We start from the raw sequence: 143194 nt of genomic DNA on the forward strand, positions 1-143194 counted from the left end.
ACAATCATTACTTCACACTACTATTTGATTAAAATAATACCCACTACAACCTCATACTTCCAATACAATCATTACTTCCCACTATTATATAATTAAAATAATACTCACTACCACCAAAGATTCTCTTTTTCTTAATCTTTGTGAAATACCCAAATAGGAAGAACAAATAGGAACGGAGGGAGTAATATATTAATAATATGAATCTCAATTTTATAGTAATACTTTTACAATTTTTAAAACAAATTAATTTGTAGTTTCAATATACTTAAGAAATTAAGAGTCATATAATAACTTAATTACACATAAAATTAGTAATTTTATATTCAAAAAATTCATTAATCGTGCTTGACACGGGAATCGATCTTGTTTTAACACTAGGTTTACTACTAAATTTACCCCTAATCCCAAATTCTGAAAGGGAAAAACCCAATCACCATCATGAACAAAGGACAGGACGAAGTAATCAGGATTCCTTTAGAGGTCTTGACTCCCTGGAAAAGACAACTTAGCTCCCTGAAGGATTAAACCTGCTCTCCAGCTAAGAGTCAGGACAACAGGATTCACAGAGGCAACATGGGCATATCAAAAGGACCCTGGCAGAGGTAGAAGAATATAAATACCTGCAGGATCGTTAACCCTGCAGCATGAAAACAGCGGAAACGATGACGTGGCATGAGACAACTGCAGTTCTACTCAGAAAAGTTGTCAACACTTGTATAAAGCAAGACACCACACCTACCTCGTACCCTACCTAGGTAAGTGTACTAAAAGACAATGAGTGGAGACTACGGTATAAAGACTAGCAAATCACCGGACGCCACATAGGCTTACAAAATATACTATTTCTCTCTCCACTGATCCCGAAAATGATTTCATTCAAGATAAAAGCCAAAGCTGCCATTAGGATTTTGGGAACCTCTCCTAAAGCCCACCACTATAAATATACGATGTCATGCATCACCAACGGTAACGTAACTTTTACACTGAAATCCAAGCATTATTCTCTCGTATAGAAATAGCTCTAACTCTTTATAAACTTTATCAGCAATCATCTCAAAAACCCTTACTTACTTAATCATCGGAGGAGAACCCCTCTCCGGCCCTCGTTTGCAACCTTGTGCAGAAAAACACTGTCAAATAGTCGGGAAAGCAACTCAGACCTCTCCAGTAGTTCATATACACTGTGAACCTTAAAAGACATTCTCTTCATCTTTGTTGAGAGTGTTGATTATTCTCTCTACAACCACAACAATTATTATTATTATTATTATTATTATTATTATTATATTGTCAAAAAAGTTTGAAGAAGCGATGCCCCCGCCCTATCTAAGTTTTGCCATTAGTTATCACTCACCGCACACAGGTTCATAGATCGGTCTTTTATAAAATTATCAAAAGTAACACAATAAAATATACAAGATCATATATTTTTAAATTATAAATTATTTCTTTTTCTGGTATTATAATAAATTTATATTTCATGGATTTTTAACTTTGCAATTTTCTTTTCCAATTTTTATGCTCTTTCGGTCCGTTTAATATATGGTAATAAACGGTGGTAAAAGGAATGAAAAACTAATGTAATATTGGATGAAAAACATCTTGGCTACTTAATGGTCATATTTGTCCAACTTTAATCATTTTATTTTTTTTTTCATAAATTCATTTCAATGTATTACCATTGAAAGATGTGGTATTAGATGGTAATGGTAATTCGTAAATAAAAAAAACTTTAATTTTGTAATCAAAGTTTCATTACCATGGCCCATGGGAATGATATGAAACTTTTGATGAAATTTTACACTATAAATCATTTCCATTATCACCATTTAATACCACTAACCAAATGGAGCATTTATGTCTAGATTTGGTTACTGATCTGTCATGATTACTAATATTACAAAATGTCTGATTCATATGTTTACAATTTTGATCATAGAATACTTTCATGTTTGTAAGAAGAAGAGCTATTGATTACTTGAATGCTTTATAATGATGTGATTCTGTATGATTAGATTGGGTAAAACATATTTGACTAATTATGGATATAAAAAGTTGTTGATCTTGAGAAGGATATTGTAACAACCCGGTCCAACGGATCACCGGTAACTACTCATGGAGACTGTAGATTGACCCCACAGATCAACATAAGTTTTTTCAGCGCATTTTACCTCACTCGTACGCGTCTGGGAAAACTTTCCAGGAGGTCACCCATCCTAAGATTGCTCCCCACCAAGCACACTTAACTGTGGAGTTCTTTGAGTTCTTAGCAAATGAGCTCCCATGAAAAGAAGATGCACATTATTGATATGAATAGTCTATCAATCCTTTTTAAAGCTTAATTTGGGATATTACAAATATTTTTTGTGGCGTATAGCATAAAAAGGAGTAAATATTTGTTATCCTTTGTTCACGTGATTCATAGCTTTGAAGATGCATTGCTCAATCATATGCTCAAACGAGCAATGCATTCACCACAAGACAATCAGTGTTGCCTTTTACGCTGCTAAATGAGCATTACAAATTGTTCAAACGAGCGGCCCTTGTCCCATGTTGCATTAGTTTTTGTCCCTTCCTTTATTGCTCCTTTTTGCTTATTAATATTGGTATTTGTTGTCGTAAACTTAAATCAAGCTGATGTTTAAGCTGCAGATTCGGTTGTTTCAATGCTATTATGTAATCTCTTTCCATCTAATTTTTTTTATCACTCCAACTAGTATTTCGCCTTCTGTAATACCTTTAATATATTTTTGATTGAGCTAGTCGTCATACCCTTTAAAAACATGCACCTTCAATCCACATAAAAGTGCACCACTTTTAATTTTGGCAGGCGTGGTGCACAAGATGTGCATCCTGTGCTACAACACAGGACCTGACATTAGTGGGGCCTCTAAAATTATTCCAACAGCCCACATACTTTGTAAAAGGAAATACAAAATTAGTCCAACAGCTCAACTAATGCACTGAGAATCAAAGTTAAAGATATCTTCATCAGTCTAAAATTATTCCAACAACCCACAATATGAGTTTTTGATTATAAGGGAGCCTCATTTTGGAATTGGACAGGGCCTCCGAAATGTTTAAGACGGCCCTGAATTTTGGTGTGTCCCATGTAATCTGCACCCCTTTATTCGAACATGTGGTACTTGCTCTCTAGCTAAGATAAAATTCGATTATCTCCTAATTAGTATCCTTGCATAACTTTAATAAATGTTAATATAGAAACCATTGAGGAATCTTAATTTTCAATGTTATCATACATTCAAAGCATATTTGATATTTGTAATGGCATCCAAGAATAGTTTTAGATACAAAATAATACAGATAAATAAATCTCCACAATACAAAGTATGGTATCTTTTTAATAAGAATTCTTGCTTTTATGTTCTTTTATTGTGAATGTGTAAAATGGAATATAGCAGCTTCATTTGACATCAATGGCTGACACTGCACCTAACAGTAACACTACAGAAACTGCTGATGCTTCAGCTTCAGCTTCAGAGTGTTGCTATACATACGACGTCGTAATAGTAGGAGCTGGGATAATAGGATTGAGTATTGCTAGGCATTTTTTACTCCATTCTTACCTCTCAGTTGCCATTGTTGATGCTTCTACTCCTTTATCTTGTGCTGCAACTGGTGCTGGTATGTCATAAACAATGTTACATAATTCACTAATTAGTTCGCCTTTTGAATTCGCAATTCGCTTAAATTGACCCAAAAATGGCTCAAAACTGACCATAATTGGTCATAATACTTCCTCTATTCTAAAGTTTTGATTTTCTGTGACTTATTGTGGGTCTTTAATGAATCATGTTAAGAGTTAGTTGTAGGATGTAGGTTGTTGGTTGTTTGTTTGTTCGACTAATTAAAAGTATTAACTATTTTTGTTGTATTTTAAGCTAGTTGGTTGAGTCGGATATTTACGGGATATTTGATAAAATTAGTTATTGGCTATCACAGCTAGAGAATAAGTTCAACAAGCCAAAAGCCAACCAGCTTAGCCTTTTCATAGTTTTGGCTTCAAAATATTGTTGTTCAAGATATTATATTATATCCGAAATTCATTATCCAAGTGAACACTTTTAGTTTTAACTATCAAATCTTATTCTAGCCCAAATTCGATTTAATCTGATCTGAATCCTAATTAGCTGGAAACATGCCATCTTTGTGATATGGAGTGGTCCATGATAAGGGTAATTAAGTCTCGTATTAGCTAGAGATAGTCCTTGTTACAAACTTTTTATGCATCATTATACCATAACCATTTATTATTCTTGTTGGCAATTGTTTGTCTAATAGGTACTAATTACTGACAATGAATATACATAACCATTTGTAGGGCAAGGCTATTTATGGATGATAAATAAAACTCCAGGAACTGCTCTCTGGGACCTGGCTATGAGAAGCCATCAACTATGGCAGATGTTTGTTGATACTTTACAAGATCAAGGCATTGATCCTCTCCAAACAGTTGGTTGGAAGAAGACAGGTCATTTATCAATAAGCTTTATTTATGATTTCCTGGTCCCTAATGAAATTAACCTGTGTTACATATGAAATGAGTGTCAAGGAACCAACTAAACCAAAAGCTTAAGTTAATGGTTGAGGCCCTAGAATATGTTATATATACTAACACGGTTGCTCACACGAAGCCCGCCCTTTGGACTGGAATTGTGGATGCAGCATAGGCCCTCCTCATACCTGGCGTTAAATATTCCACTTTAAATGAGGAGGTCGTGACCTCTTATATAGTTGGCTCTGATACCATGTCAAAGAATCAACTCAACCAAAAACTTAAACTGACGAGATGTGGATAATTTGGGTATATTTATGTGAATAGAAGTGACTTCGTGATGTCTCAGCAGGGAGTTTATTAATTGGTAGAACCAAGGAAGAATCAGATCACCTGAAAGAAAGGGTGCAGCAACTAGCAGCAGTAGGACTCAAAGCAGAATACTGGCCTAGTAATAAATTACTGCTTGAAGAACCAGAACTTGCTGTCAACACTGAAAGTTGTGCTGCCTTTTTGCCTGAGGATGACCAAATTGATGTGCATGGAGCTGTTAGATCTATTGAAGAGGTTCATTTCTTAGTTTCAATTTACAAGTTATTTAAAGCTATGTTATTTAGACTTGAGAACTCGTATCCGACATGGGTAGGTGTCAAAATAGCTTTTTGAATTTGCAATTCACTCAAAATAGCCCAAAATAGTGCAAACCTGACCATAATTCGCGCGATTTGCGAAGAAGTTATCGAATCATGTGACACCGGTATGTGTCTTAAGTGCCAAAGCTGAGACAGATACTTGAAGTAAAATGGAGAGTCCGAGTAACATAGGTTTAAAGTGAGCTTATAATTTATTTGCCATTAATGATATTGCTTAAATTTGTGTGGTTTTGTTAGGACAATAAGTTCTTCATACCACTTAACAGATATGCAGAGTTTTACGGTGATGCAGCTGTATGTTTATTAAGGTCAGGAAATTTAAACATCAGTTATAATCCAATATTTTTACATGAACTGGAATTAGCTTGATGGTTTTTATGCAGATCAAGCAAGGATGGAAAGATTGATGGGATCAAGACTAATAAAAATAACATTTTGTATGCCAAGAAAGCCATTGTTGTTGCAGCTGGTGCATGGACTAGATCATTGATGAACAAATTAACTAAAGATCTTGATGTCAAGATTAATGTTCCTGTAGAACCCATGAAGGTAAAGAGTTAGACCATGTTTGCTAATCTCCTCCCAAATCGTAGATCGGAAAAGGCGAATTTCAATTGGTTTTCAAAACGAATTAGGTGTGAATTATGTTACATTGAATTTGCAGGTTTATCTACTTGTGTTTGAGAATTTGAAATCCATACTTACACTGAATCATGCAACTATGGAAGCTGGTTATGTAAATTACCAAAGAACATCAAAATCAGCTGATTCTGTTTCAATGACTGCAGCTTTTGATGCAAAGGGAAATCTTCTAGTTGGTATAATTATAAAAATGTTTCTTTTCATGTTTTACGATCATGTTTTGATCAACAACATTTCATCACATCAATGCCAATAAGTGTGTGTATGCATTCTCATTCTCAATCATCATCTATATTTAGATACGAATTCAGAATACTAGTATAGGACTATAGGGTATGTCGAACACTAATCACTATACATGTCTTGAATCAAATCGGCCAATATTCTATTGTTTTAAATGTTACCGTCAATGAACCAACTCAACCAAACGTTTAAGCTAACAATTGAGACCACAGGAAATGTTATATACTATAACACGCCCCCTTACACGAGAACCCATTGGACTAGAAGTGCCGAATATTTGTTTGAATCTGTGACCTCTTATCAGTTGTCACGCTGGCTTCTAATAATATGTCAAGGAACCAACTCAACCAAAAACTTAAATTGATGGTTGAGGTCCAAGGATATGTTATATACTCTAACAGTTACGCAATTTACATTAATAGGGTTTTAATCAAATGATCCGGGCATGCCCTAGGAAGGCTTATACTTAGATTTCTCCCGTCTATATTACTAAAGATCGTATACTCATATCTTACACGATTATTTATATAAGTGTGTGACTTGTCTTAGAGCACCAGAGATGATCATTACCAAGTTCTATGCTGCAAGATGATGAATTGTTTTGTTTTGTGTATGTTTTGCATCAGGGAGTAGCAGACAATTTGTTGGGTTTGATAAAGAGCTAGACATGAATATTGTAGAGCAAATATGGGGTCGTGTTCAGGAGCTTTTCCCTGCTCTGAAAAAAGTCTCCTTGGAAAGTCTAAGCCAAGAAATGAAAATCAGAATTGGATTTTGTCCTTACAGTAAGTTTTTATCAGAAACAGAACATTTACTTAGTTCTTATATACTTTCATTTTCATTACCAATGTCTTTAAGTGGCTCCCACCCGTTAAACATATTTGTTTGCATAGTTATGGCTCCAATTATTGAGGGTCTCTAATTGTTCCTGTCTAAAATCGGGGCCTTCGGGGGTCCCTAATACTAGTCCGAAAACAATAATGAAATAGAGGGATACCTTGGTGGAAGGTGGTTTGAGTGGTGAAATTGTTGGTGAGGCGTGAAACTGCTATCTACTCCATGCCTTCAAGGTCTCCATAAAATGCTCCAAAGTAGGCCTAAGAGGGGTCTCCGGTGGGCTCCTCCGTGGTGTTAGGCTGGTGGTCTCCGAGAACCTACAGGGAACATCATCACCTCGGGTAGTCCCAAGGGGGTGCCTCCCAACGCCCAAGTTAGTACCAAAGTATAAAATAAATGTGTTTAGTTTAGAGAGAGGAGTGTGTTTGATTTTGGCCAATACAGTCAAAAGTCACCTACCTACAAATGACTCCAAGGGAAAGTATATAAAGAGAATATGAGAGAAGCTTCCTCTAACTTCAGTGGGCTATCATATTTGGGTCTGAGTCTTAATAATAAATCATATAAAATAAGAGGCATATTTTTTGTACAAACAAGAATTAAGATTCTTTACATTTTTGTTGTTGTGTGGATTGTGTATTATGAATGAAGCGCCTGATGGAATGCCGATTATTGGATCAGTTCCTTCCATGCCAAATGTGTATCTTGCAACTGGACATAAAGATGTAGGAATTAGCATGGTAAATCCTCTTTTATGTATTGATATTAAGAGATATATCAAAAAAAAAAAAAAAGATATTTAATATTATATTGCATTATGAAATTTTGAAGAAATAATTTACATATTAATATGTATATTTTCAGGCACTAGGTACAGCTGAATTGATTGCTGATATGGTATTGGGAAAGTCCTTGGAAGTTGATCCTGTCCCATTTGCTGTGGAAGATCGATGTTGATGAATATGTGATGGCATTGTTGTGATACTAATTTAAAAATCTCTTATCTTGAATAAATTGAATTGTGATTTAAGTCCATATGATTGATGATCCAACAAAGGTTCATATCATTAATTTTAATGTTTTTTATGTCTTCTTGTTTTAAGTCAAAATAAAAAACTGCTATAAATATCATTTTTATTGTCTTTCGTTTTTTACCTTTTTCTATATTATACAATATTATTGGTAACTTATCGATCTATATTTCTCACTAGTCAAACCAGTCAACTTCTACTACCAACAATTGAAAGTTGTTCAAATGATATCTTTCAAAACATATTATGTCTTAAACTTCTATTTTTCAATTTAACTAAAATCTCATAAAGTATAGTATAGATGATTCCAACTAGACATGTCAAATTAACCTAATTTGACATTGATTTAAAATCTAACCGAAAATTAATGGGTTATGATCTATTTCGTCTCGTAACTGGGTCGAAAAAACCAGAAAAAACTAGGTTAAACTCATTTGAAACTCAAACACACCGTCTTCACACCTTTTGAATTCCACGTCAGCATTCTTAGTTCCACGACATTATTAGTTGAAATTCACCAATTTTCAATCAACTTTTAGTGGTTTAATATTTTTGTTGTAAACCTGTGATATATTATATTTTTATATAAAAATGTCTTTTAAAAATACTCCTATATTTTTATACATAATACAATCATGTATAGAATGATTAGTCTTTTTCCTACAAAGACTGTAATGTACATCTAATCTCTAGAATTTTAAGCCCTTCAACTGCCTTATTGTCTCTTAATATTCTTAATACAACAGTTGATCAATGTATGCAACTGATCTTGTGATTTGTGAGTTCCTATGAGGATTCTAAATGCCCTCTATTTCTCTTGCATAATGATTCATTCATCAGAAATTTCATGGTTGGAACAATTTTAGTTCAAATTGCTCATTACTTATTTACGTGAAATTACATATAACGTTTACCATCAAGCATCAATCAAAAACAATCTATCAAGCATCAATCGAAAACAATCTCTATTATCGTACAGTCCTCCCTCCCAAACCCCACCCTACATGGATTCATGGAAGATCAACAATAATTGTGCATATTAAATGGACTAATCTCAAAATCTCATAAACCCAATAGGAAAGAAGAGGAAACTGTAATACAAAAATATTTGAGGGCAAAAAAGAGAAATTTAATTGATAATCAATATTTCAAATAATATCTACAAATTAGGGGAAAATTGAAAACCCTAAACAAAATTCGTATTCCCCCTAATAATCGAAATCAAACAACTCCTTCAAACTACTATTAAACCTAATGATCTGATGAAAACCCCTTTATTATTTTCTTCAATGTGGGAAGAATTGCATCAGAATTAGAACTAGAGTGATCTGAACTTTCAATCTCCTCAGAATCCTTAAAAACAAATTCATCAATCAAACCTTTAACAGATTTTGGTGATAAAGGATGAAAATTCAAACCCCAATATGAAATAAACTCTTTAACTAAACCCATTTTTTCATCAGTACTAAAATTCTTCCAATTGTTCTTGACATCTTCTGGGTTCATATCAAGGTAATTGCAAAGATCAGAAAAAAGTAGTTGCTTACTCCTTTTCATTGCGTTTTCTCTCTCCTTAGACTGAGTATTTAATCTGTGGACTTCTGCTGCAAAATCTGAAGCTAATTCTGCATCACTGATTATGTTGTTGGGTTTTCTAGGGTTTCTGCCATGGCTGCAACAGAAAAAGGTTGGGGTTTGAGGATGACAGAAGACAGAAACAAGGGTTTTGGGGGATTTTTGGAAGTAGGTTAGATTCGGGAGAGGAAGATATGAAATCGGTGAGAAGGAGAGAGACATCGATTAAACTGGATTTGAATATGTCGTGATTTTTCTGGGTTTGGAATACAACGATGAATGAGTTAAAAAAAAACTTAAAATTGTGGTTATTGGTAAAATGGGGATGAATGATAATGACATCAAAGAGGATGAAAGCCGAAAGGAATATATCCGATAAATTCAAGCCAATTATTGAACGGCTTCAATTAGCCTATGCACAAACACAAAAAATTTTACAAAAGCCGTCTACTAATGAACTAGTCCAAACTTTAAAATAAAAAAATTAATTTTTACTTTAAAGTATCAATTCTGATATCAATGTGATTAATTTTAACTTAAAGTAAATTAATCAATTAAAATAAAAAAATTTAATTTTGACCTTAAAGTAAATATTAAAATGAATGTCGATACTATATCAAATTTTTTTAAAAAATTCAGATTAATAAGATGTGAGACTGTGAGTCGAATGGAGTTCAACTAGATATTTGAGTCAAATCAAAAATTAATATGGCTAATTGAAGTACTTATTAATCTTTATCAAACTAAACTAGATTTTGGAGTAGATCTAAGCTACTATAGATCTGTAGAACAAAATTATTAACAAACTTAACATTTTGTTGTGTCTCTTAAAACACTTCCTCCGTTCTGAAAATACTCGCTAAATAAGGGTATTTTTACAGTATTTATCGTTTAAGCTTATTTTATATATCGCGACTAATGTGTAAGAAAAAATATAGTCAAGTGGGATTTTGTTTGAATCGCCTAATCGCATACTTTCATAATATTAAGTTTTAATAATTTTAAAATGTGTATATTTTAATATATAAATGATCAAAATAACACATTGGATTGCGTAAAAAGTTAAATGTAGCAAGTATAGTGGAACGGATGAAATATTTAGCAATACTCATATGAAAAAATTGTTCAAAATAAACTAACTATAAAAAATGTCACACGGTGAAACCCACTCATACAAGAATTTGTGAATGTTCAAATATCGGATAAGGTTCAACTCATAATAAACTAATGACTCCATTGCAATTATGAATTGACAAAGACATCAACTAAATTCAAATATCAAACAGTAAGAGAACTTGCAAAAAAAAACATTAAGAAGCTCAGATGCGCACACCAGCTTTCTTCTGGTATAAAACATCAGTGAACACATTCAACACAGTGAACACAAATATATTTTGCACCAGCCGGGAATCGAACCCGGGTCTGTACCGTGGCAGGGTACTATTCTACCACTAGACCACTGGTGCTGTTGTGAACCATCGTTTACTTTCATAAATATGGCTATGCTTTTTCTTGCAAGTATTCTTTTGTCATTTTTAGTATGACTAAGGATTATAACCCGGTGAATCTCAATGATAATCTTTATCATTTAATGTTATAGTGGATATATTATTTTATTAAATAATAAATTTAATGAAGAAAAAATAGAAATCATAAACATTTAAAAAATATTAAAAGAAGGTTAGTGGAAAATATGTGGAGATCATAGAGAATATAAAAATGAAGTTAGTAGAAGATATTTGGGGATAATAAATATTATTAAAATATTAAAATGAGAATGAACAAAATTATTTTTGTCCAAAATTTGCGATGTAAATAGAAATAATCTTTAGGAAACAACAAATAAAACATTCTAAAATGACATTGAAAACTTCTTTAAGAAACGGAGGGAACATCATTTATCATTGGTAAAGATTTCACAAAATAACATTCCTATAATTATGATCATACTATTTAATAATTTCATTGTTAAATAACAAATGACAGTCTAACAGCCATTTGTCAAATGCGGTAATTTTATTGGTCAATTGAATTTGACGTGGCAACAATAATTCCATATATAATTTACAAAAAAAAAAATACATATGTAGAAAAATATTAGATTGTATTATTATCAAATAAATTCCTTATATAACAATTTTATCCGAGGCTTTATTTTATCTTAAAAATAAATTTGTTAGAACAATATGACCAATCTTTTATTGCAATCAATTTTATTCTTGTAATAAAATATCAAAATATAATTATAGGCATAATAATTGACATAATCTTTTAAATTAATATGTTTTATTTGACTAATTTCAACATAATCTTCATCTATTATTTGTTCTTATTTTAAATATTTTTGAAACATATGTCTAATTAACTATATTTTTTTGTTGGAAAATATTTCTTAAATTAAATAGACATTATTTTCATCAAACATAAATGTAATTTGAAAATGCTTTTTTAAATCAAAAAAATTGATATTTAATTTGGAAAACTTTTTATCATCTTTTAATTTAGCTATTTAGTAAGTGTTTTTTTAGTTAAGTTTAATTTGTGATTACATTAAATTTTGTTATAGCGATATATTAAATGACATTATTATTTAAGGTTTTTACTACATTTAATAAAATACACATTAATATATATTTAATTAATTAATACCCAAACTATAAGAATATAATAAAAAAAAAGAAAAGAAAATAAGGATAGAAAATATATATACTTGCATCTTTATCTTAATAAATTTACGTTTAAATATAGTTTCATACTAAAAAAATACCGAATTACATTTTTGAAGTCATAACAGAATAACAGTATGCTGTTAGTGTAGCCTACGAAAATGCCCTCTTCAACAACCCTACAAATGAATGTCTTTACATTTTCTGGGTAACATTACAAAAATGTGATTTCAATGAATGAATGTTCTGAAGTCTAAACATATAAACCATTTAAAGACAAGTGTTCTACTGCTAAAAAGAACTCTGCAACACCACAACCCAGATCTCAAATGAGAATTAATTCTTCTGCTCAAACACGCTTCAGTCCATGAAAGTGAAAGCCGTATGCCAAAATGAGGAATATTTCAGATTGCTACATCTTTGGACATCGTTGACATGATTAATACCTGATTGATGAGACTTTGAATCTGCTTGTGAATTGTGATTGCATGCACCTTATGAAAATTGATGCAGTGTCGCGAATGATTGAACTGCTTTTGTCAAAAAAGTTCACAGTTTTCACGTTTATCGCTCAATCCTCAAAATTGTAGCGAATCAATTCCGACAAAATGTCAACCCAAGTGTCGGGAACACCAGGAAGGCACCAATGCATGCAGTCTTGGCCCCATATGGAAACCGCATCCTTCTTTCCTAGCCAAATACCGGGATGAGCATCTGCTCGGTATTCACTTAAATGAGACAACTCGAGGATTTGAATGTCGCTTCCTTGTAATGCCTTTTCAATCTCTTGATTAAGCTCTCTCGCTTCTTTGTTGACTCCATTGTTAACGGGATCAAACCACAAGTCAAGCTATATGGGTATTAGTCCTTCGAAATTCCAGGCAAGGTAAAATGGAACCACAAGAATGAATGAAGACGGTAAACATAAACTCATTTAAACAGCAGCTCAATTGTCATTGTTAATCAAGACCCGTTAGAATTTATACCTGTGTGTCTTGAAGAGGCTCATCAAACAAGCAACTGCCATTCTGATTCCACTCTCCGCCAAAAAAGTGTCTTGGTGACTGCAACCGCCAAAACTTAATGGTCGTACTAGGTACTTCCTTCTCTATGTATGAAATCATATTTTTCAAGACAATTCTAAGCCCGTCAAAAAAATCAAGGGCGGGAAGAATAGGCTTTCCGTTTTGATAGAACACAAGAGGCTTCTCTTTCGGGAATTTATGAGGACCCCACCTAATCAAAACAAAATTTGGTGAAACAAATCACGTTATTAAGAAGAGGCGGAGAAAAATAAAAAAGAAAAAATGAAAAAAAAAAAAAATAAAATGATGTAATCAGCAACACAACAATGTCAGAGCCTTAAATAATATTGTATAAAATCTAAACGGTAGATAGATCAGAAAAAATGGATTTACCAATGGCCAGTATTAAAGACAAGGACGTCATAAAATTTGGTGATCTGGACCCAATCATCAGCAGGAATATCGACATCTACCCTGTAAATGCCTTTTAATCCATCCTGGTCAGACTGTTTTGGCTGCCACCTACATTCCGTAGCAGTCAGTAACACTTTAGGATATAAGATATACTTTTACATCGTATTGTTACTATACAAAAAAAAAATAATGTTTTGATAGTTAAAAAAAAATGACCGCCTATAATCAATCGCCAATCAACCATTAAAAGAAAAAGTGAACCAAGAATTTAGGGTTTCACTGCAATTATTGACCCTAATTGACATTCACATACACAACACATGTCAAGCTAGGGCATATGTTCGAACATTCTCGAGCAAAAATCGCGCATATTTACCAGCATCATTTTAGCACGTGGCCCAGCTCATAGGCAGCAAGAGCAATCAGAGATAATTATACAGAATCAGTGAACAACCAAACAAGTAGTACATGCACAGCTGAAATCCTTTTCGCACTAACATGATGTAAACAGGTCAATTAATCTGCATCATTCTAAAGCAAAATTATGTAATAAGAGCCTAAAAATGGCATGTATTTGAAAGTCAGTTACACTAAAAACTTTTGAGGTAATGTTTAGTTAGAAATTAAGGAAAGGGGGTCAACACTCAATCCCTCCCTCCCCAAACACACACACACACACACACACAAAAAACCATCTTGGACACTAATAGTTCACTATTACTTTTATTTTTCCAAATGCTCCCCTACCCACCCTTGGAAGTTATATCCAGTGTAACATAATTCGCTTTTTTTGATTTGCAATGGGTGAGGAGATTAGCGAATCATGTGACACTAGTTATATCAATGGTTATATTTCCTACCGGAAACTGCGTTATATTTCTACAATCAACAAGGCTAAAAGTTTCATAATTTCTGATAGTAACACAACTGAACAGCAAAGCACCATAACTGTGAGGGCATTTGGTTCAGGAGAATTTAGAGAAGAAAAGGATAGGATGCACTCATTTCCCTAGGCGGATGTTTGGTACTTGGTAGGCTACTTTTCCAATTCTCTATCCCCACTTTCCTTTAAGTAGTTCCCTTATTTCCCTATGTATTAAGTGCCAAGGGAGATCAGAGCCTCAGAATCTTAGAGGGAGAAAGAGAAGAAAACTAAGAAAACACATCATCACTGTTAAGACCTTGAAGAGTTCATAGTTCCCACGGAAGTACTCCTCCGTCCCACTAAAATTGCTACATTTAACCCTAAAACCTCTCACATAAAAGGTCACATGAAGCAATATAAATGCAACAGAGGATCACTTGACTCTAGATCCTAGCAAACACAATTAAGGGCTCCATTTAACCACTGCCCACTAGTTTAGCGTTGAGAGAATCATAAATGATAGTGATAAAATCCAGTAGTCATCACATAATCAAATTTACTTGCCACTTTCTGCCCTTGAAAGTCACACCATTATTTAATTGCATCCAATTCTTCACAGGCATCCTAATTCTTGACAAGACGATATTTCTCAACTATACCCTCCATCCTCTAAAAGACACACATTGTCTCAATTTCATAAATTCCACACAATCTTGAATCTTCACAAACATCCTAGTTCTTAACAAGACAATAAATCAAAAAATGACATCTTTCCTCTACAAGTCACACACACATGCTTCAGTTGCAACTTGCAAGTGCTTCACAACCATCCTAGTCCTTTGCGAAACTAATTTACTTAAATATACCTTAATTCGTACAAAGTCAATCATAAACATCAAATACGTAAGTATAAGAAATATCAACATATAAATTAAACCCTAATGGCATGTCCCACAATTCTTCGTATGTCACCCAACTTAGATTTTTAGCTTCATATCACAATAAAGGTTCATATTGCAGATATTAACTACTTATGCAACGAGAATTCACTCAATTGACTGTAAACCACATCTACATCCAGTGTCCAGTAAAACATCCAACATCAGCAGTGATAACCAAAAGTCGGTCATAGTAAGAGAGGACATGTATCTTGGTAAGGTTAGCTGGCATATAGCTAAATCATAGTGTACATCGGATATACATTCAAGAAGGGACTTAAACAGATAATGGTAAAAAACATCCAACAATAAAAACACACTACCAATTTTAGCCACCAACCAAAATACCATATGGCTAGATCATTATTTTGTATGTCAAATCCAGCATTTGACAAAAAAGAAAGATTTGTAAAATCTCATGAAACTTGCTCTTCATATATTTCAAAATTAGGTCCTTCCTGTGCTTAAATGTTGCAAGAAACAAACTCAATATATATACAAATGAGAAAAAAAGAATCAATCTTGCATCATACAATTGTCATACTACATGCACATGAATCAAGTCACAAACTTTATCTCTTCATGAACCACTTAAGTCAGACATTTTAAACACATTTTACCAAAAAGAAAACAATCAAAGTTTAAGAAGTTTTCCTGGTCATTAGCAACCAAAACATGATAAGCAATAGTGACAAACTAACAAGAAACCAACTAAATGTATACATGAGAGAAAAGCATCAATCTGCATCATACAATTGTCATATACATGCATATAAATCAAATTACAAAGAACATCTCTTGATGATCCACACAAGTCAAAACCAAACAATGAAAATATATAATAGATCAACAAAAAGAATCAATCAATGAGAAGGAAACTCTTACTGGTACTTAACAAGCAAAACAGCTCTATGATAAGCAACAGTGACATTATACTTGGGAAAATAAGCACCTCTCCAAGAACCCTTTTTTTTCCACTTTTTAGCTCCAATATCAGCAACCCTCAATACACAAAGAAATGAAACCAAAAAATTTTCATTCAAAGAGTCCCCAACAAACCCAATATTTTTATTTCTCATAATACCCAGAAACCTAAATGGATCAATTTGGTTCAAACTGCAATTTTCAGGCTCCCATTTCCAAGAATTAATTGTACCCATTTTCTCCCTCTTGTTTTTAAGGCAATTCCAGGCATTTCTATGAAATGGGCAAGATTCATCATACAAGGATTTGTGATTTGGATCAAAAACCCAGTGACCCTTGAAGAGATTACAGTGATTATAAATGGAGGAAAAGCGGGAATTTTTGTGGGGTTTGGATTGAGATGGTGAGAATTGTTCGGAAGGGGAGGGAGAGGGTATGGAAGAGTAGATGTGTAGAAGGATTAGAGATGAGATTAGTAGAAAAGTGCAGAGTTTAATGGAGTTGTTTGAAGGCATTTTCATGGTGATTTTGTTAGCATACGAGAGTGGCGGGATCAGCCATTGATCCAGGGGTCGGACGGGAAGTCGGTGATTAACTGATTATAGAGATGAGAGACCGACCTTTTTTTTAGTTCAGGCGACTTGTTACGCTCAAAACTTGAAACTAGTACCACTAGAATGTAGATCAATTGGCTTTAGATAGTTGATCCTTTGTTTCCTTGACTTATGTGTTTGATTATATGGTAGGTCCAGAAAAAGTAACAATTAGGTGAAAATCAAACTAACAACTTAAATATAAATTATTTGCAACTTAAAAATTTATAAGTCTAGCATCCAAGTCACAACTCACAACTAGTAAATTAAATATAATTTAGTATAATTATAGCAAATTTAATTTGTTCAATTTTGTTTTAACAAATTAGTCCAATTCTTAAGTGTCAAGTTGCCATTTTCAAGGTTTGGACACTAATTGGAACAACTTCATGTACTTTTTATGTATGATCATAAAGGAAATTTTTTATGAGTGTTATGACAATATAGCTTATGTACTTATGTTGGACTTAAGAATTCTAATACTTCTAGTACACACATCTTTGGATGGTGACTTGGTCTTGGTCACTATTTTTCCTTAGTATAGTATGTGATTCTTCTATCTTGATATTTTGATGTTTCAATGCAATTGCATACAAAAGAGCAGATTAAATATAAATTATAGTTAAATTTATTTATTTATTTAGTTTTGGGTGAGTTTTTTCATTGATAGGCCAAATCGTGGAATAAAATAGTTTTAAAAAAACTTTTAAGACATGACACAAGTATATTTAATAAGATTGTAAACATCTTAATAAAAAGCGTATAAATAAAATAAAACAAAATACTTCATCTATTCCTTAATGAAGTTTTCACGAGAAATGTTCACGAGAATTAAAAAATGTTTTAGAGAAATGATATATTAATTTGTTGAATAATAAGTTTGATTATGAAAAATTGGAAACCATACATTAAAAAATATTAAGAAAGTTAGTAGAAAAATATAGGAACCACAAGTAATAAAAAAATATTTTTATAAAGTTAGTGGAAAGTGAAAATTATATGGAACCATAATAAATATAAAAATATTAAAATAAAATTAGTAAAAGTTATATGGAAACAACAAATAAATCACCTCAGATATAAATAAAAACTTCTAACCAAAGGAGGGACCAAGGGAGTATTAAGTATAGAATTTAACATCTTTTCACCAAGCAAGAACAAAAACAAATTATTTGATCCCAATTTAATGGATCACATTACACACACAAGACAAAGAACAAATTCTCTGGCTACCGTCTACCATCCATTAATCCAACCCAAAATTCTGGTGAGAGACCATCTCTAATTGGACCAGTTTATTATATAATTTTAAAATATTATAAGTAGACATTAAAAATAATGTAAGTAAATATTTAACATATTAAAAGTAGGCATTAAAAATAAAATAAATATTTATTAAGAATAATATAAATAGACATTAAAAATACTGTAAGTAGAAATTAATCTCTAATAAACTAGAATTAAAATACGTCTCTTTTCACTTAGTTGTTAATCCAATGCAATTGTAAATTTTACAAAACAAATTCACTTGTTAATTATTTACAAATAGTGAAATGATCAAAGTCTTTTTCAGTCTTCAGCATCCCTCTCCTTCCACTACTCTTCCACCTCTTTTCCTTCTTAAAACAACAAAACCAACATCAATTCCTTTACTTTGGCGGCTGTTCATCTTAGAAGACCACTTTCTCTTCCATCAATTTATTCATCTTTATCTTCTGGTAAGCTTTTATTTTGCCTTATTAGTTCATTTTCTTTCTAAAGATTCAATCTTTTTTTGTTGGGTTCTTCATTCAGATTTGGATATTCAATTTTTTCGTAACTTTTGTAGTTGGGTATTTACCATTGCTGTTGTTTGATTACTGGGAAGTGCTTTTTTATTCAAGATTTTTGTTGGGCTCTTCAGTTAGATTTGGAAAATAAAATTTTCCCATAATTATTGTTGATGGGTTTTTACCATTATTGTTTTTTTGTCAACTAGAAAGTGCTTAATTTTATTCATTGTGTTAAAATGTGTCCTTTGATTGTTTGAAAGATGGGTATGATATAGTATATAGCAAATTTTGATGATTTTATGAATTTGTTTGTGAAAGTGAGGTGCAAAGTTGCAATTACTTGAAATTAATGTGTAGGAAGAGATGGACCATATTAATGATTTGGTGAAGATGTCCTTTTCTCACTATTGGTTTGATGAATGTCAAAGATGTGGATTTTTAAAGAATGGAAATGGGTTTTTTCATGGGACATGCTTTTTTTTTTTTTTTTTTTTTTTGTAACTCTGATTGGATCCAACAACTTATATTTCGACCAAATTGATGGAATGTCGAAGTTCAAAATGAATTTGTGTGCAAAAGTGAGGTGAAAAGGTGTAATTTTTGGTAGAATATGTAGGAGGAGATGGACAATATTAGTGATTGATGAAGATGTCTTTTATTATTGTTTTAATAAATGTCAAAGATTTGGCTTTGAAAATAATAGAAATTAACATTTTAATGGGACATGCTTTCTTAATTTTCCATTGTTAGGATCATCGTCCCCAAAGGAGATATTGGTGTTTAAATACTCAGCTGATTTTTGGAACGGAATATGAAGCTGCAACGATAGACACTTTAGTATGATCATAGTGAGTAGAAGTATAAGCTTAATCAATCTTCCTGTTGGATGTCTCATATTCAGAAATGACCTGTAGGGCAGTTCTTCTGTAGTCTTCTGATGGGAAGGATATGTACTATATACTACATTATCCAAATCACCTAGCTATAAAGGGTAGTTCTTCTATAGTGTAGCAGGCACCTAATTAGCCATCTTTTCATCATAACACATAACCTTCCTAGGCGTTATAAAGGGTAAAAAACTCTTGTTTTGGGCCGTATGCCCATATCAAGAGATATCTTATGTTGTTGACCGATATCTACATGTTACAATTACCGCATCACTCCGTTACTGCAACACTATTTTGTTACTGCGATCGCGAATGTTAGCACATTTTTACACTATGTTCCCTCGGTCATGAAGTTGTAGGATGTTATGGTTTTGAAAGCCTTGTCATTGCTTTGCAAAGAGTTGGTTTTCTTTAATTATTAGAGTCACAAGAAAAATTGACCTTTTGGTTGCCTCAAATTGTTTCTGGAGCTCATTGGGTTTCTTTCTTTATTATTAGAACTTTTATATACAGTATTTCTGAATCTTTTGGTTGCATCATGTGTGCATGTTTGGATATAGTCAATGTCAATGCAAGTTGAAACAGCTTGCTCTTTATAAATTAGCTAAAGTTGCGAATAGCTAAAAAATTGTTCTTTAACTCTTATTCTTTATACCTTTTCTCCAGCGATGGACAACATAAGCAGTCCGAGTATATATCCCATGCAGCACTGCAAAGTTATTCACCTGGTTCGTGTTGTATTGTTATTATACTTGCACATCATACATCATCCCATCATGAGTTTAAGGATGCAATCTTTTTGGCTTTTGGCTTTTTGTGAAGTCAAGAATGTTCTCTTGCTTTTTGTTTGTGGTTTCAAACCATTGATCAGGTAAGGCATGCGCAAGGTGTTCACAATATAGAAGGCGATAAGAATTACAAGGCGTATAAGAAGCTTGAATATTTTGACGCACCCCTGACTCCATTAGGTTGGCAGCAGGTAACCAAAGTATCATGTATGCCATTTATATTAAGATGTATTCTTGTTACTTGCACAGGAAAAATGTTATCTTTGTGAACTCTAAATTGTTCCGTTTTATCTATGTTACTTGGACTCGAGTACTGGTGTTGGATACCGGTACGCGTCCAACTGTCGGATACGTCTAAATATTCAATTCTACGCCTAAATTGAAGTGTCTAAGTACCATACCAATGTCCAAGGATCAAGGATCAGACACGGATACGCGAAGCAAATGAAGAGTCCGAGTAACATAGGTTCTAATAATTTACAAAACATATCTGATGTATCTCTTGCTATTCAATATTTGAGCAGGTTGATAATTTACATAAGCATGTTCATGATTGTGGCTTGATAAAGAGGGTTGAATTAGTTGTAACATCTCCTTTGCTAAGGTACAACCTTTAACTCTTTACTTATTGATGCAGTATGTGTTTTAAGATGATAATTTATATCTTTTTCCTGTCATGTAATACAACAATAATTTATTGTGGCATTCTCTTGCCTTTTTTGCTGCCTGTTTTCTTAAAGTAAATGCTCGTCTGACTTGTATGTTCTCAAGTCTAATTGGCTACCTTTGTTCTATTTTTTCAGTACGATGAAAATACAATGGTTTTAGTCGTGTAGAATAAGATTGAGGTGAATAGTTAGAATTTCCTGTTAATAGTCACGTCTTAATGTTTATTGCCTGTGAATTAGTAACCTTGTCGAGTTCCTTAACGCAAACAACTACGAATAACCATGGCTTAGCGTAAGTTACTTATTTTTCCCCCTCGTGCTTCTGAATTTTCATCAGAAGTTTGTCCGAAAAACAGGGTGAGCAATTTACATATTTATATCATGTATTAGATTTATAAGAGACTCTGAATCATACTCTGTATTTGTATGCAGGACTATGCAGACAGCAGTTGGTGTTTTTGGTGGGGAGGGCTATACAGATCGAATGGACGTGCTGCCTCTGATGGTGGCAAATGCTGGAGATAGTGATCGTTCAGCCATTTCAAGTCTAAACTGCCCACCTATTATGGCTATTGAGCTTTGTCGTGAACATATGGTATGCACTACTTTTTGTTGATGTGTTTTTTGATTATACGTAATCTTTCAGTTTCTTGAGAAATGGGATAGTAGAGTGTAGGAGTTATATCTTTCTAATTCTAATTGCAGGGGGTTAATCCTTGCGACCGGAGGAGAAGTATTAGTGAATATCAATGTCTTTTTCCTGCAATTAATTTTACACAGGTAAGCGCTCTTTAGGATCCAACATATTGAATAGGTGCAGGCTCTGATGGATCTTTGATACTTGTTATGCTTTTAGATAGAAACTGATGAAGACACATTGTGGAAGGCTGATGTCCGAGAAACAAAAGCAGAAGTTGCAGCTAGGGGAGTGAATTTCATGAATTGGTTTGTACATGTACTAGTTTTTTTATGCTTCTATACTAGCTACATAGATCTCGAGTATACGCATTTAGTGCGCCAATAATGGCATTGTGCGTGCAACTTATTTGATTCCAGATTATAATGAACTATCGTAAAATGAACTTCTAAAATCATTTGACTTCTTATTATGTGAAATTGCAAATAATGTTTGCTATCAGGGCTAAATTAAAACAACAACTTTGTTTTTACAAGGGTAAGGTTGCATACACCCATTGAACCGAATCTCCTGCTTAGGTGGGAGCCACTAACGGCATTAGAGTGATGGAATGTTTTTGATGTTTGCAAATTTACCAATCTATACATTGTACTAACCTTGTACTTCCTCGAACAATGTGGTTTTCCCTTCTCTTGGGATTTGCTTTGTTATCGCAGATCAGAAACATTTTTTCTTTATTATGCGTACTACGTGACAAATGCACTCTGCTTCATGGCTTGTTGTTCACAGGTTGATGACTCGGAAAGAAAAGGAAATAGCTGTTGTTACCCATAGCGGTTTTTTGGTTCATACTCTCACTAAATTTGGAAATGATTGTCTCCCTCTAATGAAGGATGATATGAGTACACGGTATGTTTCGTCTAGGCTTTCTATTGCTACATTCGCACAATTTTGGTTCAAATACCACTTATATCAGCTTCATAATGCAAAAATGTGGTTTTCGTAACGACTGCAGTAAGGTCACGATAATAGGGTAATGGAGGTCGTACTGCCAAAATAATGACTGAGACCATGAGATATTCTTAAACCGGACTAAAACCAGACTCTTGGATGATATCAATTTGATAAATACTAATATAGACTCGTCTATTCTCGTAACACTCTCACAGACATTGTTGTTATTCGACCTAATATACGCTGTCTTATGTTGCCCCAGCTTTAAAAATTGTGAGCTCCGTACGATGATCCTCACCAATAGAAAGTAAGTTTTTTTTTCGAGGCGTTACTTTAATCTGACTCTTTGGTAGCTAATTATAGCCTGGTTTTCAGTGTTACAGGGTCTGATCCTCCGGTCACCAATTATCCTGGCAAGATACCAGACGGGCCAGATATTCCTAGTGATGTTAATGACGAAAAGGAAAATAACCATTGTTGAGTATGAACTTATCCTTGATGATCATGGAGTTTATTTATCCAGCATTTCGGGATTGTGATGGCATTTGAGTCGTGAAACTTCTAAGAGCAGTGTGAGATTCAACGTTTGAGATTTGCATGACTGATAACGACGAAATCTTGTTTGAGATCACCATTGTTTTCGCATACTCGTTTCAAATATTCTGCTCTTGTTTTTTGGAATCAATCTCTTGTCATGAAATTTGGTTAGGATTTATGTTTGGCCATGTGATTTTACCAAGTTATATGGAGTACAATTTTCTCATAATGATTTTTATAAAAAATGTTTTCCACTTGCCTTTACCTGGTGGAGCTGATCGGTTTTGGGTTCTATTGTATGTTTTCCTTGTTAATTACTATAAATGAAGGTTGAGTAATGTATTAAGTTAACCAAATCTTACACTTGTAATGATAAAACGGTTGTTTTCGATTAAAACTTGATAGCAGACATCATTTACAACTTCATATGAATATCAAACGCACACATTATAGTAAGGTATGGTCATAATCGGGCCAAATTACTGAAGCTGTGGCGCCCAAAAAGCAAACTAGAATGTGCTAAATCAAAATCAAAATCATTTTGGTAAGATGTGTAAAACAAATGATATTATTTATGATATTACATGATAGTGTGTAGTTTTCTTGTAAATGTAGATGGTAAGAACAATGAAATGCCCTCTTCAAGAGGGGTAAACTAATGATAACCTACACTCTACATCCGAAGACAATAGGGTGTACATGAGATCTTATAGCCTAACCACTTGAGAAGAACAAGATCAATCTGAAGATTAGAACTTGTTTATGTGTAGAAATCAAACAGCATCATTTATGTACCTTTCAAGATATCATAGTACAAAGCTGGTCTTTTCTTGTTTATCCCGTATGATTCCTAACCACGAAGAGACTTATTACAGTCGGTAAAAGCAAGCGATCAAAATGGAGTTTGCATAATTAGATATATACCTCAATGCAAAATGCCAAACGCAAGAGCGTTGCTTCACCCCATGGTCGGCCTATAAGCTGTAAGCCGATGGGAAGTCCCTGCTTATCATAACCAATCTGGAAAAAACAAATGATTATGACTCGAATTTTTGTTTCGAATTTTATGAAAATCACTTTTGATCAATAACGATGAAGCACCTATTTGTTTATCTGAATCCTAATTCCTAACACATAACAAGTAAGAATGAAGCAAGCAAAATCAAATAACCTTGTTCTTAAAGATAAAAACCATTGAGGGACTAATCTGAAACAGCCTTTTTGCCATCACTAACAAGGATAAGGTTTCAAACATTCGACCCTTCCGAACCCCGTCAAGGTGGGAGCCACTTAATGGCAACGGGTAATGAAATGGAAATGATATTTAGACCTTCAATAACTAGAAATTATGACTAAACCAAAAGAGATGATGTACCGGGATGGTAATAGCAGGGAGGCCAAGAAGATTTCCAGCCACAATAAATCGCATCAGATATCCTGTTAGTACAGAAAGATGATGTATTCAACGTACGAGGGAAGAATCTCTTTAAAGAAGATAATGTTGAAATCTTACTGACCTGAAACCTGCAAGTTTGACTCCCCACATTTAAGAGCACTGGAAGATATAGCTGGTGCTGTCATGCTGTTCAATAATAAACAAGGCATCAATGATTCTATACGTAATTGTTTTCTTCGACTATAAAATTATAGCCTGGTATCTGGACAGATGCCCCGCGCCAGAAAGACCAACTGCTAAGAAGACGTTCCAAAACATGGTACAATCGAGAAAACGCAGAAGATGAGACGGGTTAGCATTGGCTTTGCTCATCTCTGCAATTGATACGCAGCAAATAGCGAAAACGCAAACCGCAGTACTAGCAAGTAATAATGACGAAGCGTACCCAGTGGTTGGAGTTACTATGACGTCCACCTTCTTGAAGATCTCCATGTGGTAGTACATCATCCTTCGCCTACATTAAAAGCCAGTAAACAGTCATAAAGGGATCATAAATTTTTGGCACCATCAAGAATGGACAGATTCAATGCAGAAGGAAACAAGAAATTTCCCATCAATCTTTATTCACATTATTTCCTCACCTAATCTTTTGGGCTGCAACATAGTCCGTAGCTGAAAATGAACGAAAAAGTGCCAGATTTGTGCGAGTGTCATATGTCAACTTTGAATTTTTCCTACATAAAAGAACATTGCATTCTTGATATGATCATCGTGTAAAATTATGAACACTATTATCAGTGCTTTTCCATTCAAACCACTAATACCAGCTAGCAATTCTAAGTTCAACTTAGTTTGTAAATACATTCGGAAAAAAACAGAGCATACCCGTCTTCGCAATCTGGATTAAGTGAGCACAAGGCTTCAGATCCAATAGAAACAATATGCGCAGTACGCATCTCACTCAGCTCAGGAATAGCAATTTCCTCGGTCTGGCAGTTGCGCACAAGAAATTTTAGGAAAACCTTGGAAAAACATATTGGGAATATGGGAAACAAATATTCACATAATATGCTTTAAGTGCTTAACAAATAGATCCTTTACTTGACAATTATATTTTTCGCAAAGCCAATTTAGTACATCATCGCACTTCAGGGAGATTTCACTGGAACACACGTCGTTAAACCACTGCAGCAGCACAAAACAATATAATGGTAGACCTCATGATACATCATATCAAATATGAGATTGTATCACTGAAATACCTCGGTATACTTCCCAAGCCGTAATGATCCTACAATCTCGCATCGGACTTCAGATGCCAGATTGGGTAAGCAAGGCGGCGACTGAAAAAAGTCCAGAAGCCTTATCAATAAATCTGTCGCAATAGCATACAGCTCTCAATTTTTTTATGAAACAAGAAAGTGAAGGGGGAGAGAGGTTTCCTAGTAGCTCACAGGTTTCATGCTAATTGTATCAGCAGGAGAGGAACCTAATACCGCTGCATACCTTTAGAAACATTATTGACATTGAGACATTGAGGTCAGTCTTTAAAGAAGTAAACTTATGCGATGATAAAAATTAAAAAATCAACAGTTCTTTCATGAATGGATGTACTAGTATAGCAAAGAGTTCAAAAACCACGGGCTATCAAAGCCCATGAGTGAGTATAACAAAACCAGTTTGGCCTTCTGGCTTGAGTAAGTAAACCAAAAGATGGTCAAACAAACAGTGGCAAAAATTATTCTATAAGATGACAAGCTGTCAAATGAATTTATGAAACTAGAGAGAAATGCAGGCTGATATGGTAGCATCAATTTCTTACACAAGCATCACATCTTCTACTGATGATGCTATTGGACCAACAATTTCCACAGTTCCATCACACAATGCCCTGGCAACACAAAAACTCAGAATATCACTCCATAGAACCCACAGACATAGGTCATTATTAGAATCTCCCATTAGTAAAAAAAAACTACTCCCTCTTAACCTTAGTTGTCGCTAGGGATGTCCGGTGAGTAAAATGATACGGAATTTACACCGCATCCGCTCCAGTTGGGGCAGGTATGGGTATTACTTTGGTGGGTAGTGGGTGGATATGGGTATGAAAAAGTCATACCCTCCATGAGTAGTGAGTATTAAGTGGTGGGTAATGAGGTTTTACCCGCCCCATACCCACCCGCTCAGCCCCATATCCAGCCGCCTGCCCAATACGCACTCGCCTCGCCCCATATCTACAATGTACTACATTATATCAATTTTGAATATGTTTGTTGAAACTAATGACAAAAAATAAAGGATAGAAATTTTATTTTATTTCATTATATGGTTTAAAACAAAATTAGATGCACATTTTCAGATTTGTAAAGAATTATAAAGTATATAATGCGAACATGACGTAAATGTGAGCCGGGTATAGGTGCGTATACCCATGATGGGTGTACCTAGTTGGCCATAGTTGGTGGGGATGAGATTGAATACATACTTAGGTGGGCAGGCGTGGGTATGAAAATTTTACCCACCATGGGTGGTGGATAGGAAATTTTAGGTGTGTATGGATATGGGGGAGGCCGTACCGCATCCACCCGCTCATTTGTCCATCCCTAGATTTGTCGCCTTTGTTTTTTGAGGCCTAAGTTGACTACAAATTATTCCTCCAACCCTCTGAACTTGCTCCACATATTTCCCCATTTGAGAATTTTTCCATCTAGAAGGAAAATACAAAAGGGTGGAGGATTTATATTTAAAAGTACCTCCATAATATAATATTTTATAGTTCTCAAACCTTATATTTTGGAGAAATTATATATGTTATCAACATTTGACATCATAAAGAGAAAACATAGACCAAGAGACACAGTGATTACCGACCCTCTCTTATCAATTCTTCCATAAGTCGTCTTCAGGCCCACCACACCACAAAGTGACGAAGGAATACGAATTGAACCTGAAGTAAAAAAAATCTCTTGTTAATTACCAAGATTAGCATTCCAGCTGTAGATCTATTACGCTATCAGAAGCAAGAAATGTTTATAATAACCTCCACCATCTGTCCCAAGAGCAGCTGAACATAGTCCAGAAGCTACAATTGCTGCTGGACCTGATGAAGATCCACCAGTGTACCGATCATGTGCATGGGGATTTCTCGTCGTTCTGAAAAAATTAACCACGCCATGGTATAAAGGAAGCAGGGAAAAGAGAGATTTCATATTGGCAAATATATACTGCATTAAGGATTGCTATGAAAGTGTTCTATATGATTGAACCTCTAGTAATATGTCTGTTTGTACATAAATTTCCCTGTAACGGAATTCAAAACTTACCCATAATTGGCATTGTTTCCAGTTGTCCCAAGACCTAATTCATGCATGTTTGCCTTCCCAATAAATATTACACCGCAGCTTCGCAATTTAGAAACAGAAACTGCATCTTTCTTCACAGATCGAACATCATGGTACCATGTTGTAGCACCTAAAACATAATCTTGAATGTGAGCATCATGCTTAGAGAAGGATGAGAAATTTTGCTGTCATTTTGACTATACCATTCGAGGGATATGGGTAACAATCTATATCATCCTTAATTGCCATGAAAATTCCATCTAAAACTGATAAAGATTTCCCTGCAAATACACGTCAGTCAGTGATACTTTGACATAAGTGTTTGCGTCTAACTTGGCTAACAAATAACTATGAGAAGACAGACATACAAGAGTGTAAAACAACAACAATCCCGAAGCCTTAACCTCAAGAGTTTGGGTATGCAAATACATGCCAAAACCATCATAATTGAGCATTACCTTCTTCAAATCTTTGAGTTGAAGCAGCTGCCTGCACTCTTACATCCTCGGCATCAAATGCAATAAGTAAGGGGGTGGTGGGATTTGCTTTATTGAACTCCTCCAAGGCTAAAATTATTTTTTCAGCAACCTGCATTAATAAACAGTATCAGATGTCATGTAATTCAATAGTTTTATAGCAGTGGAAGCCTAATATGAAAAATAGAGTTATTATTGAGGTAGAAGACCAAGGATGGGGTAGCAAGCTTGGTGCGATAAGCATATGAAAAATCGCGTATCTTCCAATAACGAAATGATTTTGCCAAATCATCATCACAATAGCCTGAAGGATCATATTCAGAGAGGCACTTCAAAGCTTGTGCAACACGCTCCTCAGAACGGCCAGCATCCTCAACAAAAGCAACATCTTTTTCTGGTTCTAAAGAGAAAAATTCAAACTTACTGTATTAAAGGTGGTTCACATACTCAAATGAACAAAATACATGCACACCCTACTTGAGCAGTGAGCACATAACAAAGAAACAGAAAATAAGTGAACAGCCTTAAAGTACAAGAAATAACCTTGAGGAGGGTACTCAGGCTTAAACATGGGGCTCTCCGGGATGACAGTGTTTTTCAGTAGCTGTCAACAGTAAGAAAAAACAATATTGTGTCACCATACTAACTTCAAAAGTAGTGCAAAAATCGAGATATACAGATTGTCTACAAGTAACAAGGTAACAAACCTCAACCATTTTATTCTTTTTTCTCAGGTAAGAAATAATCATAGAACCTATGACTGGAGCTTCAAGGAGCCAAACAAATAATCTCAAAGTTGATCCTGTGAGATGTGGAGCTGTATGCCAATGAAGTAATAATATGTAAGCATTAAGGTTTCTAAAGGGGCTAGGACTTCATAATAGAACCGAACTGAGACAGCTAATTACAACAATGCTACATCAAGGAGTCAAGAACTATTAAACTCTAGTATGATTGTATCTATTGAATGTTTAAAATGATGAAGTCGATTCCATTTGATCTAAGAAATCCACACGAAACATAATCACACGCAGTACTATAAACTATAAAACAATTTTTCAACTCCCACAATATCAGCATTACTTTAAGCTTAAATCTTCAGACTCTTCCTTGGCTGCTATCATTCAGCCAAGATTTCTTACTTGGTAACCATTCGATCATGCCCGACTAGAGGTCTTTTTTATAATAGAGATCAATTTAAAACTTTAATTACTTCTGTCTAGAATCACAATTTGTAACATGTATTTTATTACCGTGTTATTAGTTGTAAGTTATTCTTGATATTATCCGCACTTTTGCTATTGAAAACCGTATATAAGAAAACCTAGGATCAGAGTTCTAATCACTACAATGATACTCTCATATGATCATATCTCACAAGACAAAACATAGAATCCTAATATTTCTCCATTCAGTAAAACTTGTTGTCCAAAAAAAGTATGATACGAAACGGGGAATGAAACGGCACCATGAAACATTAATCTAGCATTTCAAAAATGAAGTGAACACTAATCTGAAGCTTAATCTAGAATTTCAGGGACAAAGTCTCCAAAACGGATTCAACGGGAAGTTTCAGGCTTTGGTAATAAGGATCAAAACAAAAGACTCATACACAAAAAAGGCTCAATCTACTAATCGATACGACACTCCCCCACAACCACCCCCAACCCAACACACACACACACAAAAACAATAACAAGCACACACAAAGTATAACCAGTAGAAAATTTAGTTAGTGTTCGTGTACGCGTCTCAATGTCCAATAACTTCAAGAATCATCGAAACAGACACTTAAAATACCAGGTTGAACACCAAATATGTGTTTAAGTAATATAGATGTTTAGTGAGTGACTAAAATAGAGAGTTTGCGATCGGAATATATGGCATTGAGGCGTGGATAAGATTTATGTTGGTTTGATCATATGCAACGTATACCAAAAGGTTTGAAGGTTAAAAAACTTGAATGTTTGAACTCGGAGAAGATTAAAGGAAAAGCCAAAGATGATAAGGATAACATGACTGAAGAATGATAAAAAAGTAGGATTTGTATTAAGTGATAGTGAATAGGGATGAATGGAGAGATATATATCTAGATAATCATAGGAAATGATTTTCTAGTTACATGTTAGTTTTCAAAATACGGTCGAACAAATTATGGTCTTTGGCAACAACAATCTCAAAGGTTGAAACTCAAACCTATATTGTTGAGATGAACCGTGGCGTGAACGCTTAGGCATCATCGTTGTTGTATTCAAAGCGAATTATCGGGTGCGTTATGTGAGCTCATAATTAACAAGTCTAACCACAACTATGGACACTGTTTCATCTAGTCGTTGGATAAACAACTCATTACTAAATATATTTTTTTTGTCTATTAGTAGCAGAACGGGTCAACTAAGTTTTTTCCAAAAACTACAACCATGCCAGCCTAAGTTAGTACTCTTGAAAAATCCAGTATAAACTATAACCCGCCACACCCAGATGACCAAATTTCATAAACTCCATCAAAAGCACTAATTGGATCATGATATGGAATAAATTTACTCTCAAAAACAGAAATATAGAGAAAAAATAACAAAATTAAGCAACTAACCATCAATTTGCTCATACTCATACTTGACTGCACTCAAATCGATTTCATCAGCAGGAATCAATACTGTCTTCGTCCCCATCCCTAAAATCAACAACAACAACAACAATAACAACAAAAAACCCATTTCATCGTCAAATTCTACCCAAATATTTTTCAACTTTTTGCCAAATCATAGCCATTTGAACCCAAAAAAACAAGGAGAATGTAGAAAGATTAAAACTTTACCTGAATTATTGCTAAAAGAAATCAAAAGCTAAACCCTTTTGTATTAAAGGAGGGGAATTATTAAGACCCAGTTCAGAATTTCTTACAAGAATAATTTGGTATTTATTTAGAGAATATGAAATTGACGAGATAGGTATTGGGTAATGCGTAGTAAGATGTTTAGCCAACAACCTAGACTGTATGTTTGATTTGTGACGTTAACTAAAGAATTTAATGCATTTTGCGTCAATTTTTTGGTGGGCAGTTCACAGTTGGACAAAGGTCTCATACTCCGGTCTGTCACGGAGAGGACCTTTTTTTTCCTAACTGTTAAGTCTGTAATCTCTACGATCTACATCAGCCTTGGCACAAATCATAATGGCATTGATATTAGCCGACTGCGGACCCCACAGCCCAACTAGTGTCCGTCTAAAATGAAGTTAGTTTGCACTCGGCCCTATTTAGTATGCACCCTTTTTAATATTTTCATTCACAAGTTTACATTTTTAGTCATTATTCACTATTTAGTCATATACTATTATAATTATATTTTAGTGTGTATGGATATAGATTGTCAGTCATCTTTCCTTACTCAGACTCTGCTCTCGTTTGGAATATTGAATATGATGATGATGATATTTTAGTGTGTACTAAGTCCATATAAGATCGACTCTTCCAACTATTGGTTGAAAATTTAAATGTAAAAACCTTCTATTAGTCAGAATGGATCAAATTTTTTAAAATATTATTTATCGCCCCTTTTTTAATTACAAAACCTTTTTATTATATTATTTTTCTCAACTTTACCTCTCCTCTCTATAAATATGCTTTAAATTCAATCAAATTTACCAAATTCCTCTAATTTTTTTCAAAAACCTTCTCAAACTCACTTTTTTTGTAGTTGGAGTGTTGAGATTTGGAAGATTTGAGGACAAGGGTTGTTCCTTATTCCTAAATCTCGTTGAATTTAAAAAAAAATGTTTGATAAGGTCAAATACACGTGTATTATGCACTTTTGATCCAAGCATAGTCACATGAATTTCTAAATAAATTAGATGGGCCAAATTATCAAAGAACTAACAATATCATGTCTAATATTGAAAATCCTAATCATTTCAAAGGCATAATTGGCCACGTATCAACTATCAAGTTGTTATCAACACTCAATATCATATGATGGGGTGAAGATACCACCAATAAGGCTATTTGAAGTTTGACAGTGATCTATGTGTATTAGAATACTCAAATTTACCAAGGATTTTTGATAATAGATATTGGGAAAATGAAGAACATAAGCCATAATTCTTAAATCAATAAATTGTGCAAACTAATAACAATCAAAACCGAGTAATTTGTGAAAAATTACTAATAAAAGAAACTTTTCCTAAAAATCAAACCAAAAGCGAAAACTGTAATAACGAACTCAATTCTTTATCCAGTAACATAAGTCACGTAGTCTTTTCTTAAACTTTTAAAAAAAGCCGACTCGATTTTCATTACTGTCACGAAAGTCAAACCCTTCTAGTACCTTGTATTACTGGAGTGTAGGCCTATAGCCACATCAAGAGTCTTGTGGAACCGAAGCAACCCACAAAACTGTCACACTAATTATACATTCATTAATGTCTTGGACCATACATTCACTTGAACCGTTCAATTATTAAGATAATAGTATTAACGAGTAATCGGATATGGAGCTGAGTCTGTAGACTATAGAGTATACAGCATTGTCAAATACGATGTTGACCCAAGTGGGGCATTTTAAACATGGACTTGGGTCCAACAGTGAAGAGATAAGGGTAGTTGGAGACGCTATATCAGTGTTTTAGACTACTGATGTCCTTTTAGATTACCTTTTGGTGTTCTTGCTCTCTTGCTTCTCTCATTTCTTTTTTATTAGTTTTTTGTTTTCTTTTATTATGTAGTTGGTTCCACTTATTTATTTTATTTATAAGCATTTAATTTATCTTTCCCGTCTAGTTACGTCTCTTTATCTTTCTCGAGCCGGGGGACTCCTTTGGCCGCGCTCTCCTTTATGGGTATGAGTTGCCGCCGTCCTTCCCTCTCTAGACCCTATCCATAGTTTTTCTATGAGTGGGATACACTAGGTATAATGATGATGATGAAAAATTTGTATTTTAGTGGAAGTTATTCTTATGAGAAACCATCTATCAGTGAGATGACCTCAAACAAGAAGCTCATATTTTCATAATATGTATTAGATGAACTATTTAACCTATGTATAATTGCGTCTTTCAATAATTCCCTCTTACATAATAATTTGTGTTTTAGTAGTTAGTTTTTGAAAAAAATGTAGTTTAACTTTTTATAAATTAAGGGAAAAAATAATCAGAAATCATCCCATAATAATTTTGATAATTAAAGTGATTTCCTGATTTGATAATATTTGATTTTATAAATCATACAATTAAATAAGTGGTGTTCACTTATTCCAATTCTACTTCTATTTTGAAAAGGACAAAAATGCAAAAGAAGTTCAAAAATAATAGTTTGGACTTTGTATAAATGACAACATTTGAAAATAATTTGACATAGACCATCAAGTTTAAAATTGACTAATAGCTAAAACAAACAACTTTTAAATTATTTTGGGTGTTTATTTAAATTTGAAAAACCAAAATGGCTAAATAAGTAACATGACATTCAAATTAATACAAATAATTTAATCATTTATATATACTTCCTCTATTCTAAAATACTAGTTACATCTCGATTATGGACACTATTCATCATTTAAGCTTATTTTATATATTACGGCTAATATGTAAGCAAAAATATATTCAAGTGGGATCTTGTTTGAATCGTGTAATTGCATACTTTTATAATATTAACTTTTTATAATTTTTAAATGAGTGTAATTTACTATATAAATGAACAAAATAACACATTAAATTACATAAAAAATTAAATATAACAAGTATAACAAAACGGAGAAAATACGTGATTATGGTATATATCTAAATGAGAATCAGGCCGGATCAACCTAGTGAATGAAGACTTTCTCTTCAAACTTATGAATTGTGATAATTTTTGGGATTCAATTCTCACCATCTTCTTAATTCTCTATCGTACACTAAATAAAAATCAGGCATTTATTTTTTTTTTAAAAAAATACTGGAGAACACTTGCTGACTTGCATGGAATCAGGGAAATGTACAAAGAGAGAATATAGGCGGGAATGGTGTGATTGTAAAGGATGACCCACAACTAATTTAACTGTAGCTGTATTTTAGTTGGCTTCATTTCTTTATTTTTTAAATTTGTTAGCTGGGTCCAGCCTGCATACTTGCTCCACCTAATTCCCATTATCCAATAAATTTAATTTAATAATAATATTATTTTGGAAAAATACACAAAAATAATCCATTTTATTCCATACCTACTCAAATTATCCTGGTATGTTTTGAGAAGACTCATTTCATAAATGAAATTATTTTGAGATTATCAATAATTGGGTTTATTTTGAGCAGGTGGACAATAACATGGATTATTTTTGATGATTATTCCTATTATTTTTTGGAATTATTTTAATGATGTTGGTAATCCACTTGTAAAAGAAAAAAAAATGGAGTACTGGAGTCTTTTACTTTCCCTTTTGATTAATTGTTTTTTACTCAAAGATGCGTGCATCATTAACATGTACTACTGTCTACTATGAATATGATTGTAAATTTTGTCCTTAACAATAATGCTTACAAATGTTTATGGAAAGATCATGCCTTAGGTTAGTTTTAATCTCTTTATTTGTACTATATTGTTTAGGAATCTTCCACTAAAAATACATTTTTAATAGATTTCTTAATTATAGTGTAATAAAGTGTACTCCAATACATCAACATAAATCCAACATACTTTTAAATTAGGTTTAAAAAAATTAAACCAAATTAAAAATCTAAAGAATTGAGTCTTATTTCAATCAGAGTAAATATAATATTTTTCAGATTAAGTTATAAGTTCATTTTCGCATAACTCTTTCCTTCCATCTACCTACCATTTAATCTAAAAAAAGAAATTTATTTAATATCTATATCTAGTGAATTGACGAATCACCTTAAATGTGTGACACATAGTTGACTTGAATTTAATTAGCAAAATTATTTAAGAGTTGTTTGGAGTGTGAATGACCAAAAAAGATGATAATGCATGTTTTTATCCGAATAATTACAATATTTTAAAAGCTATTTCAATGGTGAAAAAATTTTATTTGAATGGAATTTTTTCACTAATGAATATCCAAAAAAAACACTCAAATGTTTCTAAAAAATTACTCAATGAGTGGAAATTTTTGAGATTTCCTCACAGTGGGCCCACCACTAATTAAAAAATATACCCATTTTCTTATTTTTTTGACCCACAATTTCTAAATTTTAAAGACATTAAAAAAAATAATAAAGTATACCAACATTCATAAAAAAAACAATTCTCTATAAATAGACACACATTTATCTATTTTTTGACACACTTTAAAAATTTTCTTTTCTCTCTAATTTCATAAAATTAGTATTCAAGTAGTTTAATTTTTACATTATTAGCTTAATTTTGTTATTTTTAATTTTTTTTGTTGTATTGGTACTTTGTCTTAATAATATTTCATGAATTAGTTTTTTTATCTTAAATAATATTTTTGAACAAAGAGAGAAAATGAGGTGAGATAAAATATGAAGTAAGAAAGAGCGGTGAGGAAAGTTTTTTTTCCACATGAATGGGATAAACTTGAATAGCAAAAGTTTTCGCACAAAAAGATGATGTGGATGAAAGAGAAAGTGTAGAGAGAGATTAATGAATTTTTTTTTTTGTAAACCATTGAGAGTGCTGATAGATACACGCGTGCATATTGATCTCTATGCGTTTTCGTTTCCAAACTCATTGCACGTCGTAAAGGAGGCCATGCCTCCTTGCCCCCTAACTCTGTGACGGAAATAGCTCTAAATCCACAGTTTTCGTCACCTATAACATCAATAATCAAACAGGTACGGCGGAAGAATATATGGAATGTGATTTGGCCACGGAAAAAGTGAAAAATTACGACCTGCTAAACCATCTGAAAAAATAACAGTATATTAATATCATTCAATTGATTTAAAACATATATGATTATAGGAAAGGAAATACGGGAACCAGATAAGTTGAAACTGAAGTTAATTCCAACTGACGATTGATTTGATCGGTTGCTAGATCTACCACTAGATCTCCCGCGTGATGAAGATCTGGATCCGTGACCCCGGGTTCTGCTTGTCGTTGGTCTTCCCTTCCTCGTGGACTTGCTTGTGGCTCAGGTTTGTAGTTCTTGTTCAAGTACCTGAGACATGCGTCGTACAACTGCGGGGTCAGCTTTTAAAACTTCATCCACCAACGATTGAAAGTACTCTTTATCATCGGCGTTTGCGTGCCGTACTTCTTCGTTGGCGTCTTCTTTTGCCTCTAAGTACTTTAACGTTTTCTAAAATGGATGTATGTCGTCCAAGTACAACGAACCATGAGACCTGATTGACAAGTAATTCTTCTTAGAAGACGGTGCATGAGCCTCTTCAATCATAACAAATTAAACTGATATAAACAGTTGCATCAGGTTTATAATTGCAGATTATGATTTCGTGAACTTGTATAGCAATATTCAGTTTCTCATTTCTAGTTTAATGTGTGCAATTTCTCAATCATAAGGTTCATACTTCTTTATGCCAAATGTTGCCTCCTCCTCTTCTTCATTCTTCTTGATTTTTCAGGTTTTGATTTTCAAGTAAAGAAGTTTTTTTTTTTGTTTATTTATTGTAAATTTTATTGCTTTTATGTTAGGGATAATTTGGGAAGTGGGTTGAAGATGGAAGTTAAATCTCATTAATGAAGAAAAACTCTCTTTTACAGGTAAGTATTAATGTTTGCTTGAAGAAGGAAACTGAATTTGGATGAGGAAGATAAAAACAAAGAAGCCATTGATGAGGAAAAAAAAAGTTATTTTGGTGAAAAAAACTTATTCAACCGGTTAAAGGTCATTGGAACCTTTAGAAGCGGATGCACGCTAAAGTTCAGGCCTTTAAAAAATAAATAAAATTTGAACTTTTAAAAGCAAATAAGTTAAAGTTGATACGTTGAAAATCAAAATTTTCTTATAATTACAGTTAAACAATATGAAATAGTAAGAGATCTCAAAAAAAATTATGAAATAATAAGAGTGTTATTCATTTAATCAATAGTTAAAGTTAGAAATAATAAATTAGATTGAATCAGTAAATTCAACTGATACTACATTACTGACGTACTAGGAATCTTATTACTAGCTAGTAGATTAAATTAGTTCGAAAAGTATTTTGTTTGTTTCTTTTTCTTCTGATAATATTTATTTAATGGAGTAGTATTTGTCCTAATTAATCAAATTGCAAATGATGCCAACTGATTTTCTATACATAGTTGTATTTTTAAGTCTCTCTAATTCGTTAATAAAAAAATGATTCTACCAAATTCCAATGAGTATGATTTTGATTTTGTTAAAATCTAATTATCTTTATTAATTAATAGTGAAGATTAGAAAAAAAAATCCACATACATATTTAAAAATATGTAAATAAGTTATCAAAAATTAATAAAAATATAGATGAAATTATGAATAATGTATGTAAGTAACAGTGAAAATTGAACTTTTTTCTAAATTTTTTAAAACGCCATTTAACATAGTACATGTTGAAAAAGAAAATTGTTTAGTCAAACAAATAATTAGCCAATTTATACTTATAAAACTTGTAGCTGAAAAAGCGCTTTATATATTATTATTTCATATTACATAACGATATATTTTTGGTTGTTTTTATAAAAACTTGTTCTATGTTGATGTTATAGGGAGAATTATTTTTCAGCCAGTAAAAAGTCGACAATATTTAGTTTTTATCAATTTAAGGGAAAAGAGTCTTAAAAGATAAAGATGTAAGAACACCCAAAATAATCAAAATAAATACTACTTCCGTTTCGCAATAGTTGCTTTTTCACGTAGTCCTATGCACTAATTTAATATTTAATGTCTATAATTATGTATAATAAAAAGTTATAAAAATTTGATATTAATAATCTTTGCATCAAGACGAATCAAACAAGATCCCACTTGATTATCTTTTTAACTTATAGATAGATTATAAATCAATCACAAATTAAGGAAGATAAATAAATAGTGTAAGTATTTCCAATATTACGATTAAATTGGAACGGAGAAAGTATTTTCTATGTCTTTAAGAGATTATTCGACTTTTCAATGTAATTTGTCTTTTATAACGTGTAATAATTCTATGTAGTATTTTTACTACTTTCTTAATATTTATCAATAAATTTTCTCACACTTTTAATCTATCCCTACAAATCAGTGTTCATACTAATTTTTTATATTTATGGTAATTATTAATGTTGAAATTGTTAGAACTTATATAGGAGGTGGTCAAGCAGTTAAAAGAAGTTACACCAAATAAGTGCGGAATCAAAGGTAGATGAGAAAATTTAGGTGGTTTCGAGTTATGACTGTTTCAGTGGAGTATACTGTGTGCCTTGAAGCCTGTGATCAACAACAAAATCTAATCTAAGGCTGCATCTACTCTGGCTTTGTCTTGATTTTCTCACTTTTTTTAATTATAAATTACACCAACACTAGGTCTTGAACAAGTATTCTATGTTAAGTTTCACAGTTTGTTATTCAAGTTAAATTCTAAATTATCGCTAAAACCAAAAAAATAAAAATCTAAATGTAAATATAGGCTACACAAATTTTTTAGGTCGTCTTTTTAAGAGACGGTTTCTCACAAGAGTAGCTGTATAGGTTTTATATATATTTATGTAGGAGTATGTACCTATGTTTTTTGTAATTAGTGAAAACAAATTGTAGAGGTGGGTGAGGGTAGTGAAAATGTGAGTGAAACTGATGAAAATATTTAAATTTTAATTAAGTGGTTGAAATTCTTGTGATTTTGCCTAAACGCTTTAGATACTGATACTTTGATGAAGACTATAATTTACAAGAATCTAAACAATAAAATTGTAATTTGCGAATATATGATACAAAAAAGAACATCAGATTTCCGATACACAACTATTTGAAAATACCGGATATTCAAATTTAGTAACATGATATCCAAATTACTAATCAAAATCTAAATATTCAAATCAAATCAAGATTTCAAATCTTCATATAGTTTTACTCTAACTGTAATATAAATACACCCTTGAACAAGAAGAAGAAGGCAAAATATTTCTTTTATAGGAAAAAAAAATTCCATCCATAATTTAGAAGAAGTTATATAATGAAGCAATTAAAAAGTGATAATTGCATTAGATTGTATGGTTGGGTAATCTTGGAGAAAATTGACTTAGTTTGTTGCTTAAAAGGTGGAGGACTAGATAGTGATACTCAGATTCCTAGCTACTTTCATACTTCTACAACTATTATTTTGGTCCAACAATATCCAATTCATTCATTATTCTAATTCCTAATTGATGATAAAAGAAGATGCCAGACAGAACCACTTCACGCGTAAACACTACCCTTTGCTTTACACTTCATATAATTCTTTTATATTTCCCTTTTTTGTGTTTTTTAAGATTACCATAACTTATAAGAAACCGGTTCAGATATTTCCATAAAACATATTATAAATAAAGTATAAATCATTAATTTTTAAAAATTGTCACTCAACGGCAGATAGAATAGGATTTGCCAGCTAATTCAAATAAAATTCAGGCTTTTTGACTTTTACCTTCTAAAATATACTTCTTATGTTGTATTTTTCATTACTATTTTATTATTTATATCGCTGTAAATTTTTTCTGATATTGATATATTGTGAAGAAAAATAAAATTTTCGGTCTCAAACTTGTACGAGAAGAGAATATATATATATATATATATATATATATATATATATATATATATATATATATATATGTATTTATATATGTTTGTGAAACCATTATTGTTCTTATGGAGTATAATGAGTTAATTTAGTCAAATATTTTTTTTTTATTCTTACGATAATTATTCAATTCTTATCATGCAGAAAAATATCATATATGTTTGTGATATTTTCCTTTTTGGTGCTTTTATGCGAGATCATTGTTAAGTAGGTTAACCTTTAACACTAGATGTGATAAGAATCTCTTATATTAATTAAAATTCTTATTTTTAATTTTGATATATACAATTTAAATGTCTAACTTATTTTCTTCTTTGATAACCTTTAATTTTTTTCCTTATATGTGAGATTCAACTATATGTACAATTGTCATTAAATTATTACATTTTTCTTACTTTTATTTTTCTCATAAACACAATATGCATGTACAAATTTTATCTGAAAATATGTATTTTGCAACCGCTTTAATGTAGATGGCGTGAAAAATCATTTCTTTATCAGAATATATTTTTGCAAAAGCACAAAAAAAAATTGCAAAATACTTAATTGGTTATGTTTCTCTAATATACTAATGAATACCAATTAACATTATAAGGAACTAATCTTAATAACAGTGTGGGACTCAGGCACACTGCACCCACTAGGCCACTATTTATTGAATCAATAATTTGATACATGCATGCATACTTAGTAATAACTAATAACCAACCACTTTCGGAAATCACGTGACATCTTGTTTCATTCGTCTCAACGCAAGGATTACTCATATCAATTTTTTTAATTTTTAATTATGCACTGTTGTAGATGTTAAGACTTTAATCTACTCTAATAATTAAGATTTTTAAGACATATATAGATCGTCAAGGAACCAAGCTTAAGCTTATGTTTGAAGTCCTAGAATATGTTATATACTCTAATACGCCCCCTGACATGAGAACCATTTGAGCTAGAAGTGTGGATGCGACAGAGACCCTCCTCATACCTGGCGCTGAATATTCCACTTTAATGAGGAATGATTGAGATTCGAACCCGTAAGCTCTTGTTACACTGGCTTCTGATACCATGTCAAGGAACCAATTCAACCAAAAGCTTAAGCTTATGGTTGAAGTCCTAGAATATGTTATATACTCTAATAGGTAATAAAATATATACATGTGAGCTCTCGTTAGATTCGTCTCAATGTATACTTTTTTATTATATGTTTTTTATAATTTTTTGTGATGTGTATTTAGAAATATTAAGATTTAAAATTCACTTTGAAAACTGTACAAAAAATAAACGAGAATAACAAAAAAGAACAAAGGGAGTATGTCTTGACAAAAACGTATTCAAATAAAATGGAATAAAGTCATTGAAATAAATAGAGTTATAATAATATGATATTTTTAGGTACAAATAATATTTTATTTATATAGTATGATAAATGTCCATTTGAAGTGGGCCACATGTAAGATGACAAGTTGAAATTTTTTCTCCTCGAACCTGCGAAAATAACGTGTATTTGGGATTTATTTGCAACTGCCTTTGTCACCTCAAATATTAATAGCGTTCATAGTTACGCTTGTTCAACTTTAATCATCTCATTTTCTTCATAAAATTCATTTCAATGCATTATTATTAGGAGATGGGGTATTAGGTGGTAATGAAAATTTGTAAACAAAAAAAACTTATTTGTAGGAATGATATAGAAATTTTGATGAAATTTTACACTATAAATCATTCTCATTACCACCATTTAGTATCACTAACCAAACGGGCCGTTAGGGATGTTTGGCATGTGGAAATGAAAATTGTGAGACTTGAATTGAAACTTTGAATATAAATGTGTCATGTTCTCATTTAGCAAATGATAAAAATAAATAAAGAATTAGATACAAATTGATTATATTACAATATTGTCCTTATATCTCTTACTTTTCTTTACTTTCATTAAGGCCAAAAATGTCTATTTATATATTTTTCAACTCTCAATCCCAAATACCACCCTTCTCTAACACTTTTTTTGTGAGATTTTTCCTTCCCAAGTCTCAACTAATGTCCTAGTCTCAACTTTTGCCAATTCTATAAACAAGGTACTTTTTATAATTTTATCCCAACATCCCAATTCACAACCTCAATTCCCCTTTGTCAAACAAACTCTTAGGAATGCACGGTTCGATTTGGTTTGTCCGACACTAAAATCGATCAAATAAAAATTTTAGTTTGAAAATTTTTCTGGTCACACCACACTATTTAAAGCTTTAGACCGTTCTACAACAGTCTTCTGTAGTTTTTTTTTATTTTCATTTTTTGAGTTGGGTTTGGTCTAAGTTTTTTTTTAATTTAATATATATATGTTTATGTATATATTTTGCACTTATAATCACCAAATACTTCCTCCGTTCCATAATACCTGCTATATTTTCTATTTTTGGCAATTTCATATTACTTGCTACATTTCCGTTTTTAGTAATAAAACAATCATTTAAAGTTCTACCTACCCCTATTTTTATCCTACTCTATACTTTATACTCTATAATAAAATACTATACTATACTCTATAAAGTAACCTAACAACCTATTTTTCCTTTTTCTTTTTCAATTAACAATAATAAAATACTATACTCTATAAAGTAAACAATCAGCTACAGTGTGTGTAGGTCAATCACTTTCCTCAATTTCCGTGTCCATGCAAATGTAGCAACAATATAAGAACGGAGTAAGTATATTAATTCGTAATTACTTGATTGCACCAACATAATTTAAGTATATATTATTATAAAAAAAACTACATCTCAGATTATCTTAGTGGCAATATTTAAAAAAAATAAAAAAAATTTATCATAGTTTTTCGATCTAGTCTGATTTAAAAATTTTATAACTGAAAAAACCGAAAACCATAACTTTTTAGAAAAATACCGACCTAAACCGTTCAGACCTTATACCAAACTAAATATTAAAACTATGGTTAGATCCAATTTGATTTGTGATTTAAACAAAACTTTAATTTGTTCAACCCTATCCACAATTGCATACTTACTAAAAAAAAATTCATAATAAAAGTTTGTGGATATAATTTCAGAAAGTAGAAATAAGAATATCATTCAAAACTATAATTACAAAGTAAAAAGGACGGGTCAAAATAAAAATATTAAATCTTTGGAACAAGAAGAGTACTTGGCACTTGGTATCTTGCTTGCATCTTGGTGTGGAAGGTTAGTTCACCATGGCCACCACCTCATTAAATTTTATTTAAAATTTTCCAATAACATTTTCTTCTTCCTCTTAAAGTCCAAGTCCAAATTTTCAATTCAAGTCGATACATCACTCTCTTATCCCCATTTCTATCTCAAAAATTTTGTGCCTAATTCTTGACCCCACCTTTTTTAATTGTTTAGCCCTAATTTCCTCCCTTAGGAGGTTAAGGAGTAGATATTTCAACAATGAGGTGTGTTAGTGCGTACGTGTCTATTCAAGTTTTGATAGTATTGATTGTGATGTTAAGTTTAATATTTTTTTTTTAGAATTTTGCCTGCGTTTCATGATTGATTAAATTAGTTGATTTTTTCAAACAACTTAATAATCTGATTTTGAACACATTATTAGCTATGAATAGTTTATTTAGATTTAGTTTATTCGTAATAATAAATTTTCCAACTAACTAGTTTAGTAAATACTAATATTATATGATGATAAGTTAAATTAATTCAATAAGATATTTTACCAAATAACCCAAAGAGTTTTAAAAGCATAAATTATACACTTATTTTATTATGGTTTATTTGAACAAATACATCGATTAAAGTAACTTAAGCTAATTCAAGTGATAAGAGTATCATAAATCACAATTTTTATTTAATGGCAAATTCAGAATTAAAAATGAGAATGACCTAAAAAAACTACACAATAGTTGTTAGAGTGGACAATATTCATAAAAGTTTCTTATACCTATGAAAGAAAAAAAAAAGTTTAAAAAAGTTATAGCGATCCTAATACCTGATCTAGTTACGCCTTTAAATTCTTATCATCATATTATCATACATCATACATATTAATATAAATGTTAGAAATGACAAATGTCATCATTAGGGAGTCTTGACAAATAAAGTTATTTTAGTGAATGATAGTTAATTACATAATAATATTTAGGAAAATTGGCTGAAATTAATCTCAACTATCATCTGTTGGCCAAAATTAATCATCCCAGCTATTCTCCTAATTTGTTTAAAGCATACCCATCCCTTGGTAACCGGCAGCAACACGTAACTACGTATCATTTGTTTTTTCCTTTTTTTTTACTCTAATCTTCAAAAATAACCCATCTCTTTCATCTATTAATCTTCTCCCTCTTCTTCTTCCCCTTTTCAAATATTCAAGTGATTAATTATAGTTTAGAAATGATTAATTATGAAATTTCACAAAGTTCATGAATTCAATCAAATTGGGGAAAAATCTTGAATTTGAAAAATGAAAATAAAATTGCATTTTTGTTTGAATTAGTCAATCAAACAACAATCTAATTATTGGGTAATCCAATTCAAACAATAAAAACAGTTTTTCGAAAAAGAATTATACCAAAATCACTCTTTTAAATCTTGATGTTGAATTTGGTAAAACACCAAATGACGTGAAGAAGAATCATGTTTCAAATTTCCTGTTTTTTCTGTTTTTTATTAATTTTTTTTAATTTTATTTTTTACTTTCTTGAATTATTTTAAGTGTCAAATACATCAAAATAACTCAATTCATTATTTCTATTATCATATAATTTAAAATAATGAGTACTAATAATAATTAAAATCCAATTTTAATTATATATAGTTTCAATCCAAACTAATTAAAACCCAATTTTAATTATGCAATTATAATCCACATTTTAACCTCTCCTAATTGAATCGATATCATATGTTGTAGGATTTTAAAGATTTTGTAGGTTTAGTTTCAATTTGATTTTTTTTAGTAGGGTTCATCAATGGAGGAGTAATGGAAAAGAAGAAGAAGGAGGGGATTAATAGATGAAGGAGATGAGTTATTTTTGAAGATTAGAGTAAAAAAAAATGCTACGGGGTTACCTGTTGCTGCCGGTTACCAGGGGTGGGTATGTCTTGAACAAATTAAGAGAACAGTTGGGATTATTAAAAATAATCGATAATGGGGATTAATTTTGGCCAACGGGTGATAGTTGAGATTAATTTCAGCCAATTTTCCTAATATTTACCTAATTTAGATTTTGATTTTTTATAATTGGAGCTAATCCAGATAAAGTATTTATATAAATAGTATATCAATTCTATATGTCTAACCTATAATTTGATACGTTTAATTGAATGAAAAAGCAATGTCTTTGATAAATAAATTTTGAAAAGTCAATATTTATTATATACTTTAACAATCATATTTTCGATAAATTTAATCACAATAATATATACTTGCATTATTTTTTAGAGTTATATTTTATACATTTCTTATTAATGAATTGATGTATTACACGAATTTTTATACTAATTTTTTCAATACTTTTTCCATTCAAATAAAGGAAGTCTTTCATCGTCTCCCATCTCATCATTATACAAGTAAAATATGTAGTTTTCCCTTCAATTACTATTCACTGCCATTAATCAAACAAACTTTCAAATTAGTGGTGAAACTTCTATAAGGTGGGACAAGATGTCACCTCTTTGAATTTATTTTTTAAGCAAATATTTATGGATGTTTTATTTTTTGATTTTAGGGCTATTTTATTGAAATATTTGATTTTTTATACAGTTTAATATTTTCTCTGGTTTTTATTAGTTGTCATAGATAGTGACATTTTATGAGGAAAAATATCATTATCTGTAGCAACTAATAATAAAACCAGAGGAAGTATACTAATTTAATCTTCAATACTAAAAATTACTCCCTCCATATCAATGACTTTGTCCTATTTTATTTTGGCATATTTGCCAAGACATATATTGAAGTTTTAAAATCTCTAACAACGCAAAACTATAAATTATAAAAAGTTGATATTAATAATCTTTACGTTGAGACGAATCAAATAGAATCTCACTTGATTATGTTTTAACATATAGATTAAGAATGAAATAAAAATTAAAAGTAAATTGTAAATAGTATGAAAAAAATCACAAAAAAATGGAGTTAGTATAAAATAAGAATAGTTTATTTGAGGGAAAAATTAAAAATAATTGATATATAAATGTTGTAAGTAATTATAAAAAGTGATTATGGAGTTATGGAGTATAATTATAACGGAATAAGTACCAAAATTTAGAAAGATTTTTAAGAAAAGTAAAATGAGGTTTATAGAGGAAATGTGTACGAGTAGAATGTTACTTCACTCCAATAATAGCACTAATACACTCCTTCGCCGCAAACAACTTTTTAAATTGAAACTTCCCCTTCTCGTCTTCACTCTTCAATTCCTCCAAAAACAATGCCCCTCTAAATTTACTTTATTTCTCCGTCTCTGTCCTCCTTTCTCTCTCTAGAAAAAATGGAGAATTATCCTTCATATTCGTACCCAGATTCCGGCGACTCCTCTCCTCGTTCTCGCGAAATCGATTTCGAAAATCCACCACCATCATGGGACGAACAATCACAGCAAAATCCACCGCAATTATCAAACCAGAAAGTCAAAGTTATGGTTAGTTATGGCGGCAAAATTCAACCTCGTTCTCATGATAATCTCCTCTCTTACGTCGGTGGTGAGACTAAAATACTCGCCGTTGATCGGAATATCAAATTTTCGAGTTTCTATGCGAAACTTTCTAGTATTTTGTATTCTGATTCGAATGATTCTGTTTCCAGTTTTAGTTTCAAGTATCAACTTCCCGGTGAGGATTTGGATGCTTTGATTTCGGTTACTAATGACGATGATTTGGAGAATATGATGCATGAATATGACCGCCTTTGTCGCGGTTCTTCTAAACCGGCTAGGCTTCGTGTTTTTTTATTTCCGGTTCAGAAATCCAGTTCTTTTGGATCTAGCGCATCGGATAAAATTGAGCGTGAGTCGGACCGGTTTGTTGACGCGCTTAACTCTGCTTCATCACTTCCACCTCCTCAACAGCAGGTCAGTAATAATGTTGACTTTTTATTCGGTTTAGAAAAACCTCCGGTACAAATTCCGATTTCAGTGCCGGTTCAAGTCCAGCATGAACCGGATCCGCAAATTGATGCTCGGATTCAAGAATTAAACCGGATACAGATTCGGCAAAAAGGTGACGAAAATCCAAACATGTTTACCGGACCTCCGGCGAACATGCCGGTGCCCGTACAAGTTCCGCAAGGTTACTGGCAGCCTGCTCCACCGGTGCCGCATCAGCAAGTACAAGTGCATCCTGAACAACAACCACCGCCACCACCGCCGCAAAATATTCCACCTCAACAGAATTATCAGCAATTTAATCAACAAAATCACCAACAGCAACAACAATTACCGCCACCACAGCAACAGCAGGTTTACATGGTACACGCGCCTCCGGTACAAGGTGTATTCCACGCACCTATGATGAGACCAGTTTCTAGCCAACCGGGTCAAGCAGTCGGGGGTGGATACTACCAGATGCAACAACGGGTTGTACCTGATCAGCAAGTTTATCGCGAACACCCGCAGCAACAGCAACAGCAGCAGCCTATGTACGGAGTGGGGCCGGGGAAGATGGGAGGTTATTCAGATGGAATGGGGGTACCAGTTCGGGCAGTCGCAAGTGAGAATGCTGCGTATGCACAAGTGGCGTATGATAGTGGAAATGGGAGACAAGTTTTCTATCCTGCACAGGGTGGAGGAGTTACGGCGCCGTTTCCGGGAGTGACGGTTAGTGGAAGCGGTGAGATGAGAACTGTTGCTGCAGCTGAGAGTAAGATTGTTCAGAAAGTTATTGGGCCTAATTCTAGTGTGTGATTTTAATTTTATTTTTCAAGGAAAAATAAGTTTATTACAATGATTAATATTTTCATAGGTGTATTATTATAATATTATATTTTGAGTTTTTTCCTTAAAAATAATGTCTGGATATTTAATAACAATGGTAAGTAATTATTGTTTGATACATTAATTTATTTAATTGCTTTATTTATGTGCATCTTGTGCAAGCGCAAATCCGCAACATACACGATCTTGATTAAACCAGGCTGTTTAATGGTTGTTTTTCGTAATGAATTTGGATTAGAGAAAATATTTTATCATAAAATCAATTTGATACCAGTTGATATTAAATTCAAAAACGTAATCTTGAGGTTTTAATTGAATAAATTTGGAATTTCAATGTTTACCTTCAATAACAATCACTCTTTGTTGCACAAATTTAATAAAAAAATTCTCACAAAACAAGTAATTTGATTTCGTTTTAAATTAGTAGATGCCTTCACCCTTCGATCACTGCGAAAACGTAAAATATGGTTATAGAATTAGAATTGTTAAAAATGTAGAGTGCTTGCCGTCTAGTATAGTAAATAGTAATTGACTATTTGATGGGAGTTTGACTTTTTATTGGAGTGCCTTAGCTACCCACTACTCCTTGTCAGCAGTTATGGATGGAAACATTGAAAGGATGCTAAAAACTAAATGACATTTTGTGCAACTTGTTGAATGCTTTTGGTTTTAGCTCTAGCTTTAGCTTGATGGTTAATTAAGCCATACAAAAAAAAAGAATTAATTTTTTTAGTCAATTACTTTCACCATCCCACTTATTTAATATTATTTATTATTTTGATTTGTCCAATAGAGACTTATGAAAAGTGTTCAATGATATTATTGTTATTGTACCCATAAAATAAGTGAGTCTTTTTTAAAATTCAAAAATTAATATTGGTAAAAACTTAATTTCCAAAAAAAGATTCTCAAAGTCCTAAGGAATGGTTTGGAATCTTAACACCGACAAAACAAACTTGACCAAAGTTAGTCAAAAATCATCCTCTATTTGTTTGTTTTTACTACCAGCGAACAAATGATAATTGGTCAAATTAAGTCAAGCCTTTGTTCGTTATTAGTAACAGCGAACAAGAGTTTGACTTCGTTTGATCAAGCCTCCTTCTTCGTTGAAACTAAAAACGAACAAAAGTTGGCAGAGTTTTTTTTGACTTTTTCAGTACATTTTTAAAATAGCTATTGTGGTGGTCACCAAACAAATCATTTGTCTGTTCGTTTATAATAACAATAAAATAAGGAGTTGGAGTATTACATTACAAATATGTGACCTTCATTTCAGAGAACATATAAGTTTACATAAAACCCTAAAAAACATATGAGTTGATGATTTTTTACCTTACAACAATTCATCATTATCATCATCCTACCCAGTGTATTCCGCTCATAGAATGAGGACAGAGTCTGGGGTGGAAAAGACGGTGGCAACTCATACCCATAAAAGAGTTGCGCGGCCAAATGAGTCCCCCGGCTCAAGGAAGATAAATAGACGTAATAACCACGGGAAAGATAACTTAAAGGCCTATAAATAAAACAAAAGCAAAATCACTACAAAATGAAAACAAAGAACTAATAGAAAGTAAACGAGAAAAGCAAGAGGTTAAGACATAAGAAATCTAAGACATGGATATGGCGTCTCTAACTACTCCTATCCCTAGTCAGGTCCGCAGAGAGGTTTAACTCGTGCAAGTCAACGCTTATTTGCTCATCCCAAGTTCTCCTCGGTCTTCCTCAACTCCTCTTACCCTCAACGCTTATTTCCTTTTAACTTGCTTGGGAATTTCCTGTCACATAGCAATGTGGTGGCTGCACGCCACTTGAGCCAACCCGCTTGGCTTCTAGGGTGCCTATTTTCCAAGTCCTCACTCTTAGTTCTAGATCCTGCTTTCGTTGCCCCCCCTGACCCCCTCTCCTTGGACCTGACCTCAAGTGACCATACTTGCTTCCTAACTCTATATTCAACTACTACAGACTAAGATAAAATGTTACAAACAGATCACTAGCATGAAACGACACAAAGGACAGATATATAAAATGAAATACGTAAGTAGATAACTAATTCAAATAAAGAAAGCTAGACCACTGGGAAACAAACCTTTCAAAAGGTACGAGGACACTCTAAGCTATGAAAACAACAAGTACATACACAAAACTACCAAAAGACAGATCTCCCAAACCCAACAAACCAAACAAAGATACAAAGAAAGCAGCTAAAAAACACAAAAGCAAGGCAAAACATACAAAAAAAATACTTAGCGATGTAATGTACGGAAAGAAGATGGGGGTTAAGGAGGGGTATCACCTGCACCTCGATTTTAGGGTTGCGATTTAGTGGTCGACCGGCGTTCAGGTGGCGTGCGGTGGTGCGGCAGACAGTCACGGTGGTGAGTTGATTGAATATCTTGGACAAACTTGAACAAAACCAGAATTAAGAGATACAAAAATTACAAAAAAAAAAAATAAAATTCAGTATTTATTTGTTGTATGTGCTAGAACATGATCCTTAGTACCAAGACCCTGAAAGAGGAAAAACCCTAATCACCACCATAAACAAAGGACAGGTTGAAACAGCTAAGACCTCTTCAGAGGTCCTAGCTCCCCGAGAAAGATGACTTAGCCCCTTGGAGGACTAAATTTACTCCTCAGTTGAGATTCAGGACAACAAGACTCACAGAAGCAACAGGGTCATATCAAAAAGACCCAGACAGAGAATGAAGAACATAAATACCTGCAAGATGATTGATCCTACAGAATGATGACAAGGGAAACAATGACGTGGCAGGGAGCAACTGCAGTCATGTGCAGAAAAGCTGTCAACACTCGCATAAGGCAAGGCACCACACCTACCTCGTACCCTACCCATATAAGTGTACTAAAAGACAAAGAGTGGGGACCTTGGCGTAAGGATCAGCAAATCACCAAACGCCACATAGGTTTTCAAAATATTCTATTTCTATCTCCACTGATCTCGAAAAGGATTCCATTCAAGGTAAAAGCCAAAACTGCCATTAGGTTTTTGAGAACCTCTCCTAACGCCCACTACTATAAATATACGACGCCATGCATCACCAAGGGTAAGGTAGCTTTGATACTGAAACCCAAGCGCTATTGTCTCGTACAGAAACATCTCAAAACCCTTACTGACTTAATCATCGGAGGAGGACTCCCGGAGGACCTCTCTCCGGCCCTCGTTTGTTACCTTGTGTAGGAAAACATGGTGAAACGATCGGGAAAGCAACTCAAGCCTCCCCAGTAGTTCATATTCACTGTGAACATTAAAAGACATTTCCTTCATCTTTGTTGAGAGTGTTAATTATTCTCTACACAGCAGCAACATTTGCAATATTAGAAAATACTTCATATTATATTTATACGTAATTTTTAGGAGTGAAATTAATTTAATTTATGGCTTCTTTCCATGAGTTAATCTTCTAATTAGTTCCATTAGTTTTCTTCAATCATGGGTTGAGATGAAGGCTTATCTTATCATATCTTAGTTTACACATGACTAGATCTAAAGTTTTTCTTCTACAATCACATGTATTATCATTGGTTTATTTACAATTAAATCACCATCTCTCTAATACTCTTATGACAATTTTAATAAAGTTACACAACAACAAAATCTACAGAAGCCGAACTAAAAAAATAAACCATAAAAATAGACTGCTAGAATGGGCCGCAAAGATCGAAGCTTTGCCCGCCCCATGTAACTTTGCCACTGCTTATATCATTTTCTCAGTTATTTCTTTTGCAATTACAAATATCAAAAACACTTCATAAGCACCAAGGGTCACTTTATTAGTACCTTAATTTGAAGTTTATTGCTTGGATTGGATTTTTTTTTTCCTCTCATGATCTTTGAAAAGTAGAGTGTAATGATTGAAGGATGTAAAAGACACTTCAAAAACTATTTGTATAAAAAGGAAAATCAATAAAATAAATATGTTTTTTTTAGAAAGTAAAAGAGATGTATACTGGAGATGAAAAATTAAGTTAAAATAAATATGTAGATGTGATAAAATAGTGAATTATAGCCAAAAATAGAAATGAGACAATTTTAGTAGCACAAAAACATAAAAGTCTCCCTCCACTTTAGAGTTAGACTTATTTTTTTTTTGGACTATTCATATTTCACTTTAATTTATATATTAAATTTTAAGCTATAACTTTAAAAATAGTCAAATAAAATCTTATTTGATTCGTCTTAATATAAAAGATTATTAATACCAACTTTTTATAATTTTTAATTAGATTCAATTAAAGATAATATAAATTAAATTAGTATATTAACAAACATAAAAAAATAAATAAGACATTAAGTTAAAATCGGATTGAAGTATGACTATTGTTGGGGAGAGAGGGAGTAAGAATTTGATAAAGATGTTATATATTGTTGTGTTTAACATGATTATTTAACATTATTGATGACAATTGTGAGACAAATAGAGTACTATGATACACAATTAGATCATCTATGTGATAAGAGTCGTGTTTGGAATGGATTGCATACTTGTCACTTTGTACAACCTCTCTATGATGTTTTGATTGTACTTTTGCTTCTTAATTATTATTTTCCCTGTGCAAGTAGTGCTTGTTTTTATTGGCTTCTACCAAGCTATCAAAAATTTTAAAATTGATATTTCGGAGTTTGGGGTTATTATTAATCGTTGTAAATATCTTATTAATAATTTTATATCTTGTTTATTCTTTTTTGTATCTAGAATTTGTAACAAAGCAGCACATATGCTTGCTCGCAGGTTTCTGGAGTGTAGATGTTCTATGATATGGATGATCATCCAATTAATTATTTTGAATGAAATGAAAAAATAGTCTCTATTTATCACAAATATAATTTGATAGAAAATCATAAACAATAATAGTTATTTGCAAATAATTAGAAAAAGACAAAATATATTATATTAAAATAAACAAAATAAGAAAAAGTTGAAATAAAATATCAAAAACTCATTTTATAAAATGAGGACACATAAAGATGGTTTACTACCTTCTTAAATAACCGTTATTTATCTATATATCCTCATAATTTGATGGGAATTATCATTTTTAGAAATATATGAGGGTACTTTTAGATATGTTTGTGACGGAGGTGTATCAATAATTAAGATAGAAAGTATAAACAAAGAGGATTTAAAAAGAGTGAGTAAATCCGAAAATAGCAATTAGAGGACGTTAGTGGAAACTGTTATGAAAAATCTAAATATATAGGTTGAAATGAATGGAGAAAGAAGCCTTTTTATATACTGAAATTGATCTTTTAATTCATGTTACTGATCCAAATTTTTGTTGTTGTTGAGTGGAAAAGGGAACTTGCTTTCATAACTATTTTTTATATTAATGGGACAAACTTCATCGATAAAAAATAAAAAATATATTTTTATATTTGTAATTAGAGTATATATACTTGATCACATAGAACATTTAAGAGTAGCTAAGTGGTGAAAGATATGATCCCAAGTATATATGAGTCTAAGAGGAAGACAACACAAAGAAAGTTGCACAATATTATTAGGCATCGACCATAAAAGGCAATCAAGGGAGAGACAGACATTTTCATACATCATACATGAATGCTTCAACGAGCACATAATTTTATTATGAGAAATTATTTTTTTGTCCACTAACTAAAATAATTTTTCAATTTTAAATTACTTGATTGATATAATTTTTATTTTTATGTTATTCTACGCATTACTTTGATTTTTAATATGATAATATATAATTGTATCTATTTTTTTCTTATACGGAATGAATAATAAGCAAATTAATATTTATTGATGAGTAGTAATTGTTATTTAAGTGAAGCAACTATAATTGGAACTAGAGGTATGAATAGAATGTACGGTCGTTCGGTGTACACAAGTTTAAGATATACCAACTATGTATTTTTATTGTATTTTATGTTAATGTATTTCTATCCATGTTTTAGTTTTAAAAAATAATATATTATTATTAGTCTTTTAAAGAATTATTTATTTTCTGAATCATTTTTATTATAATATAAGATTGTTTTTTAAGTTACCAAATATATCTATCTTAGGTTTTTGCTAGGATACATTTTTTAATATAATTTTTCCTTGCGTCATTTGTATTTTGTTTGATATTTCTTCAATTTTTGTTCATGTGTGTAGGTGAGTGATGTGTTAGCAAGTAATTGATTAAACTTGGGAATAAAAACTTTATTAAATGAGGATTTGATGATGATGGACCAAATTTGGTTTGATTAAAGCTAAATGTTGTTGATTAGAGACCATGGGCCTTCATTCTTCTTTATCTGTTTATCATATTAACTATTCTTTCGTGTCATATGAATTTATCTCATTTTTTATTTTAAGTTTGTTTCATTGAATTTGTTTCTACTCACTACTTTGATCTAGAGTTGTTTATATGGGTCTCCAGTTTGATTTCGAGTCAAATGTTTCATGTCAAATCAAAAATTGAGTATTTTGTCCATATTGGTCATAGTAGAATTCAATTATAAAATCGGATGTATATCGGATCTTCAGGTCTATATTTTGAACATCCCACCATATCGAATTCACAAATTTTTAAATGAAATGGTCTCATGGTGAGCCATCTCTATTGAGTTGACCCTTGTATATACTGGATTGACCCATGTGTATTTAATGTGTTAAAATGATAGCTTACAATTTTAAAATGACTAATATTAAAAATAAACTAATTATATTGACCAACTGAGTTGTATGTAATGTTATAATTTACGTGCCAAAAGAAAGAAAATAGGGTTAATTTATTGGAGGAAGGAGTAATGGATTCCCGTGGGTCGTGATGGTACATTTCCCTCAATCATGGGCGAGAAGGGCTATTGGAACTAAGGATCATTTTGGGCCTCCAAGCCACGAGGCCTAATAATTCGACGTAGCTCTACACCACAATAACAATAGGGACATAATTGTGTATTTTGTTAAAATTTGAAAAATAAACTTTTTTAATAAAAATTTAAAAAATAGAGTTCGGAAATTATTTATTTTTCAAAATAAGCATCCCACGTCTAAACCTATGGCAAGAAATCGATTGCTGATGATAATAGCAGATCATTTAAAATTAACTTAATAATTGTCTTTCATTACCTAACAATAGACAATTTTAAAAATAAAAAAACCAAAAATTGAGAATTATTTGTTGTTATTAGTAGCGGACAATTCATAATTTATTTTTTTCAATCATTCTAACATCCAACATAGCTAAAGCTTATGTTTACTCCCATAACAAATATGCAATAAATGCTGAACTAAAAAATTAATAAAATGTAGACACAAGCTCCTAGAGCTTTCTCTTTGTTCACATCAGTTTTGTGAAGGAAGTAAATTCAACCAAAATACTACAATGATAGTTGAGGCTCTAATGTAGATGCAACATAAGAGAAATTTTCTTTTATTTTTATTTAGTTTTTATATTTTTAAAGTTTAAAAACAAATACCCTTAATTTTGTGTTAGTAGTTTTTAATAAAATTATACAAATTGATTGATATAAAGTAATACCTCATATCCACCATCTATTTAATATCGATGATAGAGAGATATAGGATGAATGCGATTCCAATAATTTTACCGGTCTGGTATCTTTATTGATTATTAAGGAAGTATACAATGAAGTCTAGCCTTAATCAAATAGGTGAAGGTGATTTACACTTGAAAAGAAAAGAATCAAAGCTACTTTGATGAAGGGTTACCACAAGAGAATCGTATTCTTGATTAGTAAAGTATAAATGGAAAACAAATAGTAGCCTTTATTCCCATATATCTTTAAAGGGAACAAGTATGTGAAAAGAATAAGTTCTAGAAGAAGTAACACCTTAATTTGTAATAATTCCATGACTTTCAACAAAGACATACATGAATTGATTATTAACTCATTTATTCATTTTTTATTTTCTTTTTAAAAGCTTCTAGCAACTTCATTTGATTTTCTTTATTCTCTTTAATTTAGGATGTTTTGACTTGAAAAATAATTGTGACATTTCAATTAAAAGCTTAATATTTGATAGACTTGTAAATTATATATTTTATATTTTTTAGAATTTAATAAAACTCTATAGTATTTTATATAGTCTATCATTAATTCATTACATAAAAATTAAATTGAGTAATTTACTGATTGTGCTATATTCATTTATAAAAATATCCCTACTATTTGTTGAAATTTAATTTTTACTTCATAGTTACGATTTAAATATTTTTAAAAATAACTTTTTAATTAAAATTATAATTCATACATATTCGTGGTCTGATCAATTATCTTAACTTTTATTTTCCAACATTGTCTTTACAAATATACATTGTTAAAGACTTAAAGCTGAAGGGAATATTGTTGGACGAAGGTTACCACCATATTCTTGATTGTTGGCATGGTGTATAAAAACTTAAGCCGCCTTCCAAAATTCTTCACCGCGTTATCGCTTATCAGCATCTTATTTATATAAATCGTTCATTCTTCTTTATTTTGAATACTATTACAATAATTTCATAAATATCATATATTAAACTCAACAATTATTAGCATTATTTCGCAGAAATTAATATGAGTGATCCCAAGTATGCATACCCTGCTTATCCAGCCCAAGGTATTCATTTTATTCTTCATCTTTCTTTTCAAATTATTACAACTATTAATTATCGGCTGTTTTGTTTAACAATTCATAACTAATTATATTCACTAGTTGATTTTTTTAACTGGTTTAACAAGTTGATTTTAAACTCGCTGATATTACAAGTTTGTTCAAAAACAGTTTATTCATAACAATAAATTATTTCAATCAGCTAGTTTATCAAATTTTAATATTTGCTGACTCGACAACTTAAACCTCTATTCATATCAAAATAAGCTAAAATTGTCCAATATATGAAACATATTTCACAATCAATTGGTAATTTTTTATATATGTATTTCATTCGTTTAAATTGTAATTTAATTTGTACTTGTCACGTACATCATCATCATCCATCACGTACATGGCTAGATAAAAAATATGTAATTTATGTAATTCAAAATTTTAACAAATTTTAAAAATTACAAAAATAAATTTTCTTTTCTGAAAATTCAACTGATATAGTATATAATACATATATTGATACTTTAATCATTATATTAAATTTATGGTTGAATTGATTCTTTTGTTTTAATGTTGATTTAGTTATTCAAAAATTTGTTTGGAAAAACAGGTTATTATCAAGGTCCTCCGGTAATGGCACCTCCTCAATATCCACAACAATATCAATATGCTCAGCCACCGCCACCGCAACAACCAGTTCAAAAAGAGCGAGGCTTTCTAGAAGGATGGTATGTTTCTTCAATTATGGCCTTTGATTTTTACTTCTTTTCTTCTTATGTATACATTTGGTTTATAAGATATCATGAGACCTTAATCATCAACCTAAGCTTTTGGTTTATTGAGTTTTTTAATATGGTATCAAATGCTAGTGTGACAGGAGTCATAGATACGAATCTCAACCACCTCACTTTTAAAGTGAAATATTTAGTACCATGTATGAGAGGAATCTGTGCTGCATGCCTGCATCCATACTTCTAACCTAGAGGGCTCTTGTGTGAGAGAACGTGTTAAAGTATATAATATTTTTTAAAGTCTCAACCATCAGTTTAAACTTTTAGTTGAGTTGGTTTTTTACACCTAAATACAAGTGAGATTAAATAAAAGAGAAATTGATTTTCCCTTTGTACAAATTAAATTAATATGAAATAAAACAAAGCACAAGTGAGATCGATTAAAGAGAACGAGAGTGATCTTTTTATGTAATTACGAGTGAAAAATTGATTTAACAAAGGGAGAATGAAATGTATGGATGATATTAGAAGAGAGTTTAAGTGTGTTGTTGAGATCAAAAGAAGATGATTGTGTTTATTTTCAAATAAGAAAATGTTATAAAATAAGTGGGACAATTAAAATTAAAATTGATTTGAAATTAAGTGGGATGAAGGGAGTACATATTTGATGATTACTTTCTTTAACCCTTTAATTTTCTTCAATATGACGAATTTACTCTCAAAATTAAGCAAGAATATGAAAATATGACTCATATTGTCGCATAAATAATTGCGGAGAAGCCATAAAGAGAGAATAATTTTGTCAATAGATTAGGTGAGAGGATATGTAATATAATGATGTAGAAATTTATTAAGACAACACAATTAATAAAAGGTATAATAAAAAAAATTTTCGCACCAGCAGAGAGACAAAAATATAAAGTAGATTGGAAACATTTTGCACATGTGTATTAAAGCGACTTATTATTCTTCTTATTTCTTCTTTTTATACACTTTTATTATACATTAATCTAATGACCCGAAATACAATTTAGCTGATCCGGGCTTAAATTCGTCCGCTCGTATATGGACTTGTTCGATACGAGTTTTGAATTAAGATTAATTTTAATCACCTCTAATTAAAACTAACCAATTGAATGGTTTGTTTTGCAGTCTTGCAGCTCTATGTTGTTGTTTTCTTGTAGATGAATGTTGCTGTGACCCAACAATTATTTGCGTTGATTAAGATTGGCCGGGCATGTTAACGAAATGTTGTACTTAGACTCCATTTAATCTACATCTTAGTGCCTCATATAACAATTTGTGAACATTCTCTCATAGAGTAGCGACTCTAAGGTTGATTAAAAAAGCTATTGTATTGTATGATGAACAATTTGAGTTATCTCATCATTGTATTTTTTAATTTATATTATCACTTATTTTTTAATTCCAATGTTCATATTCTTTATCAAATCAGAAATGTATAACCTGTGCACCTTGAAAGATGATCGGACTCTTTTGGCAACTTAAAGCAATGGATGATATTAATTTAAGTGCAAGTTTGAATATTGGTGAAATAGCATTGAGGCTACTGCCCCTTTTCCTTTGCTATCAGTTTTTATATTTGATTAATGGAAAACTACAATTCACTAGAAAATCATAATTAATGTAAATTAGAACTAAAATAAATAATTTCATATATTATATATCAATATTCTTCTTGCGAGTTGTTTTTACCTATATTTGCATCACCTTCTCTTATATGAGACCGTCTCACAGTAAGTAAGACGAGTTCATATAAAAGGTCTATTATGCTAAAAGTTTTAACAATTTGATTCCAAAAATAAGCTTCGTGAAAACTTAATTCCCAAAATAAGCGTCCGTACATTCAAACTTAGTCTTGGAGTAAGTCGCTGTTACTAACAGCGACTTAAAAAAATTAAATAAATAAAAAAATAATTTTTTTTTAAGTCACTGTTAGTAACAGCGACTTAATGCGTTTTAAGTTTTCAGTTCTCAGTTACTTCCTCATTCCGACCTACGAGATTAAGCAGTTGACCGGTTAACCTTAAAGTCGTTGTTACTAATAGCGACTTAAGGAGTTGACTGGTCAACTCCCTACATCGCTGTTAGTAACAGCGACTTATGGCTTTTATTTATTTATTTATTTATTTATTTATTTTGTCTTTTGCTGTTAGTAACAACGATTAACTCCAAGGCTATGTTTGGATGTACGGATGCTTATTTTGGAAATTAAGTTTTCACGAAACTTATTTTTGAAATTAAGTTGTTAAATAATCTTATTTTATTCAAATTTTCAAAAATTTACACTATGATAAAAGACTTTTTTTGTTCCCACGGTTGGCTCATGGCCCATCGTTCATTTAGAGGGCCACACTTTTAGCGGATTGGTTTGGCAGTCATGACAGTGTAGAAAATTTGAAATGTATAAGATAATTTATCAAAAAAATGAACAATATAGTATAAGTTTCAACTTTATTTCAAAACTAAGCGTGAAATTCCTAAACTTGAAGTTTGAAGCTGTTTGCAGTTGATGTTAAAAAAGAAAAAAATAGTTGTTCGCAGTTACTAACTGCGAACAGCTATTTGACCTGTTCGCAGTTAGTAACTGCGAATAGCATGCTCCACAAAAACAAGTTAAATTGTTGTTCGCAGTTAGTAACTGCAAACAGCTATTTTGTCTTTTTTAATCTGTTCGCAGTTACTAACTGCGAACAGCTCCAAATCTTAAGTTTGAAAATTTCACGCTTATTTTTGGAATAAAAGTTAAAATTTATACTATTTTATTTATTTTTTTGATAAATTGTCATATACATTTCAAATTTTCTAACAGTGTAAGTCTTTGCCAAGTAGCCCAAGTCTTTAAATGTTCTTATTAATGCTCAAGAAAAAGGAGGTACTCTCGTAGAGATTGTATTTTCGTAAGATGACTTATTAAAAAATGTCTAATATTTTATTTTTTGTAATTTTAAATTGGATTTTAATTATTTCATGAGTTTCTTAATATTGATTTTTTTTAATTGAATATCTTTAAAATCGGTATAATTCAAGAAGTGAATCAATTTTGATTTAATTTTAAGAAAAATTATCGAAAATAATACAATCTTTTGTTAATTTTTTTTACAATAATACCAACTTTTGATTAACCAAGAAAACACCAACTTGGAGGAATTTTTTCTTAGAATAATACCAACTTTAGTTTATTAACTGTTTTGCTAATATTTTTATCATATAATTTCCTATAGTTTGATTTTTAACATGTTAGGAATATTCTAGGGAAACACCTAAGTTGCTATTATTTATGGTTAATAAAAAATAGGTATTATTGTAGGGAAATAAACAAAAAGTTGTATTATTCTTGATAATTTTTCCCTAATCTTAAATCAATTTTAAGTTGAATTTTATCTCTAAATACTAAATCTAATCAAAACCATTGTCATTATGTAAACATGGATTTAAACTTATTTCAAAACGATTTTATTCTATTTTAAGCAAGACTAATTTTACTTAAAAAAAAAAAAAAAAACAGAAAGACTAATTTTGACCCAAACAAATTGAAGACCTATTCAAAACCAGCCCATATTTTGGCTACCTCAACAACCACCATTACAAAGCATATCCATAATCCATTTGGTGTATTGCAAAACATGAACAATGAAAAGAAAAAGTATTAATAGCGACTAACTTAGCTTGGTCCTTATGATGTTATGTTGGCCATTTCAAGTTTCACATTATTCACTTTTGAAAAAAAATGCCAAGCTTTGGTATCATATGCCAGTATTACTCCTAACTTACTCCCTTTACTACCCATCCTTTGTTTAGTGGAACTAAAGTTTTTTTTTTTTTTTTTTTCAAAAATTCCAGTGGAAGACCATCTTTTTAAAAAACTTTTCCTCATTTGATCAGCCTATGATTATTTTTTAGGTTTATTAAGCTTTAAGGAGCTGCGCTTGAGAGACGTCTCTCAAAGAGACAGTGTCTTTGAAGACCGACTTTTTTCTTTTTTTTAACTCCAAGTTATAATGGAGTATATTTAAATACTTCACTGAATTACATACACTTTAATTTATGTAAAAATGTATATAATATTTGTTATTAAGAGTTGATCGAAAATAATTACATTGTTATTACTAACAATGGAAAAATTGTGCATGCATTTGACACCTTTTCAATCCCACCTAAATACAACTCATAAAATATTTTAGGATGATGAAATGTATTTGTGTATGTATAGTTTTATAAGTTACAATAAATTTTGTATTAGACTGTGTCAACTTGAAATATGTATATATAAACAGCTTATATTTCTAATTTATTAATGGCAACGATAGTTAATATATGAAATAGAAAATTAAAAGAACCAACAATAATTATCAAGGCAAAGAAAAACATTAAATCAAGAGTGGTTTGAATGATAGCATTTTGAAACTTCTTATATCAGGTGGTCTAACTACCGAGCTTCTCACCGATCGCCCGGAATCTCAGTGTCCGAAGTACATTACTAACTATAATTTGGTGGTAGCATTTTGAAAATTCTGGTATATTAATAATAGTTCAAGATGCTTAATTTTATTTTTGTCTCTCAATAATAAATAGAAGTGCGTAAAGTCGGATATTCAATCGAAATATGCGGTCTAATCAAAAAGCCTATATCCGAAAACTAGCATGTTTGCAATTTGATATCCAATTCGACTAGGATATGAAAAATATTTGGATTTTCGACATTTGAATTTAATCTAAATAATTTATTTTAATGTATATAATTTTGATCTTATTAATATTACATATTTGAATTTGCTTATAATTTGTGAATACCTAATACCCGACATAATGTCATAAAATTTTGATTATTCAACGTCGAATGTCCAAATTTGTTTCTGAGTTTTCGAGTCTAATAGTGAATATTCAAAAGTCGAATGTCTGAATTTATATCCGAATTTTCAAGTCATATAATCCAATTCGAGTTGGAATTTCAATCATATATCCTAAGATTCAAATCAAAAAGTATCGAATCATCTGATAGTTTTGTTCCCCTATAATAATAAGAGTTAATTGATGATCAATGATCATTGCAAATATTAAAGCATGTTTCTGAATTTTGTATGTTGGTTTGTTAACTTTTTAGTTTGTTTCACAACTCACAAACTCACCTTGGGTCAGAACTCTAAACTTTGTGACAAAACTATCTTAACTGGAAAAGAACATCTTCTTGCTGGACCAGCAAATCAGCAGCTAAGCACAGATTGTCAAATTCATCATTTGACACAAATGACTATTCTACTCACCTCTCGTGTGAACTTAGTCTCTACTCTCTACATATGAAGAAGTACGACACCCGTCTCGAGTCTCGAGTTGAACGCTTTTTATGCACTCCAACGAACTTGAGAGAACGAAGAGAGTATTATCAAATTCGAGATAAATGTCACTTTCAATTATTTTTCTTCAATGGAATATCCAACTAGAAATAGAGATTTGCTCTTTTTGATTCATAAAATCTTCTCATGTATTTATAAGCAAAAGGTGTTGTCATGTGTACAAAAGTATTCCAACTTTCTCCATTCCTAAAAACCCTCCTCTAAAAATCAAACAAAAAATAAAAGAACATCTCATACCTTCAATTCTAAGGTTCACTTCCTAAGATTTTTTTTGGAGGGCCATCTACCTTCTTTACTAACCTAAATTACTTGCCCTACCTTACAACTCTCTTTTTCGTTCTGTTTGTGACCCGCACAAATCACTACTAGCATCTCTACATTCAGATTGTGAAGCATCCTCTTCTCAATTCTTCCCTTGGGCACAAAGAAAACCCATCATCAATCATCAATCATCAATCATCTGTTGATCTGTTCTGTTTCTTCCATGACAATCATATGATACCCAACAATTAATATTAGAAAACCAAAGCTACTCCTCATAATTCTCTTCCTCTGTACAAATGAGTCTTTAACCCTGAGTCTAGTCAAAGCAAACTTCCACATTACCATATCCATTGGTGGGTTTCTAACAGCAGCAACAAACAACAAAAATATATCATGCTTACTTCACCCAAAAACACAGCAATTGAGGTCATTGAGCAATATCCCCAGCATTACCAACATTCTCAATTCCTTACCCTATCAATGGGGGATATTCTTAGACTCATTGTCGCGAGATTGGGCGTCGTCAACATCCAAATCACTGCCCGATGAACTCCCCGAATCAGAATCTGCAAATTAACATCATACAATAAGAATTTCAACTCAATTCTACCACAATGTAGCCAAAATAACATAACAAAACAAATCCAATTACAAGTGGGTGTTAAATTTGACAATGTATGTTGATATACCACTAGAAGAGGATGAATCACTGCTTGAACTGCCTGAACTACTTGAACTGCTACTTGCACCACCACCACCACCACCACCACCTTGATTTCTGTCATCGTCTTTATCAATCTCCACTGGTGGAAAGTCATGCACTGGCATTTCATCTCCAATGTCTACATCCTCGTCATCTCCAGCACCCCTCTTCACCGCCTTCGTGGTCTCCATCACTCTCTGGCTTCCTTCCACCTGCAACTACAATCACAATCACAATTACAATCAATTATAAAGCCAATTGAACAACAAGGAGAATGATATAAAGGACAAAGAATTTCACCTGATTATGTTCTTTAAGATGACCTACATTGTTGTTCTGCATATCCATTAAAGCTTGTCTCTTTACTTTACTAACCATCTTCTTAAAATTAGTAACAAACCTATCAAGTTCCCAAAGTGTTTCTGTATCAACAGCTTCAATATCCAGCTCAATTTCATCCCCATCTTGTGTCAAATGCCCATTCCTTTTTCTAATAATCTGTATCACTTGACTCATCTTCTCTACAGGCAAACTTTGCAGCCCTTCTCCCAATTTATGCTTCTCTTCCATTGTCATCTCCCTTTTATTTGGCTCCTTCGCTTTCGGCTTTGGCAACTTCACACTCCTCACCCTCTCTCTCACCGCTATCACATCCTGTTCAGCTGGAGGAGGTTTTGCTTGAGCTGGCATTGGTGTTGATGTTGGTGTTGGCGTCGGAACAAGAATAGATTCAACAGCTCGAGGAGGTAGTGGTGCAGGTTCAGATTTCTGCACAGGAGACGGATTTTTACTCCAAGAACTACCCTGAGCTTCATCATCAACAATGACAAATTCTTCATTCCTCGGAAATTCAGCATTTTCATCCCGACTGAAAGATTGGGTCTTTTCCAACTGAAACTTCATCGAAACAGGCTGGAAAAATTCCTCAAATTTCGCAAGAAATTTCTCAGCCAATGAATGAACTTCATGCCCTTTAGGGTTGTACAAAAGAGCATTATTGAAAGTTAATCTAACATCTAAAGCAAATTCATCAGGATTACGATAAACCCTTCCGCTTAATTTCTTCTTAATTGTACCTAAATCCATTGGTTTCTTAACTATCTGATTATAATCATGTAACCCCATTCCAATTACATCAACAGGTTCATTAAATACATACCCTAATTTCTGTTTCATCATCCTCGTTAACACATGCGCGCACATTTTCATCACCTCGGGACTTGCCACTCTCGATAATTCACCAGATTGTTGAACTTTCCCACGTTTCGCCTCCTTCAATTGCGGTTGAAACGGCAACGGACGTTTCTTCACGTGATTGTTTACAGAAACGTTTCGGGGATTCGAATTGATTTGATTTGAAAGCGCCCGAATTCTGTCAAGATCCGATTCCAATCGAGTCTTCAACGACCGGATCTCCGATTTTGATAAACTCGAAAGATCGAAACTGACATAATCACCGAATTTCTCTTGATTCACACGATGATTAAACGACAACGCATCATCTGTAGATGTAGTAGATGGCAAATCTCCATTTTCATGATTTAACTGCTTCCTGGAAAAATGGTGCTGATTAGCTAAATAAGGGTTAGGGTTACGGTTAGGGTTATGAAAAGGGCTTTTACCCATGTAATTGTTTGAAGATTGTTGATGATTGTTATGTGAGAGGAAATTATTCGTCTCATTTCTGCTCATTAAAATCGCCGACGTCATTACCGGCAACTATCCGGGATTCCCGGTCACCTTTGCACCATTAAACCCTTTTCGGATAAGAAATCACCGGAAAAATTTGGGGATTTACTTAATTTGGTTTTTTGTGGAGAGAGAAACAAAAAGGGATGAAATTAGGGTTTCCACTTGATGAGAGCGAGGAATAAGTGAAGGATGGGAAGGGTTAATAAAGGCAATCAAGATCTGCCCGTGGAAACTCCGGGTAAAATACGAGTCGTCGATTTTCTGTAAGTTATGATCGGACGGTGAAGTTGAATTCTCTCACTTGACCTTAATTTTGCCCTTGACAGGTGTCATAAAGGGTTGAGATTGAAGTCGGAGGAAACGTGGTTAGATATTAGGCGTTAGATGATGTGGTTAAAGAAGTTGGGGTATGGGTGAATTTGAATTGAATAGCATTTGCGATTTTTAGGGTTTAGAGAGAGAAAAATAATAAAATAATAATATGAATTTTTTGTGGGACCAGTTTGTAAAGTGGGGTCGGTTGGTGACGTGGGAAAAGTCCAAGTGTTTGTAATTGTAGCAGGTCTTTGATGTTGGCGTACGCGCGTAGCGTACAAGATAAGAACGCGTAAATTATTAAATTTATTTTACTTGCTCTCATTTTTTATTTTCATTTCGAAAATATAAGAAGGAATTAAGGAAAGAACTAATGTAAGATTATAGTATTTATTAAAAATGATTATTTATTGAAATAAATGATTAATATTATTCGAAATAAAAATAAAATATTTAGTAAAACTAAACTAGTTATAAATTTATAATAAGAGATTTAGTATCATTAATATGATAGAATTAAGTAATTTAGGGTTAAATGAAAATATCTAATGGTTTGTTTGTAAAATATATTTAGACATATAAGAATATTTATATTCATAAAATGTCTCAAAATAAAAGAAAATCATAATGAGAATAACTTTGTGAAATTTCTTTTAAAAATAAGTAAAACAAATAAGAACAGGGAGTGAGTATATAGAAACTTTATTTATTGTTAAAAATTGAAATCCCTCATATCCCGTTCAAGTTTCTTATTTTGTTTTGTATATTTATTTATATCTCTAATTATAAAATTATATTTTAAAATTACAAAAAATTACTATTTGTAAAATTTACACTAAAATTAATCAAACAAAATATCAGTTGACTATCGAAAGATATTATTATAGCCATATTGTTAAACATATTTGATTATTAAAAAATGTCATAAAGTGAGAGTTTGAATATGAGAAAATTCAAAAGATATAAATTTTGATTCCCATTTAGAGATGGAGGTGAAAAAATTATTTTTATTTACTAAATAAAATCAGAGTTTACATAATCCAATCTGAATAAAAGATTTAACATTTCTCTTAACTCCATTAAAATACACTTTTTTTTCTTTGGGCTTTTAAAACACAACCATTTGATACTTGTAACACCGAGAAGAAGGGAGCATATATGATATATATATATATATATATAGAGGGAGAGACTAGAGAGAGGTTAGGAGAGCTTGATGTCATCGATCTTCCACTCGTGATTTATTGTAATGCCTTTATAAGTTGTTGACAATGCGGAGAGTGGCAAAACGGAATCATAGTACAATAGTAAAGTAGGAAGTAGGAAACAAGTTAGAATTTCACTACATGTGGACCCATGGTTAATGGTTCTTGCTAATAGTTACTCTTTATTTAAATTTATTTTCTCTTTAATTCAATTTTACAGTGAGAGAAGGGTTTTTAAGTCTAATTAGGATGGACAGGAATCTTCGATTTTAAGGATGTAGATTTGACCGATATAAATTCAGAGGTTTAGATTCATTTATTTTTGAACCCTAAGATCCAGGTCAAATATAAGTCAATGATCTTAGGGTTTAAACAATGGTCTATACTTTTGAAATTCATATCTGATCTAAAGACTCTTTTGCATTTATTTGTTAAAGAAATAAATTTAAAAAATATTGTGTGTAACACTCCTGAATTTTTGACCCTCTATAGGAACTAGAATTGCAAGGGAACGGAGAAAATTCGGGTGTTACATTAAAAATATGAAATATATAATAAATAATCCCTCCAATTCATTTGATTTGTCCCATTTAGTTTTGGCACACTATCCAATGCACCAATTCTACATATTTCTAATTGTACATAATTAAAAATTATAAAAATTTGATATTAATAAAATTTACATTGAGACGAATCAAAAAAGATCCCACATGACTATATTTTGACGTCTAGATTAAAAATAAAATACAAGTTAAGAGTGATCGATGAATAGTGTCAAAAACTAAATGGGACAACTCAAATGAATCGTAGGGGAGTAATAAAAAGGAAAATAAAAGTTAGATGGTTTAATTAAAGGTGTTAGAAAACTCCAAAACATGATCGTGCGAAAATTTCGGCAACATCTACCCCAAAGTTGGACGCACTAAATAAACAACGATCAATAAAACATAATAAAAAAAGAGGCACCATCGACCTTGTAACAAAATATCACGGCGGAATGATCATCGCCTAATCATCGGTCGACATGCTATGTATGGATCATGGTGCCAATGTAAACGCTCGAGTTCGAAAAAAGAATGAGAATGACAAACTAATTAATAATACAAACCACAAAAACAACGCATCGTAAATAACTTATACAAAGAAGGACATGTACCTCAAACTCAAAACATAGACAACTTAATTAAAAAGAAACTACATATAGACAATAAAATATTGTATACTTCTAGATTCTCACTCACTTTCCCCCCGTATGCAATGCAAAGAAGTTTCATCACCTGTAATGTCTATCTATGATAACCCTACTGCTCAACATAAGATCATAGACCAACGTGTCATAGCAGGGCCATCAAAGACAAGCCATCAACAATGAAAACAAATAGTTGAAATAGACTACATTTAACAAAGCTTAATCATAAGTTTATTAAGCTGATTGAGATTATTAAGTAAGTTAATCCGAGTAATAATATTATTATTTTGATAATATTGACTCAAGTATTTCATTTGTTAACATTTTCAAGAAAAAGGTATATTTTATTTAATGTATAAAATTCGTACAAAGAATACTTCGATAAAAGTGTATTTTGATTATATTTTATTAATTGATTACTATCTTATCTTTATAAAAATAAATTTAAATAAAGTATTTGAAAAAAAATTAAATTCGTAAATGCAATCTTTATTCAAACTACCAATTACTTATTTTATAATCGCTTATTGTACCCTTACAACACGTCTTATATAAGTTTGTCTTACGATGAGACGGCTTTAATAGAATTTTATGGGTCAAAGTTAAAAATAAACCCATTCTTTATCTCATTTTAAACCGACATACCCACCCCTTCCCTTCATCCTCTACTCTTTCCTTCTCTCATTTTCCCTCACCCTCCAAAACTCATGTACCTCCATCTCCCTCTTTGTCTGCGGCTCCTTCCTCCATTTCAGAACCAGCTGTGACTCTCTTCCTCCACTTAAGACCCGTCGTGTTTCTCCCCCACAACCAGCAGTAGCAGACTGCGGTTCTCCCCTCCACGAGCAGCAGCAACGGGCTGCGTTTCCTCCCCAACAACCACCTACAATCTTACCTTAAGTTGAAAGGTCCTTCAATGGTGATTGAGGTAATCCACAAACTATTCTATTTAAGTATTAATTGAATGTTTTAAAGTAGTTTGGTATGTGGATTCTATTTGGGTATCAACTTGAATTTAATTAGAGTATATGAGTTTAATTAGTAATTGGGTTCTTTTCTAGTGTTGATTAGTAATGGTTATATGGGTTTAATTTTCTAGTATCAAAGTATGTAATATGGATTCTGAAATTTCAGATCAAAAAGGGATCCTACTGTTTTGCGATTTTCTGTATTGTTATGTTCGTTTTTAGCTTTTGGTGTCTTCATGATATTTGTAGAGCTTTGAGTCGCGATCGTGTGGGCACTTGAATCGCCCTGAGATGAATTCGTATGAGAAAGTTATGTCCAAAATACTAGTAGACTGTCATAAAAATCGACAATGAGGTTCCGTTTTATTCTGTCCGAATTTGTGTTACTGTTTTTGAAGTAGTTAGAGTCATTTTGGGATTTTGGTGTCTTCATGAGATTTGTAGAGCTTCGAGTCGCGATCACGTAGACACTTGAGTCGCCCCCAAGATGAGTTCGTATGAGAGAGTTATGTTCAAAACAATGACATACCAGCAGGCTGTCATGAAATCAATGAGAACCTTCTGTTTTGGTTATTTTAGGATAGTTTTGATTGTTTTTGGGTTCTGGTGTCTTCATGATATTTGTAGAGCTTCGAGTCGCGATCACGTAGGCACTTGAATCGCCCCAAGATGAGTTCGTATGAGAGAGTTATGATCAAATTACTAACAAGTGTCCTGTTATGGTACTAAAATGGAATTTATTATGTGGGATTAGGAAGTATAAAATAAATTGGAGGTTTAAGGTTATTTATTAAGTAATTGAGATTAACTTAGGTTTATTGTTTTCCCTTTATGGATTGGTATTGTTGGGTTACGGATCTTAATTGAATAATATGAGTGTTTGGTTCAAGTATAAATTTGGGAACATATGAATTGATTGGTATTTTAATTAGTGATTGTTATTCATGGTGTAGGAAGGTAATCCACAAGCAAACTACTATCCTATCTTTTAAATTAAATTCAAGTATTTCAAAGTTCAAGTTATGTTTTGAATGTTCAAACGTTTTTATATATGAGCTTTTAAATATTGTATTTATTTAATGAGATTACAAAAGCATGTTTTGTATGTTACTAATTTATAAAATACGAGTCTTGAAATATTATATTATGAAAAGGAGGTATGATTGTTGATTTCAAAGAAAATCAATTGAATTATCGTTTTGTTTTATATTGAAATGTTCGACATTGAAAAATATCTGTTTTTGGGAATTGGCAACGGATATGTATATCCGGATCATTATGAAATCCTATAGCTTGATAATAGGTAATGGTTATTCGGATCGGTCTCGAGCCCCCGATCCCGTTTCGTTCTTGCAAGAACCGTATTTTCGGTGATGACGATCATCCGTGTTCTCAGGATTTAGATCAAGCCTACTTCCTGACGGTCCATATATTCCCACGTTTTAAGTGTTGTTAAATTATTGATTTAATAAGAGTTTTGAATAAATACGTTTGGAAAGTTTTGTTTGTTTTGCAAATGATATCATATTTGTCATTTGCCGTATTGTTTCGCTATTGACTTGTAAAGTAATAGCCGCATTTTGATTTACGCTATTAACTTGTAAAGTTATAGCCGTGTTTTGATTTGTTATGAACTAAAGGTTCGTAGCTGTATTTATGTCGATATCAAACGATATTTTAAAAGAGTTTTGATTTGTTATGAACTAAGGGTTCATAACCGTATTTATGTCGATACCAAACGGTCTTTTAGAAGAGTTTTGATTTGGATAGAATAATGTTTATAAATGACTACCAAGTGAACAAGGAATTTGATTTGGAAATGTTTGTTAATGACTTGTATACAAATGTAGTAGTTTGTTGGATTACTCAACAATGCAATTGTTGACCGTTTTTTTTATAGGGTCTATCTCTTATAGGGGGTAGATCCACTTTCAGGTTGCCATCTTTAGTGCAAATGGATATGCTGCTCATTTATGTGTCATGTGTTGCGATAGCAAGGACATCGTTTTTGGAAGGTTAACTTATAATGACATTTTGACAAATCATGTCTTTTGAAATAAAAAAATAGATATTTTATAATGTATTAATTTAGTTTATAACTGGGTTGTAAGTAATTGTATTACAGTTTTGTAAAGTTTTTAAATACTCTGATATTGGTTGCTGTGGCTATCGAGCCACAGGTCGGATTCAGCCCAGACTTCTATAAGTCTTCCGCTGTGCTTTGTAGACAATATTATTATTATATTTTTTACGCCGGTTTGGGCTGTTTCAATAGTACACGTCAGTAATCAACGAACTTATGGTAGTTAGAACCACATTGAACAACAATAAGAGTTTTACTCCTGTACCTAACACTTCCTATTTACTTCACAATTTGCTATCAGCATGTCTAATCCCTCGAAGAATATTCAAGAGTAGTGGATCTTTTCTCTACTTCATGGCATAGTGAGAACGCCAAGGGTGTTATTGGTCATCCGGCGCCCATGGCAAAGTATGAGCTCATACCCCCTTCAGCTGACCCTCTCGGATCCTACCTTTGGGGAAAGGACACACTGGGGTACCAATACATTGAAGAGGCCATCATATTGGGGTTTGCAAAGCCCGCATGGTAACACCTCAGTCAAGGGGCAGTATCGGCCACCCGGCGCCCAATGACAAAAGTATGCTCATACCTCCCATACGGTGATCCCGTCGGATCTCACCTAGGGGACTACTAAATCAATCGGGTATAATCCAGTTAAGTCACGCCAACTAATTGTAATCTAATGATTAATCAAATGGGAATAACTCCCGCTTTCTACTATTAATGAGTACCCTGGGATAGCATAATGCCAAAACCCACAGAACAACTCAAACACAATGCGAAATCCACCTATAAAAAATTCATTCTAACTCCAAGTAAGACATAATCCAATAATTAAATAGATAAAGGGGTGGTCCCCAGGTTCTACTGACACTCTTATTCTCAAACTATTTTAAGCTCAAGGATTTCATAATCGATAACTCTTCATATAAAGGTTACTCACTAGCACTTCACGGTTTCGAGACAATGCATATTATCACAATAAACAATGATATCTTAAGGGAAAATTACATATAAGGGTTAGTTATTCCGTTTACGTACCTAAAGTTGTCGACACTCTGTAAAAGTCAAAGCAATTATCAATACAGGGTTTTATAACCTCTTATGAAGTGAGCACCTACCAAATTTAAAGTGGGTCATATAAGTCTACTAGTTCCATTAAGAGCTACTTAATACTATGAAAAGTACCGTTTAAATCATCCATAAGTTTTTGCACATTAATACATCCAAGCACTCATAAACGCAAACTTGAGCTTACTTATAAAACGATGTGCTATTCTAGTTCATAACTTGAAAGGCCTATTTAGACCAACAAACTACCCAAAAAAATTTCAATAATAAAATATATTATAATGAGAATTATGTTGTGGATAAATTAAAGATGTGACCATCCAAATTCATATATTGATACGATTCACATTACTTAAGCATTATTATACATATTGCAAGGTTATAAAAAGAACTAAGACTCATTATTCTAAGGATCATGACAATACTCATCATATCAATAACGACAATAAGTCAACTAAATATTGTCCATAACAACTCTAATCAACTTCCACATTCATAAGTTCTTATGCTTTGCTATTTATAATACTTCTAAACCATTATTTGGTCAAATGAAGTGCATTTAGTCTTTACCCATCCAACATCAATTTAACAACTCATTTAACAAAGTAAGTCACATTTCAACATAAAACTATAAGGAAAAATAAAAGGAAGAATAATGGCTATCAAAGCTTTCCTAACCATAAAATACCACCAAGACGCCAGAAGTAGTACTTACTAATATTATTTTCATTCTTAATATAAATTTCAAATCCATCTTCATTTAATTCACCATTACTACTCTTACCCGTAATAAATTTTTAATTAATCCATGTTCAATTTACCATTACTACTCTTACCCATAATAAACTTGATATCAAGAGTGCCCAACAACTACTAAAACTTCATCCAACAATGCTTAAAACAATAAAGACCAAATTTCAACTTCAATAATATCATCAACAAAGTTGTCTATGTATTTTACCACTAATAAAACACATCTTGAATACACTCTTTAATTTTATTCTTACTCTCAATCCAAACCCTAACTTACAATTCACACTTCTAATACTTATTCATACTAATTCTTATCAAGATCCAATAGTTACATAATTTAACATCAATTCATAGATTCAGAGAAAATAAAACCTAAATTGCAAAGGCAGAAAGAAGCTCACAAAAAATGGGGAAGAGAGGCACGCAGCGGCCTGCTGGTGGTCGGCTTTAGAGGTGGCCGGCAAATAGCGGTTGCAGTTGGTGGCTGGCAGTGGTGGTCTTTTTCTTTCTTTTTCTTTTTTTGAGGAAAGGAGGTTAAGAAAGAAAAAGAGAGCAAAAGGGAAATGAATAAAATCGAATTTTTTTTTAGTAAGTGAGTAAATAATGTGAGAGGGTGAAAATATAAAAACATCTAACCATATTTTATTTGGGTATTTTATCTACAAGACTCAATAAATTTAACCCAAAAAGGTTGTAATTATCCCCGTGTTGCTCGCGAGACATGTATTATTGTTATAATAATAATAATAATAATAATAATAATATTATTATTATTATTATTATTATTATTATTATTGTTGTTGTGTTTGTTATTATTATTTATTTATTTATTTTACTTAACTTCGTTTAAAAAAATAAAATAATAAATGACCACTAAATATATACATGATTGTAATTCAAAGTATATTATAATAACGAATTTAAATATTTAATAATAAATATGATAAAAATCATTTTGAAAAATAATTTAAAATATATTACTAACGTCAAATAATTGTGGGGTGTTACATAATTGTGTGTCTTTGTTTGTTTGATTTGGAACTTTGTCAATTTAAGTAATTTAAAATGTGGTTTTTTTATTTGTACTTTAAAATGAAAAGACATGATAATATTTCATTTTAAATTAGTACTAAGCATTAAAAAATCCTTGTCAATTGAAATATGTAATTAATTTTATATGACTTGACGAAAATTTCATAATACAAAAAAGTTTTCGACTTAAATCCAAACCTTAAATATATCTCAGCCTGGGTTAAAAATTTTTAGACCATGTCACAAAAGTAAAAGGAAAACCATTAATTATAGGCTAATCCAGAATTTTCGAAAAATGATCGATTAACTACGATTTTTTTTGGATTTTAGTTTGACACAACATGACCCAAAGGAAAAACCATCTTAGTGGAGTACTCGCTTCGTTCAATAATTGTTTTTCTCGTTTACTTTTTGCGTAGTTTTCAAAATAAATTTTAATGTCAGTATCTCTAAATACAAATAATAAAAAATCATAATAAAAAGGAAAATTGGCTGAAATTAATCCCAACTATTACTCGTTAGCCAAAAATAATCCCCACTATTGATTATTTTTTAATAATCCCAAATATTAACTTAATTTGTTCAAAACATCCCCCCTCCCAGCAAACCGGTTGTAGCAGGTTATACAAGTTCGAATTTTTTTTATTTTCCTTTTTTTTTAACTTCAATAATAACCCATCTCCTTCATCTATTAATCCCCCTCCTTCTTCTTCTTCCCCATTAATCTCCGTTAGTAACCTCCTCCATTGATGAACCCTTACCTTTCAAAAAATTCCCATTAATCTTCAAATTCCTGCAATCTATGGTATTGATACCCCAAAAGTAATGAATTCAGCTTGTTCTTCTATGTTTTCAAACCCTAATCCCAAATATAGGGGTGAACTTTTTGGAGGAAGTTTGACATGCTACCATGGTCTTCCTGCGCAACTGAGGGTTGCCAAAAGAGGTACTAGACCGGGAAACAAATTCTATGGTTGTGCTAATTGGCCTGTAAGTGCTCCAATTTCTTGAAATATTTTCAATTTTATTTTTTCACCCAAAATAAATCAAATCTGATTTAATCTTTGTATGGTTGTGATAGGATACTAATTGTAAGTTTTTTAAGTGGGAAGGTGATGTTGACAAATTCACTAACGAAATCGAGAAGCATGAACAATTAGATGTTGAAATTGGAGCGTTAGTTGAGAAACTTCAAAAATTAAAGAATAAGAAGAGGACTATGGAAGAGGTTGTTACATCACTTAAAGTTGAAAATGCAAGGCTCAATGGCACAGTGAAGGCCAATTATGCTTGTGTTCTCATGGTTCATATGTTTCGTGATTGTATTTCTTCTTACTTAGCAATGTACTAACATTCAATGTAATTGGAGGAAATGTACTAAATTGCAACTAGTATTAAGAACCAATGACTGCTTTGTATTAAGAATCATCACAGCTTTGTTCATGTTCATATCAACAACTAATCTGGTATTCATGTTTACATATCAGTTGATTACAAATCAGTACAGCATAACAACAAATTGCACAGCCCAGCAACTAATCAGCACAGCAACATATAGTACACTCTGGTAGTCATCATGTTCTTGGATTCATACATATCAGTGAACACCAAATCAGTGCAGACCAACTGATATGTTCTTGGATTCATACAGATCAGTGAACACCAAATCAGTGCAGACCAACTGATATGTACTTAGATTTTTAGTGCAGACCAACTGATATCAGCACAACAAATCAGTGCAGATCAACAGATATGTTATTGGATTCATACATATCAGTGAACACCAAATCAATGCAGACCAAATCTGGTAGTCATCATGTTATTGGATTCATACATAGTAGTTCAGTGCTATACAAATCATGGATTCATACAAAATTACAATAATAGTTCATGGACTCATACATACTAGCTACCCTTACAATCATAGTTAACTATAAAATTAAAATCACTATAGTGCTTGGATTTAATCATATTAATTGTCCTTCAACACTAATGAAGTTAATTCTTGAGTACTGCAAATCTTCAACGCTGACCTTGATCTTGTGTTCAGTCCCAAACAAGAAAAGGAAGCAAGTCAAAACAACATAGAAACTGACTATTTAGCATTGCAAATATTCAATATTTACCTGGCCTGTGGTTGCAGATGAACTTGCACTTCTTCCACTCCTTCGAACAGCACCCCTAACTCCCTGACCCGCCCTTATTGTTTTACCACCTCTACAATTGCTGAAGGTTGGGCAGACACCAAGTAATGTCAAGGTTGCAGTGTTGGTGTTTCCAAGGGAGCATTAGCAATTGTTTTAGGTCTTCCTCTTTGTTTTTTGTGCTGTAGAGGGACCTCTTGCACCTTACCCTTCTCAGGGCATTTCCTCTTGTTGTGAGTTGTGCTTTTGCATAAGGTACAAGTCATTTGGACCTCGTGTATGGTCAACCTGCCAGGATGTTTGGGGTCTTCATGGGGTGATTTAAACCTAGATTTTCTAGGTCTAACTGGGCCTATTTTAATTGGTTGGGGGTCCATTGAAAAGTTGAGCTGAGGCTAGTGCCTCTCTCCAGCTAAAGGATTAATGCTACCGTTATACGCAAGTAAATAAGACTCTACAGTGTAAAATTTATCAACGTATAACTCAACTTCCTTATGTAAATAAAACAAAGCAGCCACAATATGACAACAGGGTATACCCTTTAACTTCCATTTTCCACAAGTGCACTCTCTTTTTTCAATATTAACTTCCAAAGTATCAAAATGATTAGATACTTGGAATTTGGTGGTATATGTAGGCATCACTAAACACTTAGATGCTTCCTCTTTCTCTTTATCTAACATCTCTTGCACTTTAGCCATACTGCTAACAATTACATCACAATGTTATCCCTTTTCACATATGCTCTACAAAACACATTTAGATCAGCTTTTTTGAATCCATCTACTGCTTCATGACTTACCTCATCCATGTCCTTGATGGCATCATAGAAGTCAAGCTGATTGTAGGCCTTGGCACATCTCTAAAACAACATCTTCAACTCGACTCCCTTGAATTGCTTGTTCCTATTGGCATATATATGCCTTGCACAGTGCCTAAGCTCAGCTTTTGGAAACTCTAGATTAACTGCCTTGGTATGCAAAATCCCTGCTACACATAATACTGTAATTGCTCTTTACCATGTCAATTATCTCATTGGAAAGGATGTGTGGTCTTTTCTTGAACACTTCAAGCATTTGCTCAGCCACCCATTTAGATTTTAGTCTACTATTTTCCTCCATGTTTCACTGACAAGTATGTTTGTTCTTCACTGACTTTACTGTACACTCAGCTAGTTTTCTGTCCTAAGATGCATAAATCCTAAAAGGACAACCCGAAACACATACAACACCTAGCCTATTTCGCCTTTTCTTATCACTCACAGCTATTTTTAACTTCTACCTTGTGCTAGTACGTACTGTGTATTTGCATTCTTAAAAGCATTTGGGTTTAGGAAGCTAGCACCTACATGCTATATGAATTTTTTTTCAGTCAGTGTGCTCATTGACAACATGTGCCTCTTCTTCATCACTTTCATCATAATCTGAAACATTATCCCCGCTCAATTTAAAGCTATTACAGCATCACCCAATTGTTCAGGCAGTTCATGTTCACCCACCTCTTCACTATCTGTATAACTCACCTGTTCACTTTCTTCTAGCTCAGCACTTACACAGTAGCTCTTATCCTCACTGTCACTATCACCCACCCCATTACTTGACTCACTTACATCTTGCTCATCCAAGCCTTCACTAAGTGCATCCTCAAACTGTTCACTCCCATCACCATCATAAACTTCACTAACCTCGACTTTAGATGCTTGACCCTTAGATGCTTGACTATCCTCAACCGTACACTCTTGATTACCCTATAACAAAAGGTTATCTTGATAGCCTATGGGGTTAAGTGGGGGACTATGAAGTCTAGGATTTGGGATAAAAGTGGATAAAGGTTTGGGGTTCTGTATATATATATATATATATATATATATATATATATATATATATATATATATATATATATATATATATATATATATATATATATATATATATATATATATATATATATATATATATATATATATATATATATATATATATATATATATATATATATATATATATATATATATATATATATATATATATATATATATATATATATATATATATATATATATATATATATATATATATATATATATTTATATATATATATATATATGTATATATATATATATATATATTATATATATATATATATGTATATATATATATATATATTATATATATATATATATATATATATATATATATATATATATATATATATATATATATATATATATATGTATGTATGGGTAGCTGTTTTGGGGACCATATGCCTCAATTTATTTCTTATATGTGACGTTGCTTTTACCTGCGCTTTTGAAACTTAACTTTGGTACCTTTGTAGTTAAGTCACTTTCCAACTCTGCATCATCAACTACCTTAAGTATATACACAGCTACTGCCCTAAATTTAACACCCAGCCTTGCCATTTTCATTATACTTTCATCACTATTTACCCTTTTCAAACCCACCTCAAATTGCATACAAGCTGGGTTAATAAAAAACAAAGAATGTTCATAATCAACCCCAACCTTACTCACCACTAAATCATCTAAATCAAACCAAGAAATTAGGTCTGCATCAATTTCTATGGTACAACCTTCACCACCAACATAATCTAAACCATTGTTTGTCCATTTGAATTTACCCCTAAACCAAAATTTTGTAGTAAATTTGTCAAAAACACCAGCCTAAACGAAATTAAAAGGGAAAAATCAACAACTAATACAATACAAAAGCATCAGATTACAAAAACAATAAGGAAAACGCTACAGAATTAGTAAAAGGAAATCATCATTACCATTAATGAACCGTAATTGAGCAGCGCCTTCCACTTCCACACCTTCAACTGATCTTCTTCAACACCAACAACTTGTTCTTCGCGTTCAACTGATTACTTACGGGTTTGATTTTTGAGTATGGGGAAGGATGTATGGAGGGTCAGTAATGGAGAATGAATAAGGAGATGGGTTATGTTTGAGGATTAAATAAAAAAAAAGGAAAAAAAATTCAAACCTGTTTAACCTGCTACAATCGGTTTGCGGGGGGGGGGGGGGGGTGGGGGGGGGGGGGGGGCGGGGGGGGGATGTTTTGAACAAATTAAGTTAATAGTTGGGATTATTAAAAAATAATCGATAGTGGGGATTAATTTTGGCCAACGGGTGATAATTGGGATCAATTTCAGCCAATTTTTCTAATAAAAAAAGTATACATTAAGACGAGCCCAACGAGATCTCACATGGACATATTTTATCTTCTAAATACGTGTTAAAAATATTAATCAAATTTTTCTTTCCTTAAGGTTGTATAGTATATAAGTTTAACACTAAACAAAAGCAACAACAACAATAACAACAACAACAACAACAACAACAACAATAATAATAATAATAATAATAATAATAATAATAATAATAATAATAATCAAGGTCAAACACATCGGAGACGCTTATATTAGGATAAAATTGAATTAAAAACAATTCATAATCATATAAGCATTAAATTATTAGTTACATAAGTTTAAAAAATATCAAATTAACACAAAAAAAAACAACTCAATCAAAATATCATTAAGCCTTACTTTATAGAAGTATTATTTACTCCTTTCGTTCTCTAATAAAGTTCCCATAAAGAATGTTCACAAAAATTACAAAAAATAAAATATTTTAGGTAGTAGAGATATTATTTTATTATATAATAAATTTGATGAATGAAAAGTGGGGACCATAAATATTAAAAAACTATTATAAGAAAGTTAGTGGAAAAAAAATATGGGGACTATAACTAATAAAAAAAATATTTTTTTAAAATTAGTGGAAAACATGTGAAGACCACAAGGAATACAAAAATATTAAAATGAAGTTAGTGGAAGATATGTGGGGACCATAAGCATTATTAAAATATTAAAATGAGAATGAGTAGGGTTATTTTTGTCCAAAATTTGTGATATAAATGGAAAGATTCTTTATATGAACAACAAATAAAACACCCAAAATGAAAAGTGAAAGCTTTTTTAAGGAACGGAAAGATCATCATCATCATCATCTTACCCAGTGTATCCCGCTCATAGAAAAACGATGGACATGGTCTAGGAAGGGAAAGATGGCGGCAACTCATACCTATAAAGGAGAGCGCGACTAAAGGAGTAACCGGCTTGAGACGATAAAGAGACGTAACTACACGGAAAAGATAACTTAAATGCCTATAAATAAATAAATAAATAAGGAATGGAAAGAGTACCTTTTAATTTTTAAATATAGTATTGCATTTTTTTTTAGCTTTTGCATTAATTTTTTATGAATTCAATTGAAATTGTTGCAATTTATCTCTTAAGATAAAAACTTTATGGGTCAATTGTAGCATCTTGATTGTTGATGGTGGAGAATGGAGATAGTATTATTGACTAATGCATTAGAGTCTCTAAAAAACGATTTCATAGCGAAGGTGATGGCCACGTCCTCAAAAGGCCACGTCGGCAATAAGATGTGCATGGAATCTTCCGTTATCTAAGCTTATACTCCCCCTGTGCAACTGCCTAGAAAACTATTTTTTATATTTGTTATGATTCATATTTTTCACAAATTTTTAGATTATAAATTATAAATACAATTTCATAGTCACTACCATTTTTAGTACTTACTTTCTATTTTATAATGCTCGCTACATTTCAATAGTAATACTATTTATTTTCAATCTTGGTTCAGTAATGTCAAATCATACATAAGACATAATATACTCATATGAGATAATGTTTTAATCTTACAAAATTTAGTTTTTTAATATGTAATTTTTTATAATTTTTGTAACAAAAATTAAGATATTTAATATTAAAATGTGTATTAAATTATTAATTATTTTTAATGAGCGTTGCAACCTGTAAAAACAAAAGGAGTAAAGATTAAAAATAAATAAATAAACTGTTATTATATTATTGTTAATATAGCAGGCGGTAAACATTTAGATTTTTTGGATGAACGTGAACATGAAAGGCAACGTGGACCGCGGGCCGCTCTTCTGTTCTCGTTTTTATGGAAAAAAATCATTTTCACTACTCCCCCATTCCTCTATGATCGTATATTGTTGACTTTTGGGTAAAAATTTGAAGGAAATCTTTGCTTAATACTTCCTCTAATTCATTAGCAATGTCTTATTTAGACATTATTTATCTCTTAATTTTAATTTGTATTTTATTATTAATCTATAAGTTAAATCATAGTCAAGTGGGAGCTTGTTTGATTTGTCTCATTGTAAGAATTATTCATTATCAACTTTTCATAATTTTTAATTATCCACAATTAGAAATATTAAAGACTGAATAAATGTACTAGATAGAGTGCATAAAGCAAATGAGACATTATTAGTGAATTAAAAGGAGTATAAAACATAATCTGAAAGTGAATACTACCATAGATTACGTAAACATAGAGCACAATGAATATAAGGATACTTTAAGAAAAATTTATGTTTAAAAAAAGAAATGATTCTAAAGTGGACAAATTTATGGAAGTACCCGTTTTTAATAACGTGGACAAACAAAAAGAAACGAAGGAATTATTTTTTATTATAAGAAAGTAGTTCATTACTCCAAATATAAATGTTTATTCTTGAGATTTGTTTCTCTTTCTTATTTATTTATTTATAATTGGTTATGTTTTGGTAAAACATACATATTTTCATTTATAAAAAAATTCATTAGTAATATGTGACTTTATTTAATTTTCTAAAAGAAAATAGACTTATGAGTATTAAAGAAAATTTGAATAAAATAAAATGTTTTAGCAACTTAATTTCAAAAATAAGCTTCGTGAAAACTTTATTTCCAAAATAAGCATCTGTACATCTCAACCTAGGCTTGGTGTAATGTCGCTGTTAGTAACAGCGACTTGAAAAAAATATTAATAATTATATTTTTTTTTAAGTCGCTGTTAGTAACACCGACTTAATGCGTTTTAAGTTTCCAGTTCTCAGTTACTTCCTCATTCTAATCTACGAGATTAAAGAGTTGACCAGTTAACCTTAAAGTCGTTCTTAGTAGACTTGGGGCTTTACTATTTTTTTTTTTATTTCGCTATTAGTAATAGTGACATTACACCAAGCCTAGGTTGGGATGTACGAAAGATTATTTTGGAAATAAAGTTTTTACGAAGCTTATTTTTGGAATTAAATTGTTAAAACATCTTATTTTTTTCAAATTTTCAGTATTAAAGAGGTCAAGTTTAAAAGAACAATATTATCGATCCTAGGAGGACCACTATTGCATTGTATCACAAAAACAACTAGAAGCCCATCTAACAAGCCTATGAGCAACCTCATTACTTTCTATAAGACAATCGAAAAATTATTACTTTCAAAGCTTTTAAGAAAACAACTTTCATGAGTTTTTTTGGACAAATTTTATTTTTTTCAAGCTCTCAGCTCAATCAATTTCAATACTTTCTTTTTTCTCAACCGATAGATGTAAAAATCATCATTTATTGGTATCTGATGCTTAACAACAACTTTAACACCTTATTAATGGATATAAATTATAAATGTCTAATTTATGGCTAATGATGTACTTCTATGATCACAAAATACAAGTATTCCCAATAAAATAAAAATAAAGCAATATAAAAGAAAACATAAAACAAAAAACATTAATTTTCCCTCGATAAAAAACACAAAAACTTAAATACAAATTTAAAGACAACATGAAAGCCCTTTTAAGTAATCAACCGAGATTAGTATAAACAACATTTTTCTACGAGAAACGAAACTTGTTTCAGTTAAAAGAAAAGTATTAATCTTCAAAAAACGTATTAAATTCGATTGTCACCTAATTTGATCTTCCCTCAAAAAATTACCATACAAGAACAAAAGAAAGATTATAAAAATAAATATTTCAATTACTGGAAAACATCACCATCTTGCTCAATTTACCTCGTCAATGAGCTGCAACTTAATCATCTCTTTCATTATAAAAATCCAAAATATTTGGGTAGTAATTCAAAGTAAACAACACCATGAAATTTATGTCAAATAATGCCAACATTTATGCATTTTAATTTTCAAACGCTAATCATAATAATAATATTCAAATATTTAGGTCATAACTTACACCCGGCAATATCTTATATCATGAGCTACCAAAAAAAATCTCGAATTTTCGGGAAAAAAAAAAAAAAAAAAAAAAAAAAAAAAAAAAAGAGGAAAATGGGATCTCTAATTTCTTGTATGCTAGAAAGTAATAGAATTTGAAGTACATAGATTAAGTCGACAACTACAAGCATTTAGCACCAAAAATTGGAATGAGACGGCTTCTCATTTTTTCGTTTTCTTCAATGCAAGAAACAATTCACCAAATTGCGACTCACAAGCAGCAAGAGCATCAGGATCTAATTTATTGAGAAATGATTGAGATAATTTGTGTGATGATATAATCTGAAAGAACTTACCACAAAACTTCCTTACATCTGCTCGTCTTGACTGTTTGTCTGGCATGTGGGTAGCCAAATGCTTCATCAATTGACAAATTTTATGAAGGTGAGCCTTCAAGACGGTCTTTGATGCCTCGGGTGTGCTATCAACGAGGAGTGACTTCAAGATTTCTGACACTAGATCGAGTGCTTCAACTCGTCGGTAATCGAATTTCGCATCCACACATTTTTCAATGAGAAAGTCGAAGATATGATGCCCAACCCATGGTCTTCTTTTGAATACTTCTTTCAAAAACTCGGGCTTCAGTTGGGATTTCTTTGTTTCAAAGTATTTTACTAGGGCATCCTTAAAAATTTCATCAACCTTGGTGAGTTCTGACTCGGGGAATTTTCTTCCCTCGGTAATCTTTAAGAGCCAATATGTCGATTGTTGAGCAAGGGAAAGAATCATCTTATAGCGATTCCAGGAGATCGATTGCTTTTTTTGAGGCGGACGACTTGAGCTTCTCTTCTTCCGGAATGGTCGAGAAGCCAGTCGAAGGCTCTTTTCGAGGAGAGATTCCAAGGCACTGAGTTGAAGATCATCCGACTTGGGATAGTCTTTGGCCTTGAATATCTTCTTTTGTAAAATCCCCCATATTCGTTGTGCAAGCTGCTCACTACCTTCAGTTGTACTGGGATTGACCAATGCTTGTACCAAGTTTGAATATACAGTTAAAACCCTTGATGAACCTGTTATGTAAAAGAAAAGCACAAATCTAAATCAAACAGAAGAAAAATTGAAAACTGTTAAAATTAAAAAATTTAATTAAAATTTGATTCAAATCTAGTTCATAAGTTCAGGTTTTTCATTAGATACGGTTCACCAAATACAAGATACCTAAGAATGGCTCGGTTTCTACCGTTGCGGTATTGTAGTCACCTTGCTAAACATTTCTAAATTCATCCTACTATATAGGAACCCACATCAATACAGCAACAGAAAAGATACAAATATTCATGTCCATTTCATGTCCCTCTTAATCCTTCCAACCAAATGTGATTTGGTGAGTCACAATGATTGTTTAGATGTTAATTTCAAAAACAAGGCTGAATGTGCCAACACGCAAATGCGGATGGCAAGGGGGAGAAAAAGGCATATGATGATGAACTAGACTCCATAGTGGTGGTCGCATTAGATTATCAGCAAAGTGAAAGATGCAAGTAAAACCATTTGCTTAACCCATCATAAAAGATTCTCTACATAGTACGTACCATTTATCAGAGTTTCTAACAGCATAGTTAACAATAACCTTAGCTTTGGTGTTTTCGTAAAATATAATAAAGATGGAGGATGAAAACTTAATATTAAATAGGAGAAAAAAGTGTCAAAGAGCAAGAACACATTGTCTTGTAGTGCGCAAGGTGATTTTGCAAAATGACCATATATACTCCCTCCGATCCTAATAAAATGTCTTATTTCTTGTTTTGGCATATTCACATCAAATGTCCCGTTTACATATTTGGTAACCTTTTTCCTTACATATTTTCCTCATGGGGATATAACTATTTACACAATTGTCATTAAATTATCACTTTTGCCATTACTCACTCCTCCAATGTGAACCCTCCCTTTTTTCTTAAAATTAGTGTCAAACTAATTTGAACATCTAATTATATAGAAGGGAGTAGAATATAGAAATGAAAAACAAAAAACATAGTTAATGTTAACAACAATCTAAGGATGGGGAAGAATTGATAATGATGGATGCTAAAAGTAGGCTATTATCTCAAAATTTACCTGGATTCTCGTGAAGATAGATTTCTAGCAGTGAAAGTACACGTAGTTTGAATAGAACAAGCTGGGCGTGAGCAGAGTCAGCCCCAGCTTGGCTCTTCCGTTCCTGGAAAATCTTCGCAAGATAAGAATCCATTCGGAACATGGCATCATCATCCATGTCTTCATCTGAATCATCATCTGAATCAGAAGTATCATGCATTTCATCATCTGGTCCATCAGATGTAATTGCGGTCTCAGAATCATTAATCACAGCACCAGTTTCACCAGTATCAGCTTCATCAGATTCTTCTGCTTCTTCTATGTCTAGAAGATCATCATCATCATCATCATCACTACCATCTTCATTGTCAGCATCTTTACGCCTAGCTGGCTTTAGATCTTTCTTGATCACCCGTAGCATCCGGAGCAACCCATCATCAGTAATATCATTGCAAAAGTATTTAAAAACCTGTAAATTTAGTACAGGTAGCATTAAAACAAGTGAGGAATACAGCTTTCATAGATCAAAAGATGCAAGTTTCAATAGACAGAAGGGTTTTCTCTAATCACTATGGTCCCGGTAGAATAAAGGAAAATGGCATTTTCCAATATATTTACTTAAGGGGTGGGGTAATAAGACAAGAAGCATACATATGAGCATCAATTACTAAACAGTCCAAGACTCCAAGTCGCATAGTAGCCACGCACAGACCTGCTCCATAAAGAAGGACAAATGACAATACAACACTAAACCCCCAACCTGGATAAAAATGAAGATGAAGTCCACGAACTTTTTAATGTCAACATATTTTGCTTATCCATTAGTTGGAGGAGCATCTTGCGAACATAAAATATTTCTTACTATACATAAAGTATCTTTCTAAAAAATTTGATCCCACTCATACTAACTAGAAAAAAAGGGTTGTTACGCATTGATTGGATCAAAATGTAATGAAGGGAAAGGAAGCATAGGGAAATGGGGGGGAGGTATTTTCCTCTTTTTGTACAGAAAATGTGGAGAGAGGAAAGTAAAATGGAAGGGTGCCATGACTGACATCTTTCATATACTGTGAGATAAGTATTTCTTGCAAATTGTAATGGAGAGATTTGGAAGGAAACCTCATCTCTCTTCCTTACCCCTTCCCTCTCCTTCCTTTCCCCTTCCCTCTTTTTCCTTCTTTTTTTTATCCAAACACAATTACCGACCTTAATGTCCCCAAAAACTAATCATTCATACTAGCAAACAGCAGTTCCATATTAGTTCATCTTAGTCAAACACTATACTCGGATTAAAGCTCATATTGATCCGAGTTGGTTGAATCCAAATGGAAATATCTAAGTGGATCCAAAATTTAGAACATACGGAGATGTTTAATCCATTAAAAACTTTTACGGCCTATTTGGTTAATGATACTAAATGGGGGTAATGGAAATGATTTATAGTGTAAAATTTCATCAAAAGTTCCATGTCATTACCATAGTGATGAAACTTCGATCAAAAAAAAGCGTTTTTGTTTACAAATTTATATTACCACCTAATACCACCTCTCCCAATGGTAGTGCATAGGAATGAATTTTATGAAGAAAATGAGATAATTGAAGTTGGAAAAACATGACCATCAAGGTAACCAAGAGATTTTTCAACCAAAATTACACTAGTTTTCATTTCCATTACCACTGTTTATACTACCTACCAAACAGACCGTATGAAAAAAAGAATGCAACACACCTGCTCAACAGCAGACCTCAGAGGAGCTGATGATTGAGGCAACAGCGACAACAATGTATCAACCAAAACATCCATTAATTCAGGTGACGCAGCATCTTCTGATTCATCCTCTTCAGAAGACTCAAGAAGATCATGAACAGAAAATGCTTTCCGACAACAAATCATAAGTTCAGACGCTGCTTCTGTGTATTCACCGGGCCTCAGGAGAAGTTGAAGCAGCAATTGAATGACTAAATACCTCAATGCATGTAATTTGTTTGCATCTGCACTGAGCCCACAATTTCTCTCCTGGACATCACAGATGCACTTCGGTAAGTACTCATCTAACTTAGTTCAACAAATAAAACAGTTAAACTGTAAACGAAAAATACACATCCATAATCCATTGATACAGACACCCTTTTAAAAAAGAGAGAAACTAAAGATGAGGAAGCTTTAAGCCAATGTAATCGACGTAAAAGACTCAAAAGCACATTTACGTTTTACACACAACAAAACAAATAAATGAGGAAGAAAGGAAAAGTATATTTGGATAAGAAGAGCCCCAAAACTGTCTTCAGGAAGTTCTCTCTAATGTAATGAATAATTGAAAGGAACAATCCCAACTGTCCTCGTCTTTTGTATGACAGTGTTAGCTTGTCAATAGCTAGGAAGAGTCGTAACTTAAAGAAAAATCTTTTTAAATCAGTCTTTTGCCTCACATTAAACTGATATGTAGAATAATGAGACCTGACAAGGTAAATTCTCATAAGTCATTAGTCATCAGTCATTGAAAATAATTCACCTTATAACTTACTCTCAACCACCACTTAGCAGCCTCCCACCATATATTCCAAAATGCCCACCCACCCCCTTTCTCTCTCCTTGTTGATTTTTTACCCTTTTACATTAGCACATAATCCCCTCAATGCACCAGAGCTGCAACCAATTAGCACCACTGCAAACAACACAAAAGCACCCATTTAACCTTCGATACCATCACCCAGATGTACCTTAACTACTGTTACAGAAAATATACACAAGGAATAGGATTCATTGTTGAGTAAGGGACTTCAAATCACATAAGATAAGATTTCTTTTATTTCTTATCTCTGCCATCTTTTATCAGCTTTGACTCCCATGAATCAAGACACAACCATTAACAGCCACTCAAAACTACCTAAAAAATGCACCAACCAATAAGACAAAAGATCCAATAAAATATTGTAATATTCTGTTTCTATATAGTTTTCCAGGTACATATATGCCACAATTCCAATTGCTGTGCACCCACTATTGCCAGCAGCTCACCAGCACTATCATGGCCTTGACTACATCACATCATTCTATCAACAACCAAATTAAATAATTAAGGGCTTGGATGTAGAAAGAAAGAATGACAGGGATACTTGAAAGGGACAAACAAATAAAGAAAATTACCTACTATTCAGGTTGCAATAGAGATCAATTTAAAAATATACCCTATAAAAATGGACTTCATGTCTCAACCAAGTTTATATAGGGGCTGACTAGAGAAGGATCAGTATAGAAGATACACAAAAGAAAACCTTGCAATGACACATACCTCTCTAGAAAGCCTTGATTCCAATGCTTGCAATTTTTTAAATGCCTTCTCATCCTCAATACTCAAGGACCTAACAAGGGAAACAGAAGGAATAGTGCACAATGTACCTAAAAATCGCATAAAATAAGAGCCGAGGTCATTTGTTTCAAGTCCATTTTTCAAAGCATGAGGTCCTTCAGCTTTTTGAACATTAGAAAGTAGGGACTGAAGCTGATCAATACACATCTTGCAAAGAGCACTTGAGATGGGTGTTTTGGGCCACGTAAACTTCTCTTGTAGTTCAAAAGATGTCACTTCTGTACCAAGAGATGCAGAAAACAGACCTTGAACAGCTAGGAACTTCATGACTTCTTTCTGCACCCTGAGTTTTGCTTCAGGGTTCAGTGTTAAATACTTCAAAAGGCTTGGGAGTGACTCCACAATCCAACTTTTCAAAAGATCAGCAAAAGTAGACTTTTCAGCAGATTCCTTTTCCTCAATTGAATTTGTCTCAGCATTCTCATCTGTGGTTTGGCTCTGATCCGATGGTTCATCAGAGGCATGATCTTCATCAACAAACATGCTAGTCAATCTTTGCATAAAAAGCATACAACCAGACTCTGTAGAGAAACCTGCCATAAGATTTTTAATAGTTTTGCTTCGAGTGATAGAATCAAACCTCCCACCACTGTGCTTCTGCAAAGAAACAATCACAAACACTCTTTTAACATCATCAGAGCCAACCCAGTCCAACAATTCTTTAAGAAAATGTTCTGCAACTTTATGCAGCCAAGAATCCTTAGTGGCCAATATATCCATGAGGCACTGCACAAACTTGTTGGAGAGAACAATGGGGATATGTGAAGCTGGGAGCCTTGGAAGCATTAAAAGCAAAACACTAAAAGCCAAGTGTTTTCGGTCATGGGATGAAGTTAATAGGCATCCTTCAAGAATCACCTCACAAAAACATTTCAGACTCTCTGAAACATCTTCATCAGAAGAGCTCAATCTGCGGCTCTTTTTGTTCTTTTTTGTGGAACTTAAACTAGAAGATGAATTAGCCTCTTGCATAACTGTATCTGGTAAAAGCATGTTGACCAGATGAGGCCATATACCATGAACTTGGGGTTGACAAAATGTAGATTCCTGTAATTTTCAGGAAATAAAATGGATATATGAATATAAAGTAAAATCAAAATTCCACATCATAGATAATACTTTCTAGATACGGTATCAAAAAAGGAGTAATTATGTTGCCTGTCCGAAAAAATGAGTAAAAAAAGAACTAAGATTCACCTTTAAGCAATTCGTAACTAAAGTCAATTGGTCAACAGTGAAAAATCGGCTTGCACTGAATGGGTGAGGCAAAAGGTTACCAAAAAGAATAACATCAGTAGCAATTTTTTGCCGGATTTTAAGGGCTAAAAGAAGGGCATCTGGGTTTCCAACACCAGCAGCTCCTTCAAACCACTCACGAAGTCCTGGAGCATCAAGTACATGGTTTACAACAGCTTCTTTGGGTAACTGGAAAATCGCAAGCTATATCATTAGATTTCTTTTGAACATTTCACTGTATAAGCAGCAAAACATAGCATATCGATACAAATTTCACAAAGAGAAACCACTAATGTAGCTAACATTTCTAATATAGCATCCAAGATATCACAAATAAATAATTATGCACGAGCATAGTTACCAAAAATTGGAAACTTCCCATCAAATCTCATTTCGGAACCTTCATTTTCGAAACTTTAGAACAAAGTTTTCCAACTAGCATTCCCCAAATGAATTTTTCAAGCCCAAAAGCATATAATAATTATTAGCACTAAAGCCCTTCTCTTCTTATCTTTTTTTCATTATCATTACATAATAGTCATTTTCTTTTCTTACATTTTTTTTTAGTTTTCTTGTAAAATAAAATTGTATCTATGATTCCTACGTTTCTGAAACTTCTAAAAAAAAAAGTTTTTCGTTTTCGTTTCCGTTTCTCGTATCAGATTGAATTTCATTCAACATTGTGCAAGGGTACAAAACTTTCCGGTTCCTATTACCATTTATAAGCCAAAAGCGCCAAAAGGAAGACTACAACATTTCATTACCCTAATGTCATTAGTGACTCTCACCTAGGCCCATTTGCGAGGGAGGTAGAATGTCAAATGTAAGCAACTTTAACCTTATTACTGATATCAAAGAGGTTGTTTCTAATCGACCATCAACATAAAACATCAGGTGCAAAAAATTCACATAGATAAGAAGTGCACATGATGGCAGATAATAATCTTTATGAAGCAATATTAGCAATAAATATCTAACTAATGATTACTCCAATTGATCATCAACAACAAAAATGTCATAGCCTTATCAAGAATCAAGATACAAAATATAGTTGATGTACAATTATAAATGTGTATCATCAACCAAGGTTCTTGATATATATTGTCATTAGGGTTGGATATAAGTATTAAATATACTTCGTAATGTAATATAAATTTGTGAATTCATGAAAAATTCACCACTCAATGCATTAATGTTTACTAAACACTTGATACTTCCGAAAATATTGCTGGATAAATCAAGCATAGCTCAAATTAAGACATTCCTTACCGTCTCAATTAAGTTTAGAAGTACTGAAACAGCAGGCTCTTGCAGGTATCGTTTCTTGGACGCTAAGGTGATAAGATCACATGTGAATGCTTTGACGTATGGAGTATTTTTATCAGATGTCCATGCTTCTTTAAGTCTCTCTGATTTTGCAAGGGCACCATAGGCAAAAAGACGACCTAAAAGACAATCTCTAGCCTCCTAAGCACCACAAACACATAAAATGTGAACATCGCTAATGGAAAATCATAACTATCATAGATAGCAATCAAAAAGAAAAGCAGATCTCAAACCTGGCCTTTCATTGATGAAGTAACCTCTAAGGAATCACAAGTCAACTTCAGCAAAGAATCAATTCTTATCGCAGAATTTACATGGACCAAGATAGACAACCCTAAAGCAAATCCCTGTCTTGCACACTGCACCAAAAAGTTCAAACCATTTTCAAGTCATGACTTGAAAGAGAAGCAAGCCATATAAGAGGGAAGGTTTTAGGACAATAAAAAAGATCATGGAATCTAATTCATCAAGCTCATGAAGATGAAAAATCAATCAATGGAATAGGCAATAAGCGAAGTCACAAAGTAGAAAATCCAACTACCTTCAATATTCAAAAGAAAGAGAAATAACAAGGCATAAACAACAAATAGTGATTTATTAAAGGACAAGGAAGTCTAAACCAAATGATACATGAAAAATAAGTAATACCTGTCTGGAAGAAGACACGCCACGGATAAGCCTTCTCACAGCATATCTTACTGATGGTGCACAGTTATCTAGGCCATCATCCTTTGCAGCTTCCAATTGATTCTCACCTTGAACAGGATCCTTACTTCCATTCCGTTCATAAGCTTCCTGTACTTGAAGCAACTCGATAGCCAATCTCTCAGCAGCTGCTTCTCTTTTCGAGCCATCAACAGAAGCCAATTCACTAAAAACACTGATATGAAATACAGGCTGACTGTTGCTGCTACTACTTGTAGTTTCCAAGTCCTCAGTTTTCAGTACGGGCACGTCTTGAGACGGCTTAGATTCCTTGCTTTCGGAAGCAATACGATGTCTTTCCTTATCCAACATTTTCCTCTTTTTTTTCCTCTCCATGGGCTTAGTCGAACTTGGAATCGAATCTGAAGTTGAAGGGGCATCAGCATCACCCCCATCTTTAGCTTCCGGCTCATTTTCCTTTACATCATCATTGACATTTTCGCCATCTACAGCTACTTCCTCAACAGAACTTATCCCTCTTTTCTTACTACCCATTATCCCAACACCAAATTAATACTCAAAACCTGTCGTTGAAACAATCCATTAGGTAACATCAAAATTGAAACAAATTATATCCCCAATCTTTTCAATTCAAATTATTAATAAAAAAAGGATAAAAGGTGGTTAAATTGGATTGGATTAAACTAAAAGAAAACCCACAAATTCATATAAACACTAACAGTAAGCCTAAACTAATTAAAATATCATTAGCATTTATTCCTGCCTCTTCAATTTTAACAAACAATATCCCCATCTCTTCATGTCAAATTATGAAGAAAAGTCAGGAATATATTACTTATAAACTGGATTAAACTAAAAAAAAACCCACATATATTTAAAACAATAGTAAGCCTCAATAAATCAAAATGGATATAAGTTTAGCTAAACAAATAATTGAAAACTGCAGTAAATTTGGTGTAACCCAGGAAGAGAAAAACAGAAAGGCATTCAAATTTATAAAAATTCGTAATAAATTTATAGAAGAAAAAGTGATTCAAATTAAGCAATAATAAAAAAAGATAGATTGAATAAGACTTACAAATTTTTTAGCGGAAGACGAGAAAATCTGGTTACTGAGCGTTGAGGGTAGGGTATTGGCGTACAATAGGAATGACAATTGAGAGGGTTGAAGGGCAAGTCCTAAACCCTAAACCCCCCTTGAGTTTAAATCATTGATACTCGTTAGCCCTTGTACTCTACATTAGATGGAATCTTGTATTTTATCTATGTAATTTAATATTTTTTTTCTTTGAAAACATAAGAATTTAATTATACTTTATCAGGTCCTCTTTTGAGAGACCGTCTATAGTATAGATGCCACTCAAGAGCCTAACCTACATCTCTCTGTTAATTTTTTTAAAATAAAAAACTGTTGCTTTCTTCAAAAAAAAAAACTGTTGCTTTCTTTCCACGCACGTGTATTATATTCGGGAATATGAAAAGTCTAATTATTAACTGCCTCTTCCCCATATTAACTTATCCCTTGAAAACGAAGAAATTAGTTTTTCATACTACAATGGAAGATTTAGTGCTTGAATTCGATCGTGTGTTTTTTTTAAATAAAGTTTCATCAATGATGGAAAACAGTGATGTTGAAGAAGACAACAATATATACTATTTGGGGAAGGTAATAAAAACTATTGTGGTTATTCTGATTTTTTTTTAAAATTAAGATTTATCAATGGTGGAAAACAATAATGTTGAAAAGGACAACTATAGCTAATTTTTGGAGAATTGTAATAAAAGCATTTGTGGTTATATATTCATATATTTGGGGATATAACCAAAATATAATTGGTATTATAACTGTGAACATTTGATATAGGTTGATGTAGTTGGGAGTAAACATTGTATAGTAACAATATTTGAGGTCATAACATAATATATTTGTCGTTATAACATAATATATTCGGGGTTATAATAACTTATATTTAGGATTATAACATAATATAATTGGTATATAATTGTGAACATTTGACATGGGTTGATGTAGTTGATAGTATAACATTGTGCAGTCTCGGTTATCTCATTTTTAGTTGGTTTTATAACATAATATATTTGGGAATATAACATTGTTTAATGGGTATTATAACATAGTTTAATTGGGATTGCAATATAGTTTATTGTGATTATAACATTATTTAATAAATCCAAAATATTATAAACTACGCACAATTATAAACACAAATATAATCTATTATAAACTCATTTATACACTATTATAAATCCAGATACACACTATTATACTTCCAATATAATCTCAAATATGAAAATATAACAATACGACAAATACCATTTATATAAACCCAAATACACAATATTATAAATCCAAATATATAATATTATAATTTCAGCTACTATAAGCCCTTTGTTCGGGTACTTAATCAGTCATCTTTGATTATTGAGGGTTGTCATTTTGATCCTTGGAAAGAATCTTTATGATCTTCTTTGTGAATACAAAAGTCAGGACAACACTATCACTTATCTTTCCCAAATTTTAAACCCTAAAATCAAGAACAAGTAAAATTAAAAAAACAAACAAATTTAAAATTTTAAAATATTAAACTACAAACTTTAATTAGGTTAAAACACCAACTTACTTTCTTTCTTCAACATCACTATTTCCACCATTGATAAAACTTTATTTAAAAAAAAAAAGAGAATTGTAATTCCAACTAATATATAACACAATTAACCCAAAAAAAATGAAAGCTTTGAAAACGAAAATGGTGAAGATGAAACATAAATACATACTCCTTTGATGGTCTTGCAAATGTTGAAGAAGATACATACCTTTGATGAGTAAGCAAATGTTGAAGATGGAAAGCTCTATGGTTAAAAATGGAGATTGAAAACTGAAATCGAAGGAGTTATTATTTATGAGCGAAAATGGCGATTGAAACTGAAATTCAAGGAGTTATTATTTTTGGGTAGTTTGAGGGTTTTTGTTAAGAAAGAGAAATGAAAGTTGAAAAAGTTTTTGATGGAGTGTTACAACTTTACACGCATTTCAAATAAAGCAGTTATCTCAAATTTTTTTTGGAAAAATTACCGTGAATAATACAAACTTTTGTTAATTTCCTTACAATAATGCTAACTATTGATTAAACATGAATAATACCAACTTAGTGGATTTTTTTCCTAGAATAATACCAACTTTAGTTTATTAACTAATTTACCAATTTTTTTTGTCATATAATCTCCTATAAATTGATTTTTAACATGTTAGATATATTCTAGGAAAACACCCCTCAAATTTGGTATTATTCATGGTTAATCAATAGTTGGTATTATTATAGGGAAATAAGCAAAAGGTTGTATTATTCTTGGTAAACTTTCCTTTTTTAAAAAAAATTTCAATAAACTGGGTCGGTCCAAATATAGTCGTCTATACCATAGACGGTCTCAACCAAGAATATGTGATACTTTATTAATTTAGCATGTACTTTTTCTTGGAAAGTTAAAATAATTATATAATATATTAATTACTATTTAACTTTTAGATTAGATTCTCTTGAAAAGTCATAATTATTGATAATAAGGAGGAGATGTTAATTTTTATGTACAGCCCTAAGAGCTGTAAACATCATTATTCAAAAATACAATTTTTTTAGATTTTTCAGTTTTTTTTGTCATAAGTTAGAACTTTAATTCTAAATCACTTTTCACTTCAGTCTTTGACTTTAGTTATAGCACAAAAACTAATCTTACCCTAGCTACTCAACACTCACCATTTGAGAAACGAGAATGCTAAAGTTGATTCAAATGCAAAAAATACAGAAAATTTAATTTTAAAAGTCAGATCTTTAGATAATTACATGGTTAAAGTCCAACCTTTTATTCAATTTATAAAGGTTTGAACTTTACATGTCATTTTTTTCTATAATTTATTAAGTAGATTGCTTCATAAAGTCAAAAATACATGCAAGTATGGCTACCAAATAATAAAGTAAATCATCAACATATTTTTATAATATTTTAAAATTCTTGATCAATAAAGAGTTAAAATCATTGAGCCTCCTATCTTTATCCAATTTTAAAACTAGTTTAGAATTTTAAATATAGAATCTCGAGAAAATGCAAAATCATACATTACAAAATAAAAATTTGACGTCCAATTGGTTAAAAATTCATCATTACATTAAAAAACTTCACAAAAGTCGTGAAAAAACTTAAAGAGCTTATCCTTAGTACAAAAACTTAAAGACTCCCTCCGTCCTCTGTATAAACCGATTACGTCAAAATTAGTTTGTTATTGCAAAATTTAAGAAACCAAAAGAACCGAGAAAGTATTAAAGAAAATAACTTTCTCACCTTTCTTGCCAAAATTACCTACCTTGTTACAGTGATAACATCTCTCGCCATGAGTAGCTACGAAAACCCAAACAACCCAAACATAATTTGGGGAGAATTTTTTGTTACAATTATTTGAATGGACAAATGTGATTATAAATTTAGAACCAACAATCATTTTAGTCATCTACTTTTTGGCCTCTTCATACTCGGCTTCAGGGGTTTGATCACCGCTTGACGAAGAAGAACTACCGCCCGCATCACCGCCAGAACCACCAGACATATGTTGTCCAATCTTTGACACAGCCTTGTTAGCAGCGTCAGTCTTTTCTTTGATCTCGTTAACGTTCTCACCCTGCATGGCACTTCTCAAATCCGACACAGCATCCTCAATTTCTTTGGAAATTTCACTGGGGATCTTTTCCCTGTACTCATTAAGAGACTTCTCAATACTGTAGATAGTTGTGTCTGCTGTGTTTCTGGTGTCAATGAGATTCTTCCTTTCTTGATCCTTCTGGGCATGGATCTCGGCCTCCTTCACCATTTTCTCGATTTCATCTTCTGAAAGACCACTTGAGGACTTGATTGTGATTTGCTGCTCTTTACCGGTGGACTTATCCTTGGCAGAGACGGTGACAATGCCGTTGGCATCAATGTCAAAAGTCACTTCGATTTGAGGAAGACCTCTTGGAGCAGGTGGGATGCCCTGGAGTTCAAACTCACCAAGCATTTTGTTGTCAGAAGCCATCTCACGTTCACCTTGGAGTACCTTGATACCCACTTGAGTCTGGTTGTCGGCAGCAGTTGAGAATACCTGAATGCAAGAGTCAGGTTAAGAGCTAACAATCTGAACAATAGCAATCTTCACTCATCAACAGTAAAAAAACACACATCAACATACACAAACAAAACTATGCAAAGATGCAATAATTGTGGCAAGTTTAACTCATTCTGAACTAAAGGAATGTAGATTATAGATCACTAGAAGTAATCCAGTATAATCAAGAGTGTCGAAGCAGTCCCTACTCTATAATCATACAATAAAAATCAAGGATGTAAAACAGTTTTAAGAAAAGACACAAAAAAATTTTCCTGTTAGTTTCCCTGATTTCTTTCTATTTAGATACACTGCTATCTGTAAAGATTATTCAAAAGCCAACAATATTTAGATTCTCCGAATTTTCTACCTCTTTCATTTTGTTTGAGAAAAATTAAGTTCTTTTACGAATTCTAAGATATCATACTGACACATTGATCTATGTCACCAACCCTTCAAATAATCACTGAACCACTACTTATTTGATACGCGTCGCAACCAAAAAGAAACTTAACAGAGCCAGGTAATTCTGTTATGCAATGCTCCATCGATTTTATCTTAACTCAAATTAATAATACAAACAAATTTATAAAAAAAAAGCAGCAATAGCACAAAATGGTCAACATGATTATGTGCCCTTCAAATAATAGTGAAGGCCATAGAAGGTTAAAAACGTATTTTCACATCTTAAACAATAAAGAGGCGAGGGCGAAAGCAGAGTATGTGTAGGTGCATTATTACTAAATACTTCTGGAACATGCTAATAAAAGCTTACCTGGCTCTTCTTAGTTGGAATGGTTGTATTTCTGTTGATCAACCTAGTGAAAACACCACCAAGCGTTTCAATACCAAGAGAAAGTGGAGTGACATCCAATAGAAGCAACTCCTTGACATCACCACGTAATATACCGCCCTGGATTGCAGCACCCATAGCAACAGCTTCATCAGGGTTAACTCCTTTGCTTGGAGTTTTCCCAAAGATTTCCTGAACTATCTCTTGAACTTTAGGCACACGTGTCATACCACCAACAAGAAGAACCTCATTGACTTCGGTGAGAGAAACCCCAGCATCCTTCAAACAATTTTTACAAGGACCACGAGTTCTCTCTATCAAGTGCCCTACAAGGCTCTCAAACTTTGACCTAGTGAGCGTGATGTTCAAGTGCTTAGCTCCAGAAGAGTCTGCACTGATGAAGGGGAGACTGATGTCCGTCTGAGATGTTGATGAAAGCTCAATCTTTGCTTTCTCAGCTGCTTCACGAAGCCTTTGCAGGGCAAGACGATCCTTGCTCAGATCAATACCCTCAGTTTTCTTAAACTCGGCCACCAAGAACTCCAACAAAGTGTTGTCAAAGTCCTCTCCTCCCAAAAATGTGTCACCATTGGTAGCTTTTACCTGAATGATCACGATCACTATTTGATTATACAAAAACGATGGGAGAAGCAGCAATAACATAAAGGCTCAAAGAAAAAAGATTAAAACCTCAAATACACCATTGGAGATTTCAAGGATAGAAACATCAAAAGTTCCACCACCAAGATCAAAAACTGCAATAAGACCCTCCTTGTTAGTTGACCCATAAGAAAGAGCAGCAGCAGTGGGTTCATTAATAATTCTCTGAACATCCAGTCCTGCAATTCTCCCAGCATCTTTTGTTGCTTGTCTCTGAGCATCATTGAAGTAAGCTGGAACGGTTACAACGGCCTTGGTAACTGTTTTTCCAAGGTAAGCCTCTGCAGTCTCCTTCATTTTGGTCAAAACAAAGGCTCCAATTTGACTAGGAGAATATTGTTGCCCGTTAGCTTCAACCCAAGCATCTCCGTTTGGAGCCCGGACAATCTTAAAGGGAACCATCTTCATTTCCTTCTGAGTTTGGGGATCATCAAAACGTCTACCAATAAGACGCTTGATCGCATAAAGGGTGTTCGAGGGGTTGGTTACAGCTTGACGCTTAGCTGGGGTACCAACCAGCAGCTCACCCTTTTGGTTGAAGGCAACAATGGATGGTGTAGTTCTAGCACCTTCCGCATTCTCAATTACTTTAGGATTCTACATTATAACATAGGAAACATATTGGAGCGTAAAAGGCTTTTAAATTCAAAACACAATTAACATGACTAAACATTAAAATAAGCACCAAATTGACATTTACCTTCCCTTCCATCACCGCAACACAGGAGTTGGTGGTACCCAAGTCAATACCAATCACATCATTACCTACAGGTCGCGAACTGTGAACAGAATAACCATGTAAGAATCAGTAACATACAATTCCACTTAAATGAGAACAATAAAAAAGTAACTGAGCAATATACCAAAAAGGCCTAGTCAAACTCCATAATCTTTGAGACATATATGGGCTAGCTGTATTAGAATTCCCAGCCAACTGCAGAAACATCCAGAAGAGAACATATGAAAAACAATACTTGATATTAGAAAAATAGCAAAACTAGAAGAACCCTTGAGAACTGCACTATCAATATAAATATGATATTAACTAATAGATATGACTTAACACAACCATTTAAATAATAATATGGAGCTTATTTACAAATGTATAACAAGAATGAAAAGATACAAGTATTCCACACCAACACCAAAATAACATATACAACAATAACAAAAAAGAAAATGAAAAAACATTAGTAGTTAGCTCTTTGGCCTCAACGGATTATGTCATATGACCAACTTAACCGCAAACTTAAGCGGGTGACTAGTCCAATATATATTATATACTCTATAACACCCCTCACACATGAGACAACTATGCAACAAAAGTATCTCACATATTTAGCACTAACAATTCCACAGGGAAAGAGGGGCAAAAAAGGTTTGAACATGTAACCTAAGCTTTTGATACCATGTCGACGAACGAACTTAAACTGATAATTTAGCCCCGAAAATATGTTATACTTCCTCCGTTCCAGATTAGTTGCAACATTAAAATGACACTATTCATTCAACACTCTTAATTTGTGAGTTTTTAATCTATAGTCAAGTGAGATCTTGTCTAATTCATCTCATTGCGAAGATTATTAATATTAAATTTTTATAATTTTTTATCATATATAATTAGAGATATTAAGGATTAAATTAGTCCATTAAGGAAGTATATAATATACTCCATCTGGGTACTATTGATGTTTCTGTTATCAATTCATAATCAACATATTTATCAAGTCAGAGTTTGCTTTCTATTTGAGTCATTTAGTTTTCTAGTTTTTGCTTCTACATCAATGAAAACTGTTGATGCCAAACTACTCTTTCAATTTTGCAAGCAGTTACGATACTTAATCCTCAAACAACTAATTAAAATGGAAACCTTGATAAATTATTGAACTTCACACTACAGAAAACCAAACTTAACAAATAATTTCCAGTTATTTCTACTCTTCCATAAACTTCACACTACATAAAACCAAACTTAACATGATTTAGATCATTTACGTCAAAAAAATATCTGAATTATAATCATCGCAAAAACCGCGTAATTAGACATAAATGAAACGAAAACAAAATCAAGTAATACTCAATAACAGATCAGGAAATACACCACTGAAATGAACAACTAGACATCATTTCTAAGTTAGTAAATGCTAATACAATGACATGAAGTATTAAATTAGCGAAATAGAAGAGGAAAACAAAATACCCGAGTGAAAGCAGAAACATAACGTAATTGATCGTGGCGAAGACATCGACGAAGAACGGTAGCCATGATAGGCAGAAGTAGAGCTTAGATCTGTGAAGCTAGAGAAGACGAACAAGAGCAGCAATTATGTGGTTTAGGGGTTTTCTCTCTCCTCGCTGTCCGTATAGACTCCAGGAAATGGACATGAGAGGTAAGGGTTTAGGGTTTAAGAGGAAAGGTTTCGAACATTCTGGATTAGCTATTTAGCTGTGTTTCTTGTCCTCCAATAATTTTGTTTTATTTTATATGAGTATATATTAATTAATTTAAGAGTTATTTATTTATTTTTTAAAGTAATTAATTATAAATAATTTTATTGTAGAGTTAATTTTTAAAGAAAATAATAATTATACATGGTCATTGCCTCATTGGCATGAGCTACATTAAAAAGCCAATAAATAAAAAAATAATCAAACAATATCTACACTCCTTTTGTCCAAATAAATTTGTCGAGCTTAAGGTTAAAAGTGAAAATATTAGGAGTTATATCTTGTTATGTAATAATTTGATATATTGGTGTATTTGATGAATATGTTTTCATAGTACTTTGCACTTTTATATTTTTTGATTGGTTCAATAACTAAAAAATGTTTGATAAATGAGTGAAAACCAATTTTTTGAAAAATCAAAACGATACATAGATTTTTTCAATGTCATTTGCATTTTTTCTACTTGTTCTCTAATAAATAGCAATAGATAATTTTTATTAGAAGTATCCATAACAATTATCTTGATAAACTAGCTTATCAACCAATACTTTTAGCTATTTAAATGAATTAACTATTTTAGCTAACAATCATTTGCCAAATAGTAATACTAAACGAGAGGATATATTGAATTATGTGAATGATATTAAAATGTAAATAGAGTTAAAAGAATATAGAATTCATTTTAAATAAGGAAATGGATCAAAATTGATGGGAAAGAATCAAATAAAAAATGAGATAAAATAAGAATGCCTACGTTTACATTTTTTAAAAGGTGCATATTCGTGCAACTTATTGAATTTACATGAATAGTAATTATTAAGGTGATTGCTTGTATTGAAGATAAATATTTAAAGAAGAGATAAAAGTGAAATTATACAACAAAATATAAGTAGAGATTAAGTTAAAAGAGGAAATAAAAGATAAAGAATATAATGATTTGAGAAAAAAACAGAGAAAAAAATCTCAAGCTATTGTTGACTCTTCTCATCTGCATAACCAGCTGCTCTTCCTGTTCTACCGATCAGAATGGGCTTCGGTGTTGAGCCATCATGGTGTATGTCTAGACCCTGGTATGATCGCATTGCCAAAAATTCTGCCCCAGATTTCGGAGTGATCTTCGCAAGAGCATTTGCATTTTCATCTCTTAGCCGAAGGGCCTTCTCAGTTGCTACAGCCAATGCAAGGCTGTCCTCACTACCGTCAGTATTCTCTGAAAATTCACCTACAATCAACAAGAATTTCTGTTTGATCGGAATTCAGATAAGGTCATATTGGGTCTCAACGAAGACCATATAGCAAAAACTAATTCCAATCGGGCACTGGGCAGTTTCTAATGGGTCAATGATGTTCTAGAAACTTGGATCGGGATTGTTGTGTTTCATGCTTCTTTGTGCGTTTTTCGTACTCGTTCCTTTCCCTTTATTCGATTGTTTTTCAGGTGCTTAGTGATGTATGCAAGACAATGATGATGAGAAGGCAAAGGAGATCAAACCAAAGTAACGCACTTACGCAGAGTTATAGAAACCCATCAAATGCACAAGGGTCTACATAAAATGGTCTTTTGAAGATCTCTTGGTTCAAGCACTTCTATTTCTTTTCGTATCAATTGAAGGTACACTTTCATATTTACCTGTTAATCGTTTTAGTATGGTATGTGGTTTTAGATTTTTCAAGTTTAGGTATTGTTTAAGTTAATTTCTCATGTTCAATCTTCATTTTCTAGTTTGTTTTACGTTTCTTTCTGTGGTAAAGGAGTATTTAATCTAGTAAGGGGATGGGTGAAGACTCGACCCAAAGCATGAATTAGGCTTAAAAGAGGGAGCTTGATTAATTTGTATTCAAATTAGTTAATTTGGGTTAGGAGTTGGTGAGCACCTAAATTGGCCAAATAGGTTCTTACTTCATTCACCATAAACTTCCATTTACTTATTGAACCTTCGGATCATTTGATTTTACCTTTACATTCACGGGTTGTTTGAGATAGGCTATTAGGTAAAATATTCCAATTGCGAATGCTCATGCTTCCAAGTTGATGAATTTAAAAGACCTAATGTTGGTTAAAATATATATAGAACTTACCTTCATGATCGAATTCTTCAACATATCCACCCCTGATGAAGGAAAATCGTGGTTCATCCGTGTCATCTTCAACTTCAAATGATGGCATATTCATCAGATCTCTGAATTCCGTTGTATATTCCCCTGTCCACTGGCTCCCTCTGCAGGAGTACATTGCAGATTCTAATTAAATCAGTAATAGTGATTCACAAATCGAGTATAGTAGCAATTGTTTAAATGAAAAGGAAATTTCCATAAATATGGGAAATGAAAAGGGAAATTCCATAAATAAGGGAAAGAAAGCGAGATATAGGCTTTATAGAGCTTTTGGCTCACTGGGGAGATAATGGCCTCTCGAAAGTGAGCTACCTATTTCATGATTTTCATCATTCAATTTTCATTTTAACACCATTATTCGTATCATCTTCTTCATTCCATTATTACTTAAACTGGCAGTTTGTTAAAAGATTGTTCTGCGTATGACAGCCAAAAGATGCACTAACTAAACAAATGCCAGTCGAATATATAGAAGATGTCTAGTGATCATTTTTAGTGAGAATCAGGAGGCAAAGAATGTCAAAACATCCAAGTATAAAATTTATAGCACAACAGTTAAGATGAATTTAGAACCCTGGATCGTGGAATGACATTAGTAGTCAGATTAAAACCACATTAGGAAAATACAGAATGGCTTTTATCAGGGAATTTTGGCCAAAAGATTTTTAAAGAAATTGGTTCAAAAACATTACTATAGGATAATATAAGTACTCCCTCGGTCTGGTTGAGTTTGCCCTAGATAACAAAAAGGGAAGTCCCTTTGAATTTTCCCCTTCAACAAAGAGAAATCGAGTATCACTTTTTCCTTCCTCTTTCTCTCTAACTCCCCACCCACTTCTTGAAAAAATAACTTCTTGTTATGGTGCAAACTCAAAGTGGTAGGAGTAATCACCATATGATTTGACGGATTTGAACGCAACTCCCTGTACCGAAGAACCAGAACCAAATAATGGTATGAAATAGAGGTGTTCATTAGGGATATCGGGTCGATTTCTGGTCAGATGTTTCAGGTTGGTTCAAAATTGGGTCATGTATCCATGTTGGTTATTTCATAATTAGTAATCAATTTTAACGTCGGGTCAAATCGGACTTGGCTACAAGGTTGGATTAAGTTGGGGTCTGTTTTGAACATCTCTAGTATAAAATATGTACCCATATACAAATGCGCTCACATTTGCAACTAGTAAACGTAAACACAAATATTAGTTCTTTAGATTCACCATTTCTCCTCAGCAAACAGAAAATATGGGAAAGATTGACATGTATGCATATGAATGCACAAATCCAACGATAAAGGCAAACAATATCTCAAAGTACTTGAGCATGGTCATAAGTCTTAAGGATATAGCACCTGTTGAAAGCAAGCATGGCCTCAAATGGAGTGATGATTGGCGCAAGGAACTCTTTGCTATCCAACAGCGCGGTTTGAGCACAAGATACATAGATAAATACATCACACTGCCATCCAAAACCGAAAATTATTATGGATTCAATTAACGGATTTCAGATAGCACAAACAAATACTAGAAGACATTAGAATTTATCTACCTCAGGGAAGTTACCAAGCTTTGCTGGGTTTGGTCTCCCAGCAACAATTGTATATGCCTTCTTTCCAGCTTTTGTGATCAAATCTTTCATTTGATGAATCATGTGAAGATAACCAGCTGCAGCAAAAAGCATGCAACACGAAAGATTAGAAAATAAAGCCTCTACAGCATCCAGGCAAAGCTATGCGTTATAATCATATAGACAATACTAGATTGTTTTACTTTTCTACAGTACCACAGATGTTTCATGCTTACACAAAAAAGCAGCAATTTGAAGGAGCAATGATTTAATGAGATCTTACATATTAGGCTTCACGGAGGGGAGAAGGCAAGCAACGGAACTAAGCAAGAGAACATTTTTAACACTTTACAACTTCATATAAAAAGTTATCCTACTAAATTCACACAGTATGATTGATCTACTGACCGTTCTATGATAATGCGTGAAGTCTACCATAGCATATTAGAAGTGAAGATTCATGATCTATATAGTAGACTTAAATTTAAGAACTTTTGTAGAGAACCCTTATGTCACTCGTACTCATATACCCATGTCCATCTTTTTGTGTCTCATGTCCAACTAGGTTATTTTAAATAAAAAAACCCAAAAAAACCCAATATTTGGAACCAAATTGAATTTGTCAAAGGCCCGAAATGGGTGCTTGAGGTAAAGTGAAGAATTTGAGCAACATCGAGACATGTTAACAACTTTTTAGACGGCTCAGAACCTCAACACTATGGCTTGTCCAACAGCCATGTTAGCAATTTTTCTAGACGCCTCAGCAACTAAGGGGCAGCACTGCCTAGTGCCTAGGTATGTGCACATAAAAAGGTAAGAGGAAGACTTTATTAAGTAGCAAAGTGAGATCAATAGAAGTATAAATTAAGATAAAGATAATGAGAAATTTCACATTTCGTATGCAGACAATTCAATAGACCATTCAACTATTCTACATACAGTTCATATCAACCAAGTCCGGAATTTCCTACATCTACAATATCATTGGATTTCAAGGCACATGGTCAAGAAAGTTGCAAGGAGTCAAGAAGAAACAGTGTACCTACGCCAAGAGTCCCAACCAGGATTCCAACAATATTAGCATCCTTTGCCTTTTCCACCAGGTAATATCTGAAAGACATTATTCTCATTGTTAATATTGTCTAATTGCATATATATCACCACCTAATACATGCTTCTAGAAAATCGAGAAAATAAAAAATAGAAAACGCATGTAACAAGATATGAAGCCTATTAATATTACCTACGTTTAAGAATCCTAGTTATTTGGGATACATCTGTAATCAGGCACTTTTCTGCAGGATCATATCTCACTGCAACCAAAAAAACAAATTACTCATGGACATATGTAAAAGCAATACTTTATAAAGAAAACAAAATGCTTGTTGCTTTTACGATGGAAAAGAATTTAGAAGAAACAACTTGATTGTTTTGTATTGACAATAATACTTCCATAACTCACAAGGTCCACCTTAAAAAAGCTATGCATTCAAAGTTCTATCATAAATAGTGAATTATATCAAGTTTTAACCTTAGAAGTTATGAATATAAAGAGTTCAAGTCAGATAGATCATAACATAAACACTTTAGCATAAATTTAAAACTCCCTCCGTCCCTTTGAATTTAACAAACTTTCCTTTTCGATACGTTTTTTAATCTTGCAACATGGCTGGTGGCCCTACATTTTCTTTTTTAATCACATTTACAACCATTCTCTCTATTCATCTCATCCATAATTTTCTTTCATCCACTTATTTCTTATCTTATTCTTCAACTGGATAATATAATAATATAACCTAATCCCTGCGCATCAATCTCAAAGACTGAAGGAGTACCAAAATTTCGAGTTCATCATCAACATCACATGCGTATTGACTATCTCCGCCATCATTGAATAATTATATGTAAAGGAAGCATAATATACCACAATAAACTAATGAGTATAATGGAATGAAAAGGATTTGAGGCTATTACAAGTTATGGGACTTTGTCCCACATCGGTTGTATGGGCAACTAATGTGGGGTTTATAGAGTAAATAACTATCTCAAATACTACACTAATCTTTTGGGTAAGTTCTCTTTATTCTATAACAATGGTAACAGAGCCGACTCTAAGTGGTGGCATAAGCGTGAACATTGTAGTTGAGATTGGATTATGAATGTAATGGAATGAATTTGAGGCCATTACAAGTTTATAAGACTTTGTCCCACATCAATTGTATGGGCAACTAATGTGGGATTAATAGAGTAAATGGGCTCTTTCACCTACTAGGCTAGTATTTTGGGTGAGTTCTTTTGTTTATTCTATAACATATTATTTCCTTTAAAGACCCAAACAATAATATAGTCCACAAAATTCGTCATTATTGCAACCAAGAAAGGCTAAAAATAGATGAGCATTATTAAACCTTTCCAAGGACTTCATTCGAAGCAATGCCAGCAATATAGTGTTCAGAAAAAATCCATACCAATTTCGCAAGTATTAAAAGTCAGCACAATATTTGCAAATGCTGAATTATCAGGTCCAATCCAAAAAACTAAGTAATCTTCTATCCGCCGGTCATTTGGTAAACTCCAAGTAAGACCACTAATGTTATATGATTTATGAACATTTGCATTACTAGCTTCATGACAATCCAAAAGGTTATTAGCAACTTCAATGTGACCAATAGATGTATTCTGGTCTTTGGGTGGAGTAACAGCTGAAGATAAAACACTGGCGCAGCTAATATCCAGCTTGGATGAAGATGTGGACAATTTAAGCGCTTCATCTGCCAATGCCTCTTTCAAATCATGCATTCCATGTGCATATTCTAGCCCAAAAAGAACCTAGGTAAACAAAAATATAAACTGGTAACTATGAACACGTCGTCAGTAAGTCCAAGATGTAGATAACGGTGACACAAAGAAACACAAAATTGCAAGATAAATATTCAGAATAAGAAAAGAAAAAGAAACAAGCCCAACGGAAACACAGAACATTATCTTAACGATTGTCATTGTCTTACCAATACAGGCTTGTTCCTATTTGAATTAGTACCGCATATTTTCTGTGAGCAGTCTGCAACATCTATATCCGCCTTTCCAAAAACAAAAAAAGCTGGAAGAGTTGATGTCCTGCAATAATCAACATCCAGAAAAAACAAGAGGCTAAACCGAAAGGGAAGAAATAGAAACTATATGCAGTTTACATGTATGAATATATGACAAGTATAAATGCAGAGGAAATGACAATATATACAATTTAGACATGAGCACGTATTTAGTTGCTATATTGTTGCATCCCAAACACACTACAAAATAGCTAAGACATAAATGACTCAAAACATTACCTAGTACAACATTAAGCCATCCAAATTTACAATGCCTAGCTCCTAAGATACTATTGCACATCTATGACTACCTTATACCATGCTTATTAACAATTTTACAAGTCTAGCACTCAACCCTATTGTCAATTTCTCTTAAGAAGTACAAAATTTCCTTGATTTTACACAGAATTCTAGTGATACATCCATTTGTAGCAAAAAGACGTAGTAGCTCGTCTTGTATGAGACCGTCTCATCATGCTCATATAATTAGTCTATTTTTCTAAATGGTCACTTTAAAATTGTAAGTGATCACTTTAACGCACTAAATATATATAGGTCAGTTCAATAGATATAGTTTTAGCATGAGACAGTCTCCTTTAAGAATTTGTGAAAAAGTAAAGAAAATTCATATTAGTCAAAATATGAATAACGGCTCCCTTATTATCTGTCAAAAACTAAGTAGTGGCTCAACACTTCAGTCATATCTAGTAATCATATTGAGCCGTATGAACGCCCACACACATATTAAATGCAATATGCTAAAACTTCGTTGTTTCAGCCAAAAAGTTCGAGGAATCAATCCAATTTTCTAAAAGTTCACAACATAAAGCAAAAACACAACGGAAAATTGTATGGAAATACTTACGGGCTCAAACAAGTATGTCCATAATGTACAACACATTCGGCATTGATATGAGCTGCCCCAACTTCATCAACACAACAACTACCGTAAGTTGTATCAGCCATAACATACAAACCCACATCCCTCCTTCCCTTACCAAGGCATTCTGCCCCATCATCATCACACTTTCGAAGTGCACGAAGCTTTTCTTGTAGTGCTCTCACAACTCTAACCGAATCTTTCAGCAATTCATCAGGAAACTGGTAGTTCATATTAATCAATAATATAACTATTAAAAAAAGGTTATGAGAAAAATTAAGTCAAAAAGAAACTAAGAAAACCCCAGGTAAACCCTAGTCTGCAAACATTAAAGCATAAATAAAACTAAAATGGGCATCTCATGCTAATTGAACTTGAACAAGTACAAGCTTGATTAATAAATAAACTTTATTGATAGAAAAAGGACATGTTGTTTGCAGATCAAACCCAAGGTTAAACCTGTAAAGGGGTAAGCAGATTGGTTTTAGCCTTCAACATTTTACAAGTCATGATTTTAATCAACAAATCAATAACTTTTATAAAACCTAATTCCCTAAATAACACAAAATTCAGTTTAAGAAACACTATAACAATAACAACTATACTAAGCTCCATCATCATTGCATAGAAAAATGCCCAAAGATTCAAACTTTGATTCACAGAAAGAAAATATACTCCATTATAAATGGATTTAGAACATATAAACAAAAAAAAGTGTGGAAAAAGGTAGCGATTTCTTTCTTCAAAACAACCAAAACAATTGGGAGATGAAATAAAGCAACGTATAAAGAACAAAAAATGTAATAAGGTTGAGTAGAGACGAAAACCTGAAGAGCAACCCTATTGAAATTATGGGTATGAATATAATCGGCAGTCCGAGAAATTTCATAACTTGCTTCGAAATCCATTCAAATTTACTGATTTATTAGGGAAGAAATGAGGGGAAGAAGTGAAGAATTGGGTTCAGAAATGAGTTCGTTCTCTTTGTTCTTTCTTATGAGAATGTGCAATGGCGGCTTAACTATACGCACGTGATCAGCACATGCGTGATACTTGTGTTGGCCAAGAGTGTTCTAAAATATCCGATTTAAATTATTCGATACTAGTATAAAAACTCGTGCAATGCATTAATTTAAAACACATAAAAATATAATTTCAATGAATAATGCAAGTATATTATCGTGATTAAATTTATCGAATATGTGATTTTTTTAACGAAAAAACTTAAATTCATCGCGTTTTCATTTAATTGAAATATATATCAAATTCTAGATCAGGCATATAAAAATGCTATAAGCCTATAATAAATTATATAAATATTTTACCTGATTTAACTCAAATTTTTAATAAATTTCAGATTTTAAATTAGATAAATATTATTATGTAATCAACAATCATCTACTAAAATAATTACATTTGTCAAGCATCCCTAAATATGACATTTGTCATTTCCTAACATTTTTATTAATATGTATGATTAGGTTTTTTATTTGATTTTTGAAAGTAGGTGTAACACCCCTGAATTTCAGACCCTTCAAGGGTGTCACTTGTAGAAATAAATAATTATTTAAATAGGAAAAAGAAAGAGATGACGTTTGAAAACTTCCAAACAAAATCCTACGGAAATTTCGGCAGCATCTGCCTTGAAATTTGACGCGCCGAAGATTTAGACAAACGATAAATCATCATAATGAAGAGGCATCAATGGCCTCGTAACAGAATCACGGCGGAAAGGTCATCGCCAAAACCTCTGTCGACATGCTAAGCATGGATCGTGGTTCCCATGTAAACACTTGGGTTTTCCAAGCAAAAAGATAATCCACTGTACAAGCCATTCAAGATACTATAACAAAATATAAAACGATATAAATCTTTGCAGCGGAACGAATTACATCAAAAGGAGGACTCATGCCTCAACCAAAACATACACACTTTCAATTCGAAATCACATGTAGCGTCAAAAATGGTTCGAACAGGGCACGCGTCAAGGTTCTCACTCGATCCCCCCCCATATGCAATGCAAGGAAACTCCAAAACCTGCAAGACCTATCTACGACGCCCCTGCTGCTCAACGTAAAGTCATAGACCAAACGTGTCATAGCAAGGCCATCAGAGACAAGCCGTCAACAAGGAAACAAGCAGTACACGTCAGTATCTAGCAACAAGTTATACATGCAACCAACAATCAATTCAACAAAACGAGGGAAGAAAGACACTCCAATGTATAAAAACCTACTCCAACCATTCCTCACTTCTGTGCACTTCTCAATGCCTTCACCATTTTCTATTTCTTCCTTAATTCCACGTATCATCTTTTGTGACTAGAGGCCACCATATTGGGGTTTGCAAGACCCACATGGCAACACCTCAGCCAAGGGCGGTGACGGCCATGCCGGCGCCCAATGGCAAAGTATGATCATACCCCCGTACAGCGACCATATATAGATGATCCATGCCTCCGGGAACTAAACCAACTGGGGTACCAATCCAGTGGAGTCACAGTAACATCCAACTTAATATCTCATCAATAAGGGACTCATTCCCATTCCATCTCATATAATCCAACATTCTACTCTCGCGATATCAGAACTCAATCTCTACCATCTTGACAACCGATTTTCACTTGTAACACAAACTTAACAGTATTTAAATAGCAAATCATATTCAACCTAGCTCGTATAATATTATCACGCAAGGAAAATATATTGAAGATGCATGCAAGAATCAGTTACTGCGTGTACTTACCTGCACTGCAAGATGACAAGCCACAAAAATCGCTTCGAAGGGGTTCTTACGCCCCTCTTATGAACCGGGCACCTATACACGTTTAAAGTAAGACTAATAAGCCTACTTCACATCATTTACGAAGCACCGACTCCATACAAGCTACGCTATTAGCCAATTAAGTTTCGATTCAAGCTAATACGCATTCTACGCATGCTCATGCAATAAATTCAACCCATGTTCATACATGAACTACGCCATCAATTCCAATCAAACCATAACATTAGATTCTAGTCAGGTTTATATCAAGATATGTTCAAGAACACGTAATACATGACGTTACACTTAATAACAATCATATCACCTATGATAGTAGTGGTTTATTATTTTTCCAAGGTTTTTAGAGTGAAACGATTAAGAATAAATTAGATTTGTAGCTTGGCGAATCAATAACGATTCGTATAATTTGGGTCAAAGTCACCCAACTTAGCGACACAATTGAACATATCAGTATAGCAACCGAGCTCAAAACTAACCACCTCATCAACGACTATAACCACGATAATACTTTCATTAATGACAATCGCTACCTTAATTCGTCTCAGTAATTATTATTATCGTTTACTCTACAACAATGGATATTAACAATACTAGTCACCATTCATCCAAAGTGTCACATACACAAGCTTATACAAGATTTCCAATACAAAACATCATCCAAGCCACAAAAATAGTATATACTACTTTTAATTCATCCACCCCTAACTTATTCAAGTTCAATTCACACTTTCAAATGCTTACCCACTTTAAATCTTATTAAGATATAACTTAATCCAAGCTAAGATTCATGAATTTACCCAAATTACTACCTTTAAATTCATCATAATATAAACACTAACTTATCTAATTTCAGATCACCATAATAATCAAACCCATAACAAAATCAAGATATTCATACTCCAATTTAACAAATATGAACTCTAAATAATAAGAAATCAAATATCAACACATACAAACTTAATTTGGGTAAGAGATTGCTCACAAGGGGAACTAGAAATGGGTGAGGGTATAAGTGGTTTTTGTAGTGGTGTGGAGCACGAAAATGGTGGAGGAACCACCTCCTGCGGCTGCTGTACCTGCTGGTGGCTCACGAAACAGCCGCTGCTGTGGTCGTTCGTGGTGAGGCTGCTGCTTGTAGTGCGTAGGGGAGGGAAAACGCGGCTGTGCTGCTGCGGGCTGCTCACGGTGGTCTGCTGGTGGTCTGGTGTGCCGGCAGCTGCTGTGGGCCGTGAGGGAGAGGGAATTGAGAGAGGGAAGGGAGAAGAGAAGGAGGGGAGGGAGGAGTGACGGCTCAAGCAAGAAAAAAAAAGGGTTTCATGCCTTTTATCCTTGTTATTATTATTATCATGTTTATTTATTTATTTATTTAGATTCATTTTTTTCTTGCGAGGCCTAACTAAGAGACTCACCTTCGGGGGCTTAGACGTTTTAATAAAATAATCATTTTAATTCGAACCTCTTTATTTTTGAATCGTAATTATATTTTTAATATATATATATAAGTTAACATTTAAATTCGTATACGAAAGAAATTTATTAAAATAATTTCATAAATAATTGTAAAGTCTTTAAAAACTATTAAAATATTAAATAATTACTTCATTAAAATCTCTATTAAAATATTAAATAATTACTTCATTAAAATCTCGGGGTGTTACAGACTACCCCCTTAAAAGGAGTTTCGTCCCCGAAACTAGCGCAACCAAGGTACTAATTGTGAGAATTTACATTTGTAATAACTCAAGAAGGTGTCTTAACGGTTTTAAGCCCAAGGAATTAACTCAAAGATCGCGACTTATTGATGCTATTATACTCGCTCTGTCCAAATATTCGTAAATATTTCGTTTCGTGCATTCATAATCATCTAAATTAACTCAACACCCAATCAAAACATGTAATTGTCACACATTTGACTTAACACGATCAATCAAAAGCATGCAAATTTGTAATAGGTCGGTATCATAAAAGAGAAAATACGTGCGAACGTACGAAATTTTATCGCATTCTACCCCCCTTAAAAACTTAGTTACGACCCCGTAACTCACTAACCTCGGAAAAAAGGTGTGGGTATTTCTCACGCATGGAATGCTCAGTTTCCCACGTTGCCTCCTGTGTGCGCTGGTTATCCCAAAGAACTTTCACCATGTTTATATCTTTTCTCCTCGTACTACGCACCTTAGAATCTAAGATCTTGATAGGCTTCTCTTCATAAGATAAATTCTCATCAAGGTCTAAGGGCTCAGGATCTAGCACGTGAGATTTATCAGGGACATATCTCTTCAACTGCGAAATGTGAAACACATCATGGACCTTACCCAACTCATTGGGTAATGCTAGTCTGTAAGCGACGTTTCCTACCTTCTCTGTGACCTCATAAGGTCCTATGAACTTTGGACTCAACTTGCCCTTCTTGCCAAACCTCATGACTCCCTTCATCGGTGAAACTCTCAATAATACATAATCCCCTACGGCGAACTCATCAGGTCTCCTCTTAAGATCTGCATAGGACTTTTGTCGATCCTGGGCCGCTTTAAGTCTTTCTCGAATCATTTTTACTTGATCAGTCATTTCCTCCAACATAACCGGCCCTAGAGTGACAGACTCACTGAAATCGTCCCAACATACTGGATTTCGGCAACGACGACCATATAAAGCTTCGAAAGGTGCCATCTGGATGCTTGCCTGGTAACTATTGTTGTATGAAAATTCCACCATATCTAGGCACTCATCCCAAGATCCTTGCCTATCCAAGGCTACGGCTCTCAACATATCTTCAAGAGTCCGATTAGTGCGCTCGGTCTGTCCATCAGTGGCAGGGTGAAAAGATGTGCTTCTTAGAAGTTCTGTTCCCAGAGCTGCTTGAAAAGCCTCCCAAAATTTTGACACATACCTAGTATCACGGTCAGAAACTATAGATCTAGGGACACCATGGTATCGCACAACATTTTTAAGGTAAGCTCGAGCCAACTGATCCATACTCCATTGATTATTCATCGGAATGAATCTTGCACTCTTGGTGAGTCTATCAACGATCACCCATAACGTGTCATTTCCTGACCTAGTTCTCGGTAAACCCAAAACAAAGTCCATTGATATGTCATCCCATTTCCATACAGGAATATCCAAGGGTTGGAGTAAACCTGCAGGTCTCTTATGTTCACTTTTGACCTTTTGACATGTCAGACACCTGGAAACAAACTCAGCAATATCTCTTTTCATCCCAGACCACCAGAATGTTTGCTTCAGATCTCGATACATTTTATCTCCCCCCGGGTGGACGGAATACATCGAACTATGAGCCTCTGATAAGATTTTATCCCTGAGCTCTGCACAAGAAGAGGGTACACACCATCTACCCTTGTATCGAATGCTACCATCCTCGAATATTGTGAATCCTTCAGCTTTTCCTTCTTTAACCTGCTCCCTCGTTTTTTCCAATAAGGAGTCACTCACTTGATGTGTTAAAATTTCTTCAAAAATTGAGGGTCGAATTGATAAGGCTGTTAATCTAGACCTCAGCTCCCCGTGCTGCACAATCTCGAGGTTCAACTTTTCCATGTCTCTTTGCAACTCTCTAGGAATAGTCAAGGTAGCTACGGAATGATTGGTCTTTCTACTTAGAGCATCGGCTACCATGTTCGCCCTACCCTCATGGTAATTAAACTCCACGTCATAGTCGTTAATCAACTCTAGCCATCTTCGCTGCCTCATGTTCAAATTTTGTTGCGTATACAAGTATCGCAAACTCTGATGATCAGTGTAGATCTTGCACTTCACTCCATACAAGTAATGTCTCCAAATTTTCAAAGCAAAGACAATGGCTGCTAGCTCCAGGTCGTGAGTTGGGTAATTGACTTCATGTGGTTTTAGTTGTCTGGATGCATACGCGACCACTTTCCTATTTTGCATCAATACACATCCCAACCCATACTTCGATGCATCACTATACACAAGGTACTCAAGGGTGCTATCTGGAAGAGTAAGCACGGGTGCGGTAGTCAACCTCTCCTTTAAGGTTTGGAAGGCCAACTCGCACTCTTTAGACCATTCGAATTTCTTGTCTTTCTTCATCAAGTTGGTCATAGGGCGGGCGATCTTTGAGAAATCCTTCACAAATCTCCTATAGTAACCAGCTAAACCCAAAAAGCTCCTTACTTCAGTCACATTCTTCGGTGCAGGCCAATCTCTCACCGCCTCAATTTTTGCAGGATCAACGGCAACTCCTTCTTTGGACACAAAATGCCCAAGGAACGAAACCTTCTCGAGCCAAAATTCACACTTTGAAAACTTCGCATACAGCTTATTGTCTCGGAGTAATTGCAACACCTTCCTCAAGTGTTGTTCGTGTTCCACCCTATCTCTCGAATACACCAAGATGTCATCAATAAAGACCAGCACGAAATTGTCGAGGTACGAACTAAACACCTGGTTCATCATGCACATAAAAGCTGCAGGTGCATTAGTCAACCCAAAAGGCATCACTGTGAACTCGAAGTGCCCATATCGAGTCCTAAAGGCTGTTTTCGGAATATCGCGCTCCGCAATCCTCAGCTGATGATAGCCAGACCTCAAGTCAATTTTGGAAAATAACCCTGCTCCCTTAAGTTGGTCAAACAAATCATCGATTCTCGGAAGAGGGTATTTGTTCTTCACAGTTATCTTGTTCAGTTCTCGATAATCAATACATAACCTCATACTCCCATCCTTCTTACGAACAAACAAGACAGGTGCTCCCCAAGGCGAAACACTCGGTCGAATGTATCCCTTCTCTAATAACTCCTCGACTTGCTTTTTAAGTTCCTCCATTTCAGCTGGTGCCAACCTATATGGTGCTTTTGATATAGGTCCCACCCCTGGTACCAGGTCTATGGTGAACTCAACAGCCCTAACAGGTGGCATCCCCGGTATCTCCTCTGGGAAGACGTCTAGGAACTCATTTACGATTGGCACTGATTCAGGAGTCAACTCCTCGTCTTCTATCTTACGTACATGACATAGGTAGCTTGGCAGTCCCTTCCTCAATAATGTTTTCATCTTCAGGGACGATACTATCTTCGTTTGCATACCTGAAGTAGCTTTGCAATACTTAACTTTCTTTCCCTTAGGCCCCACAAGCCTGACTTTTTGCCTCTCACATTCAACAATAGCTTTAAACCGACCCAACCAGTCCATCCCAAGAATAATGTCTAAGTCGCACATCTTTAACTCATATAGGTCACTAGGAAAAAGGGTTCCCCCAATGGTCAAAGGAACACTCTTATAAACTCTAGTGCATTGATACAACTCTCCTGAAGGAACTGCTACGGCGTACGAAGAAGGTTCGGGATCCTTTAATCCTAACCTTTCAATTATTGATGCAGATACAAAAGAATTTGATGCTCCAGTATCAAATAACGCATTGACAGGCACGGAGTTCACAAGAAACGTACCTGTCACCACATCCTTTGCATCCTCTGCTTCCCTTGTGCTGATGGCGGTTAATTTTCCAAGTGTTGATTGAGTAGTTAGCGCACTGGTTCCCGCACTTCCATTACTTCGACCATTCAACTCTCCGGGTTTATAGTTGCTTGGACTAGGCCGATATTCGTTCCCGTTCTTCGACTGATGTAAGTTTTGACCACGGTAGTCACTCCCATTCCTCTGATTCCCAAAATTCCTCTGATAAAAATGCTGCTGTCCCCCATTCTGTTGATTCGGACGCCCATGCTTGGCATAACATTCGAAGCCACGATGACCCAACTTGCCACAAACATTGCATTCTACTAAATTCCCATTACAATCCTTCCCTGGGTGGTTGTTTGGACACCTGCGGCAGAAATAAACTCTTTCCTTACTATTACTGTCTCCACTCTTCTTTTGATTGCTGAACCCCCTATGGTGCGACTTCCCATTTCTTTCGAGGCTTGAAAAGCCCATGTGTTTCTTATTCTGCTGGGAATGGTGTTGCTGCTGGAAGCTCTCCTTTCTCTTATCCCCACTGTTGACGCCTGCACTGCTAGTTTCAAGCTTCTTTCCCTTATCTTTGTATAGTAGACTTCCCACTTGAGCAGCTCTTTGGTACATCGCATCCAGAGTGGTGTACCGGTCACTATCAACATGCACTTGAATTTCATTGCTCAGCCCCAATTCAAAACGCTGCATCTTCTGCTCCTCGGTAGGGACGTCATCAGGGCAATATTTCACATACTCCATGAACTTCTTATAGTATTCGTCAACCGTTAAATCCCCCATCTCGAGCTTCGAAAATTCATTGGACTTTTGCTTCCTGATATGAGGTGGGTAGTATTTTTCCCGAATCACCCTTTTGAACTCTTTCCATTGCAACGGCTCCTGAGGATCACTCATCAAGTTGTCTCTAGCATTGGACCACCAGTAATCAGCTTCTTCTTGTAGGTAGAAAGCGGCTTGGTCCACTCTTAGGTGCTCAGGGCATTGCACCACGTTGAAAATCTTGTCAAATTCCCGTAACCAATTCTCTAAGATTGCGGGTTCTCCAGTTCCTGTAAACACAGGGGGTTTGTTCTGTGAGATGCTCTTGCTCATGGAGGCTGCCGTCTCAACTTCGGGCGCAGACCTAGATCTCCTTTCCTCGGCTAGCTCCATGACCAGTTCTCGTAAGGCCTTGTTCGAGCGTCTCTTCAAACGTTGACTAGACAACGGAGGCATTTCCCTGCAAACAAGAGTTTCACAAACGAGAGATGTTCAACATTCGTTAAGATAACATGCTTCATCGCCAAAAACACATTTTGTATGCAAATTACAGCCAGGCATACATTCTTGTTTTGCGTGGAATTCATCCTTATTTTGAAATATATCAACTTCACTAAAGAAAATGAACTAGTAAGCTTATCTAAATAATTTTGACATAAACTACTAACCAATGAAACATAAACACATAATCAACTAATATAAGGTTGAAGGTAAGTACGGCAACTCGTAGCTTAACTAGGACAGGCACATAAAAAAAAATGTAGCCTCTTACGCAACCCATAACTTGCAACATTTGCTCCTACAAACATAATTCATGCTTAAAATTTCAATTAATAAAACGTCATCTGTTAAGTCACCACAAATTCATTATAAAGATTCATTCCAATCATTGCAAGGATCGTAAGCCTAAGCGTACAAATTCATGTGCAATAATACTCAAAATGCAGGCATATATAAATGCACCTAACCCATGTCTACCCATACTCTCAAAGCAGTTTAACTTCGAAAACAAAACAGGAATAAGTACTAGAGAAAACACGAAGCGTTTGGGAAAGATAGGAACCACTGGCTCTGATACCACCTGTAACACCCCTGAATTTCAGACCCTTCAAGGGTGTCACTTGTAGAAATAAATAATTATTTAAATAGGAAAAAGAAAGAGATGACGTTTGAAAACTTCCAAACAAAATCCTACGGAAATTTCGGCAGCATCTGCCTTGAAATTTGACGCGCCGAAGATTTAGACAAACGATAAATCATCATAATGAAGAGGCATCAATGGCCTCGTAACAGAATCACGGCGGAAAGGTCATCGCCAAAACCTCTGTCGACATGCTAAGCATGGATCGTGGTTCCCATGTAAACACTTGGGTTTTCCAAGCAAAAAGATAATCCACTGTACAAGCCATTCAAGATACTATAACAAAATATAAAACGATATAAATCTTTGCAGCGGAACGAATTACATCAAAAGGAGGACTCATGCCTCAACCAAAACATACACACTTTCAATTCGAAATCACATGTAGCGTCAAAAATGGTTCGAACAGGGCACGCGTCAAGGTTCTCACTCGATCCCCCCCCATATGCAATGCAAGGAAACTCCAAAACCTGCAAGACCTATCTACGACGCCCCTGCTGCTCAACGTAAAGTCATAGACCAAACGTGTCATAGCAAGGCCATCAGAGACAAGCCGTCAACAAGGAAACAAGCAGTACACGTCAGTATCTAGCAACAAGTTATACATGCAACCAACAATCAATTCAACAAAACGAGGGAAGAAAGACACTCCAATGTATAAAAACCTACTCCAACCATTCCTCACTTCTGTGCACTTCTCAATGCCTTCACCATTTTCTATTTCTTCCTTAATTCCACGTATCATCTTTTGTGACTAGAGGCCACCATATTGGGGTTTGCAAGACCCACATGGCAACACCTCAGCCAAGGGCGATGACGGCCATGCCGGCGCCCAATGGCAAAGTATGATCATACCCCCGTACAGCGACCATATATAGATGATCCATGCCTCCGGGAACTAAACCAACTGGGGTACCAATCCAGTGGAGTCACAGTAACATCCAACTTAATATCTCATCAATAAGGGACTCATTCCCATTCCATCTCATATAATCCAACATTCTACTCTCGCGATATCAGAACTCAATCTCTACCATCTTGACAACCGATTTTCACTTGTAACACAAACTTAACAGTATTTAAATAGCAAATCATATTCAACCTAGCTCGTATAATATTATCACGCAAGGAAAATATATTGAAGATGCATGCAAGAATCAGTTACTGCGTGTACTTACCTGCACTGCAAGATGACAAGCCACAAAAATCGCTTCGAAGGGGTTCTTACGCCCCTCTTATGAACCGGGCACCTATACACGTTTAAAGTAAGACTAATAAGCCTACTTCACATCATTTACGAAGCACCGACTCCATACAAGCTACGCTATTAGCCAATTAAGTTTCGATTCAAGCTAATACGCATTCTACGCATGCTCATGCAATAAATTCAACCCATGTTCATACATGAACTACGCCATCAATTCCAATCAAACCATAACATTAGATTCTAGTCAGGTTTATATCAAGATATGTTCAAGAACACGTAATACATGACGTTACACTTAATAACAATCATATCACCTATGATAGTAGTGGTTTATTATTTTTCCAAGGTTTTTAGAGTGAAACGATTAAGAATAAATTAGATTTGTAGCTTGGCGAATCAATAACGATTCGTATAATTTGGGTCAAAGTCACCCAACTTAGCGACACAATTGAACATATCAGTATAGCAACCGAGCTCAAAACTAACCACCTCATCAACGACTATAACCACGATAATACTTTCATTAATGACAATCGCTACCTTAATCCGTCTCAGTAATTATTATTATCGTTTACTCTACAACAATGGATATTAACAATACTAGTCACCATTCATCCAAAGTGTCACATACACAAGCTTATACAAGATTTCCAATACAAAACATCATCCAAGCCACAAAAATAGTATATACTACTTTTAATTCATCCACCCCTAACTTATTCAAGTTCAATTCACACTTTCAAATGCTTACCCACTTTAAATCTTATTAAGATATAACTTAATCCAAGCTAAGATTCATGAATTTACCCAAATTACTACCTTTAAATTCATCATAATATAAACACTAACTTATCTAATTTCAGATCACCATAATAATCAAACCCATAACAAAATCAAGATATTCATACTCCAATTTAACAAATATGAACTCTAAATAATAAGAAATCAAATATCAACACATACAAACTTAATTTGGGTAAGAGATTGCTCACAAGGGGAACTAGAAATGGGTGAGGGTATAAGTGGTTTTTGTAGTGGTGTGGAGCATGAAAATGGTGGAGGAACCACCTCCTGCGGCTGCTGTACCTGCTGGTGGCTCACGAAACAGCCGCTGCTGTGGTCGTTCGTGGTGAGGCTGCTGCTTGTAGTGCGTAGGGGAGGGAAAACGCGGCTGTGCTGCTGCGGGCTGCTCACGGTGGTCTGCTGGTGGTCTGGTGTGCCGGCAGCTGCTGTGGGCCGTGAGGGAGAGGGAATTGAGAGAGGGAAGGGAGAAGAGAAGGAGGGGAGGGAGGAGTGACGGCTCAAGCAAGAAAAAAAAAGGGTTTCATGCCTTTTATCCTTGTTATTATTATTATCATGTTTATTTATTTATTTATTTAGATTCATTTTTTTCTTGCGAGGCCTAACTAAGAGACTCACCTTCGGGGGCTTAGACGTTTTAATAAAATAATCATTTTAATTCGAACCTCTTTATTTTTGAATCGTAATTATATTTTTAATATATATATATAAGTTAACATTTAAATTCGTATACGAAAGAAATTTATTAAAATAATTTCATAAATAATTGTAAAGTCTTTAAAAACTATTAAAATATTAAATAATTACTTCATTAAAATCTCTATTAAAATATTAAATAATTACTTCATTAAAATCTCGGGGTGTTACAGACTACCCCCTTAAAAGGAGTTTCGTCCCCGAAACTAGCGCAACCAAGGTACTAATTGTGAGAATTTACATTTGTAATAACTCAAGAAGGTGTCTTAACGGTTTTAAGCCCAAGGAATTAACTCAAAGATCGCGACTTATTGATGCTATTATACTCGCTCTGTCCAAATATTCGTAAATATTTCGTTTCGTGCATTCATAATCATCTAAATTAACTCAACACCCAATCAAAACATGTAATTGTCACACATTTGACTTAACACGATCAATCAAAAGCATGCAAATTTGTAATAGGTCGGTATCATAAAAGAGAAAATACGTGCGAACGTACGAAATTTTATCGCATTCTACCCCCCTTAAAAACTTAGTTACGACCCCGTAACTCACTAACCTCGGAAAAAAGGTGTGGGTATTTCTCACGCATGGAATGCTCAGTTTCCCACGTTGCCTCCTGTGTGCGCTGGTTATCCCAAAGAACTTTCACCATGTTTATATCTTTTCTCCTCGTACTACGCACCTTAGAATCTAAGATCTTGATAGGCTTCTCTTCATAAGATAAATTCTCATCAAGGTCTAAGGGCTCAGGATCTAGCACGTGAGATTTATCAGGGACATATCTCTTCAACTGCGAAATGTGAAACACATCATGGACCTTACCCAACTCATTGGGTAATGCTAGTCTGTAAGCGACGTTTCCTACCTTCTCTGTGACCTCATAAGGTCCTATGAACTTTGGACTCAACTTGCCCTTCTTGCCAAACCTCATGACTCCCTTCATCGGTGAAACTCTCAATAATACATAATCCCCTACGGCGAACTCATCAGGTCTCCTCTTAAGATCTGCATAGGACTTTTGTCGATCCTGGGCCGCTTTAAGTCTTTCTCGAATCATTTTTACTTGATCAGTCATTTCCTCCAACATAACCGGCCCTAGAGTGACAGACTCACTGAAATCGTCCCAACATACTGGATTTCGGCAACGACGACCATATAAAGCTTCGAAAGGTGCCATCTGGATGCTTGCCTGGTAACTATTGTTGTATGAAAATTCCACCATATCTAGGCACTCATCCCAAGATCCTTGCCTATCCAAGGCTACGGCTCTCAACATATCTTCAAGAGTCCGATTAGTGCGCTCGGTCTGTCCATCAGTGGCAGGGTGAAAAGATGTGCTTCTTAGAAGTTCTGTTCCCAGAGCTGCTTGAAAAGCCTCCCAAAATTTTGACACATACCTAGTATCACGGTCAGAAACTATAGATCTAGGGACACCATGGTATCGCACAACATTTTTAAGGTAAGCTCGAGCCAACTGATCCATACTCCATTGATTATTCATCGGAATGAATCTTGCACTCTTGGTGAGTCTATCAACGATCACCCATAACGTGTCATTTCCTGACCTAGTTCTCGGTAAACCCAAAACAAAGTCCATTGATATGTCATCCCATTTCCATACAGGAATATCCAAGGGTTGGAGTAAACCTGCAGGTCTCTTATGTTCACTTTTGACCTTTTGACATGTCAGACACCTGGAAACAAACTCAGCAATATCTCTTTTCATCCCAGACCACCAGAATGTTTGCTTCAGATCTCGATACATTTTATCTCCCCCCGGGTGGACGGAATACATCGAACTATGAGCCTCTGATAAGATTTTATCCCTGAGCTCTGCACAAGAAGAGGGTACACACCATCTACCCTTGTATCGAATGCTACCATCCTCGAATATTGTGAATCCTTCAGCTTTTCCTTCTTTAACCTGCTCCCTCGTTTTTTCCAATAAGGAGTCACTCACTTGATGTGTTAAAATTTCTTCAAAAATTGAGGGTCGAATTGATAAGGCTGTTAATCTAGACCTCAGCTCCCCGTGCTGCACAATCTCGAGGTTCAACTTTTCCATGTCTCTTTGCAACTCTCTAGGAATAGTCAAGGTAGCTACGGAATGATTGGTCTTTCTACTTAGAGCATCGGCTACCATGTTCGCCCTACCCTCATGGTAATTAAACTCCACGTCATAGTCGTTAATCAACTCTAGCCATCTTCGCTGCCTCATGTTCAAATTTTGTTGCGTATACAAGTATCGCAAACTCTGATGATCAGTGTAGATCTTGCACTTCACTCCATACAAGTAATGTCTCCAAATTTTCAAAGCAAAGACAATGGCTGCTAGCTCCAGGTCGTGAGTTGGGTAATTGACTTCATGTGGTTTTAGTTGTCTGGATGCATACGCGACCACTTTCCTATTTTGCATCAATACACATCCCAACCCATACTTCGATGCATCACTATACACAAGGTACTCAAGGGTGCTATCTGGAAGAGTAAGCACGGGTGCGGTAGTCAACCTCTCCTTTAAGGTTTGGAAGGCCAACTCGCACTCTTTAGACCATTCGAATTTCTTGTCTTTCTTCATCAAGTTGGTCATAGGGCGGGCGATCTTTGAGAAATCCTTCACAAATCTCCTATAGTAACCAGCTAAACCCAAAAAGCTCCTTACTTCAGTCACATTCTTCGGTGCAGGCCAATCTCTCACCGCCTCAATTTTTGCAGGATCAACGGCAACTCCTTCTTTGGACACAAAATGCCCAAGGAACGAAACCTTCTCGAGCCAAAATTCACACTTTGAAAACTTCGCATACAGCTTATTGTCTCGGAATAATTGCAACACCTTCCTCAAGTGTTGTTCGTGTTCCACCCTATCTCTCGAATACACCAAGATGTCATCAATAAAGACCAGCACGAAATTGTCGAGGTACGAACTAAACACCTGGTTCATCATGCACATAAAAGCTGCAGGTGCATTAGTCAACCCAAAAGGCATCACTGTGAACTCGAAGTGCCCATATCGAGTCCTAAAGGCTGTTTTCGGAATATCGCGCTCCGCAATCCTCAGCTGATGATAGCCAGACCTCAAGTCAATTTTGGAAAATAACCCTGCTCCCTTAAGTTGGTCAAACAAATCATCGATTCTCGGAAGAGGGTATTTGTTCTTCACAGTTATCTTGTTCAGTTCTCGATAATCAATACATAACCTCATACTCCCATCCTTCTTACGAACAAACAAGACAGGTGCTCCCCAAGGCGAAACACTCGGTCGAATGTATCCCTTCTCTAATAACTCCTCGACTTGCTTTTTAAGTTCCTCCATTTCAGCTGGTGCCAACCTATATGGTGCTTTTGATATAGGTCCCACCCCTGGTACCAGGTCTATGGTGAACTCAACAGCCCTAACAGGTGGCATCCCCGGTATCTCCTCTGGGAAGACGTCTAGGAACTCATTTACGATTGGCACTGATTCAGGAGTCAACTCCTCGTCTTCTATCTTACGTACATGACATAGGTAGCTTGGCAGTCCCTTCCTCAATAATGTTTTCATCTTCAGGGACGATACTATCTTCGTTTGCATACCTGAAGTAGCTTTGCAATACTTAACTTTCTTTCCCTTAGGCCCCACAAGCCTGACTTTTTGCCTCTCACATTCAACAATAGCTTTAAACCGACCCAACCAGTCCATCCCAAGAATAATGTCTAAGTCGCACATCTTTAACTCATATAGGTCACTAGGAAAAAGGGTTCCCCCAATGGTCAAAGGAACACTCTTATAAACTCTAGTGCATTGATACAACTCTCCTGAAGGAACTGCTACGGCGTACGAAGAAGGTTCGGGATCCTTTAATCCTAACCTTTCAATTATTGATGCAGATACAAAAGAATTTGATGCTCCAGTATCAAATAACGCATTGACAGGCACGGAGTTCACAAGAAACGTACCTGTCACCACATCCTTTGCATCCTCTGCTTCCCTTGTGCTGATGGCGGTTAATTTTCCAGGTGTTGATTGAGTAGTTAGCGCACTGGTTCCCGCACTTCCATTACTTCGACCATTCAACTCTCCGGGTTTATAGTTGCTTGGACTAGGCCGATATTCGTTCCCGTTCTTCGACTGATGTAAGTTTTGACCACGGTAGTCACTCCCATTCCTCTGATTCCCAAAATTCCTCTGATAAAAATGCTGCTGTCCCCCATTCTGTTGATTCGGACGCCCATGCTTGGCATAACATTCGAAGCCACGATGACCCAACTTGCCACAAACATTGCATTCTACTAAATTCCCATTACAATCCTTCCCTGGGTGGTTGTTTGGACACCTGCGGCAGAAATAAACTCTTTCCTTACTATTACTGTCTCCACTCTTCTTTTGATTGCTGAAACCCCTATGGTGCGACTTCCCATTTCTTTCGAGGCTTGAAAAGCCCATGTGTTTCTTATTCTGCTGGGAATGGTGTTGCTGCTGGAAGCTCTCCTTTCTCTTATCCCCACTGTTGACGCCTGCACTGCTAGTTTCAAGCTTCTTTCCCTTATCTTTGTATAGTAGACTTCCCACTTGAGCAGCTCTTTGGTACATCGCATCCAGAGTGGTGTACCGGTCACTATCAACATGCACTTGAATTTCATTGCTCAGCCCCAATTCAAAACGCTGCATCTTCTGCTCCTCGGTAGGGACGTCATCAGGGCAATATTTCACATACTCCATGAACTTCTTATAGTATTCGTCAACCGTTAAATCCCCCATCTCGAGCTTCGAAAATTCATTGGACTTTTGCTTCCTGATATGAGGTGGGTAGTATTTTTCCCGAATCACCCTTTTGAACTCTTTCCATTGCAACGGCTCCTGAGGATCACTCATCAAGTTGTCTCTAGCATTGGACCACCAGTAATCAGCTTCTTCTTGTAGGTAGAAAGCGGCTTGGTCCACTCTCAGGTGCTCAGGGCATTGCACCACGTTGAAAATCTTGTCAAATTCCCGTAACCAATTCTCTAAGATTGCGGGTTCTCCAGTTCCTGTAAACACAGGGGGTTTGTTCTGTGAGATGCTCTTGCTCATGGAGGCTGCCGTCTCAACTTCGGGCGCAGACCTAGATCTCCTTTCCTCGGCTAGCTCCATGACCAGTTCTCGTAAGGCCTTGTTCGAGCGTCTCTTCAAACGTTGACTAGACAACGAAGGCATTTCCCTGCAAACAAGAGTTTCACAAACGAGAGATGTTCAACATTCGTTAAGATAACATGCTTCATCGCCAAAAACACATTTTGTATGCAAATTACAGCCAGGCATACATTCTTGTTTTGCGTGGAATTCATCCTTATTTTGAAATATATCAACTTCACTAAAGAAAATGAACTAGTAAGCTTATCTAAATAATTTTGACATAAACTACTAACCAATGAAACATAAACACATAATCAACTAATATAAGGTTGAAGGTAAGTACGGCAACTCGTAGCTTAACTAGGACAGGCACATAAAAAAAAATGTAGCCTCTTACGCAACCCATAACTTGCAACATTTGCTCCTACAAACATAATTCATGCTTAAAATTTCAATTAATAAAACGTCATCTGTTAAGTCACCACAAATTCATTACAAAGATTCATTCCAATCATTGCAAGGATCGTAAGCCTAAGCGTACAAATTCATGTGCAATAATACTCAAAATGCAGGCATATATAAATGCGCCTAACCCATGTCTACCCATACTCTCAAAGCAGTTTAACTTCGAAAACAAAACAGGAATAAGTACTAGAGAAAACACGAAGCGTTTGGGAAAGATAGGAACCACTGGCTCTGATACCACCTGTAACACCCCTGAATTTCAGACCCTTCAAGGGTGTCACTTGTAGAAATAAATAATTATTTAAATAGGAAAAAGAAAGAGATGACGTTTGAAAACTTCCAAACAAAATCCTACGGAAATTTCGGCAGCATCTGCCTTGAAATTTGACGCGCCGAAGATTTAGACAAACGATAAATCATCATAATGAAGAGGCATCAATGGCCTCGTAACAGAATCACGGCGGAAAGGTCATCGCCAAAACCTCTGTCGACATGCTAAGCATGGATCGTGGTTCCCATGTAAACACTTGGGTTTTCCAAGCAAAAAGATAATCCACTGTACAAGCCATTCAAGATACTATAACAAAATATAAAACGATATAAATCTTTGCAGCGGAACGAATTACATCAAAAGGAGGACTCATGCCTCAACCAAAACATACACACTTTCAATTCGAAATCACATGTAGCGTCAAAAATGGTTCGAACAGGGCACGCGTCAAGGTTCTCACTCGATCCCCCCCCATATGCAATGCAAGGAAACTCCAAAACCTGCAAGACCTATCTACGACGCCCCTGCTGCTCAACGTAAAGTCATAGACCAAACGTGTCATAGCAAGGCCATCAGAGACAAGCCGTCAACAAGGAAACAAGCAGTACACGTCAGTATCTAGCAACAAGTTATACATGCAACCAACAATCAATTCAACAAAACGAGGGAAGAAAGACACTCCAATGTATAAAAACCTACTCCAACCATTCCTCACTTCTGTGCACTTCTCAATGCCTTCACCATTTTCTATTTCTTCCTTAATTCCACGTATCATCTTTTGTGACTAGAGGCCACCATATTGGGGTTTGCAAGACCCACATGGCAACACCTCAGCCAAGGGCGGTGACGGCCATGCCGGCGCCCAATGGCAAAGTATGATCATACCCCCGTACAGCGACCATATATAGATGATCCATGCCTCCGGGAACTAAACCAACTGGGGTACCAATCCAGTGGAGTCACAGTAACATCCAACTTAATATCTCATCAATAAGGGACTCATTCCCATTCCATCTCATATAATCCAACATTCTACTCTCGCGATATCAGAACTCAATCTCTACCATCTTGACAACCGATTTTCACTTGTAACACAAACTTAACAGTATTTAAATAGCAAATCATATTCAACCTAGCTCGTATAATATTATCACGCAAGGAAAATATATTGAAGATGCATGCAAGAATCAGTTACTGCGTGTACTTACCTGCACTGCAAGATGACAAGCCACAAAAATCGCTTCGAAGGGGTTCTTACGCCCCTCTTATGAACCGGGCACCTATACACGTTTAAAGTAAGACTAATAAGCCTACTTCACATCATTTACGAAGCACCGACTCCATACAAGCTACGCTATTAGCCAATTAAGTTTCGATTCAAGCTAATACGCATTCTACGCATGCTCATGCAATAAATTCAACCCATGTTCATACATGAACTACGCCATCAATTCCAATCAAACCATAACATTAGATTCTAGTCAGGTTTATATCAAGATATGTTCAAGAACACGTAATACATGACGTTACACTTAATAACAATCATATCACCTATGATAGTAGTGGTTTATTATTTTTCCAAGGTTTTTAGAGTGAAACGATTAAGAATAAATTAGATTTGTAGCTTGGCGAATCAATAACGATTCGTATAATTTGGGTCAAAGTCACCCAACTTAGCGACACAATTGAACATATCAGTATAGCAACCGAGCTCAAAACTAACCACCTCATCAACGACTATAACCACGATAATACTTTCATTAATGACAATCGCTACCTTAATCCGTCTCAGTAATTATTATTATCGTTTACTCTACAACAATGGATATTAACAATACTAGTCACCATTCATCCAAAGTGTCACATACACAAGCTTATACAAGATTTCCAATACAAAACATCATCCAAGCCACAAAAATAGTATATACTACTTTTAATTCATCCACCCCTAACTTATTCAAGTTCAATTCACACTTTCAAATGCTTACCCACTTTAAATCCTATTAAGATATAACTTAATCCAAGCTAAGATTCATGAATTTACCCAAATTACTACCTTTAAATTCATCATAATATAAACCCTAACTTATCTAATTTCAGATCACCATAATAATCAAACCCATAACAAAATCAAGATATTCATACTCCAATTTAACAAATATGAACTCTAAATAATAAGAAATCAAATATCAACACATACAAACTTAATTTGGGTAAGAGATTGCTCACAAGGGGAACTAGAAATGGGTGAGGGTATAAGTGGTTTTTGTAGTGGTGTGGAGCACGAAAATGGTGGAGGAACCACCTCCTACGGCTGCTGTACCTGCTGGTGGCTCACGAAACAGCCGCTGCTGTGGTCGTTCGTGGTGAGGCTGCTGCTTGTAGTGCGTGGGGGAGGGAAAACGCGGCTGTGCTGCTGCGGGCTGCTCACGGTGGTCTGCTGGTGGTCTGGTGTGCCGGCAGCTGCTGTGGGCCGTGAGGGAGAGGGAATTGAGAGAGGGAAGGGAGAAGAGAAGGAGGGGAGGGAGGAGTGACGGCTCAAGCAAGAAAAAAAAAAGGGTTTCATGCCTTTTATCCTTGTTATTATTATTATCATGTTTATTTATTTATTTATTTAGATTCATTTTTTTCTTGCGAGGCCTAACTAAGAGACTCACCTTCGGGGGCTTAGACGTTTTAATAAAATAATCATTTTAATTCGAACCTCTTTATTTTTGAATCGTAATTATATTTTTAATATATATATATATAAGTTAACATTTAAATTCGTATACGAAAGAAATTTATTAAAATAATTTCATAAATAATTGTAAAGTCTTTAAAAACTATTAAAATATTAAATAATTACTTCATTAAAATCTCTATTAAAATATTAAATAATTACTTCATTAAAATCTCGGGGTGTTACAGTAGGGTTTCGGATTTGGATCGAGATATTGACAAAATCAAATATCCGAGTATCCAATTTCTATTTTTTTTTAAAAAAAATATCTATATTTTTTATTAAAATTTTTTAGTTTAGGTTGTTGAACTTAATCATATGTACAATTCTCAACTATAACTAAACTACATAACTAATTTATTGCTAATTAATTTAAACTTTTGAAAATTTAACTATCATCATCATCATCAACGTTAGAACTTATACCCAATATATCCTGCTCATAGCAGTTTTGAAAATCCAAACATATTACCAAAATAATTTGTTTTCAAAATTAACAAAATAAGCTTGATTAAAGAAAGAAAGTGAAATAAACTTAAATATTTATGTGTAAAAAAATGTATTTTTTAAATAAATGTAATCTTTAAAAAAAATGTCCAAAAATTATAAGAATTTAAAAATTGGATTTTCGAATTTCGAATATATGGTTTTTTGGATCGAAACCGGATCATAATTTTCACTATCCGAAAAAATGTAAAAGTTTGATTGGATGACAAATCGGTTAGAATTCGATTTTAATGAGGTGCGATTTGAGAAAAGTAATTCGATTTCGAATAAGGAAAAGGTATGACTCTGAATCTAATTATATAGTCGAAGTTAATTCTCATAATAAATCTAACAATCGGACTCAACTCAACTCCAACATCGGACTAAAACTTTGCTTAAATATTTATTTTTCTTGTTTGTTTTAGACGGTTCTGAATTTTTTAAGAATGATATTGACATACTCCTCTTATTCACTATTATTGTCCATTTGATTTTGACACGTTTATGTTTCCCATGTGGTTACATCTCTTTATCTTTCTTTAGTCGGGGGACTCCTTTGGTCGCGCTCTCCATTATGGGTATGAGTTGCCGCCGTCCTTCCCTCCCCAAACTTTGTCCATAGTTTTTCTATAAGCGGAATACACTGAGTAGGATGAAGATGATGATTTTGACACGTTTGTCACTGCACTATTTTACTAAATAGTATCTCTAATTGTGCTTGGGTATAAATTACTGTTTGAAAGTATAATAAGTTGATAATAATAAATTATTCATTAAAACAAATTAATAAGATCTCACTTGATTATATTTTAACTTATAAATTAGAAACAAAACTCAAATTAAGAGTGATTGATAAATAATGTTAAAAAAACAAATAGGACAAATAAGAGGGAATATTTTTCGATTCATTATTCTGGGACCAATTCTTAATTATGCGTTTTTCATTGGTGATACCAGTACAGTTATTAGTAGGAGTGTTCAAAATCGAATGTCGAATTGGTCCGGATCTAGAAACCCGATTTTTGGATAGTGAAAATCACCCTCCGTTTCCGGTCATAATTAATTGGATCATCATCATCATCCTACCCAATGTATCCCGCTCATAGAAAAACTATGGACTCATAACAAATTGGAAATCCGGTTTAATCCTGATCGGATATCGAATATCCAATTTACACATTCTTTTTCTTTTTTAAACAATTTACGTTTTTTTCCACATAAATATTTAAGCTCACTTTGCTTTCTTCTTTAATCAAGGTTTTTTTTAAAACTTAAATACAAATCGTTTTGGAAATATGGTTGGATTTTCAAAAGTTAAAATTAATTAACAATAAATTAGCTACACAACTTAGTTATAATTGAGAATAGTATACATATTATTTAATTTAACAACCTAAACAAATAATTTTATCAAAAAATATTTATATATTTAAAAAATAAAAATAAAAATAATAAAAATTAGAAAATCAGATATCCAATTTTGCCAATCTTTCAATCTGGATTCGGTATTCAATTTAATAATCGAATACCCAATATATCAAATATTTCAGATCGAATAATTCAAATTAGATATTTTTGAACGCCCTTAGTTATTAGACGGCATGATAAAATAACTTTCCACCATTTTCAAGTGCACTAATAACTGGCGACTCGGATATTCGATCCGAAATATGCAGTTGGACTGAATATTTAATATCCTAAAACCGACATATTTAATATCCTTTTCGATACAACTTAAATATGTGATATCTAATGTCAATGTGGATAAGTTGTAAAATTTCAACCAGATATTCCAAATATCCGATATCCGACATATGAATTTTTAAAAATAATTTTAAAATGTATAAAATTTAATTCTTATGAATATCGGATATTTAAATACGTATCAAATATCCAAATTTTCTAATTGGATAATATTCGATCTAAATTATAACTTCAAATCGAATATCTTAAGTTTCGTGTTGAAAATCGAATCGAATCATCAAATAATTTAACTCGGTCGTAGCACTAATGGAGCCTACAACCTGATTTTCTCAAAATAATTGTCAGCCAAAAATAGTAGAAGTAGCTTAGTAAAGCTTGAAACAATAATTTGGGGACTTTAAATGCATTACTATTAACATTATCCTAAACAAGGCTTCTGCATTTGACAAACTTAACAAAAGCCATTCATATGTAAATTTCATTCCAACTCTAATAAATGATGTTCACATTTTTTTTTTGAAAAAAAAAATTGATAAATTTTATTAATTGAATTAGTCTCTGAATTAAAGAGACTAGCAACAATGATGTTCATATGTACTCCTCATTAATTAATACTCCATCCGTTCTTTAATGTTTTTCTCATTTGGAATATTCTACTACAAGGGGAGAGAAATTTGATTAATGTTTTTTAAAGATATTTAGAAAATAAAATATATTTATGTAAGATCTCATTAGATTCGTCTTAATGTATATTTTTTTATTATGTCTGTTTTTTAATTTTTTATTATATGTATTTAGAGATATTAAAGTTTAAAATTTGCATTGAAAACTGTGTAAAAAAGTAAATAGAAAGATTTAAAAGAGAGGAACTACTATATGAACTTAAATCTCTCATATATTAGATTTGACTTAAATATGACTCATCAATGAATAAAACAATGACCAAATACACATTTATATTACTACTACAATTTTATTTTTCTAAATTTACTCCTAAAATTAAATTTAAAGATGATCAATAGTACACATCCTTTTCACGCAACACAAGTTTTGAAAAAATGTGCGATGTTCAGAGCATCACCAATGGGAGGGCTCCCCATATACCTTCATAAAATCCCTCTTCTTTTCATATTTTGCCACATTATCTTCTACAAACTTTTCTAATCTACCTCCATAAATATTAATAACTTTTTTGCAATGGTCAATTTCTTATTTATTTTCCCAAATACTATTTCACATGGCCCACTTTTACTTTCTCACTCCTACTCATATATCATTATTTATTTTTTATTTAAAGATGAACTTAAAATATTTTAATTAATGATTAATTACACGTAATTAAAATTAAATAATTTATGATTAATTAATTTTAATTAATAAGTAAAAATTATTAAGGTCCTTAAATGTCAACGAAACCTTCCCAAACTTTTACCAATTTTACCTACTATCAATATGAGTATGTGATAAAAATTTCGAGTCCATATGTCTTTGTTTGGTAATTATTTTATATTTTACCATTTTATAATTTACCGTTAAACAATTTAACGATTATTCAAAAATCATAAAAAAAAATTCCAAACTAAATATATTCTGGCCAAATCTTGTTGAAGACATTATAATATGTTTTTATTAATTATTTTTGATGATGAAGAGTTCATCTAATACCATGTTTTATAATAAGAGTATTTAACACCTTAAAATCCATTAAAATATCAATTTAACGAATAATCTCAACAAAAAGTATCCAAGAAATTTTCTTAACATATAGCTACTGGAAATTTCTTTTAAAATGAATTTCAAATATTTTCAAATTCATATAATCATTTCCATCACAATAACTTTCACAAAGTAGTGTTAAGCATGCCTTTAAACATACAATAATTTATAAAATCAACATGCATGATGCCCACAATAATAATACATGTAATAAATTATTCCATACTCAAATTTATCATTTTGACATCATTTTTCAAGATTTAAGAACTTCTCTTTGGGAATTTTATTTATTTATTTATTTATTTTAAAAAAAAACAAGTTTATACACAAACTTTCTCAACTTGTTCTTAAGATGAAGATTATTTTTAAGGGAGATTTGAGTTTATAAACATAAATTTTCAAAAGTTTTAGATGGATTTTTGAAGAAGATTTGATGAGAAAAGAAAGTGTTTTAGTTATTGAAATTTTGAAGGATTCTAGTGTTTGTTCATGGATAAACTTGGGAGCAATGTGTTGGGGTTTATGGATAAATAATTATTTAGAAAATAGAGTGTTTTTGCTTCAAATATTTGCCTCTTGCATGCTTGTAATGATGCACAAGCTTTGGGTAGAACAAAAGGGGTTCTTGGTTAGAGTTTTTAGCTTGTGTATGTAAGTATACAAAGGGCTATAAGGGGGAGTAGGACAGCTTTAGCATGGCTGGTTGGGGTTGTTTTTTGGTGATTTTTGTCCATCATTTGATCTATTATAGTGTAGGAAAGGTTTATCTAATATAGTTTAAGGTTTGGGTAAAAATTGTTGTATATGTAACAAGTTATGTAACTTATACTTCATGTTTAAAAATCACTTGTATATGTGTGAAATATTTAATTTACTCACATCATGGTTACATAATATGCTTGGGTAATAATTAAAATTTTCTTGAACTGTTATGTAATTGCTCAACTTTAAGTTTTATCTCCAAAGTTTACGTTAGTCGTTACTTGTTACGATTCATAATCACGTTACGAATTAACAAGTTTCTAATCATTGTAGAGATTTTTCAAATTACTACCATCAATAATTAAATTATAATTAGTAACGAACAAATATATAAAGAAAATTAGGCGCTAAAAACGACTAATGAAATCTCCTAATAATACGACTGTTTCAATAATGTTTTCTGTTCCACGTCGTCAACATTCGTACCACTAGCTCGCATTCTTTCCGCCTCTCCCAATTGGGATATCTACTTTACAACATCACCATTAATTAGACCCCATCGACCTCTTATAGATTTTTCAGTTCTTTTTTGGATTATAATTGACCTTTTTCTTACCTCATCATTGTAAAATTGTATTATCTTCTTCCATAATGTTGCTTTCGTTATATCAGTTCCAACTACTATATCACCTCCGCAATTAAGTACAGCGAAAACAACACACAAATCTTCTTTACAAGACCATCTATCTCTGTCACCTTTTCCTTTTCCTCTTCATTTTCTTTTACTTCATTCTCAACCTCATTGTCAGCTAGCTGTTGAGTAGGAAACATTTCATCAAACCTTGATCTGTTGCTACTCCCATGTGCTCCTGGGGTAGAAGGAGATTGGTCTTGATTTTGTGATTGGAAAAGTATTGGTTGATTATTTCTCAAATTTGAAGTGATTTGATGATGAATAAAGTTGGAACTTTGAATGTTATTTGATTTTGTGCTATATATTGCCTCATCATGATTTGAAATTTAAGAGTATTTATAAAATTTGGATCAAATTGAGGATTAGAGTTGGAATTTTGAATAATGTTTGGATTTTGTGGGTTGTTTGTATTTTGTGAGATATTTTGATACGGACGAAAATATGAATTTTGAGAGTTGTTTGGATTTTTTGGGTTATTTCCGTAATAAGGATGATTATTATCCATAATTATTATAAAAAATTAGAGTAAAAATTTATTTGTAAAAAATAAAGCAAAAAATAGAGAATTATAAAGAGAATTATGATACTTAGAGAGAAATAAGAAAAGTAGAGATTTTTGAAAGTGTTGAAAATATTGCAAAATTGGTATCAATTTATAGATAAAAAAAATTATGACCATTGGTATAATTGATTTATTTTTTTGATTTGAATTTTTTTTAAAAAAAGCAAAAAACTCATTTATAGCGTTTAAAAATTTGAAAAATTAAAGTCATACAAGATGTTACCAAGTGGCGCAATATTATAGGAAGGAGTAAAATTTGTTTTGCTTTTGCAGGTGGAGTTTAATATTTACATGAAAAAGATGACATTGCATTAGAAAGTAAACTTAATTCCTATTAATAATTAGAAACTAAAAAAAAGTGTCATTGTGGATGCTCTTAGTGTACTAAACCCTACCTAGTAGGTAAGTGGATGGTCTAATCTGAATCCATGGTTTATCATCCATTATTCAAAGATTGTACATAATGTAAGGTGGATAAGTTATCCCATTTGAATATTATCAAATTTCAAAACAAGAATAACGTAACCGATTTTCGAAAAATGATAAAGAGTCAGATTGATAGGTGGTTTTTAAATCGAATATTGGATCTAAATTGAGATCGGAATATTTGCAAAAATGGATATCATTATCATCCTATCCGGTATATTCCACTCATTGAAAAATTAAGACCAGGGTCTGGGGAGAGAAAGACGACGGCAACTCATATTCATAATGAAAAGCGCAGCCAAAAGCAGTCCCCCGGCTCGAGGAAGATAAGAAACGTGATTACACGTGCAAGATAACTTAAAGACCTATAAAAGTAGAACCACTACAAAAGAAAACAAAGAACTAATAAAAAGGAAACGATAAAAGCAAGAGGTTAAAGACACTAAAAGGTAGACTAAGAGGACATCCAGATATCCCGATATCTAATTTCCCAATTTTTTATTTATATATATATATATATATATATATATATATATATATATATATATATATATATATATATATATATATATATATATATATATATATATATATATTGTTTATGAATTATGGAGCTAGAATTGGCCATCCCACTTGTGATTAGTGAATGTTTAAATCCATATCCGTCGCCATCAAACACGATATGTCCACAAATATATAATTGACTTGGCTACTTAGCTATGCACAGCTGACCTACATATTCCAAGTCCTAGTTTGCGGACTATCCTATGATTTTGAAATTATTTTTTTTATTTCAAATAGGTTAGAAAATTATTATAGACAAGAAAAATTAGGAGTAATTTTTAATTTTTTTTGTATATGATGAGAATTAGATTGTTATTAAAAAAGTGAAAAAAAGTCTCAATTGATTAAATAAATAGCGAATTTATGTGAAAAATCATGTAAATAGCAAGATTAACTGAGTAGCAAATGATGTTCAAATGATGTAAGTAGCAATTATGGGTAAATATTGCATGCTTGCGTAGATAAGTAAAGAAATATAGCTGGTTTTCTCCAAAGTCAACCAACTAGTACAAGTAACAACATGCCAACATGGTATATTACTACCAAGTACCAACTAAAGGGTGCATGACATTATGAAAATTTTAATTTTAAGCTCATTAATTTGTAATTTTTGTATCTAAAAAAGCTCGAAAAAAAATTTGAATTGAATTGAGTGAAAATAGACTGAAAATATATTGAATTTACGAGTAAAGATGATATATTTAAGTGGACCAGATAAAGCTTAATGGAATTAAGTTCAAAGTGAATATTATAAATCCTACAAAACAAGCTCCAAGTATTTAACTTAAAAGTATGTTTTTATAAGTAAATGGAATTGTATTCAACAAAATATTTTAGATGTAAACTTAACTTAAGCGAGCCTATTATGTTTGATCATAGGCTTTAAATATAAGAAAGATTACTTTTCTATGTCTCAGTAAATTTACTACTGAAAATAAAATAGTTCAAAAAAAAATTAAATTAAAGAGATAAATTAATACTCATATATTATTAACAATTAATGCTTTCAGACTTTATGATTGGTGGCTAACTAGCTATAATACTTTATAACAGGAATATTTGAAATAAATAGGCTTTTTAATAAAAATAATTAAAAAATAAGTTTGTTTCCAAAATAATTCTCAAATTAAATGTCTTTGTGTTCGAGTCTAAGTTAAGGTGAGGACTTATTCGTTCTTACTAACAGCGAACTATAAAAGAACATATTAAAAGTAAAAAAAAATACAACTATTTGTTCGCTGTTGTATTAACAGTTAAAAAAAAAGACAAAATCATAATATGATAAATAAAAAAGCCTATTTAAAAAATAAAGAAAGTTGCGTGCTTCAATATTTCAACCATATGAGTGTAAAAGAAACATGAGCAAAAGCACTTCACATCATGTAGAGTATTTTTTCAATCCCCACCATTAGAAATGATCTTATCATCCTACCAAAATAGTAAAAGGATATGTCATGTGTTATTTTTATATATGATATTTCCACCTAAATTTTTTAGTAATTGAATATGGAATATTTGACCTTTTAGTTAAACTTTATTTCTTGAATATTATGACATAGTAATAGTAATATAAAAGTTGATTCTAGAAATTTTGATTTTTCAACTACATTTTTTCAAAGAAAAAAAGTTAGTTTTAGTAATTTTGATTATGGTAAATTTAAATGATTAAAAACTATTAATTATACCTTATTTACAATACAAGAAACAATTGGAATTAAAAATGGTCGTTAACTAAAAATAACCTTATAATTAAAAACTATTAAATAATATATTAATATCTAAAAATAACGTCAAATAATTCGTCAACTTAATTGCTTTGCTAAATTCAATATTTACAAAATACAAAATCTTATCTAGAATATTTTTACAATGATATTATGAAAAAAAAAATTGTATTTGAAGCATGTCATCAATAAAGTGTCTGTATATAAATATATCGTATATTTATTTCATAGAAGAAAGTTTGATATATCGTTTTAACTTATATTGTTTTAACTCTAATTAGCCTCTTTCACCTTAAATTAATGTTTACTCTAAGAAAAATTTTCTATAGTAAAAATTATTTCTCATCAATAAAATTAGTTCTAATCAATAAAACTAGACTCAGTTTACTAATAATCATTTTAGTTAGTAAATTTTAGCTATAATCAATTAAAATGGTTAGTTTAGAAAAATAAAACAATTATATTCAATAAAAAGTTAATCTATCATGCAAATTAACAAATTAAAACATTTATGTATTGTACAGGAATATATAATAGTATTTGATACTTAAGTAGGTTCTAACTTCTAATGATATAATGTGATAGTATACATGATATTTATTTTATTTATTTTTGAATATAGTATACAACTATACATGATATTGTTTGACCATAGATTAGACTTTAAATATAAGAAAGACTATTACTCTTTTTGTCTCGTTAACTAAATTTATTACTGAAAGGAACACATTAATATATTACTCCTTTCTATTCACTGTTATTTTGCCATTTAGTTTTTTGATACTATTAATCGATCACTTTTAATTTGTATTTCATTTTTAATTTATAATAAATTAAAACATAGTTAAGTGGTATCTTATTTGATTCGTCTCGACATAAATTTTTTATAAATTTTAATAAAAATGTAATTTGAGATATTTATAATTCAATATATAAATTAGGAAGCGTGTTAAAATCAAATGAGACAATAATAATTAATAGGCGGCAGTATAAACAATGTTATTTATTGAAGTTTGCTAGGTATATAACAGTGATTTACCAATTTGGCAAATCAATCGTATAGGGCAAGTTTTTATTAGACTTTAATGATTTTATTTTTTTTTATTTTGATTATTTTATTAATTTTTCTTTAGTCTTTTTATAATAATTTATAAATAATTGTAATTAATTTAAATTTTCTATTATTTATTTTGGACTCCACGACTGATGGCTAACCGGCTATGAGCCTATGATACGAAATATTTGTAGACATCATCATCCAATTAGTGAACAAATTTGATAATTAAAATTTGTCGGCATGTTTGACAAATCTTGAAACCACCTAATATAGTAATTTTATGTTTTTATATATTCTTCTTAAATATTATAAATTTTCATGTTATTTTTTACTATAATTTCTCATTAATCTTTATAAAAAAACATATTAATGTGGATTTTAATAAATTCTTTTCAATATATATATATATATATATATATATATATATATATATATATATATATATATATATATATATATATTTTCTAAATATTAACTTTTTACAATTTTTAAAGACTTATAATTAAAATTATTTGACTGTTATGTTTATATTGAATTTGTAAAAAAGTGAATTGAAGAATAAATAAAAAGAGGAGGAGGAATTTATCACAATGTGCTAATGATATTTTTTTTAATGGAATTGAGGGATATGACATTAATACAAGAGAGATTGAATAGTGTATGTAGTATTGAAACAGAGGTAAAGTTTTGTAGATGACCTTGAGAATGATAAAATTATTTTTATTTTTCAAAAAAAAAATAAAGAAAATTAAATAAAATGACTTGCATTAACAATATATTTTTTTAAATTTTTAATCTTTAATATTTTTAATTTCATATGATTAAAAATTCTAAAAAGTTAATATTATGAAAATATGCATTAAGACGAATCAAATAAAATCTTACTTGATTATATCTTACATTTTACATGGAAAAAAAAAATACTAAATAAGATCAATTAATAAACAATAATTATTACAAAAATTGTAACAACTATTAAAATCCAAAGAAATTACATACTATTCACTACTCAAAACAAAGTTGGTAGTAGGATATTGAGAGAATTGATCCTCAAATTATTAGTATCATGGATTCATCGTTATAACTTATTTATTTTACATTATCAACTATTTAGTTGACGTGCCTTTCGATTATATATTAACAAAATTACTTTTATATTAAGTAATATTTTCAAATGAAGTAGCTATGGAATATTTTGAATTTGAGAAAAGGAATGTTTGACAAATGATTATTCACTAATGTTTATTGTTTTTTTTAATTAGTTTGACCAACTGAAAGTGCTGAATTTTTGTTAAGTTTTAATCTACTTAGATAAATGCCTGTATAAGGAGATATTTGATAAAATCATGTATTGATTTTTGATTGTTTATTAATAAAAGTGAGCCAACAAGTCAAAAGGCAATGAAAACAGCCAACCAAATTACTCTTTTTATTTTAACTTAAATTTAGCTTCTTAATTGACTAAAAATCATTTATTATTTTTTTTCTTTATTATACAATTAAAACCAAAAACCAAAAATCAAAAACCAATCAAAATCGGAATTCCTTACATAAGAAAGCCAAAAATTTGCAACTTGTATGCAAGTTGTAGTGTGAAATGAAACCCAAATCCTAAGGACGGTCTCTAATTTAATTTAAGCCTCTAAAATGTGCACTTTTTCTATACAAATAAATGCATTCATGTTTTTCTTACACACTCATTCATGAATAACAGAACATAATAACCCCTTTTTTTATCTCGCTCATATTTTTCTAATTTATTATTGGTGTTGATCTTTTAATTCTGGTATAACATAAAAAAAAAAAAAAAAAATTCTTATTTTGATTTTTGTAATGTGGCAAATCAAGGAGTAGATAAGAGGAAAGATGAAGATAAGACAATCAATTAGGTTTCTTAGTATTAGCATATTATTTTCTTCCATATTCATTATTATTTTTTAATACTCCTAGAAAATGAGCAATGTTCATTGACAATTATGATCAAATCCCTCTTAATGGAAACTTAAAATAGGTGCATTAATAAAATAAAGTATATCTACATTATCTCGAGGCAAGAAATCGAACCCATTTAACAAAAAATTAATTGGAATATATGAAACCAAAAATACTCCTTGAAAACGAGATATGTTCATTGACCGACTAAAAAATACTCCCTCCGAATCAATTTATATGTCCCATTTGCTTGAGCACGGTTATTAAGGATGGTGTGGGGTCCATTAAAAAGGGTAAGTTGTGAAGGGTAAGTAGTGAAGAATAGTTGGGTAAGTAAGGTATATAGGGGTATATTCGTAATTACTTGTGTGAACTAAGGATATTTAAGTAAAAAAAGATTGACAAATATAGAAATGAGATAACTAAAAAGACTTTGCCAAATAAGTAAATTGGACAACTAAATTGATTCGGAGGGAGTATAATTTATTAAAAAGCGACAAAATAATATGTAAATGTGATAAAAAGATAAATTAAATAAAGACAGTGAGTTAGAGTAAAAAATAGAGCCGCAAATTAAAACTGATTAAAAGGAAAAATACTGCAAATTTTACGGGACAAAATGACTTCTGATGTGGTCTAAAAATTCAGGTATCCATTTTAATAGTGTCTTTTTGACAAATAATTGTTACTTAGAAGCTAGAGCACTTGGCTTAAGTTTTTGACTAGTGAGCCAACTATTAATCTAATTGTTCAACTCAAATATCCAACTAAAAATTAGTTGAAATTGTTGGTTGTTTATTAAGAAAAAAATTTACTTTTAACTTATATGCCAAATTTTATATATCTATGACAAAACCCCCTTTTTGCTTGAATAGTCATCAAACACTTTTTTAATCATCGAACAAATTAGAAAGTCAAAAATTAAAAGCCAACAAAAAAACTAATAAAAAAGTCATCAATCAATAAAGATGATGTTTGGCAATTGTCTATTGTTGATTATTAGCTATTTAGCTTGTTTGATAGCGTTGACTTGTTGGAATTTAAACTAGATGTATAAATCGGTTATATTTGTTGAAAGTGTTGATTGTTAGTTGTTTTTTCAGAAAATGAGCCAATGAAAAAATAAATAAATTCTAAAATGAGACGATCTTACGGTAATATCATTTATATTGGGCTGAATCATGTACATTTAGTGTGTTAAAGTAACAATTACTCCCCTGTGAGACGACGTTCGCCGTGTAATTGGCCTAGACCCAATTTTTTTAAAAAAATATTTTGACATACTATTTATAAGACTTAAAAAGAAATTTCAAGACTTTAAAAAAAAAATACAAGTTCAAGACTTAAAAGCTTAATTTCAAACTTTTTAATACTACCTCCTATTCAGCTGAATTGTCCCATTTTTTTTTTGGCACTATTCACTTATCACTCTTAATTTGTATTTTACTCTTAATCTATAAGTTAAAACATAGTCATATGGGATCTTGTTTGATTTGTCTCAATACAAGGATTATTAATATCAACTTTTTATAATTTTTAATTAAGCATAATTTGAGATATTAAGAGTTAAAATGTTGCCTCGACAAGTGTGAAAAGTCAAATGGGACAGTTCAGCTGAATAGGAGGGAGTATTAACTTTAATGTTTGAGTCATCCTA

General features: G+C 32.9%; 11 protein-coding genes, 3 long non-coding RNA genes and 1 other non-coding gene across 20 annotated transcripts; 4 read left to right on the forward strand and 11 right to left on the reverse strand.

The window, feature by feature from the left end:
- Positions 1-3437: 3437 nt before the first annotated feature.
- LOC130796983 (uncharacterized) lies at positions 3438-8085 on the forward strand. Of its 2 annotated transcripts, none has more exons than XM_057659449.1 (9): positions 3438-3645; positions 4343-4492; positions 4869-5083; positions 5407-5477; positions 5553-5718; positions 5834-5987; positions 6681-6839; positions 7543-7631; positions 7756-8085. In XM_057659449.1, the coding sequence occupies exons 1-9, from the start codon at positions 3438-3440 to the stop codon at positions 7846-7848; spliced, it is 1305 nt and encodes a 434-aa protein (XP_057515432.1). In that variant the 3' UTR covers positions 7849-8085. The 2 variants fall into 2 exon arrangements, with proteins under 2 accessions (XP_057515432.1, XP_057515440.1); XM_057659457.1 differs by having other exon boundaries at positions 7573-7631.
- Positions 8086-9029: 944 nt separating this feature from the next.
- On the reverse strand, positions 9030-9904 carry LOC130796999 (uncharacterized). The gene has a single exon (XM_057659467.1). It carries the CDS (start codon positions 9717-9719, stop codon positions 9174-9176), a length of 546 nt encoding a protein of 181 aa, XP_057515450.1. The 5' UTR covers positions 9720-9904; the 3' UTR covers positions 9030-9173.
- Positions 9905-10892: 988 nt separating this feature from the next.
- TRNAG-GCC (transfer RNA glycine (anticodon GCC)) lies at positions 10893-10963 on the reverse strand. The gene has a single exon. It is a non-coding gene; the product is annotated as a tRNA-Gly (tRNA).
- Positions 10964-12193: 1230 nt separating this feature from the next.
- LOC130797009 (protein trichome birefringence-like 12) lies at positions 12194-17027 on the reverse strand. The gene is made up of 4 exons (XM_057659479.1): positions 16291-17027; positions 13582-13710; positions 13150-13399; positions 12194-13013 (listed from the first exon to the last, which is right to left on the reverse strand). The coding sequence occupies exons 1-4, from the start codon at positions 16848-16850 to the stop codon at positions 12735-12737; spliced, it is 1218 nt and encodes a 405-aa protein (XP_057515462.1). The 5' UTR covers positions 16851-17027; the 3' UTR covers positions 12194-12734.
- Positions 17028-18482: 1455 nt separating this feature from the next.
- On the forward strand, positions 18483-23443 carry LOC130797029 (phosphoglycerate mutase-like protein 1). 2 transcript variants are annotated; one of them, XM_057659510.1, is made up of 11 exons: positions 18496-18640; positions 19445-19542; positions 20248-20309; positions 20453-20560; positions 20894-20973; positions 21470-21632; positions 21743-21817; positions 21894-21982; positions 22464-22583; positions 22891-22935; positions 23004-23443. In XM_057659510.1, exons 3-11 carry the CDS (start codon positions 20250-20252, stop codon positions 23107-23109), a joined length of 846 nt encoding a protein of 281 aa, XP_057515493.1. In that variant the 5' UTR covers positions 18496-18640; positions 19445-19542; positions 20248-20249; the 3' UTR covers positions 23110-23443. The 2 variants fall into 2 exon arrangements, with proteins under 2 accessions (XP_057515484.1, XP_057515493.1); XM_057659501.1 differs by lacking the exon at positions 19445-19542 and having other exon boundaries at positions 18483-18640.
- A 205-nt stretch (positions 23444-23648) lies between these two features.
- LOC130797018 (fatty acid amide hydrolase) lies at positions 23649-31523 on the reverse strand. The gene is made up of 21 exons (XM_057659491.1): positions 31197-31523; positions 30972-31052; positions 29086-29195; positions 28922-28982; positions 28588-28778; positions 28361-28490; positions 28106-28183; positions 27885-28032; positions 27602-27714; positions 27433-27508; positions 26384-26452; positions 26016-26067; positions 25824-25904; positions 25663-25746; positions 25447-25550; positions 25203-25295; positions 25007-25075; positions 24683-24747; positions 24541-24602; positions 24090-24185; positions 23649-24015 (listed from the first exon to the last, which is right to left on the reverse strand). Exons 2-21 carry the CDS (start codon positions 31048-31050, stop codon positions 23953-23955), a joined length of 1824 nt encoding a protein of 607 aa, XP_057515474.1. The 5' UTR covers positions 31051-31052; positions 31197-31523; the 3' UTR covers positions 23649-23952.
- Positions 31524-46310: 14787 nt separating this feature from the next.
- On the forward strand, positions 46311-48111 carry LOC130797043 (uncharacterized). Its single transcript, XM_057659522.1, has one exon. It carries the CDS (start codon positions 46554-46556, stop codon positions 47961-47963), a length of 1410 nt encoding a protein of 469 aa, XP_057515505.1. The 5' UTR covers positions 46311-46553; the 3' UTR covers positions 47964-48111.
- An 8138-nt stretch (positions 48112-56249) lies between these two features.
- On the forward strand, positions 56250-58738 carry LOC130797052 (protein CYSTEINE-RICH TRANSMEMBRANE MODULE 11). Of its 2 annotated transcripts, XM_057659542.1 has the most exons (3): positions 56250-56593; positions 57192-57309; positions 58465-58738. In XM_057659542.1, exons 1-3 carry the CDS (start codon positions 56551-56553, stop codon positions 58535-58537), a joined length of 234 nt encoding a protein of 77 aa, XP_057515525.1. In that variant the 5' UTR covers positions 56250-56550; the 3' UTR covers positions 58538-58738. The 2 variants fall into 2 exon arrangements, with proteins under 2 accessions (XP_057515525.1, XP_057515517.1); XM_057659534.1 differs by having other exon boundaries at positions 57192-58738.
- Positions 58739-62210: 3472 nt separating this feature from the next.
- On the reverse strand, positions 62211-65864 carry LOC130797068 (transcription factor GTE7-like). 2 transcript variants are annotated; one of them, XM_057659563.1, is made up of 3 exons: positions 63955-65864; positions 63641-63866; positions 62211-63517 (listed from the first exon to the last, which is right to left on the reverse strand). In XM_057659563.1, the coding sequence occupies exons 1-3, from the start codon at positions 65362-65364 to the stop codon at positions 63429-63431; spliced, it is 1725 nt and encodes a 574-aa protein (XP_057515546.1). In that variant the 5' UTR covers positions 65365-65864; the 3' UTR covers positions 62211-63428. The 2 variants fall into 2 exon arrangements, with proteins under 2 accessions (XP_057515546.1, XP_057515536.1); XM_057659553.1 differs by having other exon boundaries at positions 63641-63872.
- Positions 65865-82756: 16892 nt separating this feature from the next.
- Positions 82757-93100, reverse strand: LOC130797082 (rDNA transcriptional regulator pol5). The gene is made up of 9 exons (XM_057659575.1): positions 92951-93100; positions 91855-92435; positions 91440-91565; positions 91150-91347; positions 89842-90069; positions 88567-89691; positions 87003-87290; positions 85295-85742; positions 82757-84246 (listed from the first exon to the last, which is right to left on the reverse strand). The coding sequence occupies exons 2-9, from the start codon at positions 92404-92406 to the stop codon at positions 83399-83401; spliced, it is 3813 nt and encodes a 1270-aa protein (XP_057515558.1). The 5' UTR covers positions 92407-92435; positions 92951-93100; the 3' UTR covers positions 82757-83398.
- Positions 93101-96144: 3044 nt separating this feature from the next.
- LOC130797091 (heat shock 70 kDa protein, mitochondrial-like) lies at positions 96145-100923 on the reverse strand. The gene is made up of 6 exons (XM_057659585.1): positions 100675-100923; positions 99338-99408; positions 99175-99253; positions 98505-99071; positions 97797-98417; positions 96145-97018 (listed from the first exon to the last, which is right to left on the reverse strand). The coding sequence occupies exons 1-6, from the start codon at positions 100738-100740 to the stop codon at positions 96392-96394; spliced, it is 2031 nt and encodes a 676-aa protein (XP_057515568.1). The 5' UTR covers positions 100741-100923; the 3' UTR covers positions 96145-96391.
- Positions 100924-101622: 699 nt separating this feature from the next.
- On the reverse strand, positions 101623-109571 carry LOC130797099 (uncharacterized). 2 transcript variants are annotated; one of them, XM_057659598.1, is made up of 10 exons: positions 109403-109571; positions 108561-108796; positions 107612-107720; positions 107072-107432; positions 105847-105916; positions 105646-105713; positions 104586-104701; positions 104389-104495; positions 103002-103141; positions 101623-102163 (listed from the first exon to the last, which is right to left on the reverse strand). In XM_057659598.1, exons 1-10 carry the CDS (start codon positions 109481-109483, stop codon positions 102141-102143), a joined length of 1311 nt encoding a protein of 436 aa, XP_057515581.1. In that variant the 5' UTR covers positions 109484-109571; the 3' UTR covers positions 101623-102140. The 2 variants fall into 2 exon arrangements, with proteins under 2 accessions (XP_057515581.1, XP_057515577.1); XM_057659594.1 differs by having other exon boundaries at positions 101628-102144.
- A 584-nt stretch (positions 109572-110155) lies between these two features.
- LOC130797113 (uncharacterized) lies at positions 110156-112420 on the reverse strand. Its single transcript, XR_009038786.1, has 3 exons — positions 112342-112420; positions 111321-111392; positions 110156-110639 (listed from the first exon to the last, which is right to left on the reverse strand). It is a non-coding gene; the product is annotated as an uncharacterized LOC130797113 (long non-coding RNA).
- Positions 112421-118484: 6064 nt separating this feature from the next.
- LOC130797121 (uncharacterized) lies at positions 118485-120986 on the reverse strand. The gene is made up of 3 exons (XR_009038787.1): positions 120910-120986; positions 119889-119960; positions 118485-119207 (listed from the first exon to the last, which is right to left on the reverse strand). It is a non-coding gene; the product is annotated as an uncharacterized LOC130797121 (long non-coding RNA).
- A 6126-nt stretch (positions 120987-127112) lies between these two features.
- Positions 127113-129556, reverse strand: LOC130797128 (uncharacterized). Its single transcript, XR_009038788.1, has 3 exons — positions 129478-129556; positions 128457-128528; positions 127113-127775 (listed from the first exon to the last, which is right to left on the reverse strand). It is a non-coding gene; the product is annotated as an uncharacterized LOC130797128 (long non-coding RNA).
- Positions 129557-143194: the final 13638 nt, after the last annotated feature.

Source organism: Amaranthus tricolor, chromosome 1, assembly GCF_026212465.1.
Source record: "Amaranthus tricolor cultivar Red isolate AtriRed21 chromosome 1, ASM2621246v1, whole genome shotgun sequence".
NCBI classification, from domain to species: Eukaryota; Viridiplantae; Streptophyta; class Magnoliopsida; order Caryophyllales; family Amaranthaceae; genus Amaranthus; species Amaranthus tricolor.

Excerpts from the sequence above, each read along its gene's own strand:
- LOC130796983 (XM_057659449.1), top strand. The coding sequence starts at position 3,438 with ATGGCTGACACTGCACCTAACAGTAACACTACAGAAACTGCTGATGCT. Across the intron at positions 4,493-4,868 it reads AGTTGGTTGGAAGAAGACAG|GGAGTTTATTAATTGGTAGA; the intron begins GTCATTTATCAA and ends ATGTCTCAGCAG. Across the intron at positions 5,988-6,680 it reads AAAGGGAAATCTTCTAGTTG|GGAGTAGCAGACAATTTGTT; the intron begins GTATAATTATAA and ends GTTTTGCATCAG.
- LOC130796999 (XM_057659467.1), bottom strand. The coding sequence starts at position 9,719 with ATGTCTCTCTCCTTCTCACCGATTTCATATCTTCCTCTCCCGAATCTA.
- LOC130797009 (XM_057659479.1), bottom strand. The coding sequence starts at position 16,850 with ATGAAAATGCCTTCAAACAACTCCATTAAACTCTGCACTTTTCTACTA. Across the intron at positions 13,711-16,290 it reads GTTTTGCTTGTTAAGTACCA|GTGGCAGCCAAAACAGTCTG; the intron begins GTAAGAGTTTCC and ends TACGGAATGTAG. Across the intron at positions 13,014-13,149 it reads AGCCTCTTCAAGACACACAG|CTTGACTTGTGGTTTGATCC; the intron begins GTATAAATTCTA and ends ATACCCATATAG.
- LOC130797029 (XM_057659501.1), top strand. The coding sequence starts at position 20,250 with ATGGACAACATAAGCAGTCCGAGTATATATCCCATGCAGCACTGCAAA. Across the intron at positions 20,974-21,469 it reads GTAACATCTCCTTTGCTAAG|GACTATGCAGACAGCAGTTG; the intron begins GTACAACCTTTA and ends ATTTGTATGCAG. Across the intron at positions 21,983-22,463 it reads GGAGTGAATTTCATGAATTG|GTTGATGACTCGGAAAGAAA; the intron begins GTTTGTACATGT and ends TGTTGTTCACAG.
- LOC130797018 (XM_057659491.1), bottom strand. The coding sequence starts at position 31,050 with ATGGGGACGAAGACAGTATTGATTCCTGCTGATGAAATCGATTTGAGT. Across the intron at positions 28,184-28,360 it reads AACTCAAAGATTTGAAGAAG|GGAAATCTTTATCAGTTTTA; the intron begins GTAATGCTCAAT and ends GTGTATTTGCAG. Across the intron at positions 26,453-27,432 it reads GGAAGAATTGATAAGAGAGG|GGCATTGTGTGATGGAACTG; the intron begins GTCGGTAATCAC and ends TTGTGTTGCCAG.
- LOC130797043 (XM_057659522.1), top strand. The coding sequence starts at position 46,554 with ATGGAGAATTATCCTTCATATTCGTACCCAGATTCCGGCGACTCCTCT.
- LOC130797052 (XM_057659534.1), top strand. The coding sequence starts at position 56,551 with ATGAGTGATCCCAAGTATGCATACCCTGCTTATCCAGCCCAAG. Across the intron at positions 56,594-57,191 it reads CCCTGCTTATCCAGCCCAAG|GTTATTATCAAGGTCCTCCG; the intron begins GTATTCATTTTA and ends TTGGAAAAACAG.
- LOC130797068 (XM_057659553.1), bottom strand. The coding sequence starts at position 65,364 with ATGACGTCGGCGATTTTAATGAGCAGAAATGAGACGAATAATTTCCTC. Across the intron at positions 63,873-63,954 it reads ATCTTAAAGAACATAATCAG|TTGCAGGTGGAAGGAAGCCA; the intron begins GTGAAATTCTTT and ends TTGTGATTGTAG. Across the intron at positions 63,518-63,640 it reads TGATTCATCCTCTTCTAGTG|ATTCTGATTCGGGGAGTTCA; the intron begins GTATATCAACAT and ends GTTAATTTGCAG.
- LOC130797082 (XM_057659575.1), bottom strand. The coding sequence starts at position 92,406 with ATGGGTAGTAAGAAAAGAGGGATAAGTTCTGTTGAGGAAGTAGCTGTA. Across the intron at positions 91,566-91,854 it reads GCGTGTCTTCTTCCAGACAG|TGTGCAAGACAGGGATTTGC; the intron begins GTATTACTTATT and ends TTTTTGGTGCAG. Across the intron at positions 84,247-85,294 it reads CTATCTTCACGAGAATCCAG|GTTCATCAAGGGTTTTAACT; the intron begins GTAAATTTTGAG and ends TTTACATAACAG.
- LOC130797091 (XM_057659585.1), bottom strand. The coding sequence starts at position 100,740 with ATGGCTACCGTTCTTCGTCGATGTCTTCGCCACGATCAATTACGTTAT. Across the intron at positions 99,254-99,337 it reads AGTTTGACTAGGCCTTTTTG|TTCGCGACCTGTAGGTAATG; the intron begins GTATATTGCTCA and ends TTCTGTTCACAG. Across the intron at positions 99,072-99,174 it reads TTGCGGTGATGGAAGGGAAG|AATCCTAAAGTAATTGAGAA; the intron begins GTAAATGTCAAT and ends GTTATAATGTAG.
- LOC130797099 (XM_057659594.1), bottom strand. The coding sequence starts at position 109,483 with ATGGATTTCGAAGCAAGTTATGAAATTTCTCGGACTGCCGATTATATT. Across the intron at positions 108,797-109,402 it reads TCAATAGGGTTGCTCTTCAG|TTTCCTGATGAATTGCTGAA; the intron begins GTTTTCGTCTCT and ends ATGAACTACCAG. Across the intron at positions 102,145-103,001 it reads TGAAGAATTCGATCATGAAG|GTGAATTTTCAGAGAATACT; the intron begins GTAAGTTCTATA and ends TGTTGATTGTAG.